Genomic DNA, 144,179 nt, shown 5'->3' with positions numbered 1-144,179 from the left:
GCAGGCTGCTTCCTGCCTCCGCCTCAGTGCTCGTATCTATAAAATGGAGGCAATTTAATATTTTCCTTGTGGGGTTGTTGTGAAAAGTTAATGAAATTGGTAAACACCAAAAAAGGTGCTCATGAAGTACTAAATATTTATAGAAAGCTTGGATAAAGGAGATTCCACCAAAAATGCATAAAGGACGAGTGGATGAGGGAACTCATGGGCTTCCTCCCTGGACTCCCTGCCTCGTCCTGTCCCCATTGTTCTGCTCTGACTCCCTCCTTTCTCTCTTCACTCAGGTGTCCCCGATTGAAGCCCAGGCAGACGACAGCCCCCCAGACCAGGCTGCCCGAGCTGCAGCTGCCCCCTTCTCAGGGCAGGAAGAAGAGGTGCAGTATGCATCCCTCAGCTTCCAGAAGAGGAAGCCTCAGGACCCTCCAGAACAGTAGGCCACAGGCAATGAGTACTTAGAGATCACGATCCACAAGTGAGAAACTGTGAAGACTGTTCCCTGGTTGAGGGATCCCGTCCCCTCTTGGCAAAGGAGACATCAGAGGCTGATTCCTGCAGAATCAAAGCCCTCTATAGCCCCATGCTGTGCAGCAGAACCCCAGAGCTTATTATTCCTGTGAAACTGAAACCTTGTACCCATTGACCACTGTCTTCCCTTTCTCTGTCCACCTCGGCCCTGCCTCCCAGCTTATGATATCCACTATTCTACTTTCTACTTCTGTGAGTTAGACTGTTAGAGATTCCATGTGTGAGATCAAAAGGTATTTGTCTCTCTCTGTGCTTGGCTTATTTCCCTTAACATAATGTCCTTCAGTTTCATCCATGCTGTCTCAAATGAGAGATTAATGTATATTTCAAAACAGCTAAAAGACAGGATTATAAATGTTCTTAGCAAAAAGAAAAGATAATAGTTGAGTTAATGTTAAGAAATGGAACTGGGTCCATCTCCCCCCACACAATGTAAAGCCAAACGTGGAAGCACAAGCTTTTTGCAGCAAGAAAGGTTTATTTCCAGCCAGCCGAACAAGGAGACAAGAGTCAGGCTCAAATCTGTACCCCTGAGTGGGGGTTACGACAGGTTTTGTAGTCTGAGGGTAATGAGGCGTGATAGGAACCTGCCATGGGGGTGACGCCAAAGCACAATGTGATTGGAACCTGGATCCTTCCATGTGTTGTGCGCTACTGAATTCAGTCCCCACTCCTTGGTCCAAGCACTTAGGTTCCGTCTGTGGTTGCATGCTCAGGGCAAACTGAGGGTACGTGACCTTCAAACTGGGGGTCAGTGGCAACTGCAAAACAAATCAAAACTTTGTTACATAAAATTTGAACCAGATTGATCTGACGCAGTTTCAGTGATGGATAAACTCATTCTCCTGACCTGATCATTCCACAAGGTGTACGTGTATGGAAACCTCACTGTGGCTGGCTCAAGGCCACTCAGCTAGCCAGGGCAGGGCTGGAATTTAAACCCCACCTGATTCTGAGGTCTCTGCTCTCATCTAACATTTAGTCAAACAACCAGCAGGCCAGGCACCCTTTGGCCATAAATTAGCAGGAAATTTTATCTTTGCGTAGAGTTGATGTGTACATGAGGACCTTATTAAATTCAATTCTTAATTCTGTAAGTTTGTCTATTCTTTGCTTGTCCTATGTATGCAATCACATTGTAAAAATGATAGTTTTATTTCCATATTTACAATCTTATATTTATTATTTCCTTTTCGTGCTTTGCTGCACTGACTAGGACTTTCAGTATGATGTTAAATAGAAGTTGTGACAGTGAATTTTCTTGACTCACTTTTTAGTTTTAGGGGATGAGCTTTTACTATTCTCCAATTTTACTATTCTCCATATTTACTAAATATGATGTTAGCAGTTATTTTTTAGAAGCTCTTCTCAAATTAAGGAAGTTGCCATCTGTTATATGTTTGCTAAAGGTTTTAAAAAATCACGAATTGATGTTGAATTTTTTTTTCAGTTTTCCTGAGTTGGTTCTGCTTTGTTTTATTATTATTTTTTTTATTTCAGCATATTATGGGGATACAAAAGTCTAGGTCATGTATATTGCCCATTCCCCCCCCACGCCCCCCCGAGTCAGAGCTTCAAGCATGTCCATTCCCCAGACAGTGCGCATCGCACTCATTATGTAGGTACATAATGGTGTACATTATGTACACCCATCCCCTCCCCACCCACATCTGCCCGACACCCAATTGGTGTTATTCCCAAATGTGCACTTAGGTGATGATCAGGGAAACCAATTGGCTGGTGAGTACATGTGGTGCTTATTTTTCCATTCTTGGGATACTTCACTTAGTAGAATGGGTTCCAAAACAGCAATAGAAAACCTTCCCAAAAAGAAAAGCCCTGGACCAGATGGGTTCACACCCAAATTTTACCACACTTACAAAGAAGAACTGGTGCCCATCCTACAAAAATTAGTCTCCAGCATCGAGAAGCATGAAATTCCCCCCAACACATTTTATCAAGCCAACACAACTTTGATACCAAAACCAGGAAAGGATGCAACAAAAAAAGAAAACTACAGACCAATATCCCTTATGAATATGGATGCAAAAATTCTCAATAAAATCCTAGCAAATCAAATCCAAGTGCTTATCAAGAAAATAATCCATCATGACCAAGTGGGCTTCATCCCAGAGAGGCAGGGATGGTTCAACATATGCAAATCTATAAATGTAATTCACCACATAAATAGAAGCAAAAATAAAGACCATATGATCCTCTCAACAGATGCAGAAAAAGCATTTGACAAAGTTCAACATGTTTTTATAAGAACGCTTAACAAAATATGCATAGATGGGACCTATCTAAAAATGATACAAGTCATATATGACAAACCCACAGCCAACATCATACTGAATGGGGAAAAATTGAAAGCATTTACATTTAGAACTGGAACCAGACAAGGCTGCCCACTGTCCCCATTACTTTTCAACACAGCACTGGAAGTCCTTGCGAGAGCTATCAGGCAAGAGAGCAGAATCAAGGGTGTCCAAATAGGGACAGAAGAGATCAAACTCTCACTCTTTGCTGATGATATGATATTATATCTAGAAAACTCCAAGGATGCAACCAAAAGACTCCTGGAATTGATAAATGTGCAGAAGCTTTTAAATTTAATTATGTCCCATTTGTTTATTTTTGTTGTTACTCTATTTGCCTTTGGGGTCTTAGGAAAAACTCTTTTTTTTTTTTTGAGACAGAGTCTCACTCTGCTGTGCAGGCTAGAGTGCCATGGCATCAGCCTAGCTCACAGCAACCTCAAACTCCTGGGCTCAAGCAATCCTCCTGCCTCAGCCTCCTGAGTAGCTAGGACTACAGGAATGCACCACTATGCCTGGCTAATTTATATATATATATATATATATATATATATATATATATATATATACATACACACACACACATACATATATACACATACATATACATATTTAGCTGTCCATATGATTTCTTTCTATTTTTAGTAGAGATGGGGGGGGGTCTTGCTCTTGCTCAGGCTGGTCTCGAACTCCTGAGCTCAAACGATCCACCCGCCTCGGCCTCCCAGAGTGCTAGGATTACAGGCATGAGCCACCACGCCCAGCCAGGAAAAACTCTTATAGACATTAGCCTAGGCAAAGGATTTATGACTAAGTTTTCTTCCAGAATTATTATGGTTTCATGCTTTATATTTAAGTCTTCTATCCATCTTGAGTTAATTTTTTTATATGATGAGAGACAGGGATCCAGTTTCCTTCTCCTTTCCAATTCTTATACCTCTCTCTAATCACTTTCTAATTGCCAATTTAAAGCCACTAACTTAAATTCAAAGTAGCTAGTTAAAATTGTTAATTTAATTGGCTAATACCACCAGCAAAATGTTAAATAGCAGTGGAGTTAAGACTATCCTTGTCTTGTTTCTGATTTTAGTGGAAAAGCCTTTGTGTTCATGATGGAACAGTTTAATGGGTATTTTTCCTAGAGTTGGGAGAAGAAACGGTGGTTTCCACGTTTTTAACATCTCATTAACTCTTCCTCTCTTCTTTCATTGCCTTATGAGAGTTCTCAGATGATAGGCGAGGCAATCACAGACGTCTCACATCTGTGGCTCTTTGCTGGGATGTGAGAAGACGCTGTTTACTTTAGGAGAATGTGGTTTTTTTAAAAATTTCAGCATATTACAGGAGTACAAATGTTTAGGTTACATATATTGCCTTTGCCCCACCCAAGTCAGAGCTTCAAGTGTGTCCATCCCCCAGATGGTGCGCACCACACCCACTGGGTGGGAATATACCCCTCCCCTCCTACCCCCCAACCTGCCCTACACTCAATGAATGTTACTACTATATGTGCACATAAGTGTTGATCAGTTAGTTCCAATTTGATGGTGAGCACATGTGGTACTTGTTTTTCCATTCTTGTGATACTTCATTTAGTAGAATGGGCTCCAGCTCCATCCAGGTTAATACAAGAGGTGCTAGATCACCATTGTTTTTTGTGGCTGAGTAGAATTCCATGGTTTTTAATTGGAAACCATCCCTGCCTAAGTAACCATGATTACTTAGTGATTACTAAGGCCTGAAGGAGAAGGACCAGAGATTATATACAGCTGTTAGTCTCAGTGCCTTCTCAACCTATCGCGAGCTGTGCTGGGGAGAGGGCGTGAGAAGGGAGTCATCGACCAGGAAGCCCAAAGACAAAGCTTGAGGGCAGGTAGCGGGACCAAGGGCCAATCCCGGGCTGGGGTTGGGGTGGAGTTGGCTACTTCTGGGAGCTTTCCTGAATCAGGACATCAGAAACTTGTGAAAGAGTCAAAGTCTGGTTGGTGAGTGACGCATCTTCTCTGTCCTGCAGACTTTATTCTTTCTCTGGCACAGCTCTTCCCACTGAGCCTGCTGGAGTTTTCTCCTCAGGAGGAGGACTTTGCTGCACGCCCTTCCTGCTCCAGTTGGAAGCTTCCACCTCCTCAACCAAGAGGAGTCCACAGTTCGGTGAGACCTTGAGCTGAATTTCTCCCTTCTTGTATCATATTTCCTACTTCCAGGGCTCTCACGCTTGCTGTTTACACTGGCCATTTCCCAACTCTCTTTCCATGCTCCCTGGCTCCGTCAGGTCTGGTGAAATTTCTTTTCCTGGTCCCACTTGTTTGACCTACTCGCTATGTAATTTCATGGCACCACGTGGGTCTCATACTGAACATGCTTAATACTAATTACAGTTGCTTTCCATTATTTTGCAGAATCCGTATCTATGAATTGCACCTACTCACTAAAATGTAGTGGTGATCCGGAAACCAGTGCTTGTGGGGCTTTCAAAGTCAGTTGGGCATGCAAGAAGCTAGGAGAGATTTGAGCTGAGGTCAGACAAGGCAAAGCTGGTGGGTCTATTCTGTGCCATGTTTTCTTTTTTTGCATTTTTGTGTCCCTCTAGTGCAGCTGAAGTGCTGTCTAGTGTTCTACACACAAGAAGGCTGTGATGTGCCCTGTGAAGACAATATGTGTTAGAAAAATTTCGTTCAGACATGTTATAGTGGTGTTGGCTTTGGGTTCACAGTTCATGTATCAATGATATGTCTTAAACAAGGTATTTTTAAACAGACACATATAAAATGAAGTTATGTGTTAATTGCTTGACAAAAATGGTGTGGTTAGAGGTTCACAGGAACCTAACCCTATATATAACCTTGTAGGAGTAATGACTCCATGTTCATTAATTCAGTGTCCCTGGTAACTTTATAAAACATAACTACCATAAATAATGAGCATTGACTGTACCCACAGCAGCAAGTGATGAATACTTAATGAGCACCTCCCGTGTGCCACATATGGAACTATGCTGTATCTGGGAATGGAGGATTGGACAAGGCAGGAAGGGACTTCGTAAACACCCATTTTCAATGCTAGTTTATGAGCAGATGAGATCAGCTTTATTCAAGGCTGTGCCACCAGTTCCTAGTGAAGCTGTTTGCTTAGCTTCTACGAGCTGTTTGATGAAAGCTTAATGTTCGTTGAATCTCAAATAAGCTTTTCCCCTAATCTTTATCCTCCCTGCCAATACCTGGAAAAGTTTTTCTCTATGATGTTCAAAATTTCCCTTTGTGTTCCCTCCCCCAACACAGAACCCTATGTGGGGGAGGGAAACATTCATTATTCACATTTAGGGTGAGCCTTCTGAATTTGAGTTGATAAGTTCTGTCTTGAATCTGTAACTTTTGTAGGACAGGAGTCACTAGTTCAGTAAGGCAGAAGAATCAGGTGCTAGTAATATCCTTACTCCTGGCAAGGGATGAAAACAGTGATCTTGAGTCTAGATGGGGTTGCCAGATAAAGTACCCAGTTAAATCAGGATTTCAGAAGAACAACAAATGATTTTGGGGTGGTACATATGTTCTCAATATCACTCACTGTTTATCCAGAATTAAAATTTTACTGGAATTGGCACCATCTGGAATTAAATTTCAGAGAAACAACAGTTATTTTTTTCATTTAAGTATGTCCCAACTATCATTTATTGTTTGCCTGAAATTCAAATTTAACTGGGAATCCTGTATTTTTATTTGCCAAATCTGGCATTCCTAGTCTAGTATCTACCACTACTGTCTCCTCTCTTCCTTTATCCTTGCCTTGAGTTCCCTCTGGGTTGGGAAACAGATATTGAGAGCTATGTTCAGCACAATCAGTTGGTTCTTAGATGATCAGAAGAATGGGTTGCCCATTATCTTCAACATGTTTCTTATAGAAAGAGGTGTTTACTTTTTAAATGAAAAGATGTATGTATTTGTACATATTTTTCCTTCAGTCCCCTTCCTCCTAATCACTTAAAGAACCTACCTAGGTCTTAGGGATGTTGCACATCTTGGGAGTTACTCTCCGGTTGAGGAAGGCAGAAAGCAATCTTTGAGCATAACAAAAGGATCTTTAAGTCTTTCTGACCATGTGCAACATCCCTAAGACCCAGGTAGGTTCTTTCAGTGTAAATGAAGTTTTTAAGAGGTAATAGTTATGCCTTATGATGTCAACTTTCTACTTTTCTGTAGGTCCTACATGCTTTGTGCATGTGAGAGTCCTTTGTTGAACTGAGAAGTTTCACGTGCTAGGCACAATGAGCTCCTTCACCATTGTGGAAAACCTTACCAACCACAGGCTTCTGTCTCACCTGACAGCCCTGGATCAGTATCAGCTAGAGGAATTCAAACTTCACCTCCAACCACCGGGGAGCTCCGAGTGGGTCCTCGGCACAAACAGCATTCAGTTCTCCTGGCCAAGAAACTCACGGGTCCCCTGGGCAGAGCTGAGGGCTGCTGATGCTGTGAACCTCTTCTTCCTTTTGAACAAGAACTTCTCAGAATGGCAGGTGTGGGAAGTGGCCCTCAGCATCTTCCAGAAAATGAATCTGACTTCGCTGTGTGAGGAAGTTAGAGAAGAAATGAAAGGTGAATCTGCAAGGAGGAGGGAGGGAGTCAGCACTTTCTGGCTCTCAAGGGAACAAGGAGGTTGCTGGTGGATTTTTATGGGTTCATTCTAAACTGGTAGTCCACCCCTAAGATAGAAACTCCCTGATTATCTATGAAGGTGTAAAGTTTGAAGATATACAATTTAAAGGTCCAAAGGCCCTAAAGATTTGGAGCTCTAGCCTGGGAAGGAATGGCAGCCAAAAGCAAGAACAGGGAATCGGAAGAGGTATGTTCATTTCTGTCATAGGCTTGTTTTGAAAATGCAGATGTTCCCCATGTGACTGTTGCATTGGAACAATTTGAGTATAACACAAATATCGTGTTATGCATGATTTTGCCCAAGAGAAACACTAAGTAAGCACAAAAAACCAAACCAAAACAAATGCCCCTGCACCCAACTGGGCTGGGCAGTGTGCACACAGGCACACACCTCAACCATCCACCAGCTACCTCAGGATGAGCCACACCCAATGCAGGCTTTCTGTCCAATTTCAGATCTCTTTCCTTCCAGCACTTCACAAAAACTCACAAGCTGCAGTGTTTCCCACACCCACAAGCAAACCTCACATTTTATTCAGGGTGAAGTGCCGTGCCATATCTACTGCAGCATTGGAGGACGTACTGAACTGTTAAGAGTTTTGTGAAGTGCAAAAGTGTGCGACCATCTTTAAATGTGTCCTTTTAAAAAATGCATCACTGATCCCATTTCTCATAAACCCTGTGGTTGTTATTGCCCAGTTTGACCTACTATAGTGAGTTTTAGGAATGTTGGTTTATAGCAGAACTGACGCCTATTATAAACTGGTGCCTGTTACAAACTGGAAATTGATCTTAATGCTTTCTGTGCATTTGTACTTACTCTCACTACATTCATAACAAGGCGGTCCTATTACTCCTATTTTACGAAGAGGGAAATTGAGGCACAGATAGCTTAAGTAAATTGCCCAATGTCACAGAGCTGGTGACTAGAAGAGCTGGGGCTTGAACGCAGGCGGAGGGTCTCCAGGGCTCTATGGTTACCCATATCCTGTTCTCTTGCCCCAAAATGAAGGAGTGAGCTCTAAGAAGCGGGAATGGGAGCAGGCAACACCCAGTCTGCTTTGCGTATCTCCTGGTAGGCAGGAGGATGGGATGGGGAGTAGAACTCTGCCCCGCCTTCTTCTCCCCTCTCCCTCTCATTTTTAAATCCTTCAGATACCCTTGTTTGGAATAGGCAGAGGTTAAGTAGAAAACTAGGGAGTGAGATCTAGAATCCTTAAATTCTGTTCTGACTGGCAATCCCTCTGTGGAGACCCCGGGTGAAGAATTGGCACAGAGGAGAATGCTATCAAAGAAGAACTTCCTTTCTGGTCACTGATCCAGAATGCAACATACACCCCCTGCTCAGAAGCTCCAGAGGAGCCTTTTCGCTGGTCTTTGTCTGGTTCCTACTTAGCCTCTGCATGATCCAATCCTTTAGAAAGCTGTCTCTCAAGTAGAGGAAAGTTCTAGAATGTCCTAAGTTATTCTAGTCCATCCACTGACCTTTATTATCGCCTGCATTGCTGGGGAGGTGAGGAGACCTATGTGATTTATTCTGCCCCATCCTCCAGGAACCAGCACAGTGAGGGTCTCTACACCTGATCTGGGCTGTACGATATGTGTTGATGAGTGAGTCTGCGAATACATGTGTGCATCAGGCACACGTGTGCTGTCTTTTGGGGACTATGTGTCTAAGAATTCAGGTTTCAGAGTCAGGCTGCAAAGGCTAGTTCCATCTGACACGCTGGAACCCTGGGCAAATGACTGTACCACTAGGCCCTGATATTCTTTCTCTCTCTCTCTCTCTCTCTCTCTCTCTCTCTCTCTCTCTCTCTCTCTCTCTCTCTCTCTCTCTCTCTCTCTTTCTCTCTCTCTCCTCTCCTTTTTTTTTTTAACACTGAGCTCCAATTCCTTCAATCTCTTCCATCTCAAGTTTGTCACTGAAAGGGTTGGTTCTACTGGGGGTCTCCATCACTGCCGGCCCATTTTCATTCTGGGGTGTTTCAGTATCCGGTCACCGTTGTTTATTTCAGGGCATGTGCAGACCCAGGAACCCCAAGACCCAAACACAGAAGAACCAGAGGTGCTAGAAGGAGAAACAGGTTTGTGCGCTGCGGGATGATGATGGACACATTGCTTGATGGAACCCTCATTTCACCAGGTCCACGTTTGCCTCCTACTCTGAAATTTTCTTGTTTATACTACTTAAGAGATTAAACTCTTCCCAACTGGTTCTTCCAGTACCGGTTATTACCTAAGAGGTTACCATAAATGGGCCTTGTGTCCGAGCTCTTCCTCCATCGGGTTGCTTTTGCATCTCTGTTACATATCATTTGGGCGTACTTGTGTGGAGTTCATATATTTAGAAATTATTTTATTATGTACATAAAAGTTTAAAATTCATAGTGAATTGCACTATTAATTATGTAGTGATTCTTTCCCAATAAAGCATTTTTTTGGCAGGGGTGGGGGGTGTTGGACCTTAAAGACAAGGTCAAAGTTTTCCTCTCCACCCTCCGCCATCAGAGATGAGGTTTAAAATGCAATGAAAATAGGGATCGTATTGACTTAACTGCATGTTTGTGTGTAAATAGCTGGTATTTCCCTCTCCATGCTTTGCTGGGTTTACAGTGAAGACACTACCAAGCAAAGCTAAGGAGTTGGGGAGAGTAATGTTGGGTGCAGAAAGGGTCAGTTGGGTGCCTAAAACGTACTCATCTGGTACTTAAAACATCCGATAATTCTGTTTCGCCAGAGAGCAGTGGAATACTTAGGCACAGTAAGTAACAAAGAACTGCATGTGGCTGCCCTTTGCCACTCCCTTATGTCCTTGCAAAGTGTGCTAAACATTAGGGAGAGGAAGCAAAACTCTGCTACTGATTTTTTTTTTAAACATTCATTTTCTCTTTAAAGCCATAGCACCAGTCCTGCTCTGCTATTCATCTCGAACAGCCCAGCTCTTCAGACAGGTGGTCCCAGCTAGATCTAGAGTCTTTATCAAGATCTGGAAGGTGATGCCCAACACTTGACAGTAAAGCTACAACCTGGAAGGCTCACATCATTGGGTTTATTTGCAACAGAGGAATGCAACACGTCCAATAGTTAGCTTAAGAATCAGTGGACCCAGTGACGAGAGGAAATTATCTATTTTTTCTCTGCTTGGGCTGTGCCTAGGAAAAGGTTTCCACTCACGTTCTCTGCTTCTAGGAGGGTTAGACCAACCGAGGACAAAATGCAGCTCAGAGTATGTGCCTGTGAGGCTCATGGACTCTACAGGTAGGGTCTGTGGAGCTCTACAGAATTGGGATTTTTTTGGCCCAGGCAACCATGGGAGGAGAATGATGTATTCTTGTTCTTTGAAAGGTTGCTTCTTCAAAGGAACACAGACAATCAGAAAGAAGCCCAGGACCCGGCTTGCTAACAAGATCTAGCCCTGTAAACATTGGCAGTTGATGGTGTTATAAATATTAGAGCCATATCTCTTTAGATTCAAATCCCTTGAGGTGTTGGCTCATAGCAGCTATGTACTGGGCAGTGGAATACAAGTTTGACCACCATGTGGGTCACAGAAGAGGTCCTCTAGCTCGTGAGGAATGAAATGATCAGAGTGATTACATGCAACAAATTGGGGGGTTGAAGTTAGAACCTAAGTCTTTTTTTTTTTTTTTTTTTTTGAGACAGAGTCTCGCTGTGTTGCCCAGGTTAGAGTGAGTGCCATGGTGTCAGCCTAGCTCACAGCAACCTCAAACTCCTGGGCTTAAGCGATCCTCCTGCCTCAGCCTCCCAAGTAGCTGGGACTACAGGCATGCGCCACCATGCCCGGCTAATTTTTTCTCTATATATATTTTAGTTGGCCAGATAATTTCTTTCTATTTTTAGTAGAGACGGGGTCTCGCTCTAGCTGAGGCTGGTCTCGAACTCCTGACCTCGAGCGATCCACCCGCCTCGGCCTCCCAGAGTGCTAGGATTACAGGCATGAGCCCCTGCACCTGGCAGAACCTAAGTCTTGGTGGTTTAATTCCTATGGTATTTTATTCTGTAGATATTAGAGTGGCTTTTATGTGCTGGGCACTGTTCCATATACTTGGGATACAACAGTGAACAAACAGACTAGCCATCTACCTAGATAGGTAGTGCTCATACTAAATGAATAAGTTACATGGTGTGCTAGGAGGTGACAAGTGCAATCAAAGAGAGAGAGGGTAAAGCAGACAGGGAGAGCCCAAGGTGTGTGATTGAGGAAGTAGGTGGCAGTATTAATGAGAATTATCAGGCACCACTGAGGAGATGAGGTTTGAGCAAAACCTTTAGGATGAGCCAAGTGGATGGATATCTGGGATTCCAGGCAGAGGGAGGGCTGGAGCCCAGGCCCTGAGGAGGTCTGTGCTTAGTGTGTGCTGTGGTCTTCCCAGGTTAGCATGTTGCAGCTTTAGTTGGGTTGATGGAGTTTAAGGATCTGATTCCTTCAGTGTCTTCCCCTCCAAGTTTGTCACTGAAAGAGTTGGTTCTGCTGGGAGCCTCTGTCATCGCCAACCCATTTTCAGTCTGGGGTGTCTCAGGATCTCATCACTGTCTATTTCAGGGCATGTGCAGACCCAGGAACCCCGAGACCCAGACAAAGAAGCGGCAGAGGTGCTAGAAGGAGAAACAGGTTTGTGCACTACATGGTGATGACGATGGACACATTGCTTGATGGAACCCTCATGTCACTAGGTCCACGTTTGCCTCTACCCTGAAATTTTCTTGAATTTATAGTATGCAAGAAATTAAACTTTTCCCGACTAGTTCTTCCCACACTGAGTATTGACTAGTAAGCTACCTTAACTGGGAATTCTCTGTTTTCACCCTTAGACACCAGTTTCTGTTTCTGAACTTTGTACTTTTGTTAATTAAAAAGTATTTAGGTTACCTACTAACACACTTACCAGGCTAATTAACAGGTTAATTAATAGGCATCTGTATTTTTTGTACCAGTGGCCCTGTGGACATTTTCCCATTGAGAAAGTAATACACACGTTTAAGTATTAAGTTTAGACTTATCAACAGACTACATGTACATGTATATAAGCCCCAAAGAGTCACACAAATACACAGCCTATAATACAAAGCATCAATTGTTTTGCTCAATTCCTGAGCTCTGTCTGTAACCAACCACATACTACTACATACAACCACATACTGCGACATACAACTACATGCGACTCTTGGCTGCCACTTTTTGTATGTGTTTCTATAGTCATAAGTGATTAACATATTCTGCTATTTCTTAGTTTTTAAGTCAATTATCTCCTGACTTCTTGTGATGCTACATACCTCTCTTCCCTTCTATTCTCCAATGAAGTCATTTTTCTTGTGCATGACAGAGTCAGTATCATGGGACATAAATTCTGAGCCATTTAATAAATCAAGATCATATCTTGCATTAGTTTCCTACGGCTGCTGTTAACAAATTGTGCCATAAACTAGGTGATTCAAAGCACTTCTGTGAGAGAGAGGCCAAATATCTGAAATCCAGGTGTCAGCAGAGCTACTCTTTCTGGGGTGGCTCTGGGGAAATCTGTTCCTGGTCTCTTCCAGCTTCCGGTGGCAGCTTGCTTGTCGGGTTGTGGCTTCATCACTCCTACATGTCTCTCATCTCATTGCTACTTACCCTGTCTCTCCCTCTGTGTGTCTGTGTCAAATCTCCTTTTGCTTCTAAGGACATGTGTGATTGCATCAGCACCCAGATAACCCAGGAAAGCTCCTCTTTTCAAGTGCCTTAACGTAATCCCATCTTTTGTCATATTAGGTAATATTTGCTCCTTTGCCCTATAAGGTGATAATCACAGGTTCTGTGGATCAGGACATGGATATGTCTTTCAGGGTGGGGTGAGGACACTGTTCAGCCCAATACTTATGCCTTTCTTGGAGAATTTCCTGTTTTGGTTTGAGTTAATAATTGTTTTTTGTTCAACTTCCTATGCAAAATTATTACATCGTCCCGAAGATCTGTGAGATGTATGTTCAATTCCATTATACATGGAATTGAAAGTGTCTCTCAGGTTCCTTTCTGCTATTTCTAGACAATTTCCTGAAGCCCCACATCCTTCTCGCATCAGGAATGGCTGCCATCTGGCTCTCATCTTGATATTTATTTATTTATTTATTTATTTATTTATTTATTTATTTATGTAAAATTTTTTTATTTCAGCATATTATGGGGGTACAAATGTTTAAATTATGTATATTGCTCTTGCCCCAACTGAGTCAGAGCTTCAAGCATGTCCATCCCCCAGATGGTGTGTACCGCACCCATTAGATGTATATACATACCCATCCCCTCCTCACCCCTCCCATCTGCCTGACACCCAATGAATGTTATTATGATATGTGCACTTAAGTGTTGATCAGTTAAAACCAATTTGACGGTGAGTACATGTGGTGCTTGTTTTTCCGTTCTTGGGATACTTCACTTAGTAGAATGGGCTCCAGCTCTATCCAGGATAATACAAGAGGTACTATATCACCATTGTTTCTTCTGGCTGAGTAGAACTCCATGGTATTCATATACCACATTTTATTAATTCATTCATGTATTGATGGACACTTGGGTTGTTTCCACATCTTTGCAGTTGTGAATTGTGCTGCTATAAACATTCAAGTGCAGATGTCTTTTTTATAGAATGTCTTTTGTTCTTTTGGGTAGATGTCTAGTAATGGGATTGCTGGATCAAATGGTAGTTCTATTTGTATCTCTTTGAGGTATCTCTGTATTGCTTTCCACAGAGGTGGCACTACTTTGCAGTCCCACCAGCAGTGTATGAGAGTTCTCCATCTGCTCAGGAGCCCACCAGCAGTCCGAGATGCAAGGGAGGGGAAATTTAACCACTCCACCTACTATTGTCACTGGTCTCCAAGCTTCTTGGAGGCCTTTCTTCTTCCAGTTCTCTGTAATTTCTTCCCGTGGAGTCTCCTGTAGTTTTAGCCACCCTTCCTTCTGACCGTTGTCTGATCTATGTTTGTCTGCCTGTTTTGTTTTTTTTTTTTTTCACTTTCTTCTAAAATCTTTCTTGCAGAGACACTCTGGTTGGTGGTTTTTCTCATCTACCATCTTGCCCCTCCTAAACTCAATCCATCTTGATGTGTATTTAATCTCAGATTTCATTTTCTACTCTCAAATCTTGCCTCCTTTTCTCCCCTGGGTTCCACATCCATCTGTCTTTCTCACGCTCTTTCAGAGGATCTGCTCTATAGTAACTTCCTGAGAAAGTTCAACAGCAGATGGTAATTTCAAATTTTTGCCTCATTGAAAATTTCTCCAATGCTGCTTCCCGTTTGGGGAATGATTTGGGTGCAATGTTCCACATTGAGAGGAATTTTCCCTCAATGTTTCTGGCCTCACAAAGTCCTCCTGTGCTCAGCGCTGATAAATCTGATACTACTTCCATTTTCACTTTGTGTGTGACCTATATTCTATGCTATGAAAGCTTTTAGGGTCCTCCACTCCTGTGTTCTGAAATGTTGTGATGCTATTGGGTTCTGGGCCTTACTGTCTTCATTGGGTTGGATATTAAGGGGCCCTTTAAGCTTTAAAAAACATGTGCCCTTCAGTTCTCAAATTTTCTTGAGTTATTTCTTTGACATTGGCCATTCCTTCCATGTTCTTTTTCTTAACCTCTAATCAGGCATTTTGTTTCTTAGGATTAACATATAATTTTCTTTTTGAAAAATCCTATTCTTTCATTTTTGTTATAATTTGAAAGATTTCCTCAACTTTTTATTATACCTGCCATAAAGATGATTTAATCCATTGTATTATTAATATCAGACCTGTTAAATACCTTTCTCTTTAATGGTATCCTTTTTCATGAATTTAATACCTTTTTAAATATTATAACTTTTGGAGCAATTTTGGTTCCCTGAACTATCTGTTTTCTGGTCATTGTAAGGTGATTAAACATAAAATCTAAATAGTATAAAGGCTTTAATATATTTAAAAAACCAATAAGCAATTAATTCTGCAAAAATTAAAATTCTTAAAAAAGTTGGTGTGTGTACTTCCAGTTTTATTCAGAAATTAGATTATATATTATAGTTCTATACTTTGTCACTTAATATCTTGAAAACATCTTTATATAAACATACATGGACCTCATTCTTTAATAGCTACATAATATACCAGTGTATGGATATATCATGGTTTATATTTAACCTTTTCCTGTTGATAAAAGTCTAGGCATCCAGGGTTTTTTTTGGTTTTTTTTTTTTTTTTTTTTTTTTGAGACAGAGTGTCGCTTTGTTGCCCTGGCTAGAGTGAGTGCCGTGGCATCAGCCTAGCTCACAGCAACCTCAAACTCCTGGGCTTAAGCGATCCTACTGCCTCAGCCTCCTGAGTAGCTGGGACTACAGGCATGCGCCACCATGCCCGGCTAATTTTTTCTATATATATTTTAGTTGTCCATATAATTTCATTCTATTTTTAGTAGAGACGGGATCTCACTCTTGCTCAGGCTGGTCTCGAACTCCTGACCTCGAGTGATCCACCCGCCTCGGCCTCCCAGAGTGCTAGGATTACAGGCGTGAGCCACCGCGCCCGGCCTATCCAGGTTTTTTTAAAAAAATATTAAGCAAACTTTGATAAACACTTACATCATATTATGCACATATATGATGTTTCCATAGAAGACATTTCTAAACCAGAACTCCTAGACCAAAAGATATACATCTAAAGTTCCATGCAGTCAAATTGATCCTCTGAAAGGCTGTATAAAATGACATCCAATAATATTGTGGGTATCTGTTCTATCCTGTTATCAATAGATTCTTTCAAATATTTGCCAGATTGATAGAGATTTATCTAGATTTAATATTTGGTTTGCATTCAATTAGTTGAAAATTATAATTGCATTTAGCCATTTTATTTTTTCCCCAGTTCCTTTTTATTTGTATGTACTCACAGGGTACAAGTGCAATTTTAGTATGTGGATACACTGCATTGTGGTGAAGTCAGGGCCTTCAGTACGTACATCACTGTAGCAACGCACCTTGCACCCACTGGGTAACTGCTCACTATCTGGCCCCCTCCAGGTCTCCACCGCCTGTATTTCCACACTTTGCTTCCACGTGTACTCATTATTTAGCTCCCACTTACAAATGAGAATGTGTGGCATTTCTTTCCATATCTGAGTTGCTTCACTTAAGAGAATGGCTTCTAGTTCTATCCACGTTGCTGCAAAAGACATCATTCCATTCTTTTGATGGCCAAATATTATTCTATTGTATATATATGCCATATTTTCTTTAGGTAACTCTCTGTTGATAGACATGTAGCTTGATTCCCAATCTTTGCTGTTGTGAATTGTGCTGTGATAAACACATGAATGCAGGTACATTTTGATATGATTTCTTTTCATTTGGGTAAATACCCAGTAGTGGGATCCCTGGATTGAATGGTAGGTCTGTTTTTAGTTCTTTGAGAAATCTCCATACTGAATCCCATAGAGGTCGTACTAATTTATGTTCCTACCAACAGTGTATAAGCATTCCTTTCTCTCTGCATCTGCCAGCATCTATTATTTATTTTTACTTTCAAAAAAAATTTATTTCAGAATATTACAGGGGTACAAATGTTTAGGTTACATATATTGCCTTTGCACCACCCAAGACAGAGCTACCCATGTGCCCATCCCCCAGACAGCACGCACCTCACCCATTTGGCATGAATATACCCATCCCTTCCTCCCATCTCCCACGTGCTGACATGTGGTGAATGTTACTTCCATGTGTGCACATAAGTGTTGATCAGTTAGTACCAACTTGGTGGTGAGTATATGTGGTGTTTGTTCTTCCATTCTTGTGATACTTCACTTAGGAGAATGGGCTCCAGCTCCACCCAGGGTAATACAAGAGGTATTAGTTCACCATTGTCTTTTGTGGCTGAGTAGTACTCCGTGGTATACATATACCACATTTTATTAATTCACTCATGTTTTTTGACTTTTTAATCATGGCCATTCTGACAGGGGTGAGGTGATATCTCATTGTGGTTTTAATTTGCATTTCCCTGATGATTAGTAATATTGAACATTTTTTGTATATTTGGCCATTTTTCTATCTTCTTTTGAAAAACTTCTATTCATGTCTTCTGCCCGCTTTTTGATGAGGCTGTTTGTTTTTTTCTTGCTTATTTGTTTGAGCTCTTTGTAGATTTGGGGTATTATCCCTTTATCAGTTGTATAGTTTGTGAATATTTTCTCCCATTCTGTAGGTTGTCTATTTACCCTGTTGATTATTTCCTTTGCTGTGCAGAAACTTTTTAATTTAATCAAGTCCAATTTATTTATTTTTGTTGTATTTCTCTTTGAGGTCTTAGTCATAAATTCTTTGCCTAGGCCTATGACTATAAGAGTTCTCCACATTTTCTTTCAGAATTTTTATGGTTTCATGCCTTATATTTAAGTCCTTAATCCATCTTGAGTTAATTTTTGTATGTGATGAGAGATAATGATCCTGTTTCATTCTTCTGCATGTGGTTATCTAATTTTCCCAGCACCATTTATTGGATAGGGTTTTCTTTCCCCAGTGTATGTTGTTGTCTGTTTTGTGGAAGATCAGCTGGTTTGAAGGTAGAGGGTTTTATTTCTGGGTTCTCTATTCTGTTTCATGGGTCTATGTCTCTATTTTTGTACCAATACCATGCCTTGCAGTATTATTTGAAGTCTGGTAATGTGATGCCTCCAGATTTGTTCTTCTTGCTTAAGATTTCTTTGGCTATTCAGGATATTTTTTTGGTTCTAAATGAAGCATAGAATTATTTTTTCTTGATCTGTGAAATATGACTTTGGTATTTTGCTGGAGATTGCATTGAATATCTAAATCACTTTGGGCAGGACAGATATTTTAATGATGTTGATTCAATCAATCCATGAACGTGAGATATTTTCCCATTTGTTTTTGTCATCTATGATTTCTTTCATCAGTGTTTTGTAGCTCTCCTCGTAGAGATCTTGCATCTCCTTTGTTAAATATATTCCTAGGTGGGGTTTTTTTTGAGGTGAGTAGTTTTTGTAAATTGGATTGTCTTCTTGATTTGGCTCTCAGCTAGATAGTTACTGGTGTACAGAAATGCTACTGATTTATGTATGTTGATTTTTGTATCCTGAAACTTTACTGAATTTCTTTATCAAATCTAAAAGTTTTTTGATGGAGTCTTTAGAGTTTTCTAGATGTAAAATCATACCATCAGCAAACACAACAATTTGACTTCCTCTTGTCCAATTTAGAGGCCTTTTCTTTCTTTTCTAGCACTATATTGAATAGAAGTGGTGACACTGGGCATCCTTGTTTTGTTGCAGGTCTTAGCAGGGAATGTTTTCAACTTTTTCCCATTCAGTATGATGTTGGCTGTTGGTTTGTCATACATGCCTTTTATTATTTTGAGATATGTTCTTTCATGCCTAGTTTGAGGATTTCTATCATGAAGAAATGGTGAATTTTATCAAATGCCTTTTCTTTGTCTATTGAGATGATCATATGGTTTTTATTTTAATTCCTTATATGATGAATCTCATTTATTGATCTTTGTTGAACCATCCTTCCATCCCTGGTATAAAACCCAATTGATTATGGTTTATTATCTTTTTGATGTGCTGTTGGATTCAATTTGCTAGTATTTTATTGACAATTTTTGTGTCTAGTTCATCATGGATATTGGCCTGTAGTTTTTTGCTGTTTTTGTATCCTTGTCTTGTTTTGATATTAGGGTGATACTGGCCTCAGAATGAGCTGTGCAGAATTCCCTCCTCTTTGATTTTTTTGAAACAGTTTCAGGAAGATTGGTATTAGTTTTTTGTATGTTTAGTAGAATTCTAGCCTTTTTATTTCTTGCAAAATGTCAGCTTATCCTCCCTTCACCACCCACTCTGTTTTTCTTTTGGGTGCTTGTTCTCTTCTTGTTGACTTGTAAGAACACATTGCATGTAGAAAATGATTTCTTGTTCTGTCACATAGATGGAAAAGATTCTTCCTCATGCAGTTTTTCTTTTTTGAATTTATGTATTGTGCCTTTGTGTTTAGTTTTAAAACTTCTGGATGGCAAGACCTATTCCCAAATTAGTTGGATCAAAGGATCAGTAAGGTTGCCTCTGATAGAATCACTGAGTTTTACATATGATGGAGTTTTAGGTGTCACCAAACTCTGGCTGCAAAGGAGAGAAGTAGGGGTAAGCAGGGGCAAGCTGGCTGGACATGCTTTGACAGCAGGTTCTATGTCAGTTAATCCTTTGGTCCATAATACTGTTTGTTAAAGCTCCAGGGATCAAATCTTTGGATTTGCTCAATCCACAACAATAGTTCTTTTCTGGAGGTGGGGAAAAGCCCTGGAAGGTTGAATATTTGAGAAACTTTGGAGGCCTTTGGTAATCCGAACAGAATGTTGGCTGGGAAGAAATTCTAGGACTCTGCAGAAGATGACATTTTCCTTTTGTTGAGTAAATGAAAAGACAAGTGATTTTCTGTTATTTCCTGGTTATTTGGAACCGGTAGACAAGGGAACTGAGGTTCAAAGAAGTTACACTATGACAGCCATAAATGTTAGTTCTAAATCTTGAAGAACACTTGAAGGCAGGTATTTCATCTCTACTCTCATGTTTTCTCTACTGTGTTGGGGGTGCGGAAACACAAAACACGTGCACATGATTTTCCCTAGTAAATGGAATCATTATCCACCCCAATATTCAAGCTGAGAATCTAGCATGCATGTGCAACTCTATTTTCCTTAGTACTCCCCATCCCCTTGTTATAAATCAGTAGTGTTCCTGGTTCTACCCTCAATATATACCCTAAATCTTTTAAAACATCTTGTTTTATTTTTAATTGACAAATAATGGCTTATGTTTTAGGGACACAATGTGAAGTTCTGATACATGTATACATTGTGAAATGAAAGAAGGCTAATCAACATATCCGTCACCTCACATACTTATCATTCTTTGTAGTGAGCATATTTAAAATCTACTTTCAGCAATTTTGAAATCTTTAGTACATTATTAACCTTGCTGTGTGACATATCACAGAAATTATTCCTCTTGTCTAACTGAAACCTTATACCCTTTGATCAATCTCCCCCTTCCCTATTTCTCCTCACACTCCCCCAACCCCAAGCCCCTGGCAGCCACCATTCTATTTTTTACTTGTATTAATTTTTAAGATTTCCACATATAAGTGAGATCATTCACTATTTGTCTTTCTGTGCCTGGCTTATTTCACTTAGCATGATGAAATTTGTATGTCAAAGAGATATCAGCACCCCCATATTCATTGCAGCATTATTCATAATAGTCAAGGTATGTAATTGACGTAAGTGTTCATCAATGGATAAATGAAAAAAATGTGGTATATATGCATGATGCAATACTACTCAGCTATAAAAACAGGAAATTATATCATTTGTGACAACATGAATGAATGTGGAAGATTTTGTGTTAAGCGAAATAACCCAGGCACAGAAAGACAAATATTGCATGGTCTCACTAATATATGGCATCTAAAAAAATTGAACTCATAGAGAATAGAATGGTGGTTACCATTTATTTTACATAATATTTGTACATACTTATATGATACATTGTTCCAATACATTCTAGTCTACCAGCTATCAGCTTTTGCTTAGATGATACTAGTACCTTCCTACCTGGCCTCCCTGCCTCCTTCCTCGTGCTAATGTACCGTAATCCATCCTCCAGAGAATAGTGAACTTTTAAAAATATAAATTATGGCTTCTCATTCCTTGGCCTTCAAAACAAAGATATTCATGACCCAGCCTCTCCCCACAGTTGAGTACCCCCCCCATCAGGCACATTGGTCACAATTCTCTAGAATATTCTCATTCTTGTCTCAGGATACTGGCACTCACTGTCCACCCTGCCTGACTTTTTATGATTATGATGTCCACTTTCAGTGCAGAAGCCTCTATTGATCTCTCCCTGGCCCCCTTCTAAAGGCATTCTTGATCTCTCTTCTGCCATTCTATATCTTTCATTTGTATATATCACCAAATTATTTAACTGTCTCTATCTTTTGTTACTTTCCACTACTGCATCCCCACAAAGAAACAAGACCTTGGAAGACAGAGATTGTTTGTCTTGTTCAAGACTTTAGGTAGGAACTTTGTAATTGAATCATTCCTAAGCCTGAAATTCATTCTGACCATTGGTGTGTGTCTTTTTTTCTTTTTTGCCTCACTCCTACTTTAGAATATAGAAGAGAATTCCGAGAGAGGTTGAAGAATAACATATTGGCAACATGGGACAATATCTCTTGGCCTGAAGACCACATGTATGTCTGCAGTACATCCGAGAATGAACGTGAAGAGATGCAGAGACTACTGGATCCTAACAGGACTGGAGCCCAGGCCCAGACGATAGTCTTGGAGGGCAGGCCAGGAGTTGGGAAAACCACCAAGGCAATGAAGGCCATGCTGTATTGGGCAGATGGCATCCTCTTTCAGCGTAGGTTCTCCTATGTTTTCTATCTCAGCTGCCTTAAAATGAAATACGTGGAGGAGATTACCTTTGCTGACCTGCTTTCTTGGGACCAGCCCAACTCTCAGACCCCTATTGAAGAGTTCATGTCTCAATCTGAGAAGCTCCTGTTTGTTGTTGATGGCTTTGAGGAAATGACCATACCTGAGCCAAGCCCTTATCCCTTGGGGGACAGCCTGCCATGCACAGACTGGTACCAGAAGCTCCCGGTGATCCAAATCCTACTCAGCTTGTTGAAGAAAGAGTTGGTTCCCCTGGCTACCTTACTGATCACGACCAGGATGCCTCATACAAAAGCTCTTGAGAAGTTGTTAGTGAATCCATGCTTTGTACACATCACAGGGTTCACAGAGGAAGACCAAGAGGAGTATTTTGTCAGTCACTTTGGTGACCAAAGAAAAGTTAAGACAATCTTGGAACAGATAAGACAGAACGAAATTCTCTTTAATTTCTGCAGTGCCCCCATGGTGTGTTGGACTGTATGTTCCAGCCTGAAGCAGATAAAGGAGAGAGATTATGATCTCCAGCCAATCACTGAGACCACCACCAGTCTGTATGCCTATTTTTTCTCCAACTTGTTCTCAACAGCAGAGGTGGATTTGGAAGATCAGAGCTGGCCAGAACAGTGGAACATCCTCTGCACCATGGCCGTGGAGGGGATGTGGTCTATGAACTTCAACTTTAGAGAAGAGGACAACCAGCTCATGGAAGTGCCCTTAATTGAGTCTCTCCTCCATTTAAATATTCTTCAGCTTGTCAGTGACTATGAGGATTGCATTACCTTCACCCATTCAAGTTTCCAGGAGTTTTTTGCAGCCATGTTCTATGTGCTAGAGGAATCTCAAGAATTCCTTCATTGGTCCAAAAAGCATGAAGAGATGAAGATAATATTGAGGTCTGTTTTGGTCAACAAAGAGCCCTACTGGACTCCAGTGGTTCTTTTCTTGTTTGGTCTTTTAAAAAAAGACCTAGTAAGAAAACTAGAGGATACTTTGCACTGTAAAATGTCTTCCAGGGTAATGGAGGAGTTATTAGAGTGGAAAGAAGAATTAGATAAGTCTGACACTGCCTCTGTCCAATTTGACATTCTACAATATTTTCGCTGTCTACATGAGACCCAGGAGGAAGATTTTATAAAGAAGATGTTGGGTCACATCTTCGAAGCTGACCTTGATATTTTTGGGAACATAGAACTCCGAGCTTCTTCATTTTGCCTAAAGCACTGTAAAAGTTTAAGTAAGCTGAGGCTTTCTGTCAGAATCATCCCTGAAAGGGCAACAGGATTTCTGGAGTGAGTAATGCAAAACCACTTCTTTCTCAACTTTCTCCTGTTTTCTCAGAATCTGCCTAAATCTCTCATGATGAACTGGGGATCTGTTGTCATACATCAGTGGTTATGTCTGACCAAACATGCTGGGTTGGCTCCAACTTGTAAGAATATTTTCTTTTAGGTATCACATTGGGTTCCCTAGCTAATTGAATTGGTCTGCTTAGAGGTAGATCTTACATCTTATGCATTAACTATGGAAGGTTCATGTACCAGGCATTGTGCTAAGACATCTACTTGCATCTAACTTGTACCTGCAACTGAGTGGAGGGGTTACTATTGTTGTCACCCATAGATGAGGAAGCTGAAGAATAAAAAACACAACTTGTCTGTGGCAACATAGCTACTGAGCAGCACAACTTGATTCAAAGTCCAGCTTTCTGTCAGCCCTCCAGATCTTAAATTCAGGTGGTTCCCAGGTTACGAATGAGATACGTTCCTGAAAATGTTTTTAGGTAGGATTATATGTAACCCGGATCCCAGATGAATAGTACATTTATGGTGGTAATAATAATAATACTATAATATAATAGCTCATGTATGGTAATAATAATAGCATTTAATACAGTAATAATACCCCTGTATTGTAATAATAAGTTACAGAAACTATTTCTTTTAATTCAAACAAACAGAACATAAAAACAGACTCATATAAAAAGTTTAGATAAGAGATAGGATGGACATGCTTGTAGCTCTGACTCAGGTGGGACAAAGGCAATTTATATAACCTAAACAATTGTACCCCCATAATGTTCTGAAATAAAAAATATATATATTAAAAAAGAGATAAACTTCAAAAAAGAATATTAAAGATTAACACTCACCTAATGCTGCATCTTGCTTACTGGAAGGGGCATTTTGGGGGCAAGAAGGTAGCTGACATTAATTGGAAGATGATGATGGAGAATGGTACTGGAGAGAATGGAGCATATGCTGGAGAATCAGGGTTTGATTCTGTTGCTGGAGGAGGGAGCTTACTGCCGAAGTCAGTTTCTTGAAAAAGGTATCTAGGGTTGTTTGCAACCTCTGGTGGGCAAGGGTCTTGAAGCAAGTATTGAGGATTGACCTGGATATAGAAGCCATGTCATTGATTCACAGTCTTCTCAATCAAGAGCAGCTGCTTCTGGAAGCAAGTAGTGAAGTTGCTCTTGTCTAATGTCATATTATTTAGCACAATAACAGGCATGTATGCCTCGTCCCAGAATGGCTGAGGACAGAGACATCAAACCACATTAGTTTCAGTTCTCAATCCCTAGTCTGGGGATATTCTGATCCCCAGAAATCTTTATTAAAAAATGCACATGCACATGCACACATGCACTCACACCCAAGGTTAGAAACGACTTCTCCAAAAAACACTACAACTCTGTGCTCAGAGGGAATAACTTTATATCCTTTAGGTGCTTAGGGAACGTGTTCTTTGTTTTACTTCCCTCATCTCTTCTGAAACAAAAAGATTATGACTTTAATGCTCAGTTACTCTTGTTATTAACATTGAAAGCCTATTAGGGACATTCTAAATCATTAGAATTCTAATAATTCTAAATCCTAAATACTTGTATGAATCTTAATTCATTACAAGATCCTACAGGAGTACATTTTATTATCCATCTTTTAGGGATAGAAAGAGGGAACACAGATCCTTTTATTCAAAACCCTGTTGTTGTTTTTGTTTGTTTGTGTTTTCATTTTTCAATCACAAGTGTCCAAAAACAGTGCCTGGTTATTTCAAATGGCAATGGATTCTAGCTCTAAAGTTCCTTTTCTCTGCCTTGTTAGCCCATTTAAGTGGCTAATTATCAACAGATACATGCAAAATATTGGGAAAGCATAACAAGAATGATAGGGCAAATATTTTATCATTTTCTGCATGTTATTTCCCCTCAAATTCTCTGTCTTATGTGTGAAGGTTTTTTTGTATCAACTTATAAGAGGGAATAAATGGTTCCCTTAACCTTTTGGGGAAAAAAAATAAAGAAAATGGGAACACAAAGTAAGTAATACTACTAGGGGAAAAAGCTCCGAGTTTGTCTTTGGTCTGAACTTTAAGTGTTTGAGGATTACGCCTGCGGTCTTCCTCCTGCATGCATGTGTCTGCTGTCTCCCGAAGAGCACTGTTGAGAATTGGAAGAAAACATCTGGTATCTCGAGAACTATGCCTTTTGGATTACACATCCTCGTGTCTAGAACGCTAATCAGTCCCCACATTTTTTTGTTGGGATCTCTTTCTTCCTCCTGTAGATCATATTCTGGTGTTGGTTGAGACTCAATTTACTCTCATCTCTCTCCCTCATAAAGCCAACGCTACTCCAGGATGCGGCAGTGGGGCGATATTTGCACCGTGTTTACCACCCACAGGAATTTGCGTGAGCTGGATCTGAGTAACAGCGAGCTGAGTGACTCCTCCATGGGGATGCTCTGCTGTGTGCTGAGGAATCCACAGTGTCAACTTGAAAAGCTGACGTGAGTGTGGGACCTTCACGGCTCTAGAGGGACACCACAGCAGAATAACACAACTTCTTCTTTGGATTAGCACAGTTTACTACTTGCCAGAAAGCAAGCTTAGGCACTCAAGAGAATAAAATAAATCTAGTGCTTGTATTTATGAAGCTGCTACTTAGGCAAAGTAGGCTGGGATCCTAAAAAAAAAATGTGACAATCTATCATGAGAGATCTTGTACTAGAGGTACCTGTAATTTTTCCTTAAGACTTCTGAGAGAGGCTGCTGTTTTGAGTTAGATTTGAAGGAGTAGAAAACTTCTAGGACATGATAGGGACAAAGCACTTGAGAAGAGCTAAGGGCATGTGTGATCCATGAGAAGTCTTTTATGTCTTCAGGGAAAGTTGGCAGCTTTTGGTAGAACATTCGCTTGTTCAGTGAGTCCTTGCTGAGTGTCTCCTATGTGCTGAGTACAGTTCTCAGTTGCAAGGTTACGGCAGTGAACCACACAGATGAATCCTGCCACCAGGGGGAAATGAATGAAATAATCAGAGTAGTGATGCAATGTGGGCATTCGCCCAAGGAGGAAGAAAGTCAGCTTAGGGGCTCAGAAAGGGTGTGTGAGGAAGAGGATGGTTTGCATTTTTGAGGTAGGGGAGACAGAAGGGCCTGGCTGAATGATGTTTGAGTGAAGACCTCCTTTGTTCAACATGAGGAAGGGGAAGGGACTGAGCCATGTGGGCACCTGGGGAAGAGAGAAAACAAGGTTGAAGGCCCCAGGAGGAGAATGTACTTGGTATCTTCAGATAATGTCAGAAGGCCAGCATGGGAACAGTGGGATGAACAGAAGAAGCATCTTCACTAGAGCCAAAGCCTAGCTTTGGGCTGAACTCAGTGGTCCTCTTTCAGCATGAGAGAAATAGCAATTATAAGGTCTCCAAGCTGGCTGGAAGGTAGGGAAGATTTAACAAATGGAGCTGTCCCTTGTATAAGAAGCCAGGAAAGAAATAATGAGGACAGAGATGGTATTTGGTTGGGTGAACTGGAGTCTAGGCCAACTAATTCCATCTTATTCTTCCTCCACCAGTCTGTCTTACCCTCCAGGTCTATAAACTAGATGCATGTGTTGATTCAACCAGTTAAGGGCAGGAGATTCAGCAAGAATGACTTTCTTCAAACCTCAGAGCATTGAGTGAGCTAGATCAAACCCATGGAAGGCAGACTTAGGCAGCCTTCTTAAGTGTTTTTTTTTTTTAATTTAAATTCTCATCCTATCACTTAGTTCTCATTATAAGGAGAAATAAGTTCAAGAAAAAATGAGAGCTGTTATGGCCAGATTGTCTAGGTTGTTATAGGAGGGCTATTTCCCTAGAAGGGTAATGGCAGATTTCTGGGAGAAGGGAAGAGGGGAGGTGGATTCCTGACTTCATACATCCATCTGAGCTTTGTGACTCTTTTGAGAGTATGTTTTAGTTTTCCTTCTCAACGTTCAGAACCACGACTCAAAAATCTTTATTTTGGGTTCTTGTGCATCCGATACAACCTCGGAGCAGTGTGTGTTGTGGGAAGTGGGGGGAGGAAGCAGATGGGATGCTGGAAACCAATCTTCTCCCCGGATCCAGCTTTTATATTACTTCTCGTCCTCAGGTGCAGATCAATAACTCCTGTGTCGGTTCTAGCAAAGCTTGATCAGGTCCTATACTGGAACAAGAAGCTGTCCTATCTGAACTTGAGTTCTAACAAGCTGGAGGAAGTTAGCTGGATTCTCCGAGCCCTGAGACACCCAGCCTGCAACCTCAAGTATCTGTGGTGAGTCTTTGGTTTTCCAGATCTGTCAAGTGGCCCCCAAATCACCCACAGTCTCAGCAATCCACTGGGAGGACTCATGGGCCTCAGCATTATAGCATAAGGATACAAATTAGCAAAGGAATAAAGTTCATAGGTGTAGAGGAGCAGTTCTCAAATTTTAACCTACATCAGCATCACCTAGGGGCTGTTCTAAAACAGTCCAGGAACCCACCCCCCAGAGAGCCAGCCTGTTCAGGCTAGGACCTGATAATTAGCATTTCCAACAGGCTCCCACATGTTTCTGCCCCTCCTGGGCTGTGGGGACCACACTTTGAGTGGTGTCGAGCTGGAGGCCATCCCACCTCTGAGGGGGTGAGGAAGAAGGAGAATCCATCCCACCTCTGAGGGGGTGAGGAAGAGGGAGAATCCGCTTCTGTTCTTGGAGCAAGGGGGCTTCCAAACAAAGTTCACTCTTCCTAAGGGTGATTGTTGATCCTGGGGCCTCCTTGATAGGTTGGAATCGTGTGGCCTTGTCTCTGTGGTGTGTTGGGATCTCTTCAGGAAACTCAGAGCGAAGTCCAGTCTGAAGTTCCTCAGCCTGGGAGACAATGATTTCTCTGACATGAAAGGCCTGAGTCAGCCCTCTAGGATACGGAATTTTCCCCTGAAGGACCTGTCGTAAGTCTCTCTGCCTTCTCAAAATATCTTCTTTGCAAGTCTGCATGGCACGGCATGGGTGGCAGTTGGGGGTATGCTTTGGGGGGCTTTGGGGATCCCCCTACTGTATTTACTTATCACATTGACACACTTCTTTTCTTCTTTCTTCCCACCTTTCTTAAGTCTCAATCTCAGCCAGCTTTGTCCTCATTTTGATTGTGGACATCTCACTGGGCAGCTTTCTTTAATAAAACCCCCTATACAACTTTTATCATCCCCCAAACCAGTGGTTTTCAACTGGGGATGATTTTGTCTTCCAGGGAACATGTGGCTCTGTCTGGACACATATTTAGTAGTCACAGTTCGGAGGCGGATACCACTGACATCTCATGGATTGATATCCTATAGCGCACTATCCTGTAGTCCCCACCCCAAAACAAGAAAAGGTCTGGCCCAAACGTCAATAGGGCTGAGGTCAAGAAACCCTACCTTGACCTACCTTTTACTCATTCTTTAAGCTTTTGTTCTTCATTCAGTTTAATCTTTCCATGATGTATGGGTCCCAAATGTGTTCCAAGGGGATGAGGGTTTGAGAAATAAAGAGGAAGGAAACTGGGCATAGCTGAGGCTCACCTTGCACCTGAACCTTCTACAGCCTGGAGAGATGCAACCTGTCAGTGGCCACCTGTCCCCACCTGGCCTCGTTTCTCATCAACGTCCAGAAAATGACTCGACTGTGTCTGGGATTTAATCAGCTTCAAGACAATGGCGTAGAGGTGTTGTGTGGTGCCCTGACACACTCTAGGTGTACCTTAGAGAGATTGGAGTAAGTTCCCTGGCTCTGTTTCTAGCAGTGACTCTCTGTGGGGAGGTGGGGTGGGTAGAGGGAGGGAGCATCCATGAGAATGTGGTTCCTTCATCCGGGATCCATTTAGACCATTAAAAAGTAACACTCATTGAGTAATTACTATGTGCTAAAAATTGTTCTAAAACAGATGAAGTAGCATCCCAGATTTGTTGAATCAATCCCTGGGGGTTATGCCAAAGAACTTAATTTTAATAAGGACCCCAGAAAATTACAATTGTATTAGTCAACCCATATCTGAGCTACTATCAACAGACACAGAACCAGGTACCAGGTTGGGCTTGGAGGATAAGACATACTTCCTGCCCAAATGTAGGATATATTTATAGCTTTATGAATGAGATACAAAAACAAAACAACAATAGTTATGCCAAAAAACAAAGTGGAATGAACAGAGTGATGGGTTAGGTTTCCCAGTAGTCTTCTCTCACCAACCCAGCTGAAGAGGTGACACTTAAGTAGCGACTGGAAGGAAGTGAAGGAGGGAGCCATATGCAGAGAAGGAATGGCCGAGTTAAAGATGCTGAGGTTGGAATGAGCTTGGGTGTTGGAGGAACAAGGAGAAAGCTACTGCAGTTGGAGAAAAGTGAAGGCGATAATGGTAGGAGATGAAAGTGCTTGCTGTGTGCCAGGCTGTGCAGGAATCCGTGTGCTGTTTGGGGTGAGATGGGAAGTCGGCCAGGGATTTGAAGCTAGACGTTGACTTAATCTGAATGTCACCCAAAACTGCTGTTGAAGGATGGACTGTAACAGGGGCAAAGGTGTGACTAGAAGCAAGTGGTATGGCTGTCCCTATAGACCACTCAAGGGGGTGATGTGGCTGTCCCTATAGACCACTCAAGGGGGTGATGTGGCTTTCCCTATAGACCGGGCAACAGGGGTGATGTGGCTGTCCCTATAGACCAGGTGAAGGATATGATGTGGCTGTCCCTATAGACCAGGCAACAGGGGTGATGTGGCTGTCCCTATAGACCAGGTGAGGGATGTGATGTGGCTGTCCCTATAGACCAGGCAACAGGGGTGATGTGGCTGTCCCTATAGACCAGGTGAGGGATGTGATGTGGCTGTCCCTATAGACCAGGCAACAGGGGTGATGTGGCTGTCCCTATAGACCAGGTGAGGGATGTGATGTGGCTGTCCCTATAGACCAGGTGAGGGATGTGATGTGGCTGTCCCTATAGACCAGGTGAGGGATGTGATGTGGCTGTCCCTATAGACCAGGAGAGGGGGTGATGTGGTTGTCCCTACAGACCAGGTGAGGGGGTGATGTGGCTGTCCCTATAGACCAGGTGATGGGGGTGATGTGGCTGTCCCTATAGAACAGGTGAGAGGGTGATGTGGCTGTCCCTCTAGACCAGGTGAGGGGTGTGATGTGGCTGTTTCTATAGACCAGGCAACGGGGGTGATGTGGCTGTCCCTACAGACCAGGTGATGGGGGTGATGTGGCTGTCCCTATAGACCAGGCAACGGGGGTGATGTGTCTGTCCCTATAGACCAGGTGAGGGGGTGATGTGGCTGTCCCTATAGACCAGATGATGAGGGTGATGTGGCTGTTCCTATAGACCAGGCAAGGAGTGTGATGTGGGTATTCCTGTAGACCGATGTGAGAGAGTTGCCCAGGATGAGAGCAGAATTTGGGGATATATTTGAAGGTAGAGCCAATGGGGTTTGTTGATGGCTTAGAGGTCATTTAGGAGGGAGTGCCTCCCAGACGATGGACTTGGGAAAAGGGTGGGGCCATTCCCTGACATGAGGAAGTCTGGGGGCAGAGCAGGGTCCAGGTGTGAGGAGCTTGGGTGGTGACATGGGAGCTTGTGATGGCTATCAGACAGGCACGTGGAGATGTTATGAGCCATTGTACATAGCACTGCAGGACACAAGGGGCTTGCTGGGTAGGGATGAGAAACCACGTAGGTGGTGGATGCTAAGTGAACATTCTTAGATCTCTTCTCTGGTTACATTATGCTGCTCTGCTGCAGATGTGGAACAGATGGAGGGTTGGGTTTTTCTGGGGATTGGATATTTGTCAGATGAGCATAAAAGAACAGAAAAGGCCAAGGTTCTTGAGTTGCAACCAAGGAGGTGATTATGGTGAAGAAACGTGGAAATCTGAACTGGCTAAGGAGTGAAAGGTTAGCACTCATCTAGCATTGAGTCTCAAAGGGCCAGAACATTAGTAGGTGACTGATACATAGATCATATCAACTATGTCACAATGTGTATAATTGTCACACATTTACAATTATAATTATTATAACAATTGTAATTATAATAACAATTGTAATTACATGTGTTTACATGTAGCTTGTAACATATACCATAATATAAAATACATATTATTATATTTTTATAAAATTTATTATACATTAACACAACAAACATACTATATATCAGTTATATACTACTTATATATCTAATATATAATCTCTATTAAGTAATTTACCTTCTATAGCTTGTATTGCATACTTTTTGCCAAGTATTGTCTCAGGCACATGTTTTGCTCATTGGATCGTTGACAACTCTATGTGATAAACCATTAGAATCTCCACTGTAGACTGGAGAAAATGAAGGCTGATGAGAATAAAGGCCCTTGCTGAGGGTCACAGCTAGTGATGGGTGAGCCGCACATGAACCCACGTCTGCCAGCGCCAGAGCCTGGGCTTTCTCCCCAGCTGCCTTGGAGCCATTGAAAATTTTTCCCTTTATTTTTTTCCTAAACCAGCCACTGACAAGAAGCACGTGCTTGGTGTGCTCATTGTGTAAATCTGGACAGGGAAAGGGTTAGGGTTAAGGTCAATGTAATACTCAGCAAGCCTGCACTGGGGCCCACAGCATCCAGTCTGAAAAGGAGGAAGCTGTGGTTCAGGAGCGGCCCCACTGGCAGACTCAAAGGAGGGAATTGGGGGCTCCTGTTTCAGGTGCCTCAGTCTGGGCTGCTTTCCTGAATGCCTGTCTCGGTGGCTCTCGCTCTGCAGACTTTGGTTTTGCCAGCTTGGAGCACTCAGTTGCAGGCACTTGTCAGCCGCTCTCCTTAAGAACAACAGTTTGAAACACCTGAACCTGAGCAAGAACAACCTGAGAGATGAGGGAGTGAAGTTTCTGTGTGAGGCCCTGAGTCGTCCTGAGTGCAATCTGAAGAGCCTGGAGTAAGTGTTGTTGGCTCCTTCTCGCTTAGTGAATGGGTGGAGAGCAACGGGAATTGGCCTACAACTGCCCGAGTTCCTGATGGGGTTTGAGTGAGTGAGCCCTGGGTGTGGAGACCATCCTTGCCATAAGGAGCTTGAGGTTTTGTTGGGGGTGTGGGTATGGGCGGTGGTGCCTATGGGGGGGTGTGGAAATGGAATGACTATTAAGGACCAACCACAATGTGCATGTCAGGATCCTTCAAACCACCCTTGGGTTTGATGATTCACTAAGTGGGCTCACAGGACAGCCTAGAGTCGTGTTCATAGCTGTGATTCATCATGGTGAAAGGACGCAAGGCAAAATCGGCAAATGGACAAGGTACGTGGGACAAAGTCCAGAGCAAACCAGACACAAGCTCCGAGGGGCAATCACACAGGATACCTTCAGTTTCCCTAGCACCTAGCTGTGACAATACATTCACAGTGCTGTTTACCAAGGTAGCTCATTAGGGACTCAGGGCTCAGGGCTTTTATTGGGTGCTGGTTATATATGCATCTCCTGCCGGCAGGTACCAGGATTCCAGACTTCCAGAAGGAAAGCAGGTGTTCAACATAAACCATGTTGTTTGCATAATTTAGGCACAGTAGCCATTCTCTTCAGGGAGTGGTGGGGGCTCTCCTGAAATTTGAGTTTCCACGTGCTAGTCTAGAGCTAATCTTCCAAGCAGACAAGATTATCTAAGGATAGCTTTTTTCCTCCTGCGAAATATATTATCCCGTGTTTGATATAGAAGTTAGAAATGAGCTCCAACTCATCCTAGTTTGCCAGTCATAATATAAATAATTTTGTATATAATTTCTGTCTGTGCCTGTTTTTGAACATATTGTCCATATCAGAGTTCCAGAAAGGCTTATGACCCCAAATAGCAATATAGGTGGTGGTGATATTAAAAAAAAAACATAGACATAGGATGCTAAGAAATTTGGAAAGCTTTGTAAATAGTTCTTATTTCCTAATTTTCATAGTGCTGGGAATATCTTAATGGCCCCAAATGTAGCTCATCTATACTTAGACAAAATTGAATATTTTTGCACTGATAATATAGGCAAGTAAATTCACAGGATTAAAGGTTGCTCTGCTGTACAATGGGACAGCCACTCACCAGATGTGGCTGAATTTAAATTAATATTAGTGAGAATTAAATATGATGAAAAGTTCAGTCTCAGTTGTACAAACCACACTTCAAGTGCTTGGTAGACACATGTGGCTGGCAGCTACCATAGTGGACATCATGGGTATAGAACGCTTCCATCATCATGGAAGGTTTTATTGGGGTTTGCTGATTCAAAGGGTGGACAAAGTCCACCCTGACAGTGCTCCCCAGACATCCAGTTTCCCTCCCTTGGGGTCATCAATGCTTTAAGTTTCCTTTTATTTTTTTAACCTTTCCAGAGGTTTTCTGTGCATATAAGTGACTATATGTGTTTTTACTCAGCATTTATTACCATGAAGCATACACCCCAAACAATATATCTGAGAATGTTACCCATCAGTACAAAACAGCCTTCATTCTTGTATGATTACATAGTAATTTGTTGAATAGATACCCTGTACTCCTTATGAATGCTATGGTTGTTTCCAATCTTCTGACAAAGGTATTAAAGTTATGCCATATATCTGTTTACCTGTACCATTTTGGACACATGTAAATAGATTTGCAGAACAGGTTTCTAGAAACAGAGAGGCTAGGCCAAATGGTATCTGCAGTAAAATCTTAAATGGGGATCGCCCAGTTGCCCTCCGCAGATGTTGTACCAACAGTCCCACCAGCCAAGAGCACCCATCACCTAAATCCTTACAGTGTTCTAAACCCCCTTGATCTTTGCACATTTGAGAGGTAGGAAAATGTTAGTTCAATGTAATGTTTTTAATTCTTCCACAGGATATTTGAAACTTAGATAACAGTAGGGAGAATAGCATATAATCAACTGCATTCTCAAACTTCAACAATTATTGATTCATGACTAATCTGCTTTCTCTTAAAACCTCAACAAAGCTCTCCAAGATTATTTTGAGGCCAGCCAAGGGGTCATATCTCTTCCTTTATAAATGCAAAGTATTTATTTATTTGTATCTGTGTTAGTAAGAATACAATGCACACTATTTGGGTGATGGACACACTTATAACTTTGACTCAAACTGAACAAAAGCAATTCATATAACCAAAAAAAATTGTACCCCTGTAATATTTTGGGGAAAAAAAAGATCTCTATGATGAAAACTTAAAAACTCTAAAAATAAAAGAGAATGAAATTGAGTTTGTTCTCAAATGTTGAAAATCATTTACATAAACTTCCACATGAAAGACCTGTTAAGATTTGCTGATTATTTTTTCCTTCATTATGTTTTTGTTTTTTCCCTACTGAGTTGCTGGCATTCCCTTTAAAAAAATTTTAATTTTAGACCGGGCGTGGTGGCTCACGCCTGTAATCCTAGCACTTGGGAGGCCGAGGCGGGTGGATCGTTTGAGCTCAGAAGTTCGAGCCCAGCCTGAGCAAGAGCGAGACCCCGTCTCTACTAAAAATAGCAAGAAATTATCTGCCCAACTAAAAATATATAGAAAAAATTAGCCGGTTATGGTGGCGCATGCCTGTAATCCCAGCTACTCAGGAGGCTGAGGCAGTAGGATTGCTTGAGCCCAGGAGTTTGAGGTTGCTATGAGCTAGGCTGATGCCATGGCACTCTAGTCAGAGCAACGGAGCGAGACTCTGTCTCAAAAAAAAAATTTTTTTTAATTTTTTATAGTGAATTGACAATTTATAATTGTATATATTTATGGGGTACAAAATGATGAAATAATTAAATCAAGCTAGTTGATATATCCATCACCTCACATACTTACCATTTTTTGTAGCGGCAACATAGAAATTTACTCTCAGCAATTTTGAAATGTACAATACTCTTAACTATATCTGACATACCATCCACTAGATCTCAAAAAGAAATCATCCATATTCATCCTAACTGGGATTTCGTACCTGTTGACCCTCATCTGCCCATTCCCCTCTACCTGCAACCTCTTAACTAGGGAAATTTCACTTTTTGGGGTATAATTTGCATGTATTATTTATTATGTTGGCAGTTTTCTTAGAGTTGGCCTTTGGTTTTTAACCATGTGGACATTTCTCATGTAGTCAGACTTTTCCTCTTATGGCTAAAGGATTTCTCTCTCCACATTAAGGTGTCAGCTTTCCAGTGCTTCTCTCTCCTTCCACTCCCCTTCCATCTTTCTCCTGTCTCTTTCTTGTCCCTCCCCACTCACCCCAAACCCTCTCCAAATATTCCCCTGGATTCATCATTCCGAACTTATTTTGGTATAGTAATTCATTCTTTTTTTATTTTTTGAATTTAAATTTTTTTTTAAATTTCAGAATATTACAGGGGTACAAATGTTTAGGTTACATACATTGCCTTTGCCCCACCTGAGTCAGAGCTACAAGAATGTCCATCCCCCAGACAGTGAGCACAGCACCCATTAGGTGTGACTATACCTGTCCGCTCCTCCCCACTCCCACCTGCCCAACACCCAATGAATGTTACCGCTATATGTGAACATAAGTGTTGATCAGTTAGTATCAATTTGATGGTGAGTACATGTGGTGCTTTTTTTCCCATTCTTGGGATACTTCACTTAGTAGAATGGGCTCCAGCTCTATCTGGGATAATACAAGAGGTGCTAGATCACCATTGTTTTTTGTGGCTGAGTAGAACTCCATGGTGTTCATATACCACATTTTATTAATCCACTCATGTTTTGATGAGCCCTTGGATTGTTTCCACATCTTTGCAATTGTGAATTGTGCTGCTATAAACATTCAAGTGCAGATGTCTTTTTTATAGAATGTCTTTTGTTCTTTTGGGTAGATGTCTAGTAGTGGGATTGCTGGATCAAATAGTAGTTCTGCTTGTAGCTCTTTGACGCATCTCCATATTACTTTCCATAAAGGTTGTACTAGTTTGCAGTCCCAAGGTGAGATTTCTAGTGTGTTTTTCAGCTCAACTGTTGAACTCAAAGGCTGGAAAACATGTAGTGTAATAGCCAGTACTCGAGTGGTAAATATCAGAGATGCCCTCCACACTGTCAAACCTGCAGATGGCACAGGGAGGGGAGAGTGGAGTGTTCTGTGCCATCTGATTTCTTTCATCACAGCTAAACAGAGCACCTGAGTGTGTTCTGGCCCTTCAGGGTTTGGGATGAGGAGTCTGGCTTTGGCATCTCTTCTTTCCTTGGAAGTGAGATGAGCTGGAGTATACAAAGCAAAGCTTAAGGACTCAATCATTTTTCACCCTTTCGTACGTTCTTATTTTGCAGTTTGTCAGGCTGTAGCTTCACAGCAAAGGGCTGTCAGGAGCTTGCTGATGCTCTCAAGCATAATCACAATCTGAAAATTTTGGATATTGGGAGAAATGATCTTCAGGATGATGGAGTAAAACTACTGTGCGAGGCTCTGAAAGCTTCAAATTGTGCATTGAACACTTTGGGGTGAGTTGACACTGTTCTCCGTGTAGAAAGCCTCTTCTCTCTACTCCTGCGGTGAGGAGAGGATAATATCAGGGTCACCTGGGTGGGGGTTTGGAAGGTGAGCAACGGACCGTAGGGTGGTGTTGTGCACCCAGCTACCCAGGAGACTGAGGCAAGAGAATCGCTTGAGTCCAGGAGTTTAAGGCTGCCTGTGCTATGATCACACTTGTGAATAGCCACTGCCTTGCAGCCTGGGCAACAGAATGACACCTCGTCTCAGGGAAAAAAAAAATAGGTGAGAAATGGCAAAGGATAAAGTTCTCCTTTTAAAAATCTCTCCTGCTTGATGAAAAGCTCCAAGTTTAGAGAAAGTGTTTTGCTCTTGTAAATCCTTGGAATACTATAAATAAACTCACTTTCAATCAGCACATTTTAGGTACCAGGTGCTGGGAGGATGAAGCATGTTCTCTGCACTGTGAATCTTTACTTCTAAGGGGAAGACTGATTTTTTTTTTTTAACTTGTGCTTGGCTAAGATGGTTTTACTTCAAGCCATAGAATTTTTGGCTAACTGTGGCCTAAATGATAGCCATTTCTCACATAGGTAATGGTTCTAGGGTTGGTTAATTTGATAGCTTGATAATGTTTTTGGAAAGGCTCTGTATCAGAATTTGTTAGAAGGTATTTAACGAACCTATGCAAATTGTGAAGAACCTCCAGCATTGTTGGGGTGAACCAGCCACCTCAAACCTCTATTCAGAGATTGTTAAATCTACTATACAAACACCATGAATTAAACTGTTGGTTAAAACATCAAAGAACTGACTTGGTCTCTCACAGACCTTTAAAAAAAAAAAAGACATGCATAGGTTGTGCCAAATTTAAGATAGTTTGGCAGAACTGCATTCTGAATCGAGAAGTTCATCTTTACTCCAAAAAAAATTAGATAGGCAATTTATTGAAGGACTATTTCCTTAGGAGAGAGACTCATTCTGACTTTTTCCTTTCTAAAAGGAAGGCTTACTGTTTTTGTGCCAGTGGTGAAGCTGATGTGCCTGAGCCATGTGATGGGCTGGGTGGAAGTGAGGCATGTTTGGCAGCTTGGGGCTTGGCAGGTGCTGATGTTGGGCCCCAGCCACAGGACCCGGACCAGCACCGCAAAGTGCAGCACACACCGCACACTCTAGTTTTCCTCAGAAACTGCCCACGGTTTTGCGATAGACTTTACGTAGGAGGTCAGGTCTTGAGACGAACCTGGAAACATGAGCCTTCATTTCCAAGCCCCTCAAAAGAAGGAAGGGAAGGGAAGTCCTTGGTGGAGGGCAACAGCACATACAGGTGCTCTTTGCTGGGCGGACAGGTGAAGGATGTGTGGTTGGAAAGTGATGTGTCTGGAAAATGGGGTACGACTGAGTTTAAAACAACTGTGTAGGGCAGGCTGTCATTGGAATACTATGTGTGTGGAAGTGGGAAACGTGGGCAATCACTTCATCTTCCAGGAGGGAGCTATAAGGAGGTTCAGGTACCCATTTTACAGATGAAGAGACTGAGGTGAGGCATCACTTAGCTACACCAGGATTTGGATAGGGACCCAGTCTAAGTCTGACTTGGAAGCTAATCCTTTTCACCGCTTCTCTATCCCTTATATATCTTCAGGTGCAAACTTTTTTTCATCCTTTAGGTAAGAGAGAAGCCATCAGATTTATGCGGGTGAATTAGGGTCATGGTTACATTCTACAAAAGAATGCTGGTCTGGTTTAAGCCCTCCCTTGCTAGGTGCTTCTCCCCAGAGGAAGAAATAGATGACATGTTTGCAACAGTTACCACGTTGTGTTCAGTGATGAATCCCTTCCCGATGCCCAGTTCACTTCCACTGAGTCTCATTCTCCAACACTGTGGCCATGAGGGAGGGACACGCACCTACATGTGTGTATACACCCTACTGGGTGTCCCGGAGTCATGTACAGAGGCTTCCATCCTCACTCTCAGCACTACTGACATGGGCTGGACCATTCTGTATCATGGGGGTGTCCTGTGCACTGCAGGGTGTTCAGTGGCATCCCTCACCTCCACCTACTAGATGCAATAGCTCCTCCCACTCCCAGATGTTGTCAGTCTCCTCTGTGGGGGCAAAGTCACCCTTGATTGATAAGCACTGGACTAGAGGATTCGAGGAGTGCTATTAAAGGTACAAGATCTGATTAACAATACATAACATAGTGGCCTTGCATTCGAGACATCCAGACAGACCTCTTTCACATTAAAGCCCCTATTTTTCCTGTCCATCAAATGGAACCTTTCTTTGGAGGTATTCCCTAAATCCCCCCCAACCTCCTCCAACATAAGGAAATAGATTCCCGCCCTCTATTCTTTGTGTGTCAAATGCTGTGTGTGTAACACCTGTCATGTTTCTTTTTAGACTTAGGTAGAGATTTCTGCTGTGTTAAGCTGATCTAATACACTCTGTCAACTTCTTTGTGTTCCTAGCAGTTAGCCAACCACATGTTCAAATTTTATTGAATTTAAAAATAAGATGAAAAAAAGTTTAAAGAGATGGTAGTGTTATTTTAGTCCTTTCAAAGATTTTATAAGTAAATTCACATCTATTTTATACTAGAGTGATTTCTTTCACATTGTGGCAGGTTAGAATTTTGTTTCCTCCTCCTCTGTCAGATAGGGCTTAAAATAGTAACTACCTTTCATAGGGTTGGGGTCTGGATTAAACAGGTTACATGTAAGTATTTAGTGAAGTGTCACATGGTAAGTACCCCACTGTTAAGCAATCTGTTGTAGTACTATTCCCCCCGCCCAGATGTTATATATCACTTTTCTTTCTAATTTCTCAATCTCAGTGGACTGTGGTTTATGCTTCCTTCCCACCCACCCCTAGGTTGGAGAAATGCAATCTGACAGCCGCTTGCTGCCAGCATCTCTCCTCTGTTCTCAGCAGCTGCAACAGCCTCGTTAACCTGAACCTTATCGGCAACGACTTGGAGACCGATGGAGCCAAGATGCTGTGTGAGGCCTTGAGAAATTCAATGTGTAATCTACAAAAACTTGGGTAATCTCCACTGATTTTTCCATGGGGATTTCAAATTTTCTTCAAATTTTTGGCTGGGTACAAGTGGCTCACACTTGTAATCTTAGCACTTTGGGAGGCTGAGGCTGGAGGATTGCTTGAGGCCAGGAGTTTGAAACCAGCCTGGGCAACTTAGCAAGACCCTCTGTTTAAAACTTAATTTTGTTTCATTTTAATTAACTTAAACAGCCACATGTGCATAATGACTACCATATTGCAGGGTGCAGTTATAGAGACTTTTAGGTATTTTGAGAGTCCTCACTTCTCTCATTCCTGTGCCTGCTCTATGTGCCACTCAACCAGCTTGTCTCTCAGGGGCCAAGCTCCATGGCATGGGAGACAGCGGGAAACAAAGGACATGAGCCTTGTCCTTGTGTGTCTTGAGCTCTCAGGGAGAAGATAAATCTGAGACTTGAAGCAGTCTTTGTTGTCCTGAATGCTACAGAAGACACTCTGGGTGGAGGTATAGAGAAATCAGACTGATCGGGATGGTGAGAGGCTTGTCTGATGTGGTATCATTGATCTCGAATCCCAAGGCAGCTGGAAGGAGGAACTATATGTGAAAAGGGGAACATGGGATGTGACTAGAGATGAAGGGTGGGCATTCTAAGGAAGCCGCAGTAGCACGTGCAAAGGCCCTGAGGTTGGACCAAGCTTTGTGTTGCCCTTTTGAGGTGTTGAAAAGAGAATTTAATCAGAACACCCTCCATCTTATCCAGTGCTCTGGAGAGGAGATCGGAAAGGTAAGCGACTGTTACTCCTACAGAAAAATGTTAAACTAGATAGGTTTTAGCAGAAGTTATCTCAGATGCCAAGGGACTTTGCCTACTTTGTGAAGTTAGTCAAAACCTGTACATTTAGGATTTGATGTTATCTGCTTTGCACTTAAGTGGTACATTTAAAAAAGAGTTCAAGGATGGGGACATTAGAAATGAAGGTTCTCCCTTTTCATTGTGTGTGTGTGTGTGTGTGTGTGTGTGTGTGTGTGTGTGTAGAGGGATGTTCAACGGTGGACCCAGACTCTCACTTCCTCTCATAGAACAGAGTGCTCAGGTGTTTTCCAAAAATTTGTTAAACACAGCTAATACAAATGAGAAGAACTATTTATATTTATTCATAAGCAGTGACAATGACCTGAGTTACCCTGACCTGGCCTGTGCCTATTTTGTCATCTTTGCCATGGTTTGCCCATCTTTTGCTTTTTCTCTGTGGAAAGGGGTTCTTGTGCCTTCATATCTCCTCCCAACATCTATGGGGGCTGGTGGGATGTGCCAACATAAGGGTAAACAAACGTTAGTTTTGGTGTGGGGCATCTCTTTCTTTCTTTTTGAGACAAGAGTCTCACTCTGTCACCTGGGACCTGGACTAGAAAGTGCAGTAGAGTCATCGCAGCTCACAGCAACCTCAAACTCCTGGGCTCAAGCAATCCTCCTGCCTCAGCCTCCGGGTAGCTGGGACTCCAGGTGCATGCCATGACGCCCGGCTAATTTTTCTATTTTTAGTAGAGACGGGGTCTTGCTCTTGCTCAGGCTGGTCTCGAACTCTGAGCGCAAGCAATCTTCCCACTTTGGCCTCCCAGAGTGCTATGATTACAGGTGCGAGCCACTGCACCCGGCCCTATTTCTTTCCCTCATTTTATTTATTTCACATTACGTCTGTGCTGCGTCACTTTATGTCTGCACATCTTCGCTGCTTTATTTTCCGCAGGCTTCAAGACGACTTGCACAATATAGTAAGGGAAGAGTTACTGACATCACGGAAGGAGTTATTTCTGAAACTCAAGTGTACTTGGGATTTTAACAACCCTGAAGACAGATGGTGGTGGTGATCCCACGGGTGTGCCACAGCGTTACCGTGGAACGATCTTGGAGTAAAACCTCCAGAGACCCTGACCTGTGTGTTGCTCTGATGTTGCTGTTCATGGGGACAGATGAGCTGTTACCTCCGGAAGCTTTCTCGCCATGGGAGACAGCCTGCTAGACACCCATCTCTAGAATCCTAGTCGAACACTGTGTCTGGTCCCAAGATTATAAGTTGGCTTTCCCTTAAGTCTCTTTTTGTCCTTGGTATAATGTTTTTAATTTTGAAGGTGTTGAGAGGATCCAATAAAGCAAAGGATACAAAAATACCTCCAGGAAGCCTAAAGCCTCATTTCTTACGGATTGAGAGGTAACAGAGGTATGATTATTATCCTGTGATTAAGCCAGATGGACACCCAAAACTACTCCTAATCTGCGTTTATCTCCACTTGTATTGGTTCCCTCAAGAAGTAATAGACCCATCTTCACCTGAAACGTTCCCAACATGCTCTTTGGAACCCAGCAAATTTATACTTAAAACTAGGTTGAGAAGGTGTCTTTTATCTTCTTGTTCTGTCTGAAACGTGGATCTCCCCTGAGGATATCACTTCTCTCACAGCCCTTCTGGGTCATGGTTTTCCCAGACATGGTTGGGACATGGTTGTCCTGTCCAGGTGGCAGACCAAGATGCTGGGGTAAGTGTCCTCTTTCCTCCTTTGCCACTCTGTGATCATTCTCCCCACCTCCCCCTTAGCCCTCACAGGCTCTAGCCTCATGTCTTTAGATTTCATACCACTTGTTCTTGGAAGCCACTTACAGACTCCCGGGTATGCTCCTGGCACTGTCAGCTCTAGAGAGTAGTACAGGCTGGGTATCCTGTATCTGAAATCCCCGATCAGATGGGTTGGGATCTTCTCAGATTTTGGAATATTTACATCACACTTATTGGTCGATCATCCCAAATCTGAAATTCTCCAGTATGCTTTGATGCTCACTTTCCTTTGAGCATCAAAATTTGTTTTCAGAACATTTCGGATTTTGGATTTTTGGATTGGGATGCTCAGCCCACAGGCCTATCTTAGACCTGATTTTAGTATCCATTTCAGTGATTCACTGCATCTGCTCCAGTGATAGCATCTTCCACCCTTTCTCGGCCCTTCGTTCATGCTCAAACTCCAGGTGTTCTTTCCTGATGACTGAAAGTATTTCATGGTCTGTTAAGTAGTATCCTGTCTTCACCTATCACCTGGCGTCTTCATGAGTTACTCCTCCTCTAACCAAAGTTTCATCTGTGGATTCCATTGGTAATTCATTGATACTATTTTTGCAAGAAAGGACCTGTTATGGGCTCTTAAGCACCCCTATACATTCTTGCTGGGCATACCAAGGATGTACGGCCTGACTTTTTAATTTGTTTTTATTTTTACCTTTTATTTTTTGCCAAGGACTTCTATGAGGTTGTATTTGCATTCAGCAAAGTTGAGGAATGAGGCAAACTTTCCAGACTTGTTCTGCTTATTGCAAACTGGTGAATTCCCTATGCTCAATGTGCTTCTCTTACAATCCAGTCAACTGCATGTGCAGTCACCCATCACAGGCCCTTGGTGGCACCTGGAGTTGTGGGACTTGGGAAGTACGGGGAACTGATAAAAACTAATGGGAAGTGCTGGCTCATGTTTCTGCCATGGATGATGAAATTCTGTTTCTGACCCAGGAGTCTCATGTCTTTCACTAGCTTCTATGAACAGGAGCAGGCTAGCTTCTTAGCTCATGCATAGGATAGTATCCCAAATCCCTATCAGTTCTTTTTTATTTTTTTATTTCAGCATATTATGGGGGTACAAATGTTTAGGTTACATATATTGCTCTTGCCCCACCCGAGTCAGAGCTTCAAGCATGTCCATCCCCTAGACAGTGCTCACTGCACTCATTATGTGTGTATATACCCATGTCCTCCTCCCCACTCCCATCTGCCCAACACCCGATGAATGTTATTACTGTATGTGCACCTAAGTGTTGATCAGTTAATACCACTTTGATGGTGAGTACATGTGGTGCTTGTTTTTCCATTCTTAGGATAATTCACTTAGTAAAATGGGTTCCAGCTCCACCCAGAATAATACAATAGGTGCTATATCACCATTGTTTTTTCTGGCTGAGTAGAACTCCATGGTATACACATACCACATTTTATTAATCTACTCATGTATTGATGGACACTTGGGTTGTTTCCACATCTTTGCAATTGTGAATTGTGCTGCTATAAACCTTCGAGTGCTGATGTCTTTTTTACAGAATGTATTTTGTTCCTTTGGGTAGATGCCCAGTGATGGGATTGCTGGATCAAATGGTAGTTCTACTTGTAGCTCCTTGAGGTATCTCCATATTATTTTCCATATAGGTTGTACTAGTTTGCAGTTCCACCAGCAGTGTATGAGTGTTCCTATCTCTCTGCATCTGCACCAACATTTATTGTTTTGGGACTTTTTGATAAAGGCCATTCTCACTGGGTATAAGTGGTATCTCATTGTGGTTTTGATTTGCATTTCCCTGACGATTAGAGATGTAGAGCATTTTTTCCTATGTTTGTTGGCCATCAGTCTGTCTTCTTTTGAAAAGTTTCTGTTCATGTCCTTTGCCCACTTTATGATAGGGTTGTGTGATTTTTTTCTTGCTGATTTTCCTGAGTTCTATATAGATTCTAGTTATCAGCCCTTTATCAGATGTGTAATATGTGAATATTTTCTCCCATTCTATAGGTTGTCTGCTCTCATGATAGTTTTCTTGGCTATGCAGGAGCTTTTTAATTTGATTAGGTCCCATTTATTTGCTTTTGTTGTTGCTTTGATTGCCTTTGGGGTCTTCATAAATTCTTTGCCTAAGTCAATGTCTGTAAGAGTTTTTCTAGCATTTTCTTCTAGAATTCTTATAGTTTCACACCTTAGGTTTAAGTCTTTTTATCCACCATGAGTTGATTTTCGTAAGAGGTGAAAGGTGTGGATCCTATTTCAGTCTTCTATATGTGGCTATCCAATTTTCCCAGCACCATTTATTGAAAAGAGATTCTTGTCCCCAGTGTATGTTTTTGTCTGCTTTGTCAAAGATGAGATGGCTATATGAGGATGGTTTTATATCTGGGTTCTCAATTCTGTTCCATTGATCTGTGTCTCTGTTCTTGTGCCAGGACCATGCTGTTTTAGTTACTGTAGCCTTGTTGTATAGCTTGAAGTCTGTTAGATTGATGCTTCCCAATTTGTTTGTTTTGTTTAAGGTTGGTTTTACTGTATGGGGTCTTCTCTCGTTCCATATGAAGCATAGAATTATTTTCTCCAGATCTGTGAAAAATGATGTTTTAATAGAGATTGCATTGAATCTGTAGATCACTTTGGGTAGTATAGACATTTTAACAATGTTGATTCTGCCGACCAATGAGCATGGTATGGTTTTCCACCCTGTTTACGTCCTCTGGTATTTTCTTCCTCAGTGTTTCATAGTTCTCTCTGTAGAGGCCTTTTACCTCCTTAGTTAAATATATTCCTAGGTATTTTATTTTCTTTGTTGCTATTATGATTGTATTGAGTCTTTGATTTGGTTCTCAGTTTGACTGTTGTTGGCTTATAGGAATTCTACTGATTTCTTTACATTGATTTTGTAACCTGAGACTTTGCTGTATTTGTTTATCAATTCCAGTAGTCTCATGGCAGAATCTTTGGTTTTTCTAGAATATAAGATTATATTGTCAGCAAAAAGTGATAGTTTGACCTCTTCTGCCCCCATTGAGATGCCCTTGATTTCCTTCTCTTGTCTGATTGCTCTGGCTAGGACTTCTAGCACTATGTTGAATAGAAGTGGTGATAGAGGGCAACCTTCTCTGGTTCCAGGATTCTTAAGGCTTTCCACTGTATTTTGAAGTTCCTTGAATGCCTCTTTCATTTTTCCAGTACTTGTTTTTTTCATAATATTTCAATTTCTTTAGAGTATTTTTCATTCATTTCCTGTATTCTCATGGCTTCTTTGTGTTGGGTTACTATTTTCTCTTCAATTCCACTGAGTTTTCTTACAATCCATATAGGGAATTCTTCATCATTTCATGTAAATTAGTATCCATTGTTGAGGGTCTAATGATTTCTTTTGGGGGTGACTTTTCTGATTTTTCATGTTTCCTAAGTTCTTTTGCTGGTTCTTTTTCATCAGGCTACTTGGTCGAGAACTGGGAATGCTAGGACTGGTTTGTGCCTCAACTTCAAGTCCCCAAGGGATGTTCCTTGACAGTGGTGGGACGAGGCGTGTTGGTCTTAGAGGTATTTTAGCAAGTTGGGTTATCTCTGATCTGTTGTCTTCACCTCTTGCCAATGGAGATTGAGTTTGGTCCCCCAGTTTAATCTCCCAGGTGATGGATCGTACTTGTGTGTATAAGTCCACTGCCCTCTAATAGCTTGTGATGGTGGGCACTGTGTTAAGCTATAGGGTTACCCTCTCTGTTGTTGGTTGTAGATTGCATGGAGAAGCTAGTTATTGAGGTAATCTGATGCCTCTGTGTTAGGCTCTGGTCCCCTGGTTGGAGAATACAAATGCCCCAATCTTTAGGAAGTGTCTTGCCACTCTCAAGGGTTACTTGGACCCTATGCCCCCTTAAAGGGGGGTGAGGGCAACAGAGATCACAGCTGATGCCTTCAAGTCTGGATGTGTGTGCTTCTATGGTTGCTTGATCTGCCGCTAGGGGAAGCCGCTAAAATGTTACTCAGAGTTCTTCCACCAGGCTTGGTAGGCTGCTCCCAATGGGAAGGGTCAACTGGCGCACCTGCTGGTGGCCCTGGCCAGGATTTTCCTTCTCTGACCACAAACCCCACTGATGGCAGCCTCTTGGATGCAGAGAGCAGGCCCTAGAGTTATGTTCTTATTACATGACCTAAGCTGGGTCCAGCGGGCCAAATCAGTGGACTGTCAATTATTATTCAGCACCAGGGCTCCACAGATTTGGGCCAGTCACACAGGGAAAGCATCTTTTCTCACTTCTCCCCACTTCCATGGGTGGACCCCTCCACACCCAGCCTGAAAGTGGCTGGTCCAGGGAAGGGGTGTTCCCTGAGACTGCCTAGCACCCCAGGGTCTGGGGATCCCACAGATGGTGGCCTCCCACCACTGGGGAACTAGCATTGTGGGGAAGCACTGGAGCTTTGCCCACTGACACAGGCCCAGCCAGCAGAATTAACAGGTCACAGAAGGACAGAGCCTGCTGTGCCCAGCGGGAAAGTCCCTGGGCTGGGGGAGGGGTGCTGCCCCAAACCATAGCATGCCGCAGCCTCTCCGGGTTGTGGACCCTAAAAACGGTGGCCACCCACCCGCAGAGAGCTAGCGCTGGAGGCAACCGCTCAGAAGTTGGCAGATGCCAATTTAGCAGGCTGAATCAACAGGCCGCCTGCTCTCCTGTGTGTATCACAGTCCCACAATCTCATGACAGTCTGGCAGGGGGTCTTGCTCTTTCTAGCCTGCCCTGAGTCAGCCTAATCAGCAGTTTCCAGGGCAAAGCCCCCTTTTCAGTGTTCACCTCCTTTGTTCTCATGGTATTGACCACTAGAGGCAAGTTGCCTGTCTCCAAACTCCCTCACACGGTCACAGGAAGTGATCGCTCAGACCAGTCTCCCCCCTGCCCAGTGCAGTTCTAGCACAGAGCACTGGGGAGTTGAAAATGTTTCCTACTATTGTTCCCTCTCCACAGAGCTCGCTGTGTCATGCCACGACTTTGCACTGACTTCAGGTGTGTCCCTGTCTGAGTGGGTGTGGAGGGTCAGTGGAGGAGCTGGGCATCCTCCCATGGGTCAGATCCCCCTGCACTCACTGGCCAGGCAGATGTGGCCGTCCCACACTCTGTTTATCTCACACTCTCCAGACTTTGCAATCATATCTCCTGTTCACCTTTTTTCCTGTGTTGCGTGTCCCACGCTGTTTGTCTGCCGTTTTACAATGCTGTTCTTGGCAGGGAGTGATCTACTCGTGTGTAGCCATCTGAGTTTTCCACCTCAGTCTCTGAGAGCAGAGAGCCAGGAGGTCACCTCTAATCTGCCATCTTACTCCTACCTATATCCACCTCCTTAAATGCTCTTTGAAGCAGTTTGAGCATTCTCCTGATTCTGATTAATAATTTTAATAAAAGCATGATACACATTCATTTTATGTTTGTATGGGGGTTATGATTTAATATTAGTGAAATTATACTTTAACAAGTAATAAGGGTTACATATTGGGTTACAGTGCTCAATGCAAAAGTTTTGCTTGTAATCAAAATCATAAATGCATAGGGCTTTGGAAAGTAAAATACTTCTAGCAAGATAATTAAAGCATTGGTAGCACCTGTTCCACCCTTTGCAAATCTCAGGTTTGCTCCCAAGAAATAGACTCTTAAAGCTCCTTCTCACCTCTGGATGTTTACACCACCTCCCACTGATGTGCATATATCACTATTTCTTTAATTTTTTGCTTTTACGTTTTCAATTTATTCCACTGAACAATCCTGACTCATGAGATGTAATCACAAAGCATCACTCTAGACTGTTCAAACTTACTCTCCAGTTCAAAATCTTTTTGTGCCTGAATACTTGGGGCATTTGTTTTCTATTACTTAGGTCATACACATTATCTCAATACCAATAATTGGAAATCTAGTCCCATTCCATGATCAACTGAGAACTTGATTTGAACTTTAGGATCTCTTGAACCACAAGGTGGAACCCTTATATCCTGAGAAGGGGTGTGTTGGGAGGGAGGGGAGATGAGAGAGAAGGAAAGTGATAACTTGCCTGGTGCAGTGATGGAAATACGGGATCAGCCCTGCCTGGACTTGGATGTTTAAAGCCAAATTTCTTGGGATCAGCAAAGCCCTCCCATCAATAGAAGAACTCATTTCCCTGCTGAGGACAAATATACCTTTAGTTAAGCTGGTGGTTTATTCCTTTCTCAACCCCTACATGTCTGTTAATGTCAGGAGCTCCACTCTGCTGTTTGTAATATTACACATTACCTGCAGTTGTCTTACCATATTGAACTCAGTTCTCTTACACTTCATTCCCTACACCACCTACCTTCCTTACATATAGTTTTGATTCTTCTATTTGGCTACCCTACAGAAATATGTACAAGCAGAGATTGCAAGGTTGTATACTGTAGTCATATCAGTCATATATCACATATAATGTCAAATATCAGACACAACTGAAATGACTGCCAACATAGACAATTAAAAATGAAGTACATATATATGCTGCTAATGTAAGTGTCAGGTTAAAAAAAGGTTAGTATAGATACAGACACATTCACATTTTTTATGACATATAAAGTAGCCTTGTATATACTTCATAATATGTACTTTCACTTATTCTATGATGAGATACACATAAATGTATAAATGTATCTCATTAAACACATTGTCAGTTTTTCTACTGTTTATTCATGTTGATATATACACACATTAATAAATATATTATTTGGCAAGTTTTTCACTTTGTTAGTGTTGATATATACATAAATATATATGTGTAGGTATATATGTGTTTATATATACATATCATGGTTAGACTAACAGTGAAAACAACTTGCAGAATAGTGCATCTAGTGTGACATCTTTTATGGAATAAAAAACTCACAATGCTATGTGGTTGAAAGATGCAGTCACATATATAAAAGTACATGAATGATATTGGAAGGCTATCCATGAATCTCATGATAGGATTGTTTGTGGAGTTTAGGGAGAGTGGCACAAGACAGGATCTTTCCCTTTACCTGAAGTGTTAGGTAGGGGGGGATGGGCAACTTTTACTTTTCTGAATTTTAAAAATGTACTTCTAAAATTCTTTCATCAGGCAAGAAAAGAGGAAGAACCTGAGTTAGGACCCCAGTTGGACTAACAAAGAAAGGTGCCTACGTCAGAGCAGCCTTTCCCATGCTCCCAATGTCACCAGCATTTTTCCAAGTCAACACAGAAGACCACAGTTTCTTCAGCCTACACTCCACTCTTGCATCAGTCAGTCACCAGTAACAAACCCCATTTCAGGATTATCCAAAGTGTTTTAAGATATAAGACTGCAAATTAGTACAACCTCTATGGAAAACAGTATGGAGATTCCTCAAAGAACTAAATGTAGACCTACCATTCAATCCAGCAATCCCACTACTGGGTATCTACCCAAAGGAAAGGAAGTCATTTTATAAAAAAGATACCTATACCCATACGTTTATCACAGCACAGTTCACAATTGCTAAGATCTGAAACCAACCTAAGTGCCTACCAGTTCATAAATGGGTAAAGAAAATGTGGTATGTGTATACCATGGAGTACTATTCAGCCATAACAAGGAATGAAACAACATCTTTCACAGCAACATGGATGGAAATAGAGACCATTATCCTAAGTGAAGTATCTCAGGAATGGAAAAACAAACACCACGTGTTCTCACTAATAAGTGGGAGCTAAACGACAGGTACACACAGGCATGAAGACGTAAAGGACACTGGAAACCAAGAAGAGGGGAGGGTTTGAGGTGGAGGGATAAAAATTTGCCTATCGGGTACAATGAACACTATCCTGGTGACTAGCACACTGAAAGCCCCAACTTCAGCATTATACGATGTATCCATGTAAAAAGCATTTGTACCCCACCCCCTTAATATCTTGAAATTAAAAAAAAGAGGAAAGAAGATATAATACTTTATTGAGTGTTTAAAATGTCTTTGGGAGACAGGGTAGACATTTGACCATGAAGGTCTTTCAGTGGTTCATCCATGGCCAAAGAACAAATGAAGACATACATTATATGAAACACGTCCGAACAGGGTGCCAGAATTATCTCATCTCGGAGTGTCAGTGATTTGTAATACCTGGGTACAGACAAGAACAAGTAAGGGCCCCAATCCCCAGCCTTTTCAGGTGACCTTGAGCCGGAATGAGTCCAGGTTGCCTGCAATCGGGTGTCCACTCCCGTGGTCCTGTCTCTGCTTCGTCATTCATCTATGATTGCCAAGTCGGGATTTCTCTCTTCCTCAGCCATTAGGAACATCTGGGTTTCCTCATGAAATTCATATTTATTCAGCCTGGTATTAATAAAATATAAAAAAGGCTCTATTTTTAATTCACTTTTCTGCGTATCATCTTCCTCTATACCATTTCCTCCCAGGACAAGTCTAGGAGACCCTGGTGTTGCCTCCAAGGGAAAAGGCATACCCATCATATGCAGTGATGTGCTAATACTTACCCATGGCTCTAAAAAAAAAAAAAAAAGCAGCCCTGATTTTTAACTTTGCCCATTTCTGTGGTGTAAATTCTCCAATCCAATCATGGTTGACTTCAAGCTGCCAACTTGCTGTCACTAAACACCAAATTATGAAGAGATGTCACTGAACAGAATGAATGTCAGTAACATCAAGCACTGATTCCACAAAAACGTTAGGGTTTGGAACACGAAGTCAGTGGAAGCTAGGGAAAAAGACTGAAGCTCTTTTTACTTTCAAAAAGATAAAGTATTAACAGTTACCATTATCTGAGTGCCTGGTCCTGGCCCTCTGCTTAGACTTTTACATGTGTATTCATTAAGCTTTCACAACCTTATGGGATACTATTATTGTCTTCATTTGTGATGAAGACACCGAGGCTGAGCCACGTTAAGGAAGTGGCCTGAGGTCACAAAACTAGAAAGTGGTATGGTCAGGATACAGATCACAGCAATTTGGTTCTGGAGCCCCCACACTTACACATCACATTATGTTGTGACTTTGAATCAGACACAAGGATTAAGGATCACTGTCTTGGCTCTTCTGTGGATATGCAATCTCCTGTCTCTGTTTGGTGTCTGTTTATTTGCAACTGTCCCAAGTAGCTTCATCTTACTGTTGGAGTGAACTATGTTTCTAGTGCAATTGTTTATCTTCATATACATATTTGTGAAACTATTCATGGTTGGAAACAGGGCAGGATGAGATGCAAACTCACTTATTTGGTTGCATTATATTTATCACATCATTTGATATATATTTTCATAATTACTATGTCAAATAATTACCCCTATTTTGCACATAGAAGATTGATAATCAGAGAGGACAAATGCTTTTCCCAGGGTTATAGGACTAAATATGAAAAAGCTAGAATTCAAACACAAGCCTCTTTGACAGAAAATGACAATGAAAGTCTTTCCATGTCACAATGCATCAACTCTGGCACTACCCATTCTAAACTTTTACCAAAATTTAAAATGAGAAAGAAATAATGCCAGGCATCCAATATTTTTAGATGGAGATTTAGAAGAATGGAGTTCAAGGAAATGAACCTGTATCTTCATAAGAGAGAAAAGAAGTGAATGTTCTTTAGCGCTGGAGTTATGATAATTTCAACCCAACATCTTATGTTTCCGTTTTCTGGAAGTGAATGGCCTGAAAACTACCTATTATTGCCTTGATCTCAGATTGTTTTGGAAAAAAGGTAGGGAAAAATGAATGAGAAAGATAAATGCCAAGGATTTATCATGTAGTTATCTAATAAAATGTTTATAGGATTATAATATAAATAATATATTTATAACTCATACTTTTATAAATGCAAATTATATATTTTTATGATATAAGATATAACTTATACTTTATATTTACAAATATAACATTTACAAATATAAATTATATTTACAAATATAAATAACTTACATTACCAATCGTAAATATTTATGTACTATAATTTACAATAGTACCAAATGCCACCATCTATTGGGCACTCACTATTCAGTAGCTACAGTGGTGATTAGGGCTTTATACTCACTGTCTCTTACTAATGCACCAACCCCAAGACAGGGGACATTATTTGCATTTTAGTACAATGTGATTAGCTTGCAGTAGCTGCACATTTTAGGTTCTAAGCAATCTCTTCTTAGACCCGAGCACTCTCCCCACTGTGAAGAAACCCCAGCTCACACAAGAATCTTCAGGACACAATCTGGATGTCTCAGGGCCTCACAGAGCACAACCACCCCACTGTGGTCAAAGGCGTTCATGACCAGGTTTAGCTTCCGCAGGGTCTTACTGCTGGTGAGAACAGAAGAGAGATCCTTGCAGCAGGCACTGGTTAATTCACATCCTTCCAACCTGCAATAAAAAGACATAAAGTGGGAAGTAGCCCCACCCTCAGGGCAGAGGTGGGATATGAGCTAGACATTTAGCCAAGGCTCACCCCATAGCCTCTGAGTACAGGATCTCACAATCCAGTGTTTATGGCATCAGATTATTCCTCTGTTTAGATGCTAAAAGCAGCCCCAACTGTCTACTCTTCTCTGTGGTTATGCCCACGGCAATGTGACTTGGCAGCCCATTCCACTAAGAGTTAGAGTCTATTTCCCAGCCCTTGAATCTGGGCTGCCCTTGTACCTTGCTTTGGATAATATAACACAATGGAAGCAAGATGATGTGAGTTCTGAGCCTACATCTCAGATGCCTTCTATGCTTCTTGATCTCTTGAACTTCTGAGAGGCTGCAATGGGCTGAACTGTGCCGCCCTCCCATTCATATGTTGAAGTTCTACCCTCCAAATGGGACCATATTTGAAGATGGAATCTTTACAAGATAATTAAATTAAAATAAGGACATCAGTGTGGCCGTCCCCCACTATGATGGTGTCCTTAGAAAAGGAGGAATTGTACACATATATACGCAGAGGGAAGACAACATGAAAACACAGGGAGAAGACAGACGGCTGTCCGCAAACCAAGGAGAGGCTCCAAACACATCCTTCCCTCAAGGCCCTCAGAAGGTGTCATCCCTGCTGACACCTTGATCTTGGACTTCCAGCCTCAGAACCAAGAGACAACATATTTATGTGTAAGCCACCCAGTCTGTGATACTTGGTTATGGCAGCCCTAGCAAACTGACACAGATGCCATGTCAATGAGCCCAGTTAGGTGAGACATGGTCCAATCACACCTGTCATCCCCAGGTGACAGCCAGTCAACCTCTACATGCGATGGTGAGGCCAGCCCAGAACAGCCAATCTCCCCGGCTTCCTGACCACGTCCAGCCAAGGTCAGCGATGCCTGGCCCAGACCAACCGTCAGCCAGTAATCACAAGTGCTCACTGTCTCAAGCCTGTAAGTTTTAGAGTGGTTCATTATGCAACAACAGCTAAGTGCTATGTTACCCCTGGAGGAGTTTTTTGATTTCTCTTTCTGCCCATCAATTATCCATCCTTTGCCATTCATGAAGACATAACCATGACCTTGGCAATACCCACCCAAGTTGCTCCAAGTGGCAGTTGGGATGTGTCAGAGCTTTACACAACACCTTCATGCCCACATCTCCTATATCGTTGTACCCAAGCTGCAGATTTTTCAGGTTTTGATTGCTGGTAAGAACAGAGGCAAGGCCTTGACAGCCGGCGGCAGTGAAAAAACATTTCACCAAACTGCAAAAGAATAGTCATGATACCACTTCTCAGGGGTTACTACATCCTGGTTGGATATCATGAAAGGAAAGATGACAAAACAAGACAGACTTTATCATCCATATGGATAGGTACAGTCAGCCCTCCATATCCACAGATACAACTAACCGCAGATTGAAAATAATCAGGAAAGAAATAATACAACAAGAAAAAAACAATACAAATTAAAAAACTAATACAACAACTTTTTACATAACATTAACATTGTATTAGGTATTATAAGTAATCCAGAGATAATTTAAAGTATATGGAGGGTGTGTGTAGGTTATATGCAAACGCTATACCATTTTATAAAGGACTTGAGCATCCGGGGATTTTGGTATCCACAGGTGGTCCTGGAACCTACCCTCCTCGGATACTGAGGGACAACTGTAATTGTCCTAGCATCATTTGTTGAAAGCCTGTCCTTTCCCTGTTCTATCTGTGACATGACCTTCCATGATGCAACATCTGAACACATGTAGATAGCTCTGTTTCTGAGATCCCTATTCTGTGTCTCTGGCCTATTTGGTCATCCCTGTATGAACCCCATATTGCTTTTTAATTTCTAAAACTTTATATTGCCTTGATATATTTAGAGCAAGCCTTCCCACTTTTTATTCTTTAAGTGTTTCTTAGGTATTCCTGGTGTCTTGCAAATTCCATGCACATTTCAAAATCTACTTTTCAAGTCCAACACAAAACAACAAAATAAAAACATTGCATTTTCAGTGGGATTTCATCAAAACTAAAGTCAGTTTGTGGAGAATTAACTTTTTAAGATTCTGAATATTGCAATCTTTGATTTTTTTTTACTGTTTTACATTATAATTTGATGATATTCTCTACAAAAGTCTCACATATACTGTGGTAGCCTTATTCCTAGGTAATTCCTTTTTGATGCTACTATAAATGGTACTTTTATTTAATTCCATTAGCTTATTGCTTCTTGTTGGTATATAAATACTTTTTATATATTGATTTTTTCAAGCAATCCTGTTAAACTAGTTAATTCTGATAAATTACCTATAGATTTTCTTGGATTTTCTATGTACATTCATATCTTCTACATAGAATTAGGAGTTTCTTCCTTTTCTTTATTTTTAAGGATTATAGGGTTAGTATTTTTATTACCTTATATCTGTTACTAAGATTTTCAGGACATTGTTGACTGAAAGTGATTATAGCCAACATTCTTATCTTTTTCTTGATATTGAAGAGAAAATTTCCCTCTCTTCATCATTAAACAAATGTTTGCTTTAGATTATCTGATCACATTTGTTATTAGGTCAAGGAATTTCCCAAATATTTTTTCAAAAGTTATAACAAATGGATATGTTTTATAACAAATGGATATGTTTTAATTCAAACTTTTTTCTGTATATTGTAATTTTTATTTTTATCAGTTAGTATGGTCAGTTACATTGCCTGACTTTTTTTTTTTTTTAATAGTTCTTGCACTCCCCCCCTCCTTTTTTTTTAACTGATCTTTTTAATGCTAAAGCAACTTTACATTGTTAGGATAAACCTAACTTAGTCATTATGTTTATTCTTTTAATACATTTCTGGATTCTGCTTGTTAATAGTCTGTTTAGTGTTTTTGCATGAATGACACTAGCCAATAATTTCCTTTCTTACAAAAATTATAAGAATGGTATTACAACCAATAAAATTCTTATTGGTTTCTAGTATCATGATTATGCTGGCCTCAAAAGATGCTGGCAAATTTCTTCTCTTTCCAGTCTTGAAAGAATTTGTGTGGGAGTGGAATTATTTCTCCCTTGAATATCTAGTAAGAGTCACTGATGAAGGCTTCTAAGTTTGGAATTTTCTATATGAAAACATTTGACTACTAATTTAATAATTTAAAACTTCATTTTTCTTTCTTCTTGAGTATTTTTATATTATTCTAGAAGCTCACGGAGTCTTAAATATCTAAATTTTCAGGTTTACTGTGTAACATTGCTCATATTATTTTCTTTTTAACATCTGTTACATCTGCAATTTCTTTTCCCATTCTTGAGATAGATCTGCACCGTTTAACATGGTAGCTGCCAGCCACATGTGATTGCTGAGCCCTTGAAATGTAGCTTGCTTGAATGTAGATGTGCTACAGTGTCAAATACAGTGGATTTAAAGTAGTACAAAAAAATGTAAAATGTTTCATTAATATTTTTATACTGGTTATATATCAAAAGGATATTTGACATATGGTTAAATACATTGTATTATTAAAATTAATTTCATATTTACTTTCACCTTTTAACATGGCTACTGGAAAATTTAAAATTACACTCATGGCTTACATTATATTCTATTGGACAATGCTGAGACAAATTATTTGTTAGCCTTTGCAAAGCACCAACTTTTAGCTTTCTGATCTTTTCTATTGTGTGCTTGTTGTCTGTTTCATCAATTTCTGTCCTTATCTTTATTTCCTTCCATCTTTTTTTAGGTTTATTTTGCCATTTAAGAAAACTTATTCTTCAGCTTTTCTTTTTCTGATAGATACATGCACTTCAGCTGCTGCATCACCTGAGTTTATTATGAGGTATATTCTTTTCTCATTTCAATATATGTTCCAATCTCCACTGTGATTTCTCCTTTGATCCATGAATTGTATATGGGAAGTAATTATGTTCACCTCATAAGAATTTAAGTTCACTTGAGTAGGAAGATAATTTTAAAATGAGCATGAACCAAATAATGAATCTATCCAATAATACTTTTTGCCGTAAACTCCATTTTGTCTGATCAATATAGTTGTAGAAGCTTCCTTTTGGTTATAATTTGCATGATATATTTTTCCATGCTTTTACTATTTGTCTCTTTTTATTGAGGTGAAATTCACAAAACATAAAATTAACTGTGTTAACATTCAGTGGCACTTTAGCACAAGGGCAGGGACACAGACCAGTGGAACAGAACAGAAAACCCAAATATAAAACCATCCTCATATAACCATCTAATCTTTGACAAAATAGACAAAAACATACTCTGGGGACAAGAGTCCCTATTCAATAAATGGTGCTGGGAAAACTGGATAGCCACATGTAGAAGACTGAAACAGGACCCACAGATTTCACCTCTCACAAAAATCAAATTACGGTGGATAACAGATTTAAGCCTTAAATGGGAAACGATTAGAATTCTAGAAGAAAATGTAGGAAAGACTCTCACACACATTGGTCTAGGCAAAGAATTTATGAAGAAAACCCCTACGGCAATCGCAGCAACAACAAAAATAAACGAATGGGACCTGATTAAATTAAAAAGCTTCTGCACAGCCAAAGAAGCAGTCACGAAAATAAACAGACAGCCTACAGAATGGGAAAAAATTTTCGCATACTACACATCAGATAAAAGACTGATAACAAGAATCTATTTAGAACTCAGGAAAATCAGCAAGAAAAAATCAAACAATCCTATCAAAAAATGGGCAAAGGACATGAATAGAAATTTTTCAAAAGAAGACATAAGAATGGCCAAAAAACGTATCAAAAAATGCTCAACATCCCTAATCATCAGGGAAATGCAAATCAAAACCACAATGAGATACCACTTAACTCCGGTGAGAATGGCCTTTATCAAAAAATCCCAAAACAACACATGTTGGCGTGGATGCGGAGAGACAGGAACACTCATACACTGCTGGTGGGAATGCAAACTAGTGCAACCCCTATGGAAAGCAATATGGAGATACCTTAAACAGATTCAAGTAGACCTACCATTTGATCCAGCAATCCCATTATTGGGCATATACCCAGAAGAACAAAAGTCATTCTTTAACAAAGACACCTGTACCCGAATGTTTATAGCAGCACAATTCACAATCGCAAAGATGTGGAAACAACCCAAGTGCCCACCAATCCACGAATGGATTAGTAAACTGTGGTATATGTATACCATGGAGTACTACTCAGCTATAAGAAATAACGATGATACGACATCTCTTTGGTTCTCCTGGAGAGAGCTGGAACCCATTATACTAAGTGAAGTATCCAAAGAATGTAAAAACAAGCATCACATGTACTCACCAGAAAACTGGTTTCCCTGATCATCACCTAAATGTACATCGGGGAAGGATACCAATTGGATATCAGACTGGGATGGGGGGTGGGGGGAGGGGATGGGTGTATGCCTACATGACGAGTGCATTGCACACCCTCTGGGGAATGGTCATGCTTGAAGGTGCAGACCCGGGGAGGTGGGGGGGGGAGGGGATGGAGGTATGACTACATGTTGAGTGCCAGGCGCACTGTCTGCAGAATGAGAATGGACGCGCTTGGGACTCTGACTCGGGGGGATGGGCAGGACATGGACAATGTATATGACCTGAACTTATGTACCCCCATGATGAGCTGAAATAAAAAAAAAAAAAGATATAGTCAAAATCAAAACAAAAATTAAAAAAAAAAAATTCAGTGGCACTTACTATATTCACAAGGTTGTGCAACTGCGACCTCCTTATGTTTTACTATGTAACTTACAGTTTAATTTTTTTTTAAAAATCCAGCATGCCAATCTTTGTTTTTTAGTTACAACATTCAATCTGTTGATACTTAATTACTGATATGTTTGAATTTAAATCTACATCTTGTTGTGTTTTATATTTTCTTATCTGTTCCTTTATTTTTCTGTTCTCTCTTGCTTTCTTTTGGATTGTGTATTTTTTATCATTCCATCTTCTTTCTTCTGCTGATTTGAGAGTTAGCGATACCTTCTGGGTTTTCTTTTAGTGTTCATTAAAATAGAAATTTCTATATTCCCACTCAATCTATCATCTCCAAGTATTCAATTCGTTCATCTTCTTTCTGAACCTTGGGACATTTACTTTAATTTACTCATTTACACTTTGTTATTGCTGTTGTAGATTTTTTTTTTATTTTTTTTTTTTTAATTTCAGCTCTTCATGGGGGTACAAAAGCTCGGGTTATATACATTGTCCATGTCCCGCCCATCCCCCTGAGTCAGAGCCTCAAGCGCGTCCATTCTCCAGACAGTGCACCTGGCACTCATCATGTAGTCATACCTCCATCCCCTCCCTCCACCCCCCACCTCCCCGAGTCAGCACTTTCAAGCATGACCATTCCCCAGACAGTGCACAACACACTCATCATGTAGGCATACACCCATCCCTTCCCCCCACCCCTCGCCTCAGTCTGATATCCAATTGGTATCCTTCCCCGATGTGCATTTAGGTGATGATCAGGGAAACCAATTTTCTGGTGAGTACATGTGATGCTTGTTTTTCCATTCTTTGGCTACTTCACTTAATATAATGGGTTCCAACTCTCTCCAGGAGAACCAAAGAGATGTATCACCATTATTTCTTATAGGTGAGTAATACTCCATGGTATACATATACCACAGTTTACTAATCCATTCGTGGATTGATGGGCATTTGGGTTGTTTCCACATCTTTGCAATTGTGAATTGTGCTGCTATAAACATTTGAGTACAGGTGTCTTTGTTATAGAATGACTTTTGTTCCTTTGGGTAGATGCCCAATAATGGGATTGCTGTATCGATCTGTTTAAGGTATCTCCATAATGCTTTCCACAGGGGTTGCACTAGTTTGCAGTCCCACCAGCAGTGTATGAGTGTTCCTGTCTCTCCGCATCCACGCCAACATGTGTTGTTTTGGGACTTTTTGATAAAGCCCATTCTTACCAGAGTTAAGTGATATCTCATTGTGGTTTTGATTTGCATTTCCCTGATGATTAGGGATGTTGAGCATTTTTTCATATGTTTGTTAGCCATTCTTATATCTTCTTTTGAAAAATTTCTATTCCTGTCATTTGCCCACTTTTTGATAGGGTTGTTTTATTTTTTCTTGCCGATTTTCCTGAGCTCTAAATAGATTCTTGGTATCAGTCCTTTATCTGATGTGTAGTATGCAAAAATTTTTTCCCATTCTGTAGGCTGTCTATTTTCATGACTGTTTCTTTGGCTGTGCAGAAGCTTTTTAATTTAATCAGATCCCATTCGTTTATTTTTGTTGTTGCTGTGATTGTCTTAGGGGTCTTCTTCATAAATTCTTTGCATTTGAATTTTTTCCTTTAAATCCTCAAGATGATGTTTTTATATACAATCCATATTTTGTTTAGATTTATCTACAGATTTACCACTTTCTTTGCTCTGTGTGTCTCCATCTGGGATCATTTGCTTCTGTCTAAGGGATGGTCTTCAGAATTGTCTTTATTAAAGATTCAATGGTAGGAAACTTAATTTGTTATTTCTTTGAAAATAGGTTTTTGTCCTCATTCTTGATGATTTTTGCTGGTTATAAAATTCTAGATTGACACCCCCCTCCCCAGCATGTTGAATCTCTCATTGCACTGCCTTCTGGTTTTCACTGTTCCTCTTCACCCACCTGCACCTGTGCTTCCTTGTAGATAGAATGGTTCCCCCTCCCAACCCCATGTTAGATTTTAAAGATCACATCTTTATCTCTAGCATTCTACTGTTTCTCCATTATTTATCCTGTTAGAGACCTATTTGAATGCTTGAATCTGGATTGGACTCTTTCATCAGTTATAAGAAAATTTTATCCTTAATATTTTATCTTTCTCAGACTCCCATTAAATGTGTTAGAACTTCTTATTCTATCCTCTAAGACTCATAATCTCTTATACATTACGCATTTTTCTCTTTTCATGCTGCCTTCTAGATAATTATGACTTATTCTGTTTTATTAATGTTTTCCTTTAATTATGTCTAATCTACTGTTCTATCTATTAAGTTTTTACTACCAATTATATTTATAATTTCTATATGTTCCATTTTATTCTTTATTTGCTGATTTTATTTTATGGCTTTCTTTTTTCTCAGAATTTAAACTTGTTCTTTTTCTTTAAACATAGTAAGTATAATTGCTTTGTATTACAGGTAAGTCTGATCCCTCCAGTAGCTGAAGCTTGGTAAGGCATTTTTGTTTTGGCTTGTTCTTGTTCATCATGACTTAAATCCTTGTGGTTTAGGTTATTTTAACTGTGTGGTATTTATTGACTTTAAAAGATCCTCTCAGGAATAAATCAGGGTCAAGGATCATGCCTTCCTATTATCTAACTCCAGAGAGGACTTGCACTTGCTTCTCCTAGGTGTCTATTCGGTACTAGTTTAAGGTTATTTTTTTAATACATCTTAAGGACTTTTGGACAACCTAAAGTATTCTACACCTACCCTGCTACTTAGAATATCTCTTTTTAGTTTCTAGATTCTTTTAATGTTTTAAAAAATATTTTATGTGACTTTTTTTTAATTTCAGCATATTATGGGAGTACAAAAGTTTAGGTTACATATATTGCCCTTGCCCCCGTCCCCCTCTGAATCAGAGCGTATTTTCCTGGATAGAGCTGGAACCCATTCTACTAAGTGAAGTATCCCAAGAATGGAACAATAAGCACCACATGTACTCACCATCAAATTGGTTTCACTGATCATCACCTAAGAGCACATTTAGGAATAACATTAATTGGGTGTCAGGTGTGACACTTTTAAGATCTTTCAATTTCAAAGATTGACTCAGATATCCTAACCCACCATTGTGAGAAAAAGTACGCGTGTGGCTCTTTAACATACTCTTCGAGAAATGGAATACAAATTTCTAAACTCTGATATTTCCTAATAGACTAGGTAAAAATCATTCTGCCTAATTCCACAAGTCTCTGAATTTCTCAAGGAAAGAGACATTTGATAATGAACTACTACCCTAATTGGGGACTCCAAAACACCACCACCACCACAAGGTCACCCCAATATTTCTCAATTTTATAACATAAAATTAAGTGTTTTCATTATGTTCTTTCTCATTACTGTCCTCCTACCCTTTTTTCCCTTTTAAAGCATCCCTTGTTTTATCGATGTTAATTCTCACATGTGTTTTTTTTGGGGGGGGTCCCCCACCTCCACGTTTTACCCATCTGCCTGGAATTTTGGTTCTATTTTTCCACCGAATGGAATGTGTTCATCCTGCAGAACACATGCCAAATATCTTCTTAGCCAAAAAACTGTCCCTCAGCCCCAAGTCGTAATTCTTCTCTTTTAGTCCTTTAAGTATCGTCCACTGAATGCCACTTACAACACATTAAATCTGTGACACAAAAGTCAAGGCACAGGTTTGTTCACGTGAATGTTTCTACAAGAATCTAAGTCAAGTAATTTTTAACCTTCACATTTTCAAGCACAGACACTGTGGCCTTTCTCCATTCCAAGTGCCTCCTGTGTAATGCAAGGCCTTGAAAAAGAAGGCTTGGTCTTCAAAGGAAACCTCAAAGAAACCTACCACAGTGACCACAGGCAGCAGTCTGGGTGCTTCAGGGCTTCACAGAGAATTGTCAATCCCTCATCCTTCAGGGTGTTCACACTGAGGTCTAGATGGTGCAGGGTTTTGCTACACATGAGAGCTTTGGAGATGTATTCCCAGCTATGCTCACTGAGGTAGCAGTAAGCCAACCTGTGGGGACAAAAACATGGGAGGATAGGAATGTGAGTGAAGGGGGAAATGACATCTCAGAGAGCTTTGCTTAACCTCACACATTAAAGGCAATATTTCTGTATCTTACATACAAAATCCCCAAGAAAGACCATGAATTTTCCTGGCTTGTCTGAAAATATCTCCCTTCATTTCTTCTTTCTCACATGATAGAGGGATTAGAAAATGAAACAAAGTAACACAGATGGAAAAAAATATGGAATCATATGGCATAGCCAATACTCTAAAAGGACTTAAATTGTGGTTCTAATTCTATACCCGACACTGTCCTTGAACAAGACATCTACTTTCTTAGATGCTTCCCTCACGGATCGGTAAAGTGCATTGATTCCCTTATGTGTAAAATCCTCAACTTTCTCAATTCTATTGTTCTTTAAGATAATCATAGGCTCGTGGCTTTTTAAAAAGGATGCATATTCCCTTTGGAGAAACTTGTGAGGTACTGAAAAATATAAAGCAAGCTAGTGAAGCATGAACCACACCTGGCCTACAGGTATTTAAATATTCTGTCACTTTTATATTTTAACAAAATTAGTTGCCAACACTTAAACATTAATAAAATTTTATATAAAAATCCAGATTTTCAACTTCTGTTGAAAATCAGGATATCTGGCAACACTAAGTCCATGTTTCCATATGGAAATCCAAGAGGCTGGGATGGAAGGTGTGACCACTTCCTGTTGATGGGGTTTATGGTGTCCTCAGCCTTGCTTCCTTCATTGATCCCAATTCTCTGGCACATCTTGGCATTTGTGTCTTTGATACTAGTATAAAACCCAAGCCACTGAGGATCCCACAATATAATATTATATCCTGACATATTAAACACCTATTTTCTCATTGTTTAAAATTATATTTGGAAATCAAGTGTATTTGTCAATTTTTTCAATTACAAAGTAAATCTCAATGTTTAAAAAAAAAACCTGAGAAATTGAGGGAAGAGCAAGGTGGCCAAATAGAACCCTCCAGTGATGGTTCTCCTGCAGGAACATCAAAGTCAACAACTATCCATGGATAGTTGCACCTTCGAAAGAACCAAAAATCAGGCGAGCAATCACAGTACCTGGTTTCAACATTCTATCAAGAAGAGGTTCAGCCAAGACAACCTTGCATTGCCCATGCCACTCCCCCCATCCCAGCACCAGTGCCCAGTGGAGGGAGAATCTGTGTGAGCAGGGGAGGGAGAGTGAAGTGATTGTGAGACTTTGCCTTGAAACCCAGGACTGCCCTGGCATAGGGGGCACAGCACAGGGCAGAGTTCTGTCGGTGCCCATAGCAGGGTCATTTAGACCAGCCTGGCTAGAGTGGAATCCTCCACCCCAGCAGTAGAAACCTGAGTTCCTGCTAGCTCCACCAGGGGCTGAGGAAAGCAGCCTGGGCCTGGAACAAATGTATATGGCAGTTAGACTGCGAAGACTGCTGGCCTGGGGCCAGTGGATGTGAGATGCACGTGACCCAGTGAGACACCAGCGGTGGTAACCAAGTGAGTGACTATGTCATTCCTCTCCCAACTCTAGGCAGAGCAGTTCAGGAAGCATCTCCTTCCACTTAAGGAAAGTGAAAAGTTCAGAGGACTTTGTTTTGGGTACCACCTCAGCCACAGTAAAATAAGTACCAAGCAGACTCCTGAAGCCCCTGATTCTAGGTCTTAGTTCCCAGATGGCATTTCTAGACCCACCCTGGGCCAAAAGGGAACCTGCTACCCTGAAGGGAAGGACCCAGTCCTGGCAGGATTCACCACCTGCTGACTAAAGAGCCCTTTGGCTTTGAATAAACAGAGGTAGCCAGGCAACAGATGCCATGGGCTTTGAGTGAGACTGAGCTGGCTTCAAGTGTGACCTGGCACAGTCCCAGCTGTGGTGGCCAGGAGGCAGTTCCCACATCATCCTCTGCTAATGCCAGCAGCCCAGCACAGAGAGTGAGGGAAGAGGTTTAGAGATTTTGCCTAGTAATTCAGGGAATTTCCTGTGTCTTACCACAGTCCACCATGGCAGTGCCACCAGGAGTCTGCAACAGTCACAGCATTACTTGGCTTGGGGCACCCCTAGTGCTGATATGGCTGCAGTGACCAAAGACTTAGATCACAACACTTAATTCCCTTTGAATATCTGGAAAGCCTTCTCAAGAAGTATGGGTTCAAACAAGCCTACTCTGCAAAGATTAGAATAAGTACCTAACTCTTCAATGCCTAGACATTGGTGAACATCCACAAGCATCAGGAACATCCAGGAAAACATGACCTCACCAAATGAAATAAATAAGGCCCCAGTGACCAATCCCAGAGTGATAGATATATGTGACCTCTCAGACAAAGAATTCAACATAGCCATCCTGCAGAAGCTCAGTGAACTTCAGGACAACACGGAGAAGGAATTCAGAAGCTTATCAGAGAAATTAGAAAAGAGATTGAAATAAAAATTTTTAAAAATCAAATTCTGAAAAAAAAATCAAATTCTGAAGCTGAAAAATTCAATTGACAAACTGAAAAATGCATCAAAGTCTCTCAACACACACCAGAATTGATCAAGCAGAAGAAAGAATTAGTGAGCTTGAAGACAAGCTACTGGAAAATATAGCCAGAAGAGAAAACAAGAAAAGAGAATAAAAATATAGAATGTTTGCAAGATCTAGGAAAGAGCCTCAAACGGCAAATCTGAAAGTTATTGGCCTTAAAGAGGATGTAGAGAGAAAGACTGGGGTAGAAAGTTTATTAAAAGAAATAACAGAGGAATTTCCAAACCTAGAGGAAGATATCAATATATAGGTACAAGAATGTCACAGAATACCCGGAAAATTTAACTGAAACAAGACTACCTCAAGGCATTTAATAATCAAGCTCTCAAAAGTCACAAATAAAGAAAAGGTCCTAAGGGAAGCAAAACAAAAAAAGAAAAAAGAATAAAAATACATATAAAGGAGCTCCAATATGTCTGGTAGTAGACTTACAGGCCAGGAGAGAGTGGCATGACATATTCAAAGTTCTGAAGGAAAAAAGTTAACCCTAGAATATTATATCCCACAAAAATATCCTTCAAACATGAAAGAGAAATAAAGACTTTCCCAGACAAACAAAAGCTGAGCGAGTCCATCAACAACAGACCTGTCCTATAAGAAATGCTAAAAGGAGATCTTCAATATGAAGGAAAAGGACAATAATAAACAATAAGAACTCCTCTGAAGGTATAAAACCCCCTGGTAACAGTAAGTACACAAATACAGAATACTCTATTGCTGTCATTGCACTGTATAAACCATTCATATCTTGAGTAGGAGCCTAAAAGACAAATCTATTGAAAATCATAACTATAACAACTTTGAGAGTTAGATAGTATAAAATGATACAGATGGAAACAAAAAGTTAAAAAGCAGAGGCATGAAGTTAAAATGTACAATTTCTGTTAGATTTCTCTGCTTCTTTGTTAGCAGAGTTGTCATATGTTTAAAATAATGAAATTAAGTCAGAAATCAAAACATTCTTTGAATTAAACGACAAAGGTGACACAACTTATCAAAATCTATGGGATGCAGCTAAAGCAGTCCTGAGAGGAAAATTCATTTCCATAAATGCTTATTTCAAAAAGACAGACAACTTACAAATAGACAACTTAATGAATAGACTCAAAGAGCTGGAGAAAGAAGAACAGACTGACCCCAAACCCAGCAGAAGGCGAGAAATTGTTAAGATCAAATCAGAATTAAATGAAAAAGACAACAAAAATACTATAAGGGAAATTAATAAAACAAAAAGTTGGTTCTTTGAAAAGATAAATAAAATAGACACACCACTGGCTAGACTAACCAAGAGCAGAAAAGAAAAATCTTTAATAACTTCCATCAGGAACATGAAAGGAGAAATCACAACCGAAGCCACAGAGATACATGACATTATCTATGAATATTACAAAAATCTTTATGCACACAAATTGGAAAATGAGGAGGAAATGGACAAATTTTTAGAAACACACAGCCTTCCCAAGCTCAATCAGGAAGAAATAGAATTCCTGAATAGACCAATATCAAGAACTGAAATTGAAACAGCAATAAAAAACCTTCCCAAAAAGAAAAGCCCTGGTCCAGATGGGTTCACACCTGAATTTTACCATACATACAAAGATGAACTGGTGCCCATCCTACATAAACTATTCTTCAATATTGAGAAGGATGGAATTCTCCCCAACACATTCTACCAAGCTAATATAACATTGATACCAAAACCAGGAAAGGATGCAACAAAAAAAGAAAACTACAGACCAATTTCTCTCATGAACGTAGATGCAAAAATTCTCAATAAAATTCTAGCAAATCGTATCCAAGTGCTGATTAAAAAAATAATTCATCACGACCAAGTAGGCTTCATCCCAGAGATGCAGGGGTGGTTCAACATACGAAAATCTATAAATGTAATTAACCACATAAATAGAAGCAAAAATAAAGACCATATGATCCTCTCAATAGATGCAGAAAAAGCATTTGACAAAATTCAACACCCTTTTATGATAAAAACACTTAACAACATAGGCATAAATGGGACCTACCTAAAAATAATACACGCCATATATGACAAACCCACAGCCAACATCATACTGAATGGGGAAAAATTGAAAGCATTCCCACTCAGAACTGGAACCAGACAAGGCTGCCCACTGTCCCCATTACTTTTCAACATTGTATTGGAAGTCCTTGCGAGAGCTATCAGACAAGAGAGCAGAATCAAAGGTGTCCAAATAGGGACAGAAGAGATCAAACTCTCACTCTTCGCTGATGATATGATGTTGTATCTGGAAAACCCCAAGGACTCAACCAAGAGACTCCTGGAATTAATTAACGAATTCAGTAATGTCTCAGGTTACAAAGTCAATACACACAAATCAGAGGCATTCATATATGCCAATACCATTCAATTGGAGAACCAAATTAAGGACTCAATACCTTTCAAAATAGCAACAAAGAAAATAAAATATCTAGGAATATATTTAACTAAAGAGGTAAAGGACCTCTATAAAGAGAACTATGAAACGCTAAGGAAGGAAATTGCAGAACACGTAAATAAGTGGAAATCCATACCATGCTCATGGATTGGAAGAATTAACATCGTTAAAATGTCTATACTACCCAAAGTAATCTATAGATTCAATGCAATTCCTATTAAATTACCAACATCATTTTTCACAGACTTAGAAAAAATAATTATACACTTTGTATGGAAACAGAGAAGACCCCATATAGCAAAAGCAATCTTAAGCAATAAAAACAAAATGGGAGGTATTGATTTGCCAGACTTCAAACTATACTACAAAGCTGTGGTGCTTAAAACTGCTTGGTATTGGCACAAGGGCAGGGACACAGACCAGTGGAACAGAACAGAAAACCCAAATATAAAACCATCCTCATATAATCATCTAATCTTTGACAAAATAGACAAAAAAATACTCTGGGGACAAGAGTCCCTATTCAATAAATGGTGCTGGGAAAACTGGATAGCCACATGTAGAAGACTGAAACAGGACCCACAGATTTCACCTCTCACAAAAATCAAATCACGGTGGATAACAGATTTAAACTTTAAATGGGAAACGATTAGAATTCTAGAAGAAAATGTAGGAAAGACTCTCACAGACGTTGGTCTAGGCAAAGAATTTATGAAGAAAACCCCTAAGGCAATTGCAGCAACAACAAAAATAAACGAATGGGACCTGATTAAATTAAAAAGCTTCTGCACAGCCAAAGAAACAGTCACGAAAATAAACAGACAGCCTACAGAATGGGAAAAAATTTTCGCATACTACACATCAGATAAAAGACTGATAACAAGAATCTATTTAGAACTCAGGAAAATCAGCAAGAAAAAATCAAACAATCCTATCAAAAAATGGGCAAAGGACATGAATAGAAATTTTTCAAAAGAAGACATAAGAATGGCCAAAAAACGTATCAAAAAATGCTCAACATCCCTAATCATCAGGGAAATGCAAATCAAAACCACAATGAGATACCACTTAACTCCGGTGAGAATGGCCTTTATCAAAAAATCCCAAAACAACACGTGTTGGCGTGGATGCGGAGAGACAGGAACACTCATACACTGCTGGTGGGAATGCAAACTAGTGCAACCCCTATGGAAAGCAATATGGAGATACCTTAAACAGATTCAAGTAGACCTACCATTTGATCCAGCAATTCCATTATTGGGCATATACCCAGAAGAACAAAAGTCATTTTTTAACAAAGACACCTGTACCCGAATGTTTATAGCAGCACAATTCACAATCGCAAAGATGTGGAAACAACCCAAGTGCCCATTGATCCACGAATGGATTAGTAAACTGTGGTATATGTATACCATGGAGTACTACTCAGCTATAAGAAATAACGATGATACGACATCTCTTTGGTTCTCCTGGAGAGAGCTGGAACCCATTATACTAAGTGAAGTATCCAAAGAATGGAAAAACAAGCATCACATGTACTCACCAGAAAACTGGTTTCCCTGATCATCACCTAAATGTACATCAGGGAAGGATACCAATTGGATATCAGACTGGGATGGGGGGGTGGGGGGAGGGGATGGGTGTATGCCTACATGACGAGTGCATTGCGCACCCTCTGGGGAATGGTCATGCTTGAGGGTGCAGACCCGGGGAGGTGGGGGGGGAGGGGATCGAGGTATGAATACATGGCGAGTGCCAGGCGCACTGTCTGGAGAGTGGGAGCGGACGCGCTTGGGACTCTGACTCGGGGGGATGGGCGGGACAGGGACAATGTATATGATCTGAACTTATGTACCCCCATGATGAGCTGAAATAAAAAAAAATATATTAAAAAAAATAAAATAAAATAAAATAAAATGTTTTTTGCAAGGCTCATGGTAACCCCAAATCAAAAAACCTATAACAGATAACACAAAGAGTAAAAAGAAATTAAAACACTACCAGAGAAAAATCACTTTTCACAAAGGAAGATAGGAAGAAAGAAAGAGAGAACCACAAAAAAACCGCAAATCAAATAACAGCACGGCAGTAGTATTGATAAGACCTTACTTAGCAATAATAACATTGAATGTAAATGGACTAAATTGTCCAATCAAAATACAGAGTAGCTGAATAGATAAAAGAAGACACAACTATATGATGTCTATAAGAAACCTACTTCACCTATAAAGACACATGTAGGCTGAAAATAAAAGGATGGAGAAAGATATTCCATGCAAATGGAAACCAAAAAAAGAAGGAGTAGCTATATTTCTATCAGATAAAATATATTTCAAGACAAAAACCTGTAAAAAGAGACAAAGAAGGACATTATATAATGATAAAGGGGTAAATTCAGCAAGACAGCATAACAACTCTTAGTATATATGCATCCAACATTAGAACACCCAGATATATAAGCAAACATTATCAGAGTTAAAGAGAGAGAGAATCCCAATACAATAGTAGTTGGAGACCTCAACATCCCGCTTTCAGCATTGGACAGTTATCCATATAGAAAATTAACATTGAAATATTGGACTTAATCTGCACTATAGACCATAGAGACCTTGTAGATATTTACAGAAAGTTTCATCCAGTCCCTCTTCTTCCATTTTAGCTGGAAGTAGAAATCCTCCAACTTCCTTGATTTATTCTTAGAATACCCTTATTTATTTCAAAAAATCCAAAAGTAGAAAGAGGGAAAAAATCTCCCTCTTACCCCATCTCCCAGCTTAGTGTCTACATTTCCTCCAAGGATATTTGTGTATAAAAAACTTGAATACATACAAATGTAAATATATACTCTCTTGTCCTTTCCCTGCTTTTGTATAAGTACTAGCATAAATTGAAGATGTTAGAATTGCATTGATAGGTAACCAACTGACCCTGTAACACACGAACTGATCTGTCTTCCTTCTCTGTGTTCCATGTACCCTACATTTGCTTCTTGGTTAGTCTATTCACCCATCCCATTACTGCAAGAGAGGCACATGCAGAATTAAGTGACGGCAAGAGGCCCGTGGACATCTTGCTCTGCCTCTGTCCTAAGTAGCAGCTGGGAGTGCACTCTACAGGCAGAAATAAATGCATTACTGACAAAGGAAGTACTGTGTGTTGTAGGTGCCTTAATCCAATCTAACATTGTTTGAAGCTTGGTAGGTACTCTGTATAGATAATCTCTCTTAATATTCAAAAGACAGCTAAGACAGGATATTTTTCCCTCCTGTTCACAGAGGAGAAAACAAATCTGAGGTTAAATATCTCACTCAAGAAGACAGAGTACACACCCAGAAATATAAATACCACGTGTTCTCACTTATAAGTGGGAGCTAAACAATGTGCACACATAGACTTAGAGTGGAATAATAGACACTGGAGACCTGGAAAGGTGGGAGGGTGGCAGCGGGTGGATGATGAGAAATTAAATTATTTAAGTACTTAAAGCAGTGATGGATATTCTAAAAGCCCTGACTTCACTGCTATGCAATCTATGCATGTAACAAGATTATACTTGCACCCCATAGAATTACTCAAATAAGGTAAAAGATAAAAAAGAAGATGTACGTTTCTAAGTGGTAAATCCTGAACTTAAAGACTAAGCTCATGTCTTTTTGGTTCTTAAGCTTATGTGTTAAAACCTCAGCCACATGACCCCAGTCAAAGGACAGCTGTCAGTAAACAGGCCACAGCTCTGCAGTCCTCCGCCACGGACCCCCAAGGCTCACTCACACCAGGTACTCCAGAACGCAGTCTGGGTGGCACAAGGCTTCACACAAGGGGCGCATCCCCTGGTCCAAGTAGTTGCAGCTTAGGTTCAGATGCTTCAGCTTCTTGCTGCTGCTCAGAACTGAGGCGAAGACTTCACAGTCCTCCAAGGAAAGGCTACAACTTCCCAGCCTGCAGGAAAGGGGAGATGTCACATTCTGTTGGTTTCTATTTCCCGGACCCATTCCTCATGCTGACCCTGTCGCGGCAGCCGATCTTTGCTCCCTTTTGGAACTTCACTGGTCCCCAACCACTGACCCTGGAGCACAGTGAGAGACAACCTCAGACACAGACAGTCTCAGGTACATCCACACCTGGCTTTATCTTCCCCAGTAACTTCTCTCCTGCACGTAGGGAAAAGCCCCAACTATACAACACAATCTACAAGTCCCTGTGTCCCAGCCACACTGGTTGTTGTCAGTTGCTTGGCCACACCAGATTTCGTGCTTCAAAGTAGTCATGTTTGAGCTTCCCCAAACTCATCCTCTCCCGCTACGCAACTTCTTTACCCCACTTGGGGTTTCTGCACTTGTTCACCCTGAGTGCAATGCTTTTTCCCTGGCCTTTGGTTAGACAAGTCCTTATTATCCAGGTCTTTGCTCAACTAATACCTCCTTAAAGAACATTCCATGACAAAGCCTTGGACCAGTAAGGCTCATCATTTGGTGGCTTGCTTGAGTTGATTTGTGCTGCCAGTAATTCTGGTTTTCTATTACCTCAACCACTCTCCTTACCTCTGGGCACCACAAAAAGTAAACTAAACCCACAGACAACAGAATAAAGGTGTAAACAATTGTGACAGTTGTAAAGAAATGGAAGAGTAATTGGCAAGTCACCCAGTCCATGGCTCCCAACATCCCTCCAGGATAATTCTGTGCCAATGCATAGTTTTAAAATTGTTTCTAGCTTTAAGATATTATTTTCAAGGGCTGAAAAAATAGGATTTGGCCTATTTCACACCATACACAAAAATTAACTCAAAATGGATCATATAGACTTAAATGTAAGAACCAAAATAAAACTTTCAGATGAAAAGAAGTTCATTTTAATGACCTTGGGTTAGGCAATGGTTTCTTAGTTATGACACCAAAAGCATGAGACAAAAATAAATAAAGTGCAGCAGGGTGTGATGGCATGCACCTGTAGTCCCAGCTACCTGAGAGGGTGGAGGAGGGAGGATCACTTGAGCCTAGGAGTTTAAGTCCAGCCTGGGCAACATAGCAAGACCTCCTCTCAAAAAAAAAGTACACCTCATCAGAATTAAAAACATTTGTGCTTCAAGGGACACCATTAAGAAATGAAAAGACAACATACAGAATGGGAGAAAATATTTGTAAAACATTTCTAGTATATCACATAACTTGTATCTAGAATATATAGAGAATTCTTAACAACAAAACGAAAATAACCCAATTAGGAATGCAAAAAATTTGAATATGCATTTCTCCAAAGATGATATAAAAATGGCCAAAAAGGACACGAAAAGATGTTCAACATCATTAGTAATTCAGAAAAATCAAATCAAAACCACAGTGAGATACTACTTCATACCCACTGGGATGGCTATAATAATAAAAAGTATTGGCAAAAACGTGGAGAAATTGGAATCCTCATACATTGGTGATGGGAATGTAAAATGGTGCAGCCACTGTGGAAAATAACTTGGTGGTTCCTCCAAAGTTTAAACATGGAGTCACCATATGACCCAGCAATTCTACAGGTATAAACCCAAAAGGATTGAAAACAGGTATTTAAACAGAAATGTTCATAGACCCCTATTCAGAATAGCCAAAAAGTGGAAACAAATCAAATGTTCATCAACAAGTGACTAGATAAACAAAATGTGGTGTATCTATACAATGGAATATTATTTAGCCACAAAAATGAATGAACTACTGATACATGGTACAATTTGGAAGAACTGTGAAAATACTTAAGACTACATGCTGTCATATTCAGTTTATATGAGATGAGCTGAATAGAAAAATCCATCAAGACTGAAAGTACATTAGTGATTCCCAGAGAGCAGGGAAAGAAGGGAACAGAGAGTGAGTGCTAAAGGGTACAGGGTTTCTTTTAGAGATAATGAAAACATCGTAAAATGAGATAGTTGTAATGATTGCACAGCCATGTGAGTATATATCAAGGCCACTAAATTGTATACTTTAAAAACATATGTTTTGTGGTATGTGAATTATATCTCAAAGTTGGTATTAAAATAATAGATTTGGGTCATTTTGTATGTAGTTGATGGGAGCCCATAGACATGGCAGACAGAGCTGCATGGGGAGGCATCTGAATGTTTGGATGGCAAAGAATACAGAGGATAAGTATTAGAGGGAATCCTAATTTAACTGCCAAAAATTTGCTTGAAATAAAACAGATACCGAAAGGTGCACAAATGGTTAACTGCTGGCCAATGAATTGTCATAAATTTAATGCTCTTATATTACTATTAATAGTAACCAGGTCAAGAAACAGAGTATGGTCACCACCTTCCTGCCTCCCTGTTCCTGTTATGATCCTTACCTCTAATGCCACAGTTTTGCCCATCTTTGAACTTTATAAGTTCAACGATTCTATTTATATATAAATAAAACCATATGTTACACCCATGAGTTTGGCTCCTTTCCATCAACAATGAGATTCAGGCAAATTTTTGCATATGAATTTTTGCATAGGGCAGTAGATCATTCATTCTCATGAGACTATAACCACAGACTTATCTAACTTACTATTAGTGAGTATTTCCACTTGGCAGGTATCGTGACAACCTGCCATGCAGGTGTTGGTACCTGTCTTCCAGCAAACTGAGACATGCAGCTCTGTGGAATGTACAGCTATGAGTGGAATTTCTTGGGTAGTACAGTATGTCAGAATCCATGAAAGATGAATATAGGCAGATCGTTTTCCACAGTGGTTATAGCAATTGAGAAACTTTAACTTCCATATTTTATTGTGAAGTTCCCAGGAGGTTAAGTTTGCATAGGAGTAACAGTAAAGAAGAAAAAGTAGACACATTAAAAATATATAGTCCTCTGTAGAATCATCAGTGATCATAATGAACATGGAGACTTACGCTAGTTTTTCTATGTTGCACATTCTATAGGTCAAGGCTTTACAGAGCATCTGCACGTCACCACGAGAGAGATTTACACTGAAGAGGTTCAGGTGTTTCAAGTCCGGGTTGTGAAAAAGCACCTCAAAGACAACCATACTCTCACCAGAAAAGGAAACAGCATTTAGCCTGCAAAACAAAGACAATTGTGGATGGGTTTCATCTAATGAAGCCTGAATACCTTTCTTTGACTATGTCTTTTCATCCATAATTAACTCATTTTCTAATTTCACAACCAATTATGTAGCTCAGTGCTTCTCAACCTGGGCAGTTCCCCCCCACCCCCACCCCGGGACAGTTGGCAACGTCTGGAGACAATTTTGGTTGTCACAGTTAGAGGAAGCTACTTATCTAGAGGGCAGAGGGCAGGGATATTTCTCAACATCCTAGAACACATAGAATAGCCCCCTCTCCCAAAGAATGATCTGGAATGTAACGTCACCAAGTGCTGAGGTTGAGAAACTCTACTCTAGATTCTAATCCTTTGCTTATACAGTTAGCCTTGACCAAAAGCTAATTTGGTGGAGACAAATTTGTTACTTCCACGATATTCTCAAGTCAAGATTGATCTTCAACTTACTCAAGCGTTTGAAGGCGGCAGCTGGGATGTCTCAGCTGATTACACAGAGTCATCAGAGCTGACTCATTGAGGTTACTGTCCATCAGCTTGAATTCTTTGAGGTGCTCATTGGCCGTGAGCACAGAGCAAACATGATGCCAGTGGATAAAGCTGCCACTTGACCTGTGATCAAGAAGAAAGGAAATGCTCTCCATGGGAAAAAAGTCAACACGAGCCACTCACAACATGTAAGCATAACATATTATCTTCCTGAACAGAAGACATCTGAGTCGGAGCCTCCTTTACTCAGGGAGAATAGGGTCAGTCGAGTACATTCACCTTCTATTAGTGGTTCTCAATCTGAGGTGCTGTGGGCCCCAGGGGACATCTGCGCTGTCCGCAGGTCCTTTGGTTGTTATGACTTGGGGGAGGGGTGCTTCTGGCATCTAGTGGGTAGAGGCCAGAAATAGTTCTGAACATCCTACAATACACAGGATACCCCCCCACACACACACACAAACAGGATAGCCAGCCCCAAACATCAACAGTGCTGAGACTGAGAAATCCTGCTTTATATCCAGGCAGTTTTCCAGTAAAAGATGAGGGAGCACAACACAGACAGAGTCTTCAGCAAGATGCCCCAGGCTCCAACTATATGACTTCGGGCAGCTTGCTTGACTTCTTCGTCCCAGTTTCCTCATCTGTAGCATCATAACAGAATCCACCCCATACGATTTTTATGAGTATTAAGTGAGCTAAAATTTGTACCATTTTTAGAACAAGTTTTAAATGGCAATTTGTAGTTGGCGAGGACAAGAAAGAGCCTGAGCATGGTCGTGTGAGAACAAGGTCAGTGTTAATTCTAAGGACTGATCAGCTGGTATTCGAGAAGGGAAGGAATATGAGAGTCTACATAAGTCATGTAGACTCTCATATTCAATCCTCACAACACAGTTGTTAATATTATTCCCTCTTTTGTGATGAGGCAGCTAAGAAAGGACAAGTCTCACAGCTTCTAAAGAGGCAAGCTGGGACTTGGACTAAAGCTTTTTAGACGGGAAAGGCAAGATTCCTACCATGACCCTCTTATTAAACACTCCACTAGCAAAACGTTCTTGAGAATATGGGCAGATTCTGAAAAGGAGATAAAAGGAAAGTCATTGGATAGACTCACATAGAGCACTGTCCATTCTCTTCCTTAAAGACCTTTTGGACTGAAAACCGAAGTTTCCTCAAGCCAGAACAGTATTTCAAGCAGTAGGCGCAAACCTCCAAGTCCGAGTTTTCATGGATACAAAAGTTAACTTCTTGGAGGAAGTTCACGGCCTGCCTTGCAAAGGCTTCATCCTGCATCTCAAACAGACAGTAAAACAACGCCAAGAAATCTGTCTGCCTCTGAAGATCTTCACGTTCGCCTAAGCTCTTCAGGCACTGGTGAAATTGCTGCTTTATCTCTCGGGACAATTGGAAGCCAAAAAATGCATCTAGCTTTTCTTGTTCATTTTCATGTAACAAACCACATATAAAACTCCCCAAAGAAATCCAACGTGCTTTCCTTTGTGTCTTTAGATAAGTAAGGAGTACTGTCTCTCCAAATCTGACAGCTGGGTTAGGATGGACACCGTCGATCTTTAGCAAGTAGAACATGGCAGCACAGAACTCCTGGATGCTCATGTGAATGAACATGTATGAGTGCTTCGTGCACTTCACAAGGATCTTTGTGTCCAGCAACGCAGGGATGTCCGAGCCAACTATCCCATTTCTCCTGAGATCCTGCTCACTAAACTCAGACACCTCGGTCCACATGCCCTCTGCAGCCAGGGAGCACAGCCCCTTCAGCAGGAATTGGCTTTGCTGATTTGGACAATTAGCACCCTTGGGTGTGAACAAGTTAAACACAAATGAGGAAAACAGAGAGGTGGCACGTCGGCAGGTCAGCGCCAGATCTTTGCCTTTCTCCATCTCTTGCTTCACACAGGTGCACACAATCCAGCAGAGGAGGGGGATTTCGCACATGATAAACAGTTGTTTGTTTTTCCTTACAAAATCGAAAGCTTCCATGGCTCTACTCCTGTCTTGAAATAAACAGCAGAAAAAGAGCTTCCTGTCACTCTCACTGAATCCTGGGAAGGGTAGGAGTTCTGGGCACACCAGCTGATCCTCAAGTTCCACTGGGCACGGAGGAGATGCCACTCCGATGAGCAGTGAGGACTCTGGGAGCATCTTCTTCCTCAGCAAGCTGCTCAGGAGCATCCGCACTGGCTGCGTTTTCATCCAGTCGCTGCACAGGTCTGACTCGGGTTCATTTAACTCACATTGCAGTTGTTCGAAGCTATCGATGATGAACAAGAGTCTCTCTGGCTGAGACATGATCTCTGTGATAGGAGCGGAGGAGCTGGGCCAGTCCCTGGAAATCAATTCAGCCAAGCTTGTCTCCGTCAACTGCTTCAGTTCTCGGCAGCAGAAGTAGAACACGTATAGGAATCTATCCTGATAGACGTTGGTCTCTGACCAGGCCAACATTACCTTCATCAGAAATGTTGTTTTTCCAATTCCTTCCATCCCGTGAATGACCAACGTATACGGCTGTTTCCCTGTTCCGCTGGGAGCAAAAACACGTTCCAAATGTTCACGTTCTTCCTGTCTGACTTCTGAGCGAAAGTATGCATAAAAACCAGCGATAGATCTGCTGGACCATAAATCGCTGAATTTCTTCCTAACATGATCTTGATACAGCTTTCTGTGTCCTGAGTCAGTGAGGATGAGGGGGGGAAAAAAACGAAAAACAATGACATATCAAAGCTAAACATTCATGCATATATTCACTGACCCTGAAATTTTTCTTCTCGAAAATGTACCTTCTCAGGGGTCTGTAAACTGTGGCCTATGGGCCTAAGGTGATCAACAGCCTGCTTTTGTAAACACAATTTCATTAGACTCTGTCATGCCACCCATTTGTGTGTTGTCTACAGCTGTTTTCTTGATCCAATAGCAGAACTGAGTAGTTGTAGCAGAGACTGTATGGCCCAGGAAGTCTAAAATATAAACCATATGCTCTCTGCAGAAAAAGCTTGCGAGCCCCTGCTCTAGACACACATGGCTATTCACTGCTGCTATGATAGCAAAAAAACTAGAAAAGAACTGTTATGACTATGAGTAAAACAATTATATGTATGAACTATATCACACCTGTATGAATCATACATATATTAGAAATATGAAATAATTTCTTTATGTAGATTAGGAATAAGTATCTCTAGCATGTACCCATTTGAGTGAACAAGGGATTTAGACATAGATACAGGTTTTACATGCATGGAATAGATGTGAAAGTCTACATAAGGAGGACTTGCCACGGGGACTTCTCCAGGAGGGAAAGCAGGTGCAGTAGCTGTGACAGAGTGGCCTCTAGTATTCATTCCAACTTTATTCTAGTGAGCTTTCTTGTCCTTTTAATGGCAGAATGCTGAAAAAAAAACAAACAAAAAACAAAGAACAACAAAGCCCTACCTGTCTCAGAATCCCCTGCAGCTAAGACTGAAGGTACAGGTTAAGTTCTGCAATTTACATACACTCTCACGACACTGGAAGGTAGAAGGGAAGTGGAGTCTATCTTCTGCCTTTCTGTTTTGCTACCAGTCACCATGAACGCAGGGACACCGGGTTTTTCTATAACAAAATATTTTCCAGTTGCTGTAGTCACGGATTTCAAGAAGCAGCTCCTTGGGGAGACTCCTGAAATCATAGCTACAGTGGTGTATTTTTTATTTTACTTTTAAAATTCTGATGGGTACATAATAGTTTTATATATTTACAGTGGTGCATTTTTAAAGTCCCAGTTCTAGCCATGGCCCTCTGATCTCCTCGTTCCTAACTGCACGAGAGTTAGCCGCCCTCTGGTGGTGCCGTTCTTGAAGTCATTCGTGGAGCACCAGCCTAGAGCCTGATCCCTTAGCCCTTCCAAAAGTTTTAGAAGCACTAAACTCCCCTATAAAATTATTTTTTCTTTAAATAACTGGTATGATCTTTGTTTTCTGCAAGTGAATGATGGCTAATGGACCAGAGATGTGGGGGACTGCCCCTATACCCCTGCCTAATTGTTACTGGATTTGTTTGAATGTAGGGGAGAGATACAACCTGACACCCACAGACAGAAGCTATGTGTGACAGGACGTAATACTGCCTTAACCTTTTGGGGAGAACAATGGATTCTCCTAATCAATCAGTCCTCTGAGGTTTCCAGCTGCTAAAAATGTCCCGCCTCCCCAACATCGGTGAGGATCCCGTTGGCTACATGTTTGGTTGCTCACTAAGGGAATTAAATGGGTACAGCCCTAACCTTACTGAGGAAGGAGATAAAGACAGAGGCACGCATGGAGGATCTATCTTCGGGCCTGACTGCATCTTATTTTAGCAATATCCTTTTGTTACATTGTGTTTACCACGTGCAAGGAATGTTCTTCTTCACATAAGTTACTTTTGGCAAGTGATAAACAGTGGCAAAACAACTCAGAACGTTAGAACACTTGATGGATTTCTATAGAAAGAGTCCTGAACTTAAACGACCTGCATTGAGCACTGTTACTGCTCTTCAAGGCTACACGATCTTGGGAAGGAAAGAACCTCCCTGAGTTTCATGTTTCTTAAACGAAGGTGAAACCATGGTGCCTCCTATGGCTGTGAAACTCACAAGCCATAGGAGATCATGCATATGGCAGCATATTGTATAGTGTGAAGGATATAGAATGGGAGGGCTTTATAAGGTTTGCACTTCAGTTTGGAAGGTGATGACAATACCTCCTGTGGTTGGGAACAATGACAACATCAACTACATCATCCCCACCTACACATAAACACCGTCACATCCTATGGGCCTGATTCTCTACCAGGTTCTGAGGAAGACAGTGTTTACACAGCTTTCCTAATCTCCAGAATGATGCAATGAGGTAGGGAATCTGCCTTTTTACCACCAGGGCTAACAGAAGCTCACATGTTCCACCAGGGCCACGTGCATAAGCAGAGTCAGGATTTCAACTCGCACCCGCCTTCAAACCCAAACCCCATCTGCCCCACCCAGCCACGTCCTGTCTGAAGACCAATTCTGCAGAACATATTTGAAAGATTCCTTCAACATTTCCTGTGTGCAACAATAACATTCAAGGACCTGAATTAGGAACGATCACATTTCTGGAGACGTTTGAGGCCCAACTCTCACTGTGGGGTAAAAAAAAAAAAAAAAAATTATAATAGAAAAGAAGGAAAGCTAGGAAAATACATAAAGAGGAAAAACAAAGGACCCTAAATAAATTTCCAAGAAGAGAAAAAAAACAACTGAATCATTTGAAGTTGAGGTGCGTAAGAAGGGCATCATAGAAGAAAGCTGTTAGAACATGAAAACTACTTATAATTTCATCAAATAAACACACTCCACCAAAAGCGTGACATTTTTAAGATCACAAGTTGAATCATACTGTGTATTTTGAACATCTTTCCAATCCTCCCAAAAAGTGTGGTAAAGGTCTTTTCGGGCCCTTTCTCTAAGTACTTTCTTCCTGTGAGAAGGTAACGTTAAATTCTCTGCCATCCAACATGGCAGCCACTACCATATGTGGCTATTCAGCAATTGTAATGTGGCTACTGGGATTAAATGAGTTTTTAATTTGATTTAGAATAATTTATATGTTAAGGGCCACATGTGGCTAGTGGCTACCACGAGACAGCGTATTTTCCACACCCTTCTAGTACAGGCTGCTCAACTTCAGTACCCTTGGCATTTGGGGACTGGATGATTCTTTGTAGCAAGCGACTATCTTGAGCATCCAGAATGTTCCACAGCATCCCTGGCCTCTAGCCACTAGACACAAATAGCACTTCCCATCCCCACCCTTGTGGGGACAACAAAAAATGCCTATCGACATGGCCAAATGTCCCCGGCCGGGGACAGCTAGGAGGAGGCAAAAATCACTCGTGGTTGAGAGGCACTGCCAATACTAGGCCAACAACATGTTGGGGTAGCTTAGAAATGTTAGGGTGACCTAGGGATACTGCTGGTGTAGAAACCTCAGTGGACATGACAGTCTGCATAGGTGTGGCTCTTTTCCAAATGGCAAGGACATTCCAAGGGCAGGAGGAACTGAAAACAGTCTCTCTCCTGGGGTGGAAAACTGCTCCAGGACTGTAATCAGGAACAGCCAACCTGCTGGAAAACTGGCCTGGCCACAATCCCAAGATTTATGTTCTTATTTTGTTTTAGGCTAGAAATAGCTTTGCTGAGGTTAATGTGCACCTGGATATCTTAATCTTTATCAGTGATCTTTAAAGCTTACCTGAATGACATGTACCTGGTTATTGTAATCTTTTTGGAAATCTTTAGGATTTGTTTGTCTGTTGGATATCTATAGAGCATTGTTTGCTCATATGATCTAGGATGATCTTTTGTTCTTAGAATGAATAAATACGAGTAAGGAATTACTCTTGGGACTCTTGATCTGGAAAGCCTTGAGTCCCCTGACCCTACTCTTTCTACTCTATTGTCTCGTTTCTTGTTCCTGCACGATGCCTGTTTTCAGCCCTGTTGGCTAGGGAATCACCCTGGCAAATACACACACAATTTTAATGTGATCCTGAAAAATCCAAGAGCATGGAAGAATACGTAGATCAACACTTCAGTAGAAATGAGACCTGCCTCGTGACATTGAAGTCCGGCAACAGTGTTCCTGAGCACTGAAAATATTGATGGGAAGAACTCTAGACTAGGATTCCTTTTTTTTTTTTCTTTTTGACATTCCATTCAATTTATTGGAACACTTTAAGAAATATGGCATTATTCCTTAAACTAATATTTTGCCCAGGCATTGCCACTTACCTACTAAGTGGCTTGGAGGAGTTATTTACAGAGGATAAAACTGATTATCATTATCATGAGTTTTCACAATTTCTGCCATGTCACATGCAAAAGCAGTTCATGGAAGAATCAAATGTGAAACCCAGGTGAAAGCACTTCCCAACACTTAAGTAACAGAGTTCAGGTGACATTCATTGGGATGTCAGAGACTTGGTTGTGAGATTTTGGCTCTGCTGATCTGGATGCATCATTCCCCGATTTCCTCCCAGGGCAAGGAATTCCCCTTCCAGGTGGCAACAGCACATTCATGTACCAAGGGCATTAAGAACAGTGTGAGGGAAGAGAGGTTTGGAGTCAGGTGGCCTCAAGAGTATAGGCTGAAAAACTGCTACAAATAATGAAAAAAGTCAGTATTCATTATATAGTTGATACAATTTCAACACACTATGGAATAAGTGATACTTGAAAGATATTAGCAAAGATAACATAAGAATATCATTTTTATGTATGTTAACTTATAAAAATTACCTCCAAGGTATCAAGAAGTTTTAGAACCATTTTTTTCATAAAGTTTATAATAAAAATCCCCAGAAATTCTTGAAAAAAAAGAACAATGAGAAGAAACTATACTAAGACAGAAAACAGTTTTAAAAGTAATTAAGATGCAAGCCAGGTGTGGTGGCTCATGCCTATAATCCCAGTGCTTTGGGAGGCCAAGGTGAAAGGATCACTTGAGGCAAGGAGTTCGAGAACAGTTTGGGAAACAGACCAAGACCCTGTCTCTAAAAAAAAATTAAAAAATTAGCCAGGCCAGGTGGTATAAACCTGTAATCCCAAACTTGAGAGGCTGAGACAGGAGGATTGCTTGAGCCCAGGAGTTCAAGGCCACAGTGAGCTATGATTGCACCACTGCACTCCAGCCTAGGCAACACAGCAAGAACTGTCTCTAAAGAAAAAAATTTAAGAATCAAAACCAATAGAATAGAATAAAAAATCTATAGCTTAACATGTAAAGTTGGGAGATTTAGAATATGATTAAGTTGGCATTTCATGTCTGTAGGAGAAAACTTGTCTATTCAACACAAGGTTTTAGGACAACTGCTTAAATATGCAAAAAACAAACACCTCCCCCCAACCCCCCAGTACCAGTAGGTCCATACTTCATGCCTTATATCAGGATAAATTCCAAATGGATAAGATAGTCTAATGTAAAAAAGTGAAACCAAAAAATCTAGAAAATGTGAAGATTAGTTGTTTTTTCTTTTTAATTTGGAACAGGGAGAGTTTTTCTGAGTAATGTTCCAAATCAAGAAGATATGCAAGAAAGATTAGCATGGCCAGAAATGGAAACTCTCTAATTATCTTATTTCAAACCAACTATCCAACTAACAATTGGAAAAGATGGGCAAAATGTTTTCTTTTAAAGTATTGGAAATCACTGAGAAATGAAAGGAGAATGGCCTTGAGGAGTCAAGATCCAGGAGACAGAGGAGGATGAGGAGAGGTCAAGGCATTTGCCTCTAAGGAGGCTGAGCAGACATTAAGGACTAAGAGTCTAGTGAGTCAGGCCAAACTCTAGAAGTTTCCAGGGTCTGGGATACAATAGATGGGAAACCCATGCCAAGGATGAGGGGTACTGTTAAACACTTCAGGATTTCAGTTGGGATGCTGAATGACTAAGGTCTGGGGAAAAGAAACTAGAAACAGATTATCCCTTGCAAAGACAAAGCCTGTCTTTGAATTACTTCAATCCTCCATGTGAAGGAACTATTCCCCTAACTGCTACCAGAAGCAATTCCAGTTTATCTGGAAAAAGATATCTTACAGTACCCCAATAACCTCCTCAATGGCTACTATTCAAAATCTGGCACTCAAAATTACCAGGCATACCAGGAGACCATATGAGCAAAAAGAAGGAGAAAAGTTAGCAGTAGAAAAATGCCAAAATTTTCAGATTTTAAAATAACTTAAGATGTTCAATAACATAGAAGAAAGAGTTAATGTTCCAGAAAGGATGGAAGTCCATGAAAAACAAGGGCAAACTGCATAAATAAAATATGTTCATTGAATCTGAGAAACCAATAAATGGGTCTATTATCAGATTAGAAACAGGTGAATAGCAAATTAGAGAGTTTAAAAAATTAGAAATAAATACCCAGACTAAACCACAGAGACAAAGCAATAAGAAATGTAGAAAAAAGAGACACATGGCACATAAAGGTCTAATTATACCAATTACAAAGGTATAACTGGAGTCCCAGAAGGGAGAGAAGAATGGGATAGAAATAATATTTAAACAGATGATGGCTGAAATTGAGAGCTAAATGTTACTAAACCTCAGATGCAAAAATATCAGAGGATCCCAAGCAGGCTGAACACAAAGAAAGCCACATATAGGCATATCACAGTAAGATAGCTGAACATCAAAGCCAAAAAAACATCTAACAGTAAGTCAGAAGAGCTACCTTCTGCCATTGATATCTCAAATATGCAAAGTAACAGTAACATCTTATACCAGGATAAATGTAAATGTGACCCTTAAGACTATAGTGCTTATAGATCATAGCTTCTCTGACATGAACTTCTGCTTGTTCAATATTAAAATACACACATACATGACAATGATTTAGAAATATTATTAAGCACTGGCATTCTATGGCTGTTTTGAACACACACAATTACACCAGTTAACCCCAGTTCATTGTGCAATCTACAGCAGGTGTTAATTGCTGTTGTGATTGCGCCAAGTGCAGAGTTCCTATGCTACAACTTCACCTTAGAGTCTCTGGCTAGGATGAAAGTTCTCAGCTTAGAGTAAAATTATTGGTGACACAGGTAGAGGTACAATACAGGTTAGGACATACTATCCACTTACATTTTACCACAAAACCTACCGGGTCTATAAGAAGCTATTTCTCACCTACAAGGATACTATTTTCCATAGCACATTCTGTCCCTGTTGTAGACAGGCATTAGAGACCATTTACCAAAGTTATGATGTGATCTTCATGGTAAGAAGCCTTGGCCCCTCCCCACAGACTCACTCACCTGTTCTCTCCCTCAGGACCTTATCGCAGAGATCCTGTCTACTGATCTTGTGAAAGATCTTTAAGGTTATATTCCACATTTGTTGTTCCTCGTAATGCTTGACCAACAGGTTTGCTAGATCTTCCCGGGAGGCTTTTTTCACTTCAGTCCAGGGAATTTGCTGGAGTCCAGGTTGCAAAGTCTCTTGCTTGAGGTGCTCCTTAAATTTTCTGAACTCCTCCTTCTTGAGCTCCTCTAGACACCATATAAGCCCAAAATCAGAAAAGAAAGATGATGCCATCTTGTCCAGGGCACAGATAACAATCTTCCAAGAGATAATTACCAGGAACAAGAAAAAAAATAAAACCTGTAGAAAATTCAGGGTAGAATCAAGTTATTCAAAATGAATGAAGTGAGATCACTGATTTTTTGCTAGTTTGGGGGGCATGGGGATGAGGACAGGAAGTTCTTTAACTAGACTCATCTCACATTCTTATTGAGATGGTTATTGAAACAGTGATAACTGAAAAAAAAAACTTAATAATAGATGGGGAAATAATAGATAAAATGATCCAGGAGATGCAAGAATCCTAACCTATAGTCGCCTGACATATCCTCAATATACAAGCAAATACAGACTTACTTTCAAGTAGTGGAAAATTACATTTTTCTCAGTAAATAACAGAAGGCATACCACCACAAACATAGTCAATTGATTTTTGACAAAGGCACCATGAAGCAGCATAGCCTTTTCAACAAAAGATGCTGGAACAACTGGAGGCCCATATGCAAAACAAAACAAATTAAGCCAGACATAGGTTCACAGCCCTATGGGAAATGCTCAATGGTGTGTTACACATGGAAACATCATAACAAAAACACATTAAAATATAAAAGTCAAAGGTCTCATAAAACAATCACACAAACGAGGAAGAGAAAAGGATTAAATGGCAACATGACAGAAGTTCAGCAACCCACAAAGACAAAAAGACGGAGAAAAAGAAATAATTTACACAGCTAGAAAACAATTAACAATATGAGAAGAACAAAGCCTCACATATTGATATTAACTTTGAACATAAATGGATTAAGTGCTCCACTTAAAAGGCATAGATTGACAGAATGGGTAAAAAAAATCATTCAATTACATGCCGTTTACAAGCAATTCACCTTAAGACACATAGAGACTGAAAGTAAAGGGGTAGAAAAAGATACTCCATGCAAACCAAACCAAAAGAGAGCAGGAGTAGCCATACTTAGATAAATCAGACTTTAAATTAGGTACAAAAAGAGACAAATAAGGTTATTACATAATGATAAAGGGATCAATTCAGCAAGAGAATATAACAATCCTAAATATATATGCACCCAACATCAGACCACCCAGATTCAAAAAATATTACTAGACCTAAAGAAATAGACAGTAGTGCAATAATAGTGAGGGATGTCAACACCCCACTCACAGCACCTGACAGATCATCATCAAAGAAACATCAGACTTAAATTGGACTTTAGACAAAATGGATTTAACAGACATTTATAGAACATTCTACCCAACTACAAAATATACGTTCTTTTTATCAACACATGGAACATTCTCCAAGATAGATCATATGTTAGGCCACAAAAGAAGTCTTAACAAATGTAAAACAAAATCAAAATCATATAAAGCATCTTCTCAGACCACAGTGGAATAAGAGTAGATTACAAACAGGACCTTCAGAAACTATACAAATACGTGGAAATTAACCAACGTGCTCCTGAATAATCACTGCGCCAATGAACAAATAAAGATGACAATTTTAAAAATTTTTTGAAATGAATGAAAATGAAAACACAACATACCAAAACCTGTGGGATACGGCAAAAGCACTACCAAGAGGGAAGTTTATGGCATTAAATGCCTACATCAAAAAAGCAGAACAATCACAAATTAACAACCTAACATTGCAACCGAAGGAATTGGAAAAACAAGAAAAAAACCAAACACAAGGTTAGCAGAAGAAAAGAAATACAAAGATTTGAGTAGAACCAAATAAAATTGAGACCAAAAAAATACAAAGAATCAATGAAACAAAAAATTGGTTTTCTGAAAAAATAAAATTGATAAGCCACTCGCTAGAATAATCAAGAAAAGAGAGAAGATCCAAAAATACACAATCAGAAATGAAAAGGGAGACATTACAACTGATTCCACAGAAATTCAAATGATCAGAGACTATTATGAACTACTATATGTTCATAAACTACAAAACCTAGAGGAAATGGATAAATTTCTGAAAACATATAACCTCTCAATATTGAACCAATATGAGCCAGAACTCCTGAATAGATCAATAATGAGTAACAAGACTGAATCAGTAATTTAAAAATCTCCTAACAACAAAAGGTCCAGGACCAGATGAATTCACAGCCAAGTTTTACCAGACATGCAAAGAACAGGTACCAATATTATTGATACTGTTCTAAAAGATTGAGAAGGAGGGAATCCTCCCTAACTCATCCTATGAATCCAGTATCACCCTGATACCAAGCTAGGATAGGACACAACAAAAAGTAACACTACAGACCAATATTCCTCAAGAATGTAGATGCAAAAATCCTCACCAAAATACTAGCAAACTGAATACAACAGTACATCAAAAGGATAATTCATCACCATCAAGTGAGTTTGATCTCAGGGATGTAAGGATGGTTCAACATACACAAGTCAATAAATATGATTCACCACATAAACAGAATTAAAAAGAAAAAAACATATGAGCATCAACAGATACAGAAAAAGTATTCAATAAAATCCAACACCTTTCATGATAAAACTCCTCAAAAACTCAGCATAGAAGGAACATACCTCAAAATAATAAAAGCCATATATGACAAACCCATGGCCAACATCATACTGAATGGGGAAAAGTTGAAAGCATTCACCCTAAGAACGGGAGCAAGACAAGGGTGCCCACTGCCACCACTTCTATTTAACATAGCACTGGAAGTCCTAGCTAGAGCAATCAGGCAAGAGAATAAAATAAAGAGCACCCAAACTGGAAAAAGAAATGTCTAATTATCTGTTTGCTGATCACATGATCTTATATCTTGAAAACCCTAAGGACTTATCAAAAAGAATCCTAGAGTTGATAAGTGAATTCAGCAAAGTCTGAGGTTATAAAATCAACATACATAAATCAATAATATTTGTATACACCAATAACAACCAAACTGATAACCAAATTAAGAATGCAATTCCATTTCTTGGAATATATTTAACCAAGGAGGTAAAAGATTGCTACAAGGAGAACAACAAATCACTAAAGAAAGAAATCGTAGATGATACAAACAAATGAAAAAACATCCCATGCTCATCAATTGGAAGAAACAATATTGTTAAAACGACCACACTGCCCAAAGTGATCTACAGATTCAATGCAATTCCTATCAAACTACCAACACCATCTTTCATGTAATTAGAAAAAAACAATTCTAAAATTCATATGGAACCAAAAAAGAGCTTGAATAGCCACAGCAATCCTAAGCAAAAAGAACAAAGCTGGAGGCATCATGTTACCTAACTTCAAATTATACTACAAGGATATAGTGACCAAAACAGCTTGATACTGGTATAAAGCTAGAAACATAAACCAATGGAACAGAATATAGAACCCAGAAATAAAACCATATAGCTACATCCAACTGATCTTCAACAAAGCAGACATTCAGGTGATACGTGCACTAAAAGCCCAGACTACGCCACTATGCGTGTAACAGAATTCAACTTGTACCCACTAAATGGATTTTTTAGAAAACTGAATAAAATAACCCAATAAAAAATTGGAAAAGATATGAACAGATACCTCATCAAGAAACATATACAGATGACAAATAGAAATATTGTAAGATGTTTAACATCATTTGTCATTAGGAAAATGAATATTAAAATGAAGATGAGATACCATGATACATGTATTGAAATGACTTCCTTGCTGGTGGAATTGCATGCTCTGGCCACTTCAGAAGATAATTTGGCTAATAGCCTTGCCATACAGTCCAGTAATCATGTTCCTAAATATTTGCTCAATTAATTTGAAAACTTACCTGTAGTAAAATTGCACACGAATGTTTATAGCAGCTTTACTCATAATCAAAAAAATGAAAGGAACCAAAATGTCCTTCAATAGATGAGTGGATAAACAAACTTTGGTAGACCCATCCAATGGAATACTATTCAACAGTAAAATGAACTATAAACCCATGCAATGATGTAGATTAATCTTCAGTACATAGCACAAATTGAAAGAAGGTAGTCTGGAAGGCTACACACTGCATGATTCCATTCATATAACATCCTGGAAAAGGCAAAACTATAGAGATGGTAAAAAGATTAGTGGTGTCCCATGATCCAGGGGTGGGAGTAGGGGTGAACAAGGGAAGCATAGGGGACTATTTTAGGGCAGCAAAAACACTCTGTACAACACTGTAGTGCTGGACACATGGTACTACGCATCTGTCAACCCCATAGATCCTACAACACACAGTAAGCCTTGATGTGTTCATACTAATAGAAACAACAATGAGGAAGTCCAGGGACCCCATGATAGAATACATACAGTGACAAAAATGTAACTGTATCACAAGTTTAATATGTGACATAGCCTCACTGAAAGGGGTTAGAGGGAGAAAAAGTGTTAACCTAAATAACTCTGGAAATGAGTGCAGAGTGTAGGATGAAAGACAAAAGGAAATGTATGTAAGCACCATGCTCTGGTTGGTAAAGTTGTTTGATGCCGAGTTACAGTTTAACAATTCTGAAACTACTACCCAGGTACACCGGTTGTGAATAAACCAACAGGTGGATGGAAGATAGTGGGAGCTGGGTTTCTTACTGTTGGAGTGGGAAGTTACACATAAGCAAGGAGAAAGGCAATAAGGAACCATGTAATATGGGATTAGAGCTAATGCACTCACATTGAGCTTAATATAGATGCAGCTAAATATACAGTATGTCCTCACTTAATGCTGTTGATACGTTCTTGGAAATTGTGATTTTTTAACTGAAATGACATACTGGATAAGGAAACCAATTTTACCATAGGCTAACCCCAGTGAGATTGGCCTTAATCAAAAAAATCCCAAAACAACAAATGCTGGTGACAATGTGGAGAGATAGGAACACTCCTACACTGTTGGTGGGACTGCAAATTAGTGCAACCTCTGTGGAAAAGAATTTGGAGATACCTCAAAGAGCTAAAAATAGAAATACCACTTGATCCACCAATAGCACTATTAGGCATCTACCCAAAAAAACAAAACATCATTTTTCACAGACATAGAAAGAATAATTTTACGCTTTGTATGGAACCAGAGAAGACCTCGTTTAGCAAAAGCAATTTTAAGCAACAAAAACAAAATGGGAGGTATTAATTTGCCAGACTTCAAACTATACTACAAAGCTGTGATTATTAAAACTGCTTGGTATTGGCACAAGTGCAGGGACACAGACCAGCGGAACAGAACAGAAAATCCAAATATAAAACCATCCTCATATAACCATCTAATCTTTGACAAAGCAGACAAAAACATACTCTGGGGAAAAGATTCCTTATTTAATAAATGGTGCTGGGAAAACTGGATAGCCACATGTAGAAGACTAAAACAGGACCCACAGCTTTCACCTCTCACAAAAATCAAATCACGGTGGATAACAGACTTAATTAAACCTTAGGTGGGAAACTATTAGAATCCTAGAAGAAAATGTAGGAAAGACTCTTACAGACATTGGCCTAGGCAAAGAATTTATGCAGAAAACCCTAAGGCAATCACAGCAACAACAAAAATAAATAAATGGGACCTGATCAAATTAAAAAGCTTCTGCACAGCCAAAGAAACAGTCATGAAACAGACAACCTACAGAATGGGAAAAAAATTTTCACATACTACACATCAGATAAAGGACTGATAACAAGAATATATTTAGAACTCAGGAAAATCAGTAAAAAAAAAAAAAAAAAAAATCGAACAACCCTATCAAAAAGTGGGCAAACGACATGAATAGAAATATTTCAACAGAAGATATAAAAATGGCTAACAAACATATGAAAAAATGTTCAACATCTCTAATCATCAGGGAAATGCAAATCAAAACCACAATGAGATACCACTTAACCCCAGTGAGAATGGCCTTTATCAAAAAGTCCCAAAACAATACATGTTGGCGTGGATGCAGAGAGACAAGAACACTCATACACTGCTGGTGGGACTGTAAACTAGTGCAACCCCTATGGAAAACAATATGGTGATACCTTAAACAGATTCAAGTAGACCTACCATTCGATCCAGCAATCCCATTATTGGGCATCTACCCAGAAGAACAAAAGTCATTCTATAAAAAAGACACCTGCACCCGAATGTTTATAGCAGCACAATTCACAATTGCAAAGATGTGGAAACAACCCAAATGCCCATCAATTTACGAATGGATTAGTAAATTGTGGTATATGTATACCATGGAGTATTACTCAGCTATAAGAAATAACGGTGATACGACATCTGTTTGGTTCTCCCAGAGAGAGTTGGAACCCATTATATTAAGTGAAGTATCCAAAGAATGGAAAAACAAGCATCACATGTACTCACCAGAAAATTGGTTTCCCTGATCATCACCTAAATGCACATTGGGAAATGATACCAACTGGATATCAGACTGAGGTGGGGGTGGGGGGGAGGGGATGGAGGTATGACTACATGGTGAGCACACTGTCTGGGGAATGGACACGCTTGAGGCTCTGACTCAGGGGGATGGGCAGGACATGGTCAATATATATAACCTGAGCTTTTGTACCCCCATAATAAGCTGAAATTAAAAAAAAGAAGAAAAAAAAAAAGACATCTGCACCCAAATGTTTATGGCAGCACAATTCACTATTGCAAGGATGTGGAAACAACCCAAGTGCCCATCAATTCATGAGTGGATTAATAACTTTTTTATATGTATACAATGGAATATTACTCAATTATAAGAAACGACAGTGATCCAGCACCTCATATTTTCCTGGATAGAATTTGAGCCCATCCTCTGAAGAACAGGCTCCACATGTACTCGCCATCAAATTGGCACTAACTGATCAACACTATGGTGCTCACATGGTAGTAATATTCTTCAGGGACTGGGGGGTTAGGAGTAGGTAAACTCACAACTAATAGATGCAGTGAGCACTGTAGGAGGGAAAAGGCATGCCTCAATCATGGTTTGGGCGTGGCAAAGTCATAACATGTAACCAAAATGTTTGTACTGCAATAATAATCAATCAATCGGCAGTTCCCCTAAAAAGAGTTAAGTTCCTATAGCATAGAGTACAGCGTGTTGCTTAAAGTCACAGTTTCCAAGAACCTGTCGGCAATGTTAAGCGAAGAGTTACTATATATAGACATAATTCTGCACACACAGGTTAGTATACACACATATTTGTTTATTCTGCTGAGAAAGCTGTTATGAATTGAGTGTTTGTGTCTCTTCAAAATTCATACATTGAAGCTCAAACCCCCAATGTGACTATATTTTGAGATAGGGCCTTTCTGGAGGTAATCAAGGTTAAATGAAGTCATATGGGCAGGCCCCTGATTCAACAGAACAATCATTCAATTCTGCTCTGGTGCCTGACTGCATTTTGGACTCCAGGAACTTCTGACAGTTTTCAGGACATATTTCAGAACAGTAGTAAGTCCTCAATGCCTTTTTCTCTGCGTTGTGACTGCATTGGTGGGGATCAGTGGAGAGCTAGCTTAGGTCTTTCATTCTTGCATAAAATAAAGATCTGAGTGATCACTCCCACATTTGATCCAGTGTTTAGCATTTCTTCCTCTGGATCCAGTACATCCTCCCTAGAGACCTCCTAGATTTCCAGATTGTGGGCTGGTTCATTTACTCAACTAAGAGGGATTGCTCTCCAGATCTTAGAAATGCTTACAGATGGACTGGGCATCTAAGTCCAAAAAACAAAAATACACCTGCACTCAAATGTTTATAGCAGCACAATTCACAATTGCAAAGATGTGGAAACAACCCAAGTGCCCATTAATACATGAGTGGGTTATTAAAATGTGGTATATGTATACCATGGAATACTACTCAACTACAAAAAATAATGGTGAACTAGCACCTCTTATATTATCCCAGAGAGAGCTTGAGCTCATCCTTCAAAGTGAGGTATCACAAGAATTGAAAAACAAGCACCACATGTACTCGCCATCAAATTGGTACTAGCTGATCAACATTAAGGTGCTCACATGGTAGTAATATTCACTGCGTGCCGGTCAGGTCGTGGAGGGGGGTAAACTCACAACTAATGAAGACGGAATGAACTGTATGGGGAAAGCGCATGCCTCTAGCCCTGGCTTGGGTGAGGCAAAGGCATTACCTGTAACCAAAATGTTTTTACCCCCATAATATTCTGAAATAAAAAATAAAATAAATAAATAAAAATATATTAAAAACTGATAGGGCAGATAGTTATTGATGATGCAGATATATAAAAATAAGCACATTATCTCATGGATATTTATAAAATTCTACAAACAAGGAGAGAACATTCTTTTCAAACATACTTAGAACATTCATAATAGTTGATTATGTCCTGAGATATAAACAAAACATAATATGAAAACAAAAAGGCCATAGAAGAGAGACCATATTCTTTGTCATAAAGACAATGACATTAGATATCAGTAAAAAAGTCAATAATAAAAGCTTAAATTACACAGTGGGAAGCTAAAATAAATAAAACCACTTTAGCCTTGAGTGACCATTAGGCAAAATGTTACCCATAACAGACTGAGAGAAAAGTTAAAAATAAATTTTAATAGCATCAAAAATCTAAAAATTAGGGGGAATTATTAAGCAGTATACAGAATAAGAATACAATTACAAAAAGGTGACCCCCTAGTGCCTTCTTCCCTGGGGGCTTTTGCCAATGGTTTTAAAAAGCCCACTTTTAGTAAAATCTTCATTCACAGACACACGTGTCTGAGTCCTGAGGCCACAGAAGGGACCTGCGAGCCCCTGGGCCCGTCCCGTCCACTAACTGCCCGGCAGGCGCAGCGGGGCAGGCTGGCTGTGCTCTGGCAGAACCAAGAACGGAGAAAAAGCCAAGGGGACAAAACGAAGACCTAAAGTAACAGGAAACAAGCAGATAAGAGAAACGCAGCGACCAAACCCGACTCACCTTCCGGCCTCCTTTCTCATCTGGTGGAAGACGCCGGGCCTGGGGGAGGAAAACACCAGCGCTGCCGTGCGATTGGCCGGCGAAGCACTCCCTCCTCATTGGCCCAGGAAGGCGTCTGTGGAAAAGACCCAGAGACTAGGAGACAAAACGTTTCCCCCCATCCAGTGTGGATCTAACAGCTCTTTGTCTCCGCTGTCCCCCAGAGCGGTGGATAGCTCAGAGTTAGGGGTCCCAGGGCTTCTGACTGCAAGGAAGCTCTCTGGCCTCTCCAAAGTGGCTAATTTGGGGAGGGAGGATGACTGTCTTCATCATCTAAACGCTTGGTTCCTTCTTACATCCTAAGCTCCCTCAGGAACATTAGTGCGTCATCTTTCTGCAGTCACGGTCCCCAGAGTGCGAAGGATCCCGTTGACTGCGGTTGTGAGCGTGTAGGACAGGTGCTGAGTTTCAGACGTGAGGTCGGTGTTCCATCACGGAGCACGGTTTTCACTCTCTGTTCCAGCTGCCTTACAATCATCACAGCTGTCTCCAATGTTCATCAAAAACTTCAATGGACCAGGAGTTATCTATTTATAATCACAATTTTGCTTCCTCCTTACAAGAATCCTGAGTTAAGTGCTATTACGATGGTGATGTGAGATTTATACACACACACACATATGGTTGTGAAATATACACGTAAAAAATGTAGGCAATATTATGAAACATTTCAGGAATAACTATAGTCCTAACATAAATATCTCTGGTTCAGAGCTGAGATTAAGAAAGAGACATGATAAGCAACATTGCAGACTCTGCGTAGCCCAATTGCATGCCCTATCCACCCTTGGTGGTTGCCACCTGAAGAGAATTTTATATTACAAAGTAAATTTTATTCCCCCCTGGATTTTATTTTTTCCATCAATATATGGTTCCCATAAGAGGTATGTTTACTTTTGCTCATTTTTTGAATCATAGTGTATGAGTCTGTGACTTGATTCTTTCATTTGCCATGTTTTTGAGGTTTACCGTGTTAATTTATTTTAGCTGCAGTTCATTTCTGTTTACAGCTTTACAGTATTTAAGTGTATGAATAGATCACAATATAATTATCCATTTTATCAGGGACGGGTAGGTAGGCGTGTTTCTCAATTTTTGCCAATATGATTGATGCTGTTTTGAACATTTTCCTCCATCTCCTTAGTTCACAAGACTCTTGAATTACCTGAGTGGAGCTGCTGGGTCACAAAGGCACAGGTTACCTCCTTTGCCTATTCACAAGCGGTTTTACCAAATTACATTACCATCGGGCCTCGGTCAATATCCCCATGTCTGCCTACCCCTGATATTGTCAAATTTTTTAAATACTCACAAAACATTGGTTGAAACATTATTTTATTGTTGCTTTCATTTCATAACCTAATGTTAATACAGCTGAGCATTTTTTTTCATGTTCCTGGGTCACTTGTTTCCTCTTCATTGTTCTGCTTCTATTTCTATTGGCTACTTTTTGTTTTTATTTGTATGTAAAAGTGCTCTATGTATTCTAAAACAGTTACTTGGTCAACTATATATGATGCATATATCTTCTCCCAGTGTGTGGTTTGTATTTTTCTTTCCTTTGATAAGGGGTCATTCACTGAACAGTTTTTATTTTTAATGAAATCAAATTGATCTAGGTTTACTTTATGTTTTCTAAAGTTGGGGTCTTGTTTAAAAAAATGATTCCCTACCCCAAGTCATAAAGATATCTTATATTGTCTTTTAAAATATGATAGAGGTTTCTGTACATTGATTTTGTAACCTGAGACTTTGCTGAATTTGTTTATCAATTCCAGTAGTGTCATGGCAGAATCTTTGGGGTTTTCTAGGCATGAGATCATAGCGTCAGCAAGGAGAGATAATTTGACCTCTTCTGCCCCCATTTGGATGCCCTTGATTTCCTTCTCTTGTCTGATTGCTCTGGCTAGGTCTTCCAGCACTATGTTGAATAGAAGCGGTGATAGAGGACAATCTTGTCTGGTTGCAGTTATAAGTGGGAATGCTTTCAATTTTTCCCCATTCAGTATGATGTTGGCTGTGAGTTTGTCATATATGGCTTGTATCATTTTTAGGCATTCCTAAACACCAACAACAGTCAAACTGAGAACCAAATCAAAGACTCAATACCCTTCACAATAGCAACAAAGAAAATAAAGTACCTAGGATTATATTTAACTAAGAAGGTAAAAGACCTCTGCAGGGAGAACTATGAAACACTGAAGAAGGAAATAGCAGAGGATGTAAACAGGTGGAAAACCATACCATGCTCGTGGGTTGGCAGGACCCACATTGTTAAAATGTCTATACTACCCAAAGTGATCTACAGACTCAATGCAATCCTTATTTAAATACCAACATCATTTTTCACAGATATAGAAAAAATAATTCTATGCTTCGTATGGAACCAGAAAAGACCCCCATATAGCAAAAGCAATCTTAGGTAAAAAGGACAAATTGGGAGGTATCAATTTACCAGACTTCAAACTATATTACAAGGCTATAGTAACTAAAACAGCATGGTACTGGCACAAGAACAGGGACTTAGACCAATGGAACAGAACTGAGAACCCAGATATAAAACCATTCTCATATAGCCATCTAATCTTTGGCAAAGCAGACAAAAACATACACTGGAGAAAAGAATCCTTATTTAATAAATGGTGCTGGGAAAACTGGATAGCCACATGTAGAAGACTGAAACAGGATTCGCACGTTTCACCTCTCACAAAAATCAACTCGTGGTGGATAACAGACTTAAACCTAAGGCATGAAACTATAAGAATGCTAGAAGAAAACATTGGAAATACTCCTCTAAACATTGGCCTAGGCAAAGCATTTATGAAGAAGACCCCAAAGGCAATCAAAACAACAACAAAAGCAAATAAATGGGACCTGCTCAAATTAAAAAGTTTCTGCACAACCAAAGAAACTATCACAAGAGCAAACAGACAACCTACAGAATGGGAGAAAATAGTCGCATGCTACACATCTGATAAAGGGCTGATAACTAGAATCTATTTAGAACTCAGGAAAATCAGCAAGAAAAAAATCAAACAACCCTATCAAAAAGTAGACAAAGGACATGAACAGAAACTTTTCAAAAGAAGACAGAAGAATGGCCCACAGACATATGAAAAAATGCTCAGCATCTCTAATCATCAGGGAAATGCAAATCAAAACCACAATGAGCTATCACTTATCTCCAGTGAGAATGGCCTTTATCCAAAAGTCCCAAAACAATAAATGTTGGCATGGATGTGGAGAGATAGGAACACACATACACTGCTGCTGGGACTGCAAACTAGTGCAACCTCTGTGGAAAGCAATATGTAGATACCTCAAAGAGATACAAGTAGATCTACCATTTGATCCAGCAACCCCATTACTGGGTATCTACCCAAAAGAACGAAAGACATTCTATAAAAAAGACATCTGCACTCAAATGTTTATAGCAGCACAATTCACAATTGCAAAGATGTGGAAAAACCCAAGTGCCCATCAATACATGAGTGAATTAATAAAATTTGGTATATGTATACCATGGAGTACTATTCAGCCACAAAAAACAATGGTGATATAGCACCTCTTGTATTATCCTGGATAGAACTGGAACCCATTCTACTAAGTGAAGTATCCCAAGAATGGAAAAACAAGCACCACATGTACTCACCATCTAAGTGGTTTAAACTGATCAACACCTACATGCACATATAGGAATAACATTCATCCGGTGTCAGGCAGATGGGAGGAGGGAGGAGAAGATGGGTGTATACAAACATGATGAGTGCAATGCGCACCGTCTGGGGGATGGACACACTTGAAGCTCTGACTCGGGTGGGGCAAGAGCAAGCAATATATGTAACCTAAGCATTTGTACCCCCATAATATGCTGAAATAAAAAAGAAAAAAATAAACAATAAAAAAATATGATAGAGGTTTGCTTTCCACTCAGAAGTATTAAGCCACTTGTAATTGCTTTTCTCTGAGATAGGGAGAAAGGGTTTTTTTTTTTTTTTCAATTTAAATAAAAATGGTACTGGCTCAATTTAATGAATAGTTCACCTACCCCACTACCCAGCAATCTGTTACAAGATGACTTCATATTTGCTTACATTTGTTTCCAAGCTCTGTATCTTGTTCCACTGATTCAGTTTGTTCATCCATGTACCAACAATCTTAATTACTATGGCTTTTTAATTAAATCTTTACAGGGTGGGTCCAATTAAGTCATTATCCTCATCTCCCCAGTCTGTTGTGTTCAGGAGTATCTTCATTTATACTAGTCCCCTCTGTTTTTCACATACATTTTAGAATTATATTTTGACATGAAAATTTCTGTTGGGACTTTATTGGCATTTCACTAAACATAGAGATCTATGTGGGGGAATATTCACATCCTTATAAAATTGATCATTCTTATACAAGAACTTAGTTTTATTCATTTTTTTAAAACTTCTTTTATATGGCTGTCAATAAAATTTTATATTGTATTCAGTAACCCTTACAATCCTCTATTAGAATTATCCGCACTTTATATTTTTCTTGTCACTGCACATGACATCCTTTTAAACTTCAAATTCTAACTAGTTTTATTTATAGAAATACAATCAGATTTTTATGTTGATTTTATATTCATCAAAGATGCTTTTAATCCTAACAGTTTTTGTATAGATTTGAGGGGAGGGGATTTCCATAGATATTCAAATTATCTCAAATAATGAACTTTTGCCTCTTTCTTTCAAATCCCTTTTCTTGTCCCACTGAACCGTCAGCACCATGTTGAAATAAGAGGATGATGGAGGACATGTTTGTCTTGTATCTTATTATGAAGGGTATCCTTTCATCATTTTCCTATTCACTATGAGGTTTTTGGTTGCTTTGGTTTTTTTGGAACCCTTTATAGAGTTAAGAAAATTCATTTCTTTCCTAATTTACACAGATACATCTAAGACCATAAATAGATGTTAAATCTTCTATCGTTCCCTTTTAACATGTATTAAGATGATCCTTTTTCTTTTTCAATCTGGTTAATAAGAGATTACCAGAGCACACCCCTCCCGGTTTAAGCAGAATGCTGGCAGGTGGGAACAAGTCACCGGTAATCCTTACAGATCCCCACGTGACCCCTGGGTTAAGGATCTAGGAAGTGTCTCTGCAAATTCTACCACCTGTTAAACATAGCTGTGATTGCATTCATTCCAGATATATCTATGGCATCCCTCAAATTTGAAAGGATCCCTGCCAGGGATGATGTGCATGAGACAGAATATTCCCCTGATGGAGTTTATGGTATAGATGGTTATCTGAAGTTGAGATTGTTGGTGGAGACGTTCTTTCCTCTGGCATTGCCCAAATCAATTATTTTGGAGGTTCTTGACCAGATACCCCCAAATTTTTATGCTTCGCCATCATAAATCAGGTTTGGACTATCTTCTAATCAGCAGATCCTGTGAAGGCCTGGCTGGAGGAAGACAGCTGGGGCCTCCCAATCCAGGGCAGACACGCCCAGGTGTAGCAGGTGTATCTCCATTCCATTGTGAACTTGATCATCAAGAACCTACATCAGCCAATAAAAAGAGAGGGTGGAACTAGTTAATCACTGAGTAGGCATAGCCTTTTTTCTTCCCATTCCTGGTTTGCTTTGGGAACTGGCAAAGGAGACCTGGTGTCACAGTTAGTGAGTTACCTTTCTTGCCAATTTGCTGCTTTGGATTTAAAAATCCCTTTACTTACATTGTTACCTTAGTTCTCTGATTTTCTTATGTTTCAACTTGTTTTTCTCTTTTGCTGTTTTCAAATTTATTTATCCTAAATTGACAGATAAAATTGTATTCATTGTTACAATGTGATGTTTTGATGTGCATGACATTGTGGAGTGGTTAAGTCTCGCTAACTGATCACTGCAATTTTATCAGGAGTGCCATTCTTCTATTTGATGTGTGAAGTATTGGGGAGGGAAAGGATATCTTATTTTTACAATTTTTTGAGACATAAAATTTCTACATATTGGGCACATGTGACACCTTGTTACATGCAGAGTACATTACAATCAAGTCAGGGTATTTAGGATGTCTGTCTCCTTGAGTATCATTTCTATGTATTGGGAACATTTCAAGTCCACTTCTAGCTATTTTGAAATATACAACACATTATTATTAACTATAGTCACCCTACTGTGCTATCAAACATTAGAAGTTATTCCTTCTATCTAACTGTATGTTTGCACCCATTAACCAATCTTCCTCCATCCCCACCCCACACATACCCTTCCCAGCCTCTGGCATCTCCCATTCTCCTCTCTACTTCCACAAGATCTGCTTTTGCTCCCACATATGATTGAGAACACAAGATATTTGTCTTTCTGTGCCTGGCTTTCATTTAGCACAATGACCTCCAGTTCCACACATATTGCTGCAAATGACAGTAGAAAAGGGGGCTCTAAATGGTCATGTATAGCTTTCCTGCTTTTAGGAACACTCAACTGACCTGTTAGGTACTAATTGGCTCTCAATTTTGTTTGCCTGTTGAAGTTCCCTGGGGAAATGTAACAATACACTGATTCCTGGGTCAAACCTCTGAAGTCTCTGATTTATAGCATAGGTATCTCTGGACATTGGATTTTTGAGAACTCCCCAAGCAATTCCTCTGTGAGGCACTGCTTGAAGGGCTTGCACTGTCCAACTACATGGTTGCCAGTTACTCAGACACCTTATTGATTAGTCAGGACACTCACACTTTAGCATCAGTTTTTCATGTGAAACTCTCTGCAAGTGTTGGGTCCCATGTACTCTCAGGTCTTAGAATAAGTCTGAGTCACAAGGATGAGGCTCAAAGAAAGATGATGGTGTGAAGCAGAAGTCCAAGGAGAGAAGAGTTTGAGAATTTGGGGAAGGGCTGGACTTTCTGAGGCTTAACTTTTACTAATACCTAATCAACTTGTGTTCATTGATAAAACAGAGACCCAAGATTTAAAAGAAGAAAACACTTATTTCTGTTACATAAATGTAGCCAGTGTTCAACAAATTTGCTGTGAACCCTTGAAAGACACGAGTTTGAACTGCGCAGGTCCACTTATACGTGAATTTTAAAAAATAACTATATTGGAAAATTTGGGGGAGATTTGTGACATTTTAAAAAACTTGCAAACAAACCACATAGTCTGGAAACATTGAAAAAAAATTAAGAAACTTAGGTATGTCATGAATGCATAAGACATATGTAGATACTACTCTATGTATTAATCAACTGTTTGTTATTGGTAAGGCTTCTGGTCAATTGTGGGCTATTAGTAGTTAAGTTTTTGGAGAGTCAAAAGTGATACTCAGATATTTCGACTGTGTGGGGGTCAGTGCCCCTAAACCCCACATTTTTCAAGGGTCAGCTGTATTTTCTTCTAGTGATATGTTTGTCTAAGAAACTGGAGTTACCTTAAGGACTCTTAAATGGTTTGTGTTTCCCTAAACATTATAGTATGAGTTTTTTCTCAAGTGTTGTTTGAAGGACAATTAAGTAGGTTTATAATACATGCTGGTGGTGCTCCAGAAATCATGCCCTTGCCAATCTTCTCTTGTTTCTGATTTTATACTATCATATAGGACAATTTAAAGAAGATCATATAAGCTTTATGCCTTGCGATTCTGCTCCATGGATTCCTAAATAATACAATGTTGAGTCACAGTGTTTAAATTCATTAAAAGCTTTTATTACTATTTTCCCAGAGGGTGAAACACTGTCTTACACCACAGTTTCATACACTTATCTGACCACTCTGTGAAGATGCTTTTTTGATTGCTTGAATTTGCCTTTGAGGGACTATAACGTGCCTGTTTTGTATATGCATGTCTTCACCATTAGTAACTTGTCTATTTTCAAGTTTTGTATCTAATTGGTTATTTCCTCAGTTATTACAAATAGAGCTCTCAAAGCAAGGATAACTTTAAAATCTTGTTTCTTTTACTATTTTGTCTTTATCCATTGCTTTCATGTTTAAATGTTTTTCTTGCTTCGAAGGTCAGATACACACACCTCTCCCTGTGTTTTTATTAAGTTGCAATCATATTCACTTTAAAAAATACAATCGACTCTTTTATGTACCTGGAGTTTGTGTGGAGTGTGATGTGAAGCTTGTGTTTTCCTTATATCTAGACAGTTAGCCATTTTTCTCAGTGCCATTTAATGTATATTCCACTTCAATGTGGATTTGTAATGCCACTATTATAACATGCTTAGTTGGGGTTGCACATAGTTACATGCACACACCACACATATGTATCTGTTACCTTTGCTCTATGGAATATTAACTTTGTTGCAACAGATGTCCTCCAGGAGAGGTACGGAACTTCTTTTAAGTGATTACTAATTTTGCAGTCTGGTAAAATTCTAAACTTTAGTTACACAATTCTTCTTTGGTATCCTCTGACATATAATACTTTATGACCTGAAATATCACTTCAGGGTGGGAGGAGAGAAATCCCATTGAGATCACTAAGGCAATTTTATTAACCATATGAGCAGGAAAAGAATTCTCGTTGTGATGCGAATATGCTAAGGGTCAATTATGGGTCTAGAGGTTGAGACTATTGAGGAGAAAGAGAAACACATGATCCTGCCCTGGTGGAGATTTCAATTTAAGGAAGTAATTAGACCTTAAAGCAAATCTTGTCTAACTAACAATAAAATGTTAATGGTGTTGCCTGCTGCAAGGTGAAAGACAGTAAATGCAAAAGTTTACAGGGACATAATCCAGGCCATGAGGCTATTTCGTGTTAGTCTGTATTGTGGGGGGACCCAACACCACCCCCAAGTCTGGTGATTGGCTAGGAGAACTCTTAGGACTCAGCATACAGTCATACAGCTATGGCTGTATTACAGTGAAATGATACAAAGCAAAATCAGCAAAGGGAAAAGGCACATGGGACAAAGTACAGAGAACACCAGGCTTCATTCAGCATGGTATGTGAGCTCTGCTAGCTCATGTGCCTCCTTCTGCCAGTCAGGCATCAATGTCAGATGTTTCTGTGATACCGGTGGTTCTCTGTATGGCATTTGGTACATCTTATCAGCTTCACCAGTGGTTTCTTTATGCCAAATAACCCAGATGCAGTTGGATGTCTAGTTAGCTTTATTTCGTAGTTGGAGATTGAGCAGTTTGGCTTTGAGCAGACACCTGCCATCCTTCAGCACTCATTTGCTCCTCAAAGGGAAGACTTATCCTTTATTTTACACGTCAAAGCATTTTCCATAAAACCGCAGAGAAGTTGGCCAATCCCCATCCACCCGTGCCTCATCAGATCTTCCCTCTCCATCCTTGTATTAATAAAATCTGAGCACCTTGGCTATGTTGAGTCAGGGATCTGGAATGAATTCTCCTTCAGACACCTGCAATGCCTATTCCACATGACCCTGTGTGACGATGTCAGGATCAGATGTTGAAACTTGGGTACAGGGAGTTCCAGGGGTTTAGGGGCTGATTAAAGAGAGAAGATAAACAAGAGGTGACACATGTGCACATATGCTTTATTGGGTGGCATTTTGACAGGTTTGCACGTAGGGGATGCCCCTTACAGCAGGGGTTTGTCCAGGTGCTACAGCAAGTGGGTGCCTACTCAGAAGGGGAGTAAGACAGGGGCCTCCTGGGGGAGAGGGGAATTAGAGAGGTGGCTTAGGTGTGTAGGTAATATCCCACAGAGGCACAGTGGGGAAGCTCTCTGGTCCGGGAGTTCCAAAAGGCAGTAGCGGGTTCTGGTCTTTCTGGCCTGGGACTTGTTGCTGGCAGGTGTTGGCAGCAGTTTTGTGGAATATGCAAAGCAGGCAGGCTCTATATGGCTAAAATTCTGCTTATTTGGGCTGTGTTTAAAACAACTGGATGTACAAAAACTTAAGTATGGGGCCAGTGGGCTTTATGAGCGAATGCATTTCAGCCTGTGGTGAAAAAATAACCTAGGGGCTGTCTTCAGCTCACTTATGTAGCAACAGACATGATAGAGCATATCCTAACACTTAGATTTTTTCAGAAGCATACAAGACCACAAATAAAGCACGTTAAAATAACAGTTGCTCTTCAATGGGAGTCCTGTACAGATTATTTCAGGAAAGGGAGTCTCAAATACAACAGCACATCCTTTAAGAGACCATGAGCATAGATTTTTGAGCTGCACAAGGGTGACACAGTTACAAAAAAAAATCTCTTTCCCCAAAGTTTTTATATTATACTCAATTATCAAAACCTAAATACTATTCACCAATCAGGGGTAATTTTTACAATAAGGACATTGCCTTTTAACACAACTGATGCTCCACATTTACCTCAACCTAGAAGTTTACTGAGATCGATTGACAAAGTCATTGTTCCAGAAAGAGTTCAGACCTGTTGTTAATGGATTATTTTAAAAAGCCCCTTGCAGACCACACGAATTTTCTACAATGCCAACTTTGAAAGAATCATACTATTGTGTAGTTTGATTCTGATTCTATATTTGTTTTTCAGATCTCACATTCCTTGTTCCTCCAAAGTCCTTTCTCTCTGAAGCTTGACCTCACTGGAGAAGAGGGATGGCAGAGTGCGATTCTACTGACTTTGACCTGCTGTTGTATTTAGAGCATCTTAGTGATGAGCAATTTCAGAGTTTTAGGAATCATCTACAGCAAGAGATACAGCAGTTAGGACTGCTATGGATTCCATCTGTTGACCTAGCAAGGAACAAAAAAGAGCTGGCTAAAGTACTGATGACCTCCTATGAGACACAGTACACCTGGAATATGGCATTCAGTATATTCCAAAAGCTCGGTCGTGAAGATCTCTGCAAGAAGATCAACGCTAGACGAAACCGTGAGTGGGGCCATTCTCAGAAGGGTGGGTAGGGGTCGGGGGCAGTTTGCAGGAAGCTTGGTTATTTTGATAAGTGACTTCTCTATCCCCGAAGTGCCAGTCTGCAGACTTGGAAGTCATAAAAGGGACCAGTGATGGGCTGGATGTGGGTTATGCCCTGTCTTAGGACTTTCTGACTCTACCCCTGTTTTCTGCCTTCATGCTAACTGGCTTTTATGAAAGTGGCCAGGGGCAAGTGCTTATGATAGAGTGGATCCCTGGCACAGAGCTTTGTCCTAAAACTGTAAGATCTGGCCAAAGAAATGTATGGTCCTATGTATAAAGATTATGAAGCGTTAACAGAGTGGAGACTCTCCTAAGCGGATCATGTTCGTTGGCTTACTCAGTATTACCAAACACCTCTGAAAGAGATATAATTCTGTATCTCAACTGAAAAACTGAATATCTGAATGCTTAAGAGAACTTACCAAGATCATGAATCTAGTCCAAGGTCTCCTAGGTAGCAGAGCTAAGACTTTAAGCAAAACGTAACTGACTCTAAATGCCAGGCTTTTTTCCTCATCTTTCTCATCCCTTCAACATTCTCCATCCATCTGGAAAGACTTACAGGGCCCAGCCAGGTAGGTGATTAAAATATGCAAAGTAGCTGCCAGTTCTAGGAAAAAAAAAAAAAAGTATGTTTGGGTTTACTGCTACCCCTCAGCTCTTATCTTCCAGACAGTTACAACTGGTTTCACAGGAAAGAAAATTTCAGGTTGTCTCCTGTCATAGCCCCAAATAAATTATTGGACATCAACTAGTAAACTATTGGAGATATTGATAATGGTAATGTGATTCCAGTGCCACCAGATCTTCTGATGTGACAAGACAAACCAGAGATCTAGAGTGTTTGGTGTAACTTTTGACATTTAATTGCTGACAACTAAGTCAAACAAATAAAATGGCTTGTAATTCAACCCAAACCATCTCATGGACCAGATCCAGGTTTGGTGCCAATTTTAAACTTCTGGCACAGAATGAGAGGGTTCCACCAAGTCTGCTAAGCAGCACCTAGTCACCAATAGAGAGCCTTGGTTAGCACATCTCATTCGCCCATTGTATTTAAACGCCAAAAATTGCTTTGACTTTCATATCTTCACATCGTCTCCCATATAAGTAAGATATACTTACAGATTTATTTATTTATTTATTTTTATTTTAGAAAAAATGTATAGCATAGAATATTCAAAGAATACAAAAAGTAAAAACAGAAAAAGTCACCCCAAATCCTGTAACCTTGAGCTATATCCTTCAGGACCTTCCTATGCAGATACAAATATATGAAAATTAAGTCATACAATACGTTTCACTTTTTAGACCCATTTTTATCTGCCAAACTTCACATAAACATTTTCAAGCAAGGTTAATCTTAAACCATCCCCCATTCCGGGACTCCCTCCCAAGGGGTGACAGTTTATCAGTTTTTGTAGATATCTTTCCAGAGTTTTTACAGTTAATTTATGTCAATACATCTAGATAGGAGAGAATAACTTTAATGGAAGAAGTGGGGTTGTAATAAGAGCTTCAAATAGTAACTCCTACTAGAGAACCTGCCCTTTTCCCTCAGTGGGTTAGGAGAAACCATGTCTACCCCACTTTCTAACAGCCAACAAATGCTGTTCTCATATGAAGAGTCCACTGTGTATCTGCAATTTGTTCAGGTTGATACATCCTGTTTCTCTGAGGGTGAAGTCACAAGCCCAATGTAGTGTGGACGGTTGACAACCCAGTGCCTCAAAAATGACATTTTATACTAGCTGCTGCCTGGATGGGGGTCCACAGTGGGGAAAGAGAAACAAAACCTGAGAATCTCCGTGTGCCTCTTCTTAGATACTCCCTTGGTTAAGAGCACACACACTTCAGTCACCTGGACCGGCATTCAAACCCCATTTATATTTAGTAAACATGTAACTCTGGAAAAGCTTTTTAAATAATGGGACAATGTGAAATGATACAGGCTCTCTATCTAAAATGTCAAGAAACAAGGCTACTTCAAATCGATCATTCCAGCAAAGTAGAATATCTGCATATTCCAGCAGATATGAAGGATGAACAAGTCTAGAGATCTAATGTATGACATGGGGACTATAGTTTATAAAGTTGTGTTATATTAGGGATTTTTATTAAAAAGTAGATTTTAACTGTTCTTGTCACATAAACTAACTATGTGAGGTGGTAGATATGCTAATTTGCTTCAATAGAGTAACAATTTTACTACCTATGTGTATCCTATAACATCATGTTGTAAACCTCAAATACATACAATAAAATTTCTTTAAAAATTAATCATTCCAAGCCATACTATCAAAATGTAACTAGGATTAATATTTAACTCTATTCCTCAACATGAGTTAGGTTATTAATAGTAGGAACATGGTTGTCAATGTGACTTCTGAGTAAGATACTTTTACCTGAACATTCAAATTTAGAAGTAAACTAAAACTAAAGAAATTTTACTACAGATCTTTTTTATAATGAGGAAATCATTTGGTTTTTAAAAAATTCCTTTGATTATTGAAGACAGTTATAAAATATTAAGTCAGTAAAACTTTATCTTCTTGATTAAATATTATATTATGGCTTCACTCTCTGCTATGACAGGTAGGTTTCTGTTCTTCCTATGTCATCTTCCTCCTCCTCCCCTTCCATTGCTTATTATGTTCATGGTGCCAAGGTTCATAATATTGGCTCTTGATGGTGATCACAAGTGCCTTCTTGTTTGGGCTCTTTTCTGTATTTGAGCCTACATATAGCTTATTGCATACCACTATCCCTGATGTGCCAGAAGTTCATTCCACTGTCTTAGTTAACTGGACTTCATTGTTGCTTACTCCATTTCTGCCCCAAGAAAAAAATCACGGGTGCTGGATTCCTTGATTTAATTTTATGTCTAAATCTAATTGGATGTCTTTATACACAAATGACAACTGGACATAGTACTCCTCAGTTACTCCTTATTATATTGTGTAAGTTGCTTCTATGTCTTCTGGCATTGAATATTTTTGGTGAAATCTTAAAAAAAAAGTTTTACTTTTTCATGTTTTCTTCTTGCTGAATCCTTAAAGGATTTCTTCTTTTTTTTTTTTTTATTTCAGCATATTATGGTGGTACAAAAGTTTAGGTTATGTATATTGGATTTCTTCTTTATCCTTGGAGTTCAAGAGCTTAATAGGGGTGCACCTCAATATTGATCATTCTCTTTTTTAAAAAAAATCACTCACATTTATATATTTAATCCTTAGGATCAAATTTATATATTTATTTTATTTATATATATTTACTTAAAAATCCAAACATTTTTTTCTCTCAGATTTTCTTTTTGTTTATATTCTCCATTTTGAGGACATAAATTTTCCTTATATTCTTACACATTTTTCCTCCATAGCTTTTTTCCAGACTTATTGAGGTGTAATTGATAAATAAAAATTGTATATATTAATATTTAAGGTATACAACTTGATGTTTTGATATATACGTACATTGTAAAATGATGGCTACAATGTAGCTAACATATCCATCACCTCACATATATTTTAGGGATGAGAAAACTTAAAATCTACTCTCTTAGCAAAGTTCAAATATGTAATACATTATTAAGGATAGTACCATACTGTACATTAGCTCTCCAGAACTTATTCATTTTATAACTGAAAATTTGTACTCTTTGGCTAATATCTCCCCTTTTCTCCCATCCCCAGTCCCTGATAACCACCTTTATAGTCTGTTTCTATGTATTCAACTTTTTCTGATTGGTTGATCTCCTTTTCAATCACAAGGTAGGCATGTCCTGAAATAAAGAACTCCATTTAAAAAAAAAAATCCATGTATAAATGAGATCATACAGTATTTCTTTCTGTGACTGGCTTGTTTCATTTAGCATATTGTCATCCCGGTTTGTCCATGTTGTCACAAGTGTTACGATTTCCTTCTTTATTAAGGCTGAATAATATTCCATGACATATGTATTTTCTTCATTAACATGTCAATGGACACTTAGGTGGTTTCTGTATCTTCACTATTGTGAATAACATTGAAATGAACAGGTGATTACAGATATCTCTTCAAGATAGTGATTTTATTTCCTATGGATATGTACCCAGAAGTAGAATATCTGAATCATGTGATAGTTCTATTTTTAATTTTGCTGAACCTCCATACTGTTTTCCATAATGACTGTACCAATTTACATTCCTACCAAGAGTGTACAAGGGTGTACCTTTTTCTCCATATCCTTGCCAAAACTTATCTTTTGTCGTTTAGATAATACCCATCCTAGCAGGTATAAGGTGATAATTGCCTTGTAGTTTTATTTTTGCATTTCCCTGATTAGTGATGTTGAGCACCTTTTCATATTTCTTTAGCCATTTGTATGTCATCTTTGAAAAAATGTCTATTCAATTTCTTTGCCCACATCTTAAATTATTTGGTATCTTTCTAATTGACTTTCTTATGTATTTTAGATATTAACTCCTTCTCAGATCTATGGTCTGTAAACACTTTCTCCCCCTCCATGATTGTCCTTTCATTTTGTTGACTGTTTCCTTTGCTATGTAGAAACTTCCTAGTTTGATGTAGTCCCATTTGTCTAACTTTGCTTTTTTTGCCTATGCTTTTGGTGTTGTAATACATCCAAAAAATCATTGCCACCACCAATGTCATGGAGCTTTCCTCCTGTTTTCTTCTAGCTGAGTATCCTTAAAATAACTATTTTACATTCTTCGTCAGGCCATTCGTGGATCTCTGTTTCTTGTATTGCTGTGTTTTCCTGTTCCTTTATGATCCTTCTAATCTTGCACAAGTATCTACACATTTGGAGAAGTAATCATCTCTCCAAGACTTTATGGATTGGAATTGGTAAGGAAAGACTTTAACCTGTTTATGGGGAGTGGCAGTAGGGAGGTTTGCTAGAGTGTGCTGGCACCAAGTGTGAGGTATTCAGTGTCTCTGGGTTCAAAGAGTATGGTGCCTCATTGGCTTAGGTAGCTGGGGGCCACAACATCCCCGACTGCCTAGTCCTTGGTAGTGGGAGCTATAGGCAGTCCTCAGTAGTAAGGGATTAGGGCTGGAGATGGTGAGGGTTTGGGTGGTAGTGTATGTGTCACATGGCTGCAGGGTCAAGCTACATGCTGAGGGTGGTGAGGGCTAAAGCTCTCTCAGAACTTTTCTATGGGTACCCCCATTCCACACCTCTTGTTTCTTCCTGGAGAGCATTCTTAAGATTATGTGCCCATTCTCCAAACTGCAAAAGTCGAGCTAAGTGCTGAAAATATTCTGTTTATTTTCCCTAGAAATGTTCAAGTTTGTGTGCCTTTGTCCAATCCTACTGGGTTGAACCAGCTGTCTTTGTCAGAAGCTCACACCCTGCAGAGGTGCCCTTGGGGAGCCGGCCTGAGGTGTGGGGTGGGGTGAGATTCTGAGTGTTTGGGATGCCTGTGGACAAGTTGGAAGGAGTCATAAGTGGCTCATAGACAGGCTTCCTGATGGAGTCCTAGGAGAAGCTAATAGAGTTTATAGCATCTCTTCTCTGCATCCAGCCTTTTCCAACTACTCAGCAGTGCCAGATCACCTCAGTATTCTTGGAGGGGCAAGAAAAAAATGGGTATTTTGGGCAGAATCCCACATGGCTAAGGGAGTTACACACTCACTCATTATATTTTCACTTTCTCCCATGGGGGAAACTGTAGGCTAAGAGCCCTGGCCCTGAGTTATGCTGCCTTGAGGGAAGTTTGACTTGGGTGATGTAAAAACTTTCATCTTATCCTCTTTAATGCATTTATTCTTGAAATTTTTGCTCAAACAGTGTGCTGGAACTTCTCTGTTGGACTCTCACAAAGGTACTCTCATTCATAGGCAGTTGGCAAAATTGATACTTTTGTACAGGGTATATAGTAGAAATCTTGTATTACACCATCTTGTTGACATCACTGCAGTCTCTTTTTCATAGCTGTTCTCTCGAATTTCCTTAGACATTTTCTTCTATATATAATGTTTATTATATATGTGTGTGCATGTATATACATAATGTTTGTTATAAAGTCCTTACCTCTTAATTTCAAAACCTAGGTCATAAGTGGGTATGCTTCCACTGAATTTTTTCTTTAAATTTTTATTTTTAACTGATAATAATTGTACATATTTTAAGGGTACAATGTGATGTTTTGATATGTTTACATTGCGGAATGACTAAATCAAGCTAATTAACAAATCTATCACCTCATATACTTACATTTTTGTGTGTATGTATCAAACTAAAAAAGCTTATGCACAGCAAAGGAAATAACTGAGTGAAGAGATAACCCATGGATTGGGAGAAAATACATGCAAACCATATGTCTGATAAGGGGCTAATATCCAAAATATATAAGGAACTCAAACAACTCAATAACAAGAAAACAAAGAACTCAATCAAAAAATGGGCAAAGAACTTAAAGACTTCTTTTCTTCTTGATTAGGAATCATGGTTTTCTACTGCTTTGAATCTCAACTTATTAATTGTATGCAAAATATCACGCTTGAAGCTCTGACTCGGGGGGATGGGTGGGACATGGGAAATATATAACCTGAACTTTTGTACCCCCATATTAAGCTGAAATAAATAAATAAATATATATATATTATATATATATATATAATATATAAAAACAGTAGAGAAAGAAGTGTTATTTCTTCCTGAAAGGACTGATCTTTTTTCTTCGCCAGGCTGCTTAGGGTGTTCAGATGTGCTAGATCAGCACCAACCAGCCACCATAGTCTTGGAGGTGAGATCAGGCCCATCTCCACTAGGGAAAGCTGGATCTATCACATTCCAGTGCCCTACACCAGCCCCGGTGCGGCTGTTAATAGCTAGCTGGTTTTTACTTATTCCGTCAAAGTTCTGCTGCAGTGTGGGGTTCCCTCTTCTGCCTGCCCTTGCCCCAGGGATAAAAACATCTTTAGGTATCTGCTCACTAAGGAAGGGATTATTCCTTTCTGGGAGTTCATTTATTTAGATTCAGTTTTGCATCATAGCTGTATAGACTTACATATTTTTATGTCATATTTTCTTGTTATAGTGGGAGTGCAAATTTATATATTCTCAGGAGAAATGAAACTCCCTCTACAATAAAGAATTTTATCCCATATATCATTTCATTTACCTTAAGTAACTCACTAAGTGGTTAGGATTTCAGTAGTAGTATGCAAAAACAAGAGGAAAGATGTGTATGAAATTAATGATTATAGCCAAAGATGTAATAGCTGCTTTGAGCCAAACATACATTAGGAAACAGCCCCTGAACCCAAGAACCATTACCTAAGAGGGAAACTTGATGTGAAATGAAGCATTATAACTGAAGGCTATATAAAATGCTGTGGAACCACAAAATGAGAAAGTAATAAGTCCTTGATGCCGAGCTAAATAAGGGGAAAATGAGCATGTAATGGTAAGAGATTGGCAGATTCTATTGTATGGATGAATAGGTTTACTCAACCTTCTTCTTGTAAAGCAGCATGATAAATATCCTTATACCTATATCTTTGTGGTGAATGGGTAGTAAGTAAAAATCTTTTGTTTTTACTGTACTTTTACTGTAAACATGAAAACAGGGTGAAACTGTTTTTACATCTCAGTGTTTTTCCATGTCCTGCATTTCTTCTGCCCTGTACTCACTCTCTCAGGTAGCGAAGAAACACACAAATCTCTCATGAGGACAAAATTCCAACTCGTGTCGGAAACGTGCCCTTTTCCAGGAGTCGATTACAGCTTCTACTTTCAAATGATAGGAGATATTTTCTACGCACTTGAATCATCATATGATTTCAGCACCTCTTCAACAGAAAATCTTAATATGTTCCTGGTGGGAGATAGAGCAGCTGGGAAATCTCTGTTCGTAAAAACAGCAGTGGTACAGTGGACAATCGGTGAGATGTGGAAGGACACAATCTCATATATCATTCACCTCTCTTCTCATGAAGCAAACCAGGGGATCAACTGTAGCTTGATTCAGCTGATCTCCAAAGACTGGCCCAATAGGCAGGCTCCAGTCGCAGACATCCTGTCCGATCCCCAGAAGCTCCTTTTTATCTTTGAGGACTTGGATAACATGAATTTTGACTTCAGCGTGGATGAATCTCTTTTGTGTAGTGACAGCAGACAGCACGTGCCGGTATCCATTCTCTTCCTCAGTTTGCTGAGGAGAAAGATGGCCCCAGGTTCCTGGGTCCTCATTTCATCAAGGCCCAACTGTGACCCTTCCATAAAAACATTAATGGGTAAGAAAGATTGCTACGTGTCCCTGGAGCTCTCTGATGAAAACAAGCAGGAGTATTTTTACTTATTCTTTAAAGACAGACAGAGGGCTTTGACAGCCTTCACACATGTCCTCGAGAATGAAATTCTTATGGATCTATGCCAAGTCCCCGTCCTGTGCTGGATCGTGTGTACTGTCCTGAAGCAGCAGATGGACAAGGGGGAAGATATCAGAATCTCCTGCCAAACACCCACGGACATATATGCCCATTTTCTTGCCAGCGCGTTGACGTCTGAGACTGGAGTTACTGAATGTGGGCATCACCTATTTCTCCTAAACCATCTGTGTTTGCTGGCTTTAGAAGGACTGTTTAACAACACCCTAAATTTTAGCATTAGAGACCTCACAGGCGTGGGGTTTACCAGGCTTGACATCTTTATGTTGCAGGCCATGAACATTCTTTTGCACAGCAGTCACCCTAAAGACCATTACAAGTTCCTACACTTGAACATCCAGGAGTTTTGTGCAGCTGTTGCATGTATGATGGTATTACCCATTTGCTCAATCCCCTCAGCCAAGGAAAAATATAAAGAGAAAAGGGAATTATACAATGATTTTAGTCCCGTAATTATTTCCATTTTTGGTCTTCTTAATGAGAAGAAGAGAAAAATTCTTGAGACGTTCCTTGGCTCTCAACTACCAAAGGCAGCATCTTTCAGGCAGAACTTGCTAATGCTAATGAGACATTTGGGGAACAATCCGATCCTACTAGAACACCACATGCCTTTGTTTTACTCTCTCTTTGAGAATCAGGAGGAAGAACTTGTGAAAGAGATAATGGGCTTTTTCTTAGAGGCTACCGTTCATATTCACGCACACACGGATTTGATGGTTTCGCTGTATTGTCTGCAGCACTGCCATCCTCTAAAGAAACTTACGTTGTGTCTTCAACACATATTTGAAAACAAGAATCCAGCTGTGAAGCTAACTCCTAGGTGAGTCTTTAAAAAAATTACTTTCTTTCCTGTATTCCTAAAACCTGCCCATGATTCCAGTGGTTGTTGACCGTAAGAAGACAAACTGAAGGCCATGCAGAACTTGATTTCCACTGTGGTTTCTCCTGGGACTAGTGATTTTTAAAAATCTCTGTTTCAGGCCGGGCGCGGTGGCTCACGCCTGTAATCCTAGCACTCTGGGAGGCCGAGGCGGGTGGATCGCTCGAGGTCAGGAGTTCGAGACCAGCCTGAGCAAGAGCGAGACCCCGTCTCTACTAAAAAAATAGAAAGAAATTATCTGGCCAACTAAAATATATATAGCAAAAATTAGCCGGGCATGGTGGCACATGCCTGTAGTCCCAGCTACTCGGGAGGCTGAGGCAGTAGGATCGCTTAAGCCCAGGAGTTTGAGGTTGTTGTGAGCTAGGCTAACGCCACGGCACTCACTCTAGCCCGGGCAAAAAAGTGAGACGCTGTCTCAAAAAAAAAAAAAAAAAAAAAAATCTCTGTTTCAGTTTAAACTGAGGCTTTCTAGGTTAAATCTCAGCATTACTGACATTTTGGGGGACAGATAGTTCTTTGTGGTGGGGGGCTATCTTGTATCTTGTATATTACAAGATGTTTAGCAATATCCCTGGCCTCTACCCTGGCCAGTAGCATCCAATTGTGACAATAAAAATGTCTTGAGACATTGCTAGATGTCCCCTGAGGGAAAACTTGGCCCTAGTTGAGAACCAATGGTTTAACTTCATTTCTTCAAATCTGTTGTATGGATTAACTGAAGTAATCCTTATATTACATTAGGGGTGCTCGTAATAGCACATAAAATTCAACATTCATCATCAATACTGATGTTTTTAGATGTGTGACGTTTCCACACTTAAAGGCACTGCACTCAGTTGTATCTTGTCTGAATGTGGAATCACCAATTAACTTTGTGGGTCTGGGTGTTGTTTTTGATACTTGACCAGACTTTATTTCTTCCTGCCTGGTATTAAGTCTGAGTCAGGTAATAGGTACTCTCAAAAGATATCCATATGTATACATATATATATATACACACACACACACATATACACACACATATATACACACACACATACATGTGTGTGTGTATCATTTTTCAAATTGGTGGAGTTGAATTGATTCCACTAGAGAACCCCGTGTTTCTATGTAGACAAACAAAGGGCCTCGACTATTGGAGAGACATCTGCTGTCTACTTCACACTAAGAAGAACCTCCGGGAGCTGGAAATTTGTAGCAGTGTCTTTGATGGTATTTCAGAAGAACTTCTGTCTAAAGCCCTGGGACATCCTAACTGTCAACTTCAAACACTCAGGTATTCTGCCAATCTCTAAGTTAGCAATTCCCCCCAAAATAACAGTAATCTCCTTTTCCTTCTCTGGGGGAAGACAATACACAAGAAAATGATTATTCCATGTGATAAATAGTAAAACTAGAACTAGTAATACTAGGAATATACCTAATGCAATGAGGGGAATTGGGGTAGGAGCAGGGAGACCCTGAAGTCCCTGGTATTGTTTTCAGAAAAAAGATAATTGATTCAGATAATAATGACCCACAAGTTGTCCAGGTGAAAAGAATCTACATCACTTTGGATTATGTTCAACCATATAAAACAGACATCCTCCCCTCCTCCTCTAAGGGTGCCTTAAGCACATAAGGCTTATTTTTCTACTCCCATGAAAGGTCTGGAGGTAGAAAGCCTATGGAAGACATACTTTCAGGTCAGATTCATCAGGGCCTAGGCCCCTTCTGCACTTCCCCTCAGCTGTCTTTAGCATGTCTATGATCAAGATGATCTTGGGCCACAGTGACTAAGATCATGGCTGCCTCAAGGCAGGAAGCCACAGGGGGAGGAGGGGAGGGAAAGGTACACCTCTGAGCCTCAGGAGCTTTCTTGATGGAGACTTTATAGAACTCTTCCTTGTGTCACTTCTGCTTGCATCTCATTGACCTGTTCATCTTGTCATCACACAGCTTTTTATAACTGCAAAGGGAGACTGAGGAAGTAGTCTCTGTTCTTGGAAGCAGTGAGAAATAGTAAAAATTGGAGTTATTCTAAAGAAGAGTGGTGGTTGAGGGTGTAGGTTGGAGTGAGATCTGAACAGACTTGAGCGAGGTCAAGAAATGAGCCAATAAACAACTACTGATTATCCCCTGGGGTCCATGGAACTAAAACTCAGTGTGTTCAGAGAAGTTCGTAGACTCCCATGGTTACAGCAGTGGGGGGCAGAGTGTGTTAGGAAAACAGCTCATAGGAATGTGTGTCAAGATCACAGGCCTCATAAAAAGCATCAGGACTGGACTTTCTGGAGTGGGGTGAGGAGTTTTGAGGGCTTTTGAGCAGAGATGTCAGAATATGCATTTTAAGAGACTCATTCTGGTATTACACTAAGACTAGCAGATCCTAAAGCCAAGGTGGACTCAGGGAGCTCAGAGGAGGCTGTTAGCCTCCTCCAGGTGAGAATGAATTGTGCATCTGATGAGGGTGTGAGCAATGTGGGTGGGTGAGGCGCCAGCTTCGTGCCTTATGTCAGCAAAGGATGCTTCCTTGACCGAATGTAGAATATAAGGGAAGAATTGACTGCCCCCAATATCTTTGGTTTTAAAAACTGCCAGGTTAGAGTTGCCACTGAGATGGGAGGATATACGACTGAGGCAAGAATTTGGGGTAGGTCAGTCTAAAGTTGTTTGAAGTAAAGTTGAGGTATCTATTAAACATCCAAATAACAGTGTGGGATGTTTCTGAATTTAAAATAAAATTTGAATGTCATATGTATATATAAATGTAGTAAATAAATTTAAAGCCAAGGACTAATGGGTTCATCAAGGGTAGAAATGTTGCTCAGGAAGGAAAACGATTCAAGGCCTGGTTCCCAGAGTTCTCCAAGGTGAAGTGTCTGGGCAGAAAAGCAGGAACCAGAAAAGGGATTTGACTGGTCATGAAGCTGTGAGGAAAAGTGAGGAGCATGGCATCCTTGAAGCCAAGGGAGAAGTTTCCTTATTAACAAAGGAAAGAGCAACTGTGTTGGAGGGTGCTGTTCAACCAAGGAGAGTAAAGACTGAGCCCTGACCAGTAACATCAGTAGGTGGAGGGCACAGGTGATCAAGAACAGTTTTGGAAGGGGAACACAGGCAAAGCCTGATTGGAAAAGACAATGGCAAAAAGGGAATGAAGACTTTTGAGTAGTTTCATTGCAATAGGGAGCAAAAAAGGAGGGAAGTAGTTTGGGTAAAATGAGGACCAAGAGATCATTGGACAAAGCATTCTGGAAATACAGACAGAAGCAAGCAAGACACATCCAGCCTCCTGCCAACTCACCAATAGTCTGGGAATTAAGTTAAAAGGACTCTCCATGTGTTCTATCTTTGAGTTTGTCATAGAATTCTCAATCCTGAGTCATTTCTCTGGGGGTTGGCCAATTTTCCAGGCCCTTTTCACATTTCTCTTGTTTAACTTTGAGTTGTAGATTCCTAACTCTTCTCTTCTCTTCTCTCCAGATGACCCATAAAGAGATAATGACCATTATGTTGCCCTGATACTTTGCTTCCACTTTCAAGGGAATCATGAAAATCTCTTTCTGGCTTGGGTGACAGCGGTGGTGGTGGTTCACTCAGGGACTCTGGGCCCACTGTTTTTTCCCCCCAACGAAATATTGAATTGTTAATGTGTGCTAGATCCTGTGGATGTATGGCCCATCAACATATTATGGCCTTTTCTCTCATAATATAGAAAAGCATGGCTAATTTTACATGTGAGCGTGTGTATTTTCTTAATGGCCTACTCACAGGTCCTGCTTTGAAGAAGGTCAAGGTAGTAAACACATCATAAAGACCCCAGAGGGTGATTTCAAAGCCAACAGCGTGGCCTGACCTTGGGATGAGTGGAAGTCCCCTGACCTCACTAGGCAACCTACGACTGAGAGCAGCATGTGAGGAAATGATCAACACTCATAATCTGTTCTAGAATGAAATAGGGCAGGCAGGAACAATTGCAGAGATGTTCATATGGTATGCAACCTTCACTGGACATTTCCTACCATTTTATCTTCTGCAGGTTGTCACATTTCTCAGCTGATACTGAATTTGACAACTTGTTCAGGTCTATGGTTCATAACAGGAACCTGACCTTACTGAACCTGAATGGTATGCCCATTTCCCTAAACACGTTTTCCCTTCTGCGTGAGATCTTGAGTGGTCCAACATGCAGCATACAGCACCTGAGGTGAGTCGTTGCTTGGCCGGATATTCGATGTGCATGAGGGGGATGGCCAGGTGTTGGTGTGTAGAAGTGCTCTTCAGAGAATACCACCTGTTACCCATCCTTGATGCCATTCATTCCTTGAAGATTTTCAGCAGAGGGTGTATTTCTCTGTAACCAATAATATTCCTATTTATTTATTTTATTTCAGAAATTATGGGGTTATAAACGCTTTGGTTACATATTCACTTTTGCATCGCCCAAGTCATTTTGATTGATCTGAGTTTCTACATCGATCTTTTCTATCACTTGTCTTCTCACTCCCGGGACTTAATTTTTCTAAAAATCTAGTTCTGCTCATTCTCAGGGATGAGCCACCCTGGTCAAACCCTAAAGAAACATGGTCGGATGGAAATGCTATGTGAGCTGACCCACAAGAGTAATTTTACATTTTCTAGGGGACACATTTAGAAACTAAAAGGAAGCAGGTGAAACTTTTTAAAAATAAAACCTTAACCCAACGTATGAAATGATATCAATACATAATATTAAAAAACAATTAATGGGATTTTACATTCCTTTTTTGTATGAAGACTTCAAAATCCAGTGTGCATTTTATACTCATAGAACATCACCATTCTGATGGTAAATTTTCACTGGAAACATTTGAGCTCTATTGTGACTTCATAAAATTTACAATTGAAAAAAATTGATTCACATACCCAAGGTATTCTTAAATACTGTTTTCCAAGAACAAAATTGAGAATTAACTTGTATTTTTAATTTAAATGAAAAATTTAATAAAGATTCCCATTCCTCCATCATGCTAACCATACTTTAAGTGTTCAGTAGCTATGTTTGCTAGTGATTTCAGTGCTGGACAACACAGCTCTAGACCTTGTCTCCAATAACTACGTTTCACTTGTGCTCACAATGTCAAGCACCTCATGTTCCAATAGCACCTCCTGTCTTCTCAAGCCACTCTGTCTTGTAAGCAATTCCCCCACCCTTAAATCCTACTGGGTCCTTCAGTCATTCGACAAGCAGCTTCCCATTGTCATTTTCCTCCCTCATCCTTCCCTTTCCTTCTCGAACAATTTGAATTCTGTGGTCCTTTGTAGTCATTGCCTTATATCTTCTCACTCAATATCCTTTCTTTCCTTCAAATTCTCCTGGCAAAATCCCAACTTTGCTGCCACTCTGTGGTCAGCCCCTCCCCTAACCCCACCTATCTCCTTCCATTTTGAAACATTATTCATTTGACCTTTGGTCTTCCCCAAACTTCAGTTGCTCTTTCTCAATCTCCTGTATTTCTTACCTTCCTGAGCACTAATATCTGGGATGTTTCTAAGTGGTTCTCAACAAATATGAGTTCTCATCCATGACATTAAGTAGCCTCTCTACACTGTAGACTCTGAGACATATATTTACAAATGTATATTTCTTCTGGTTTCAGACTCAATCAATGGACTTCTAAACGTATCTATTTTGATATTTAATAGGTGTTTTAAATACAGATTTTCAAGTAGCTTGGCTTAAACAAATTAGTCAGGTCTATCATTAGAATGGATCTGACTACTTCCTGCTCCCTCTGCTTCTAAGCATGGTAGACCAAACCACCACCTCTCACCTGAGCTATTTCCGCATCTTCTTACCTGTTCTCCCTGTTCCTACCTTCACCTGTTATGTGGAAAAGAGCGTAGAAGAGCAACTTCCATTTCATTCTTAATTCAAGTGAGATCTTGCAACTCTTCTGTCCCCTAATCTTCAAATCCTCAGTGGCTTCCACTTTTATCCCAAATAGAATACGTAATTTCACCGTGTGTGGCCCTGGTCAACCCTCTGACCCATCCTCTGCACATACACCATGCTGCAGCCGTACTGCGCTTGTCACAAGTCTTTGAAACACTAGCCCTGCTCCTGCATCGGACCCTTTTTTTCTGCCAGAAATTCTCTCTTCAGGGCTTGCCCTTTTGTTTCTCAGGTTTCTGCTCCAATGCCACCTTATTAGCTAGAATTTCTCTCACTGACTGCTCCTCACAGAAGTAGAATACCTCCTTTCCTTTCTCTCCATTCACTCTGTTTACTTCTTACATGGAACTGACCATTGGCTAGGTGCATTACATATTCAGTCCTTTCTTTGCACTGCTAGAATTCCATCATTTTCTTCTAGTTCTCTGTTGTATCCCAGGAGCCTAGCACAATGCCTAAAATATGGTAGATGATATTTATTAGTCGATTGAATGATGGTTAGCAAAGACCTCATTAAAGAAATGAATGTTGAATGACCAGCTAAAGGAAGGGGAGACAGCCAACCACGCAACTATCTGGGGAAGGATCACCAAGTAGAGACAAGGGTCAAAGCAGAGCCACTACAGCAAGAATGTGCCTGGTGGACTTGAGGGAAAGTGAGGAGATCAGGGTGGATGGGACAGAGTGAGCAATGAGTAGAAGTTAGGAGATAAAGTCAGATGGTCATTGAAAGCCAGATCATGCAGGGCATCGTAGACCATGTGGAAAACCATCAGAGGTCATTGCATATGTGATAGAAAATTGAGGGTCTTGACCAGGTTTTACATGTGGGTGGCACACACACATCACATGATCAGGTAGGTGGCCTGATACCTGACAGTTCTGAAACATGCCACTGGGGACCACGTGGAGATGGATGCAGAAGGGTGAAGACCTGCCTGCTCGAACTCCCATCTTGAATCTGCACCTGCACCCAAATTTGAACTCTGAGAACTAGTGTTGGCTGAGAGTAGAAGCAGAGAGATCCATTTATTTCCTATTCTTAGTAGCTGTCATCTCGCTTGGTTGGGGCCAATTTTATTTTAAAAAGGCATGGCTTAGAAAACTGAGAGGCCTTTATTTCATCTCTGAGTTCCTCTTACAGCTTCGTGAACTGTAATTTGCAAGCCAGCACATGTGCAGAAATCTCATCGATCCTGGTCAGCAGCAGGAATCTGAAAAAGTTGACCTTAGCCAACAATCCCCTGGGGGACGATGGGGCGAGAACACTGTGCGATGCTGTGCTCCACCCAGACTGTGTTCTTGAGTCACTGACGTAAGTTGACTTAGACAAGCCCACCACATAGGAGTTCGGACCTGGGTTTGAATGTTAGGCATGTGGTCAAAGAACAATGGAGAAGAAAAGGGCAATAGAGCACAACAGCTGAAAGTATGGCATTGATATTTGGAGTTGGACAGGTCTGGGTTAATATTCTGGGATCTTTTTTTTTTTTTTTTTAAGACAGTCTCACTCTGTTGCCCAGACTAAAGTTCTGTGGCATCAGTCTAGCTCACAGCAACCTGAAACTCCTGGGCTCAAGCAATCCTCCTGCCTCAGCCTCCTGAGTAGCTGGGACTACAGGCTCACACCACCACACCTGGCTAATTTTTTCTATTTTTTTAGTAGAGACCAGGTCTCACTCTTGCTTAGGCTGGTCTCGAACTCCTGACCTCAAGTGATCCTCCTGCCTTGGCCTCCCAGAGTGCTAGGATTACAGGTGTGAGCCACCATGCCCGGCCTAATATTCTGGATTAACAACTAATTTGCAGCATGATGTTGGCAAAAATGAATTTAGGTGTTCTCCCCCTCCCCCACCACATGCACTTGTATTTCCAAGTCTGGAGAACAGGGGTCACAACATTAGCAAACTTAAGGCTTTGGAGAGAGAGTTGCATATGTGGGAAGGAGATTCTGAATGCAGCACCTGGGCCACAGCAGCAGACTGTGTAAGAGCAGGAGCTGATGTTGCGATCCCTGGTCCAGTCTACCTCCTCCCCCCAGTGGAAACCATGATCTAGTGTGTTCATTACCAACTTCTTAAAATAGAGAGGCTGGAAATCCAGATTGGAAACGAGTAAACTTTCAAATATTGGTAGCAAATTAAACCTGAACATAAAAAACTGGACACCACCACATGGGTTTACAGTTCTAGAACCCGAGGGCTTTAGGTGTGCCTCCTGCCTTTACTGTCTCCAAAATTTTCAACAGTTCATATATTCCCTTGTAAGAAGCAAGGTAGCTCTTTTAGAATCACAATTTTTAAACTGATAAGAATTTTAGGGTTAAATTAAACCAAAAAAAATACACTTTAACAAACAATGAGGAAACCAAGTCACAGAAGTAACTTGTGTAAGATGATCCAGTTAGTGGGAGTTTGATTGTTTTTTTCATGCCCTGTTCCATATTATCCATTCTGGTATTTTACCCTCTGCACTATCTTGGGTAGTTCATATCTCCTTTTCCCAGTAAGAATGTCATGGGTAGAGATGTGTTGGGCTGTGGCAGCAGAAGGCATGGAGGCACTTCTGGATTCAGGGTGGGTGATGGCATCTGAGCCTTTTCCAGGTGGTCACTGTGTCACTAACTCGCTCTTTCTGTGTTTGTGGCCCCACACAGGTTATTCTACTGCTGTCTCACTGAACGTTGTTCTGTCCACATTACGAAACTCCTTATGCTCAGCAAAACTCTAAAACATCTAGACCTGTGTGTGAATCACTTACAAAACTATGGAGTATTGGCTTTGACTTTTCCCCTGTCGTTGCCGGAATGTCGATTACAGGAGCTAGAGTAAGTCTCTCCATGGTTCTATTGGATGATGGCGTCCCTGACGTGTGAGGGGTTTGCATGGTGAAGTTGGCAACAGAAATAAGACTCTAGCAATGGTGTCGTGGGTGATAAAGGATGTGACAACATGTGTTCCCAACAACAGGTAGCACAGTAAGGTTTGTTGGCAAAACCTTCTAGCTGAGAATGGTCAGCGTCCACAAAATCCCTGAGACCTTCACCATGCAGAGGGTGAAGGGTGAAGAGGGGTGCCTGGGCCAGGTCCAGCAGGGCATACTGTGTAGAAGGGCTGCGGGGGAAGGGGCCTAAAGATTCAGCCCTGACCTGGCTTACGTATTTATGGGGAAGGGAACATCTTTTGGGGTAGGCAATCACAGGGACATCTTTGTTGGGAAATAGCTTTATTGGAAAAGGGGTGTGTTGGTGCACATGGGGGGAGATTGCGTATCTAGGCCACGACTATGGGCCAAAGACGTGCTTCTCTGATAAGGTGACTTAGTCATGATCCAATGGCCTTGGACCAAGCTTCCAGGAAGAAATAAGTAATAACCTTCTACAGCCTTCTGAGTGTCTCTCCTCAATGGTACTAATCAACTTTCTCATATTTTCTCAGGTGATGAGCTATCACTTGTCTGAAATTTTTTATTATTCTTTGAACTTATCAAATGTGAAGTCTTTTTTTTTTTTTTTAATGTTCTACCTCGAATGTCTGTCTTTGGCTCAGAAATATGAGAACCTGAGGATCATAAAATCATCGCCTGTTTATAAAATAGCAACACTTTAGCTTGTGAGCTGCTGAACTGATGTGCTTAACACACTATATAAGAATGTAATCAACACTACCATATCTGACTATTTATTTCAAATTTATTTCTGCCTTGTAGTAAGTAAACCCATGTTTCCATTTGCTTTGATTTGGGAATAGGCAGGGGGAAAACAGGAAATTCTGGGGATATCCTTTCCTTCTACAATCTTGCTTATTTGGGCATGGAGGTTTATAGGAAGCTGCCTTCGGGAAAATGAAATAAGCCTTTTTGTTTTCTTGGCCGTTAGTTTGTACCCAGAAGGTTGAGAAAAATACACACAATGCTTTAGAACAGGGGTCAGCAGGCTTTCTCTGTAAAGGGATAGATGGTAAATATCTTGGGCTTCACGGGCCATAGGTCCCCGTCATAACTCTTCAATTCCACCATAGCTCAAGAGCAGCCATGAACAAATATGTCAACAAATGGATCTGGCTGTGTCCCAACAAAACTTCATTTACAAAGCGTAGGGTTGTCAGGACTTGGCGCTCAGGCTGTAGTTTTGAATCTTGCTGTAGACTCTAAACATGCTGCTTCTGTCATCATTCAAGAATCTCCTTAAGTACGACTGTGCATTCTGTCTGTTGCCTTCCCAAACCTAGGAAGGTTCCTCTTCTATGAGCCCTCGTAGGACATATTAAACCCTGTGTTTGTCCTACTTCCTTTCCCTCTAAGCTTGAAAACATGGATGTGATTGGCATTTTTAATACCCCATAACTATTAAATAAAGAATAAACCTGGGATTTTTCTAGAATCTGCTTCCATATCTAATTATGCAAATTATTACCAAATGTGTACTAAATGTCAGGCACTCTTCTAGGTGGCTGGGACACATCAGTGAACAAAACAAATATCCATGTCTTATGGATCTTGCATTGGCACTGGCGGAGATAGAAAATAAGATGTAAGTAAGTTATGTATTATTAGACAAGAGGTCAGTAAGCTATCATCCAGAGGGCAAATCTGACCCTCCGCTTGTTTTTATAAATAAAGTTTTGTTGGAACACAGCCATTTATAGGGTGTCTATGAACACTTTTGTGTTGTGATGGCAAAGTTGAGTAGTTGTGACAGAGGCTGTGTGGCCCATAAAGCCTAAAATGTTTATTATCTGGCCTATTACAGAAAAAGTTTGTCAACCCCTGCATCAGACAACAAAAAGTGCTATGGAAAAAAATTTTTCTCAATTTAAAATAGATCAGGAGCACTGATAGTGATTTTTCCCCTCTCTAAGCAAGGTTAGTCAAGGTAACCTCATTGACAAGGGGACATTTGAGCAAAGACTTGGAGGAGGGTAGGAACTGAGTCATGCAGATCACCAGAGTGGGGATTCCAAGCAGAACAAATAGCCCATGCAAAGGCGTTGGCACAGATACAGCCTGCCATGCCACTGTGGTGAGGCAGTGAAGTAGAACTGTAGAATTAGACATGGGAGATGTGAGTGGGGAAAACAAGATGGCAGATCTCCTGGGAGAATGTGGGCAGTTGCCAGGACTTTGCCTACTTTAAATGAGAAGAAGGATCACGTGGCATAATTACTTTTATCATAAAAACAGTAAATTTAGCTCTCCTCAGTAACACTGGTCTTTGACATGAGTACTGGAAGGTAGAAGAATGAATGTCAGAAGAGTTTGCCCAAAATAATTCTTCAGAACCCAAGTTCAGTATCACAAAGATACAGGAATATGACTTCTAGTTATATACATCCTGGGACAAAAATGTTCAAAACATTCTGGCTTCAGTTTTTTTGTTCGTAAAATCAGGATGATGCAAGCCTTGTGATCATTGTGTGAGTTAATATGCATTAAGATCTTTGAATGATGCCTGGTATGTTGTAAATGTTCTATAGCTGTTAACACTGCTCTTGTCTCTGTAATGAGTCCCTTCATGAACATCACGAGGTGGGTCCAAGAACACTTAGCACTTCATGATATCAAACTTTTGAGACAGGTGGTCATGACTCTAGCTTATGTTTGTTTTTTTCCAGGCTGTCTGGTTGTTTTCTTACCAGCGATATCTGCCTATATATTGCAGCAGCTCTTATTTATTATAATCTGCACCTGAGGAGGCTTGAGCTTGGGTATAATAACATAGGGGATGCAGGAGTGGAGCTGCTATGTCGTGCTTTGAAATATCCAAACTGCAAGCTGGAGACTCTTGGGTAGGTAAAAGGAGAAAGTTCCCTATTTGGAGTTAGGAAAAGTGGAAGAAAAGATAGGTAGGAAAGAATCTGGATTGAGAAATAAAAACTCAGACATAATGGTCTGTTGTTTGAAATGCTGTTCTTTTGTCCAGAACTTGTGGAGGGAAGTATTTGGTAAACATCTAGCTCATGCGCATCTAAGCTGCCTGCCATTTCTCCCCAAGGAGTCCTATTTCACCTGTGTGTTTCCTTGTTACAGGCTAGAAGGGTGCGGGTTAACCAGTGCCTGCTGTCAGTCTCTCACCTCTGTTCTCACTAGCAGCAAAACACTGAAAACACTCAATCTGTCTGAAAATGATTTGGGTAATGAAGGAGCTAGAAAACTTGTTGAGGGCTTGGGACACCCAGCGTGTGTACTTGAGGCATTTGGGTAAGTTGGATGCTGTTTTCCTTGGTGATGGAGACAAGTCTGTGTTGAGATAATCTAAGGCATATGAGATGATGATAAATGCATTGCCAGTTTCAAATACCAAAAAAAAAAAAAAAAAGACCCAAAAAAGATACTCTTTCCTGTTGGGAGATTGAGAATACATGTTGAGTTCTTAAAGCAAAAGTATGTACTCAATGATGAGTAAAAGGTGACAATTGGTATTACTTGTTATACTTTCAGGAACTTTTTTTTTTCCATATCTTTAAATATTTTCCATTTTCTTACTTTCACCTGCTTGGTTGTGTCCTTCATTACTAGAGGAAGAAAATGGCTAATTCTCAGTCTGCCATCTCATCATTCCAAACTCGTTAAATTCCTTCTCATAAAGTAAGGATTCTCTTCCTTTCTGTGTCAGCTAACTATTGCCACATAACAAGTCACCACAAACTTAGGACTTAACACACATATTTATTATTTCATAGCCTATGTGAGTCTCAGGAGTCCAGTCATGGCTTAGTTGGTGATCTTCAGGATCTCTTACAAGGCTGCATCTAGGGCTGGAGTCATATCCAAAGCTTCAACTGGAAGGAAGAAATCTGCTTCTATGATCACATGGTTGTTGGCAGAATTCAGCTCCTGTAGGGCTGTTGGGCTGAGGATCTTAGTGCTTAGGTGTCTGTTGGCTAGAAGAGACCCTCAGTTCCTGGCCATGTAGACCCTTCTTCATCAATTTTTGTAAGCCAATAAAGTGAGTTGGTTAGCAAGACAGAAGTAACAATTTTGTATAAACTCATCAAGGAAGCGACATTTCATTTTTGCCCATTGGCTGGAAGTAAATCACAGGTCCCACCTACACCTAAGGAGAGAATTATTCAAGGGTATAACTGACACATGGTGAGGATCTTTGGAAGCCATCTTAGGAGCTGCCTACCACAATTTCCATTCACACTTTGTCCACATATTTAGAAAATCTTGGCAATATCTAGCATTCCATTTCTACGTGCTTTATTTTCTTAAAGGAAAGCAATATTCAGGTTACTGAGCACTCAATTATAGACAAAGTATACACATCTAGGATTTACCCATTGATCAAGTACAGGCAAGACAGCTCATTTTCCGCTTGCCTTCAATTTTCTCAAATGGAAAATGGGAATATTTATCTCAGAATTCTTAAAGATTAATTCAGAACATAGATTCAATGTGCTTGGGACCCTTCTATGAGTTCATTTTCCCTTATGCTCTCCAAATGACACTTTATAATAAAGACAGATATTGAGTCAAACTTTCAGATGTGTAGAAAACCCATTCAAATATTTTGAGCTTTCCAAATCCCTTATTGTCTTTATTTTCCTGCAGGGTTCTTATCTTCTAATGTACCATATAACATGTTTATTCTGTCTATTGTCCAACTCCAACTGCTAGAATATAAGCTCCATAGTGGCAGGGATATTATTCCCTTCAATGTTGTAGGTGCTTAATGAAAGTAAATTGAAAAAAATGAACATATTTCAGGTTATAAAGGTATTTGTACCTACATGCTAATTGGAACATTTACATACAGAGAGGGCACAAGATAAATAAAAGTGACTGTGAATCTCCCTCCTTAATTTGAAGAAATTAAATGTTATAAGCATGGGCTCTGGAGTAAGTGTGCCTCTGTTCTCCAGCTATGTAAATAGATTCTAGTTGAAAACTCTGACCCCAAGTGTTGGAATCCATAAAATCATTAATGATTTCATCTCTTGTGAGGATACGATGATATATGCCTACAAAGTACAGAGTACACATTAACAGTCATTACTATTAATATAAACTTCAAGCAGTTCTCCCAGTGGAATTCTTGCCTTATGTTCCAATGCTTAATGGAGAAATCTCTGTCTTAGGGTATTTAGTCGAGAGATTTTCCTCTTTCCTCCAAGGTGGCAAGATAGACACTCCTAAGAATGCCCAAAGGATGACATATAGGGAATTAGTCATTGATGGGACAAAGGTGAAATATAACTGCTGTATTAACAGAATTCTCCCTCTATATTTTTTCAGGATTCGAATGAGTGATTTGAATGAAGAAACTCGGAGGTTGCTGATAGCTGTAAGAGAAAAAAATACCAAGCTGCTCTTTCTGTATCGATCTTTCAGTATGAGAGAAGGCAGACAATCCACTGATTTGTTTGCTTCTCAGAGTCATTCTCAGCCGGGTTCAACGAAATCTAACTACACTTGGCAGTCAGTCTTTTTCAAATTTCCCAGAAGGTTTGCATCTACACCAGAGGAAACTGCAGTTTCTGGGCAATCACTTTAACCATATTCTATGTAAAGTGTATTTGATATAAGCTGCTATCATGACTGGGATACAGGAAAATTAGGGTTACAGTTTCTCATTTGATTTTTGTTTTGTGACCTTGATCAAGTCAACCACTTTCTTTGTAAAAACTCCTACACTGTCTCACTAGAGTATTAAAAGGAGTATATGAAGTAATAAAAGTTTTAAATGCATTGGGGAAAAGTATGATGCATGATTCTTTTATCAGTATGCTTCCTGGAGTAACGAATTGAATTGAAGGAGCCATTTTTTTTTTTTTGTCTAAAGGGAGTTGTCAAAGGTATCCCTAGGAATCCCTAGAATCTTTCATCTTACATTCCTTCCTTATTTTGTATTTCTACCACATTTTCACTCCTGATCTACTTATGCCTCAACTGGTATTTGTTACCTTATCTTTCTCCTCTCTGCTCACAAATTTGTAGCCATCCCTTAGAATGAAGGGTGACTTCCCCCTAAGCTTGAGAGAAATGTGAGATTTGTGTGATCCCAGAAGAAGTCTCTTTTTTTTAAGTATCCACAAATGGTTTTATTAGAACACAATCCTAAACAGATCAATAATGAGCAGTGAGATTGAAGTGATAATAAAAAATCTCCCCACAAAGAAAAGCCCCAGACCAAATAGATTCACATATTCAACCAGACCTACAAAGAATAACTGGTACCCATCCTACAGAAGTTATTCCATAACATTGAGTTAGGGAGGATTCCCTCCTTCTCATTCTATGAAACCAGTATCACCATTATCCCAAAGCCAAGAAGGGACAAAAAATGAAAACTACAGACCAATATCCCTTATGAACACAGATGCAAAATTCTCAATAAAATACTAGCAAACCAAATTCAACAGTACATCAAAAAGATAATCCACCAGGACCCAGTGTGCTCTAGTGCAGGGATATGAGGATGGTTCAACATATATAAATCAGTAAATGTGATTAATCACATAAACAGAAGCAAACACAAAGACCATATGATCATACCAACAGATGAAGAAAAAGCATTCAATATAAGCTGGCTGTATTTATTGTTAGGTGAATTCTTCACTGTGCAAATGTCATACAGTATATTTACACAGTTGGGTAGTATAGCCTACTACACATCTACACTATGTGGTGTAATGTAGTATACTGTTCCTAGGCTACAAACCTGTACATCATGTTACTCTACCAAATACTGTAGGCAACTGTAACACAACGGTTAACTATATGTGTATCTAAATATAGAAAAGGTACCATAAGCATATGGTATAAAAGATAAAAATTGGTACACCTGTCTAGGGCACTTACCATGCATGCAGCTTGCAGGACTGGAAGTTGTTCTGGGTGAGTCAGTGAGAGGTGAGTGAATGGGAAGACCTAGGATGTTATTTTATAAACATTGTACACTTAACCTACCCTAAACTCATAAAATTTGCTTCTTTGTTAACCCTTGCTCTATTCAAAGCTTGCATATAGGAGGTCTTCTCAAAGATGATGCTTTCTTATAATTGCACAAAGGATATTGGCTAGGGAATGTGGACTAACTCCAGGTGTTAGTTGGGCATCAAACCCAGTGGATGTTCTGAGGCCAAAGTCAGGTTGGGAGAGAAGGTTCTGCCCTTGTCTTCAGTAAGGACTCCAGGCCCTGACCCTGTTGAGGACTCTACAGCAGGCACTGTTCTAAGTACTTTGGAGTTCTAACACAGGCAGTCATTATGCACTCCTTTCCTTAACTTCTAGACATCGTTCGTTATTCTTTCAGGCATTGGCATGCTCACTGACAAAAAGAAAAAAAAAATGCTGTTAGACTGTAGACTCCTGAAATAGATCCAGGCTTGGGGGAGAGGTTCAGGAATTTGGAAATTCACTGTAGAGAGGCTTTTAGCTTTTAGCAGGGTGGGATCTAGATCAGGGCTTCTCAGGCTTCATACTATTGACATTTGGGACCGGATCCCTCTGTGTTTGAAGAGGACTGTCCACAAGAAACTCCCAGCTTACTGGTTCCAGCAGTTTCTGGGTTCATGTCGGCAGAAGGTCACTCCAGCAGCTCAGGATCTCCCCAACAATCCAAGATGTGATGGAGGGAGAAATTAACCACTACACCTTACCCTTCTCATGAGTCTCCAAGCCTCTCGGGGCTTAATCCCTGCCAATGCATTCCTCCTTCCAGTTCTGCTCAGCAACCTCTTCCCATGGAGTCTCCTGTAGATTCAGGCACCTCCCTCTTCTGCTCTATCTTTGTCTGTGTGGTTGGGGTTTTTTTGTTTGTTTGTTTCTTTTTTCTTTTTCATCTAAAACTTTTTCTTCTTACAGAGACACTCTGGCTATTGGTGTCTCTGGTCAGCCATCTTCAAGTTCTATTTTATTTAGAAGTGTTTTCTTTTTTTTAATTTTCATACATGTGGAGATTTTACAGATAGTTTTCTGTTACTGATTTCTCATTTAATCCTGTTGACATTAAAGAACAAAGTGTATATTATTTTAACTTTAATATTAATGAATTTTGTCTCATGACAACATACTTCTACCTTGGTGAATGTTCAATGTGACCTCTAAATAAAAATATGTTTTTCAGATGTTAGGTAAAACTGGATACATACACCTATGTATTTCTATCATTTATATAGGTCATTTTCCTTATTATTTACCAACCAATTAGTCTGTTGGGGCACATTAAAGTTATTGTTTTATTTATAACTTCAATAACACACTGAATTGATCTTACAAGAACTAAAGAAGAAAGCATTTGCAAATTTATCTTAAAGTTTAAAATATTTATTGGAAAAAAATAAACAAAAGTCCCAAAGAAAACAACACAAGACTACTTCATATTTGAAATGTAATTTTCCCTAATCAATATAATTAGTTATTAAATGACCCAGTTTTTTACTATATCTTTGTACTATGCAGAAAAGTCCTTAGCTCTGATCATGAGCATGAAGTGATTTCCTACAGATGATTCTATGTTCATGGGTTTATTCCTCTTGCCCAGGATAATTTGGAGGACTGACAATGGCTGGATTCATCACAGGACAAATACTCAGGAAGCTTTGATCATCATTCATGTCATCTACAGGAGAGAAAAATGGGCACAGTGGCTCCGTAGTAGAAATCTTAGTGAATGTGAAGACATGGGACCCATCACTGACGTTATAAAAGGACACGGTGCCCATATCCATGTCCAGAAAAATCCCCATTTGGCATAACCGGGGACTCACCCAGAGACCTGTGAAAGGTGTGGTGCTGGCAGTGTAGAGCTGGTCGTTGATCAAACCCACAGTCCAGAAGCCCAATTCTGAAGACAGTAGGATGTTTCCTTGTCGATTAACAGATTCTCTGCAAATTCCCACGTCCCATTCTTTGTTTGTGCCCACGTCCACCTCCCAGTAGTGCCGGCCGGAAGTGAACCGAGGGGAGCCCAGGACACACAGTGCATGGCTGAATCTCTCTGCACGCTCTTCCCTGTTCTGCTTGAAACGCCCACGACGGACATTCCTCAAGTCATCAGAAATGATGAGATGGTTGTTGGCTGTGTCCACATCCAAGGTCACATCCACTGAGGAAAAAAAAAAACTAGTAATTCAGCAAAGACACACTGTAGTCTCACTCTTACCTTCTACTACAAAAACTCAAACATTTCATTTAATTTCACTCTTTTTATTCTACTTTTCTTCCATAATCAGAATTTCTTGGGGTAACTTACCTGGCACCCCTTATTAGGTCAAATGTTATGTATAGAATCCATGAATGTGTAATAGAAATTCCACTGGCATTCAGTTTGGATAATTTGTTTAAAGACTTTTTTTTCCATTTAGCACTTAAGAGATGTGAAGGAAAAGACTAGTTTGCTCTCAAAATTATGCTAAGTAACACAGATTCTATGAACATATAGATATCTAATAAATAATTTAACAGATGGTTAATATGTTACTAACTGCAGAATACCGAAACATTAATTTTCTTTCTTTGCAAACATTTCGTTGAGGCTTGTTGATTAGACAATTGCATTCCAATTTTTTTTCCTGGATTTATAAAAATAAATAAATAAGAGATATTCTAGGGGTCCAGAGATGAACGAGGTTAACTCTGGGGAAGTCAAGATAGAGGAAAGGATTCCCATGGATATGAGTGGGGATGTGTTGGGATCATGGCAGTAATTTATTCGCAGAACTTGAATATGGCAGTATTCAGAGGTAAACTTGGAGAATGACTACGTGTATTGCCAACATCTCCAACTACCCCTAGTTGTCAGGATGGGTGCAGAGAGCTGCCTTTTCTAACATATCTATTCATGTGAAGCCAATGTCAGACTCTGAAATAAGCCTCTGCATGAAAGACCAATAACTTCATTCAGCTCCCATATGAATTGGCTCAGAGGAAAATGCTCAGACTTTCCAACAATCACGGAGGATTTGTCAAGGAAAAATCAACTGGGACAGGTTTCACCATTCCACATACAAGTTTTAACGCAGCAAGAAGAAAAGAAAGTAGTCTATTTTGTTCACACTTGATGTTGCAGATTGAAATGCCTATCTAAGCACACTTGTCATACTCATTCCCACACATCTAGCGCTGATTATAAGACACATTATAGCAGGCACAGTAGAGAATGAGCCAGGGCTTGGAACACACCAAGGACCCTGAGTTCAAGAATCTGACAGGTCTGGTCTTGCATCCTGACTAGCACATTATATATGCAGCTGCTCTATGATCTTTCACCTTAACTCAGAGTTGATGCTGAATCGGGCATTATTCCTCTTAGTTCTGTGTCCGTGAGAGAGGCAGGTGCTTCAGTGCTCAGCCTGGAGTCTACTGGAACTACCAGCACCAGGCACCTTTGCCACCCTCACCTGGGGGCCTGAGCACTGAGGCACATTCACTGCCCACACTCACTGATCAGAACCACCTGAGGGGTTGCACATTGCAGGTTCCTGGGCTTCACTGCCTGGTGGTGGTGGGAGGTGCTAAGATTCAGCTGTGCGTGTCCTTGCTGCTGAGAGTATGGTTCAGGAGCTGCAGAATCAGAACCACCTGAGCTCTTCTTAGAAATCCACATTCTCATGCCAGCTCAGTGCTGCAGCATCGGAATCAGCATTAAACAAGATCCTCAAATAATTCATGTAGGTATGCAAGGTGAGAAGCCATTTTCCAGACCCATGTTGCCCAAGGAAATATTGTGTTTCTTTGGGCAACCAGATAAATACATGATTATAAATTTTATTGTAAACACATAAAAAGTAGTAAGATACAGATATAATTAGTTGTGATGATTTATTTCATTTAATGCAATATCCTCAAAATGTTCCCGCATGTGGAACTACCACATTTCAAGTGCACAGCAGCTACCAGTGGCTACCCTATTCCACAGCACAGATCTAGGACGTGACATCAATGCTGTACGCCCCTAAAATTCCCCAGGTGGTTCTGATGTATGCTGAGAGATAAGGATAGATGTTGTTAGGGGCATATAAAAGTTTAGGTTCCTGAAATTAGCTAATGCCCATATTTAATGGAGAGACAGTTAAAAGCAGTTTTTGCCAAGGTCCTGTATGGGCTTCAGGCAGGTTGCATAGACTCCTTACCTTGGAACTTCTTCATCCTTCGGTTCATCTGTAGAATAACTCTCAGCTGGGGCTCTAGTTCCTTGACTTTGGAAACCAGCTCCCCCAGCTGGGGATTGGCTCTGATATCACTCTTCTGAGAGACCACAGGGCAGAGGGGACACAGAAAACCCTCCCCATGGGGCTCCTTCTGCAGTGAGTTGAGGCATTGGAGGCAACAAACATAGCCACATATCAGATGCATGGGTTCATTGAGATAAGAAAGGCAGGTAAGACATCTACTTGCTTCTTTAAAGTGTTCAGCCATGGCCGCTGTCTGGCAAAAAATGTGCATGACATTAGAATTTGCATGAGTTGAATAGCTAATTTTCCTTGGGACACTTTCAGCTTGAAATGTATTATCTACTATTTGTAATCACTAGAATGAGGAAATGGAGAGACAACATAAGGACAAATATAAGTGAGTCATGGCCCTGAACCTCTGATATTTGAAATGCTAGTAATAGCATTTCTTGTAAGGACATCATTCCTTGTAAGGCTTTGAGTTGAAGTGGTGGAATGGTGTATACTTGAGCTGTCCAATATGGCAGCCCCACCAACCACATGAAATGGGGCTTATCTGAATGGTGATTTGTTGTGAATATAAAATACACACTCAATTTTGAAGACGTAATAAGAGAATGTAAACTTACTAAGTTGAGAATCTTTAAAAATTTACTATGTTATAATGATTATTTTTTGTGAGTTAAAAATAATTAGACTTATGTTATTTATTGCTTTCCATGGCTACTAGAAAATAAATTTGTCCTTACATTATATAACTATTAGCACTGGACATCCACCACTTCCCCAGCTGTCCAACTTGCATGTGGCACAAAATCACCCCAAAGGCACAAGCACCAAAAATGCATAAATAAGTGAGTTGATCTATGTCAAACTAAAATGCTTCTGCATAGCAAAGAAAACTAGAAACAAAATGAAAAGACAAGCCACTAAATGGGAGAAACTATTTGCAAACCATATCTCTGGTATTAAGTTAATATGAAAAATATATAAAGTTCTCATACAACTCAATAGCAAAAAAAAAAAATTAACCTCACTAGTATTCTGATTTAAAAATGGGCAAAAGACTGGAATAGACATTTATCCAAAGAACACATACAAATGGCTAACAGGTACTAGAAAAGGTGCTCATCTTCACTAATCATGAGGGGTAAACAGTTTAAAACCACAATGAGATATCACCTCTCACACTTTAGGGTGGGTATTATCAAAAAGGCAAGGTAGGATGTATTGGTGAGGGTCTGGAGAACAGGGAACCCTACACTGTAGGTGGAAATGTAACTTGGTGCAACCACTGTAGAAAACAGTTGGGAAGTTCCTCAAAAAATTAAAAATAGAACTACCTTGTGACCCAGCAATCCCACTTGTGATACCACGGAAATTAAATCAGTGCCCAAGAGATATCTGCACTACTTAATACAGCATTACTCACAACAGCCCCCAAAAAGGAAGCAACCAAAGTTTCTGTTGGTGGAACTATGGATAAAAAAATTCTGGTATATATACAATGAAATATTATTCAAAAAAAGAGAAGAAAATCCCGCCATTTGCAAAATCATGAGTTAACCTTGAGGGCCTTATGGGAAGTGAAAAACATCAGAGAACAATAAATACTATGTGATCTCACTTATGTGAAATTTAAGAAGACTGAACCCACAGAAACAAGGAGTTGAGTTGTGTTAGAATGGTGATTGCCAAGGGCTGGAGTGTGGGAAAAATGGAAAACAAAACAGAACCTATAGCAGAGTCTGAGAGGTGAATAAATCAGTGCCTGAAACTATGTTCATCATCTCATAAAGTCTACGGAGTTCTCATTCTACTCAAGAAAACTAACGATTGTCATTTTTCCAGCCTGGGTATGGAAAATCTAAGTCCCGCCTACCAGCCTACCACTGCCAGGGCAGAGGCCCCAGTGTCCTCAGGTACATACAGTGTGTCGGTCACAGAGTTGGCCTCTGATGACACCTCCAGAATAAAGATACTACTCTGTTATCAAACTACTTTCTCCTATCTGCTCTCTGTAGAAATTTGAGTAGTAAAAACATAGTCCATAAGGATGAACTCACCTCTCCTTCACTAGGTTCTCGTCTGGCTTCCAGCTCTTTCCAAGGACAACAGAGGTCTGGAGTGAAACTAGCCTGCAAGGGCCTTTTATTGGAGAGCATCTCTCCACCCACTGATCCTCATCCTGCCCCTCCTCTGTAATCCAATCAGAGTTTGATCCAATTGTGGCACCTGCGAGAATTTGCATTTTTGTCTTAGTGTATTTTCTACAAAGAACAGGGATGATTGCATTTTGAGACCGTTATTTTATTTATTAAATGGACAACCTACTGCACATTGTCTTTCCAGATTAGATCTTGAATGCCATGCCTGTTGATGATAAGATATGGAGTAAGGATGAGTTGGAAGTTTTCAAAAATTGAACTACACCATTAACCCTTCCAAAATGAATGGGGCTAGTTTCAAATCGTTTTTGATCATGAAAGCATAGTCTCCTCACCTTTCAATAAAGAAAGTCACTTAAACCTATTCAAAAGTCTTTACTAAAATCACACATTAGACCACACTCACTTCTTCACAAAGGAGTTTTCTCTAAAATGTGAAGATTCTCACTGGGACATTTGGTAAAGAAACCTCAAAACTGTTGCCTGATTGTCATCCAGGGAAAGTTCTGGGTTTTGCTAGTGAAACTATTGAAAATAAAAGATATTGTTATAATTTCACTATTTTCCATACATAAGTATATATAAAAAATGAGATTCATCTCTGTTTTTTTAAAAAATATGCAAAAAGTTTCCTCAGGGTATTAGCTGAGTCACAGATGATCAGATTTGAGGAGTTAAGAGGGGAAACTGGATTACTGGAAGGGGCTCGAGCAGATTTAGGTGATTGAATAAAATTATCTTGGGTTGGATCATTTCCACACCCCTCCTTTGCTGGTGTTTGCTGGATGCTCTTGTCATTTTACGTTCAAAGCCAAGGCATGTTTCCAGCTCTCAATTCCTTTTATCTCCTGCACACAGATTTCAAAACACACAAACATAAGTTGTGACACACATTTTATTATAAATCCTTTCATGTTGCATTTCTTTGTTGATTGGGAGCTACAATAATCTTCCATACATATAAATGTATATACATACATACACATATATTAATACATATATAACATGTTTATTTCATGTCATTATTTTAATAAGTTTATTTTCTTTTACAAATCCTTTTAAAGTGTCCTCACAGTTTTGGGAGTTTGTAATTCTTCAGTTTGTAATTTTATTGATTCTTGCTCATAAAGCATTGTCCCTAAAATGTTTTCCATTCATTTATTTTGAATCAATCAGGAACAGGGCTTATGTTCTCTTTGGGACACCAGGTGGCCTCGGTTGTGGAAACACCAACTCAAGTGGTTTGTTTTCTCTCTAACAAGTTCTCCCTAAATATCCTTGAGCCTGGAGTTGCATTTATGTTAATTTTTTGGGTTAGGAATTTTCCCCTTAAGTATTAGACAAGAGCACATTAGGATTCCAAGTACACTCATGGTTGACCTTGAGGGTTAGTTACTTTCACCATTTTTTCCAATTGGATCTTTCAACAGGAAGTAGCCCTACTGCCTTCTGTTGGGATGGTGTTACAATTCTCCATGCCCACTCTTTACAGTTCAGTACTGTAAGTCTTCTGTGTTTGAAGGAACTTGTATTTTAACATCCTACTTAGGAAGAAAGAACTTTTGCATGTCCTGAAGAGTGGACACAGAGATTGGAATAACAGACACTGGAGATTCCAAGGGTGGGAGGGTGGAGGGTGAGAGGGGAGTGTGGGATGAGAAACTACTTAATTGGGATGACATTTACTAATCGGGTGATGGTCACAGAAAAAGCCCAGATTTCAGCAATGCACAATATATCCATGTAACAAAACTGCACTTATACCCCCTAAATCTATAAAATAATAATAATAATAAAAACACTTTTACATTCTTTATAAAAACAAAATTTCCATGTTCTGTCTGTGAAGGTGTGTCATGCAAGTCAAGACTCCAGTGGCTGGATCTGATGGTTTCTGAACCCTGGGCTCTATTCAGGGTCACAACCACACTCCCTTTTGAAAAGAAAAAGAAGCTCAGTGGGTCTGAAAATCCAAGGCAGGGCTCAGTTTCTCAGGAGAACCTGTCCTTCTTTCTCTCAACATCAGTGTTTTAGGGCACAGAGTTTTTCAGTGACTGGACGTTCTGGTCCCACACTGAGACACTCCCCAGCACACGGCCACCCAGCCAGTCCAACCAGGGCATGACTAAGGTCCATAGTTTTGAGTTCTTGTTCTTTCAAAGACCATTTATGTTCTGATTTCTTTTATTTTTCTTTCTTTCTTTTTTTTCTTTTTTTTTTTTTTTTTTTGAGACAGAGTCTCACTCTGTCGCCCTGAGTGCAGTGGTGTCATCGCAGCTCACAGCAACCTCCAACTCCTGGGCTTAAGTGAGCCTCCCGCTTTGGCTTCCCAGAGTGCTGGGATTACAGGCATGAGCCACCTGTGTCTGAGAGATATCTTCACTAGTTATTGCAGCATTATTCACAATAGCACAAACAAGGAAACAATATAAGTTTCTGTTAGTGGAACTATGGATAAAAATATTCTGGCATATATACAATGAATCCTATCGTGCCTGGGCTGGGGAATTCCCAGATTGATAAAGCATTCCCTCCTTCCCCAGGTGTAGCAGTTGCTTGGGATAGATTAAGGGTGGTACAACACCAAAATGGAGTGCCCACCCTTATCCTGCTTCCTAGGTAGAGCAATTGCTGGGAGCATCACCAAAACAGGGAATCCTTATCCTAAGAAGAATTGGAGAGCCTATCTACCTATATATATATATATATATATATGTATATATATATATATATATATGGTCAAAAATCTAAAATCAGAATCAAAGTCATAAATTTCTGTGGAAGGAAAACTTGTGGGTGGATCAAGGACTCCCTTTACTATATTTCCAACTGGGCCTATTCCTCAATGTCCTCCAGGTTTCATCCTTGGTATAAATGATAGGATTAAGGATGAATCATATTCCATTGTATGTATGCACTTACCACATTTTCTTTATCTGTTCATCTGTTAATGGACATTTAGGTTGATACCACATCTTGGCTATTGTGAATAATGCTTCAATAAACATGGAATTACAGATATCTCACTCTTGCTCAGGCTGGTCTCGAACTCCTGACCTCGAGCCTCAGCCTCCCAGAGTGTTAGGATTACAGGCGTGAGCCACCGCGCCCAGCCTCATCTTCTTGTTAATTGTTTCCTTTGCAGTACAGAAGCTTTTTAGCTTAATGCAATCCCATTTGTCCATATTAGCTTTTTTTTTACTGTGATTTATGGATGATATTAAAAAACTCATTACCAAGATCAATTTCATGAACCTTTTTCCTGTGTTTTTTGTCTGTGTGTTTGTTTTTGTTTGTTTTGGTTTTTAGAAGGAAAGAGAAGTTTATTAATTTGCCAGCAAATGAGGAGTTTGGCAGACTCCCGTCTTAAAGAACCAATATCCTTCCCTGTGTTTTTGTCTAGTAGTTTTGCAGTTTCAGGTCTTACATTTAAGTCTCTAATCCACTTTGAGTTGATTTTTGTATAAGGTATGAGATAAGTAAGGGTCCAATTTCATTATTCTGCATTTGGATATCCAATTTTTCCAGCACAATTTTTTGAGCTATCCTCAGCCACATAAATGCTTGGGATTATTTCTGGGCTATACTGTACATTTGTCAAAGGTATATGTTTATGCAGGATTGTGCTATTTAGATCATAATAGCTTTATAATAGATTTTGAAATCAGAGAGTATCATGTCAACAGCTATGTTCTTTTTGTACAAAATTGTTTCACCTATTTGGGATGTTTTGTAGTTTCATACAGATGTTGGGATTGTTTCTGATATTCCTGTGAAAAACATAATTGGAATTTTGATATGCATTGTATTGAATCCATAGATCACTTTATGCAGTACAGACTTTTTAAGAATATTAATTCTTCTAATCCATGAACGTGAAATACATTTTCATTTCTTTGTGTTTTCTCCAACTTCTTTCAATGTTGTTTTATACTTTTCAGTATACAGGTCTTTCTCCTCTTTGATGAAATTTACCCCTAAGTATTTTATAATTTTTCTGCTTTTGTAATTGGGATTATTTTTAACTTTCTTTTCAGATAGTTGGTTACTATAGAACTATGTATAGAAATACTATTGATTTTTCTATGTTTATTTTGTATCCTGCAAGTTTGCTGAATTTGTTTATCAGATCTAACAGTTTTTGGTGGAGCCTTTAGGGGTTGTACATATAAGATTATGTTGTTTTTGGGCACAGTGGCTCATGCCTGTAATCCCAGCACTCTGGGAGGGTGAGACAGGAAGACTGTTTGAAGCCAGGAGTTTCAGATCTTCCTGGGCAACATAGCAAGACCCTGTCTCTAAAAAAAAAAAAAAATTAGGCCTGGTGGTGTGTGCCTGTAGTCCTAGCCACTTGGGGGGCTGAGGTGGGAGAATAAATAGCTTGAGCCCAGGAGTTCAAGGTGGTGGTGAGCTATGACTACATCATTGCACTCCAGCCTGGGGAGACAGAGCAATATGTTGTCTGTAAAAAAAAAAAAAAAATGCCATCAGTAAATAGAGACAATTTTACTTCTTTTTTCATTATGATGATCCCCAAAATAGCGGCTGTCCACCCACAGAGAGCCAGCACTGGGGGCGACTGCTCAGGGGGTCAGTAGGTGCCAGGTTTGGCAGGCTGTCTCAAGGAGCCACCGGCTGCCCCCACTGCTTCCCTGTCCTGCTATCTCATGTCAGTACAGTAGAGGGTCCTGTACTCTCTGTCCCACCCTGAGCCAGCCGAATCTTTGGCGGTTTCCACGGGCAGAGTCTCCCTTTTGGCATTCACCTCCTTTGTTCTGGTCCCGCTGACTGCCAGAGGCGAGGTGCCTGTCTCCAGACTCCTTCCTGCAGACCCAGGAAGCATCCACTCAGACCAGTCCCTCCCCGGCCCAGTACAGACCCAGCACAGAGCACTGGGGAGTTCAAAATGTTTCCCACTATTGTCTCTTCTCCACGTAGCTTGTCATCCATGCCACAACTTTGCACTGACTTCAGTTACTTCCCTGCCTGAGTGGATGTGGAGGTCCGTGGAGGAACAGTCATCCTCAAAATGATATGAACGTTTTTGAGCTCATAAATTCACCTATAACAGATTGATTCCCCAATGAAGCAGCAGCATCACATTGACTTTCCTAGATCATTTTGGGCTTCATGTAAGAAAGTGATAAACAATGGTTGCTGAATAGAGTAATCGTGGCTGTTCTGGATGCTGTCTTCTACATTTAACATTTTAGTCATGACGTTCTACAGTTTATGAGCAGAACCGAGGCTTTTTAGGATCCCTGAATATCAAAAGTAAGGGGCAAACAGTGGGAAAACAGGAACTAAAAACACCTGAGGCGTACATCAACCATAGACTAGAATATGAAAATATAGCTACATAAAAAGTCAAAATTGGATTCAGCATGTAAAAGGTGACAAAGGTGACCACCAGCATCAGGACAGTGTGGGTGGCTCTGGTCTCAGGGGGGCATCTGTGCTTGTGGTTGGTGGTGTGAATGTGCTGTACTCTCTGGAGGTGTCTCTGCAGCAGAAGCACCATGGAACTACTGGCCCAGCCCATGAGGCCAATAAACATGGCATCAGGGGCTGACCACAAGAAGATTATGCCTGCAGTGTGAACAGAGGATGAGCAGAACCATTTGCCTTGTGTGTCACTATCATTGTTTGTGTCCTGTGGACCAGTGACTATCACAGGAACATAGATATTCAACAAGGCACTGAACACCCAGCAGGTGCCACAGATAGGACCAATGGCCTTGGGGGCTCTTCCTCTGATTATTGCTGTCCCTGGGCTCCTGAGGACGAGCATGAGGAACCGGTAGGTGCTCAGGACACAGGTGGAGCACAGAGTGGTGCTGCGAGCTACTACATGGATGTAATACACCAGTTTGCACCCAAGATTGGAAAAGGGTTTTTTCAAAACAAAAGCCACCATCGTGTGGGGAATCCCAGTGAAGAAGAGAACCAGGGAGTTGGCCACGGCCATGTGGGCAAGGATCGTGTGTGTGGGCCTCATCCTAAGGCCAGTCAAGATTGGAGACACATTATGGAAGAAGAAAATGACATTGGCCAGAGTCCCGACCCCAATTTGCAGAGAGAAGATGGTTTTCAGAGCCACTTCCCCTATGGTTCTTAGGATATTGTGGTGAAAATACATGGCAAGGACTGCAGAGTGGCTTGAAGTAAAGATGCTAGTGATGACAACAGCACTCTTAGTTTCTCATCCCAGAAAATTATTCCGGCCTTTTTCTCCCTGAAGATGGAGACATTGACATATTCCACAGAAGAAGCTCAACCTGGAGGATATTCACTGACACCATTTTCACATTTTACCATTATTTGTGTTATTTACTTCTATTCTGATTTCCTACCAAAACTTACAGACCACGAATTTAGGAGCCAATGCTGTCATATTTAACAACAAGATGACATAATAAGTATTAAAAAAAAGAACTAATATATAAATGTATAAGGGAGGAGGACTATGATAATCATGCTATGTTCCATATTTAAAATTCATAATTATCCTTTTACATTAATACATTAAATTAAGATACTGAAATAGGAAAGTAAAAAAATACACAAATTATAAGATTGTCTAACTCATTGCAAGAGAATTAATAGTCAACTTTTGAGAATTAACACTATTTATTGGAGCAACTGTATGCTAAATATGTTTATAAATCAGTAGCTCTCTGGACACACATGATAACCCTAAAATGTCCTGAGACGTTAAATTCACTATGGAAAATCTCCCCACTGACCAAAGAATTGTAATTAATAATAATTCCATAGATATTAACTTGCTGAGAGATCAGGAGGTCCTGGGAAGCTGTTCCTGAGTGGTGTCTTCTTCAGCTGACCACAAATCAACGTTGATCATTAGACCCAGTGTGCTGATAGATTGTTTTCCATCTTTGTTAGTTTTTGAGTCCCTGTGTTTTGTCTGAGTCTTTAATTAGATTTTAAAAATGAGAATCAGGCTATTTACCTAAAATCAAACAATCCATAGCCCATAAGAGTCTCACATAAAAGTTTGATCATAGCCCTCGTGACTCAACAATAAGATTCTGTGAGATCCACCACAAAGATTGACATTCTCGTTAAAGGTGTACTGTCTTCCTGAAGCAATAATCTTAATTATTCCTGTAGGATTCAGACCCATTGTCAGGTGCAGAGGGAAGATATGAATTCCAAACAAAACCCAAAGTTACCCAAACTCCTTGCTCTTCAGGAGAATTGGGCACATCTTATGAAATTACTGTGTAGACAACAAAGGAAGCAGCACAGTGGGTAGCTTATTACCACCAGCACTGGGTTCCCCAGATCGGGGTCTTGTTCCTGACCCCCCAGTCCCTGGTACTGAGTCTTAAGAACACACCCCACAGCTCTCACAATCTTGTTGTTCTTTGTGTCGGAAACCCTTGGGCAAGTTGTTTAGATTCCAGCCTCCAGAACAAGAAAAATCTTACTATGTATGAAGATCATCCACTTGTTAGTTTATTCCAAACTGGGTTATATTTATTACCACTCTGTGCCTCTGTTGTTTCATTGCAAAAGTAATGTATGCACTAATGTAATAATAAAAATACTATACAATAGTATAGACTAATACTAAGACAGGTGTGAACACACCATGTAGAATTCATATTGATTGTTCATCACAATGGCAGGGACAGTGGTATTGCTCATTTAGTAGTGGCAGAAATATAGTAATGGAAGATATTTTTAAATTGTTTTGATTACCTGCCATTGACAGGGATATAGGGAAAGCCTAATTAAATGT

At 40.1% G+C, this 144,179-nt stretch overlaps 5 protein-coding genes across 5 annotated transcripts in view; 3 read left to right on the top strand and 2 right to left on the bottom strand.

Moving 5' to 3' along the window:
• Positions 1-1,622, top strand: part of LOC123623754 (sialic acid-binding Ig-like lectin 8) — a 10,402-nt gene extending 8,780 nt beyond the window's left edge. Inside the window, exon 7 of the mRNA XM_045531013.1 lies at positions 285-1,622. Within this exon, the coding sequence (XP_045386969.1) occupies positions 285-434 (150 nt within the window). The 3' untranslated portion in view covers positions 435-1,622. The remainder of the gene's footprint in view (positions 1-284) is intronic.
• A 5,482-nt stretch (positions 1,623-7,104) lies between these two features.
• On the top strand, positions 7,105-41,912 carry NLRP13 (NLR family pyrin domain containing 13). Its single transcript, XM_045531834.1, has 12 exons — positions 7,105-7,435; positions 9,511-9,579; positions 12,060-12,128; positions 21,709-23,287; positions 25,622-25,786; positions 27,411-27,572; positions 28,065-28,229; positions 28,864-29,034; positions 32,049-32,219; positions 36,572-36,742; positions 39,611-39,781; positions 41,507-41,912. The coding sequence occupies exons 1-12, from the start codon at positions 7,105-7,107 to the stop codon at positions 41,625-41,627; spliced, it is 3,345 nt and encodes a 1,114-aa protein (XP_045387790.1). The 3' UTR covers positions 41,628-41,912.
• Positions 41,913-50,591: 8,679 nt separating this feature from the next.
• NLRP4 (NLR family pyrin domain containing 4) lies at positions 50,592-85,124 on the bottom strand. Its single transcript, XM_045531922.1, has 9 exons — positions 84,845-85,124; positions 76,127-77,699; positions 74,974-75,135; positions 74,355-74,522; positions 71,240-71,407; positions 62,331-62,501; positions 53,855-54,025; positions 52,546-52,716; positions 50,592-50,682 (listed from the first exon to the last, which is right to left on the bottom strand). The coding sequence occupies exons 1-9, from the start codon at positions 85,122-85,124 to the stop codon at positions 50,592-50,594; spliced, it is 2,955 nt and encodes a 984-aa protein (XP_045387878.1).
• Positions 85,125-104,607: 19,483 nt separating this feature from the next.
• On the top strand, positions 104,608-128,620 carry NLRP11 (NLR family pyrin domain containing 11). Its single transcript, XM_045531833.1, has 9 exons — positions 104,608-104,884; positions 112,580-114,146; positions 115,324-115,485; positions 118,228-118,395; positions 121,268-121,438; positions 122,780-122,950; positions 125,736-125,909; positions 126,151-126,321; positions 128,362-128,620. The coding sequence occupies exons 1-9, from the start codon at positions 104,608-104,610 to the stop codon at positions 128,618-128,620; spliced, it is 3,120 nt and encodes a 1,039-aa protein (XP_045387789.1).
• A 2,974-nt stretch (positions 128,621-131,594) lies between these two features.
• On the bottom strand, positions 131,595-134,487 carry LOC123624198 (ret finger protein-like 4A). Its single transcript, XM_045531832.1, has 2 exons — positions 134,202-134,487; positions 131,595-132,175 (listed from the first exon to the last, which is right to left on the bottom strand). Exons 1-2 carry the CDS (start codon positions 134,485-134,487, stop codon positions 131,595-131,597), a joined length of 867 nt encoding a protein of 288 aa, XP_045387788.1.
• Between the last annotated feature and the right edge of the window lie 9,692 nt (positions 134,488-144,179).

The sequence above is a fragment of the Lemur catta genome, chromosome 19, assembly GCF_020740605.2.
Source record: "Lemur catta isolate mLemCat1 chromosome 19, mLemCat1.pri, whole genome shotgun sequence".
NCBI classification, from domain to species: domain Eukaryota; kingdom Metazoa; phylum Chordata; class Mammalia; order Primates; family Lemuridae; genus Lemur; species Lemur catta.
Note: the sequence above shows the minus strand (reverse complement) of the source record. Positions and strands in the feature narration are given on the sequence as shown.

Coding starts and splice junctions, on each gene's coding strand:
- LOC123624198 (XM_045531832.1), bottom strand. CDS start 134,487: ATGGCTGAACACTTTAAAGAAGCAAGTAGATGTCTTACCTGCCTTTCT. Junction 132,176..134,201: donor AAGGATGAAGAAGTTCCAAG/GTAAGGAGTCTA, acceptor TTTTTTCCTCAG/TGGATGTGACCTTGGATGTG.
- NLRP4 (XM_045531922.1), bottom strand. CDS start 85,124: ATGGCATCATCTTTCTTTTCTGATTTTGGGCTTATATGGTGTCTAGAG. Junction 62,502..71,239: donor TGCGTTCTGGAGTACCTGGT/GTGAGTGAGCCT, acceptor TTGTCCCCACAG/GTTGGCTTACTGCTACCTCA. Junction 50,683..52,545: donor TGTGTCCTGAAGATTCTTGT/GTGAGCTGGGGT, acceptor TATTAATACCAG/GCTGAATAAATATGAATTTC.
- NLRP13 (XM_045531834.1), top strand. CDS start 7,105: ATGAGCTCCTTCACCATTGTGGAAAACCTTACCAACCACAGGCTTCTG. Junction 9,580..12,059: donor GGTGCTAGAAGGAGAAACAG/GTTTGTGCGCTG, acceptor TGTCTATTTCAG/GGCATGTGCAGACCCAGGAA. Junction 23,288..25,621: donor AGGGCAACAGGATTTCTGGA/GTGAGTAATGCA, acceptor TCCCTCATAAAG/CCAACGCTACTCCAGGATGC.
- NLRP11 (XM_045531833.1), top strand. CDS start 104,608: ATGGCAGAGTGCGATTCTACTGACTTTGACCTGCTGTTGTATTTAGAG. Junction 104,885..112,579: donor GATCAACGCTAGACGAAACC/GTGAGTGGGGCC, acceptor TCACTCTCTCAG/GTAGCGAAGAAACACACAAA. Junction 126,322..128,361: donor TGTGTACTTGAGGCATTTGG/GTAAGTTGGATG, acceptor ATATTTTTTCAG/GATTCGAATGAGTGATTTGA.